The 142506-nt window shown below is 46.4% G+C and overlaps 6 protein-coding genes across 8 annotated transcripts in view; 3 read left to right on the top strand and 3 right to left on the bottom strand.

Moving 5' to 3' along the window:
- Positions 1 to 2023: 2023 nt before the first annotated feature.
- Positions 2024 to 9478, bottom strand: GFOD2 (Gfo/Idh/MocA-like oxidoreductase domain containing 2). 2 transcript variants are annotated; one of them, XM_056862821.1, is made up of 3 exons: positions 9434 to 9478; positions 5444 to 5789; positions 2024 to 2969 (listed from the first exon to the last, which is right to left on the bottom strand). In XM_056862821.1, exons 2-3 carry the CDS (start codon positions 5700 to 5702, stop codon positions 2071 to 2073), a joined length of 1158 nt encoding a protein of 385 aa, XP_056718799.1. In that variant the 5' UTR covers positions 5703 to 5789; positions 9434 to 9478; the 3' UTR covers positions 2024 to 2070. The 2 variants fall into 2 exon arrangements, with proteins under 2 accessions (XP_056718799.1, XP_056718800.1); XM_056862822.1 differs by lacking the exon at positions 9434 to 9478 and having other exon boundaries at positions 5444 to 5796.
- A 14562-nt stretch (positions 9479 to 24040) lies between these two features.
- RANBP10 (RAN binding protein 10) lies at positions 24041 to 76004 on the bottom strand. Of its 2 annotated transcripts, none has more exons than XM_056862819.1 (14): positions 75779 to 76004; positions 74610 to 74721; positions 65374 to 65426; positions 53341 to 53508; positions 45466 to 45488; positions 38881 to 39065; positions 34317 to 34429; positions 32501 to 32609; positions 32059 to 32207; positions 30129 to 30324; positions 29159 to 29283; positions 27840 to 27985; positions 26896 to 27007; positions 24041 to 24656 (listed from the first exon to the last, which is right to left on the bottom strand). In XM_056862819.1, exons 1-14 carry the CDS (start codon positions 75996 to 75998, stop codon positions 24526 to 24528), a joined length of 1842 nt encoding a protein of 613 aa, XP_056718797.1. In that variant the 5' UTR covers positions 75999 to 76004; the 3' UTR covers positions 24041 to 24525. The 2 variants fall into 2 exon arrangements, with proteins under 2 accessions (XP_056718797.1, XP_056718798.1); XM_056862820.1 differs by having other exon boundaries at positions 27840 to 27982.
- A 4499-nt stretch (positions 76005 to 80503) lies between these two features.
- TSNAXIP1 (translin associated factor X interacting protein 1) lies at positions 80504 to 102311 on the top strand. The gene is made up of 16 exons (XM_056862361.1): positions 80504 to 80571; positions 84207 to 84294; positions 85924 to 86018; positions 87263 to 87386; positions 88827 to 88920; positions 90121 to 90317; positions 92120 to 92255; positions 93268 to 93437; positions 93553 to 93712; positions 93979 to 94109; positions 95637 to 95765; positions 96885 to 97046; positions 99478 to 99587; positions 100215 to 100338; positions 101671 to 101774; positions 102071 to 102311. Exons 1-16 carry the CDS (start codon positions 80504 to 80506, stop codon positions 102309 to 102311), a joined length of 2133 nt encoding a protein of 710 aa, XP_056718339.1.
- Positions 102312 to 103545: 1234 nt separating this feature from the next.
- Positions 103546 to 117533, bottom strand: CENPT (centromere protein T). The gene is made up of 13 exons (XM_056862360.1): positions 117465 to 117533; positions 114671 to 114752; positions 113483 to 113576; positions 113006 to 113142; positions 112468 to 112501; positions 111189 to 111334; positions 110104 to 110706; positions 109775 to 109996; positions 107181 to 107450; positions 106609 to 106705; positions 105135 to 105296; positions 104742 to 104846; positions 103546 to 103666 (listed from the first exon to the last, which is right to left on the bottom strand). The coding sequence occupies exons 1-13, from the start codon at positions 117531 to 117533 to the stop codon at positions 103546 to 103548; spliced, it is 2142 nt and encodes a 713-aa protein (XP_056718338.1).
- A 3928-nt stretch (positions 117534 to 121461) lies between these two features.
- THAP11 (THAP domain containing 11) lies at positions 121462 to 122286 on the top strand. Its single transcript, XM_056862824.1, has one exon. The coding sequence runs from the start codon at positions 121483 to 121485 to the stop codon at positions 122248 to 122250; it is 768 nt and encodes a 255-aa protein (XP_056718802.1). The 5' UTR covers positions 121462 to 121482; the 3' UTR covers positions 122251 to 122286.
- Positions 122287 to 129530: 7244 nt separating this feature from the next.
- NUTF2 (nuclear transport factor 2) overlaps positions 129531 to 142506 on the top strand; it is a 17393-nt gene continuing 4417 nt past the window's right edge. The window contains exons 1-4 of the mRNA XM_056862825.1: positions 129531 to 129680; positions 134888 to 135012; positions 138028 to 138099; positions 139756 to 139854. Of these exons, the coding sequence (XP_056718803.1) occupies positions 134914 to 135012; positions 138028 to 138099; positions 139756 to 139854 (270 nt within the window). The 5' untranslated portion in view covers positions 129531 to 129680; positions 134888 to 134913. The remainder of the gene's footprint in view (positions 129681 to 134887; positions 135013 to 138027; positions 138100 to 139755; positions 139855 to 142506) is intronic.

Here is a 142506-nt window from a genome sequence, read left to right as displayed (position 1 = left end):
TCGGCTTATACTCGGGTCAATACGGTAATTCGCCCTCTCCTAGCGCGCTCCCGCCGGCCAGCTGATGGGCGGGCTGTCCTGCCTCCCCCCCCCCCCGATCGCGCCTTCTGCGTGGCGGCGGCTTCTCCCCCCCCCCCGATTGCGCCTTTTGCGCGATTGCACCTTCTGCCCGGCGGTGGTGGTTTCTTCACCCCCCACCCCGCCTTCAGCTCTTTTGATGAAGACAGAAGTCCATGCGCTTGGATAAAAGCATATACTAGGACTCTGAAGCATAATTTGTCTTATTTTAAGAACACGTTTTAGTTTAAATACAAGTAAGAACATTTTGAAAGATGACAACGTCGTGTCATGTTAAAGGCTCAGAAATCAAAGAAAGCTTGGAAGCAGGACCTCCCAACGCATGGGTTTCACATGACCTCCTTAACTATGATTTGTAATGCGAAGTCCCAACGTTTTCAACTTACTTCAACTTTTTCATCATACTGCATTACCAGTTCTGAAATTCCACATAACCACACACCACGATCACAAAATCCAGGCTCCATTAGTACACAATTTGGATTTCCCCCCAAATGCTAAAGAGGGTCAGGCCCCTGTAACTTGTTACTCCAGTGGCAGAAAACAAACATCTGCAACTAGAATTAAAGATACAGCTGTTGTGTTTAAAAATAACTTTTAAAAGCTCAGAATAGAGGGTGAGGGGAACAGCAGGGTTTTCTCTCTGGGAGGCAGAATGAACAGCCGATAACAGTTCCCGATTTTATGCCCTCTTAATCTCCCCCCCACCCAAACAATGTATCCACTTGCAAAACACATTAAGGTTGCTTGTTAATGCTTTATATTAAGGTACAGGATTAAAATCTATTAGGAAACCATAAAAACATTCAAGTAAACCATGTATCATACAAAAAAATTAGCTACCGCTTCTCAGGTTCAGCCCAGTGAAGGACAGCAGCTCTGAAATCTGGCAGATGCACACTACGATTCGTTTGGCAAGCAGCACCAGGACTCCCACAGAATATGACTGGGAAGAGGAAGGGATGAGGAACATCCAGTGTTTAATTAAATCCCCTTGACTAACCAAAACCATTTCCAGCCTTAATACCTCCGAACAACTATCTTCCCTACCTGCGCGTGGCTGAATAAAGCAATTGAATATTCCTTTTCTACCTAACTTCATATCCCTTGACAGATGAAAGCCTGCCTCGTTACGTAGCCAGGCAGAACATTTGGCGAGCCAGTGATCAGACTAGTAACACCGGCTGTGGGCTTGGCCTCTGTGCCGCTAAACAAACTTCACCGGAGGAAGATCATGGGCGGCGTTTCCTTGGCAGCCCTGAACAGGGCAGGAGAGAAATATGGGGGTGGGGGGAGAGAAGTGAAAGAGGCCTCCCGGCCTCAAATAACCTGCCATGCGGATATGTGCAAACAGCAGCTGAAGTTGACACAGTACTCGAGTTCTTCAAGCAACAGGGACAGAGTGGGCTACTGCCGGTAAGAAGTCTCGCTCTCACAGTGTAAATTCAAAAACATTCAAACCGAATGTCGGAGAATGCGATCTGTCCCCCTTGCTGACCAAATTTAAAGACTCACTTCATCACATCCCTTCTGCGAGGTTTTTCTTTTTTTCCTCCTGTCAAGAACAATCCTAGGAGATTTAACTTGCGCTCCTATTAAAACCGGCCTTCTTTAGTGCTAAGTGCTGTCATGTTAAACTGGTAAGAATGCCAAAGCTGTGCGTAGAAGGGACACCAAATTTGCCCCATTGGCGAAGACCCCACACTTCTGTTTTAGCTACTGCTGAGTGCAAAGGGCAATTCAAGTTTTCCTGACAATACACAACTCAGAAAGTTTAGCGTTAAAACAACCAAACATACAAACACAAACCTGCAGTATTTAAAACTCTCTGAACGAGTTTAAAAAACAAAACAAAAAATTTCCTTAGAGGGTTTTGACCCACAAGTATAACTCCCCATTATCCTTCCCTCCCAATACTCCCCAAAAGTATCCATCTTTGAAGCTTTCTGCCTGTTTCCTCCAACTGTCCTGCTCTCCGGGAAACTTTTTGCATTATAGGTTATTTCTCTGAAGTGCCTCACAGAGGTTTTGATTGGCATCTGGCTCCTCAGTCATGACTTCCACAGATTCCCACTCCCCAGACCGGCTGGATCTCTTAATCGCATCTACTACGCTCTGCATGTAGAGGCCATCTTCAAAAGAAGCCGCCATCACCACCGGCTTGGGATCCCAGGTCCGCTGGTCCTCCTGCTCCTGGAACGACTGACGCAGTGCTCGCACCAAGTATACCATTCCTTTGAGGTACAGCACGGGTATGTCTTTGAATCCTTTTTCCGAAAGCCCTGCATTGATGTCCAGAGAGTCTGCAAACAGGAGCTCCTCCTGGAGAGAAGTGTTCTTCTGGCCGTACAGATCCGTCCCTCGGGCCACCAGGCGCCCCATGGACCCGACGATCATGACCTCGTGGACGAATGAGCCGGGCATGTTGAAGTTGAGGGTCACCGTGCTGCAGACGCCTCCCGTCATCAGCATCTGGAAAAAGCAGAAGTCGTCGCTGGTGACGTGGCGTATCCCGTTGATGGCGGAGTTCTGCTTCACAAAGGTCTTCAGCAAGCCGTGGACTTTCTCCGCCTTTTGGCCCGTCAGGTGAGTGAGGAGGTCTACGATGTAAGTCCCCATGGTGTGCAGGCCGCCCCCGCCCATCAGCTCATCACAGATCCAGTTGTACTTGTGGCTGAGGAGGCTGCCCCAGTACACTCGAACATCGCACATCAGGACGTCGCCCACGTAGTTCTCTTCTATCAATCGCTTCATTTTGATGAAAGCCGGCAGAAAACGTAGGACGTTGCCTACGATGCTCATGAGTTTGGGGTAGTATCTGGCAGCGGTCACCATCCTGAAGGTATCCACCGAGGTGGCGGCTTTCTCGCAGATGACATTCTTTCCGATACCTGGTGAAAACACAGGAGACTGATTTGATTCAGAGGTCATCAGGAGGCCAAAACACCTCAAGAGAATTAAAACTAGCCTCAGAAGCAAAATTTCGTTCTGGGGAAAGACAAGAGATAAGAGGGAAGGGAGAGGCAAATTGTAACAGGATCAGGTAGAAGTGAGCGCACCCACAAGTCCCAAGATGGACTTTCCTGAAAGAACAAGAGAACTACAAGCTTCCAGGTGAAGGTCTTCTGCAGATTAAACATCCAGCTGTCATGCCTTTGAATGCACAATACTCAGAACTGGCTAAGGGGTAACCATAAGTTAGCTGTGACTTGATGGCACTTTCCACACATACCTTAAGCCTCTTGTTTCTGTTTTGCACCCTGCAACCTGTTATATATTTTTTTCCTGCATGCAAATGCAGTCATGCTTGATTGCTCTTTTCCTTGGCTTCCTTTCTGCATTCAATTTAAGATTCGGCAGCTCATTATCAAGTGTATTCATTCTCTAGCTCCTGCTTATGTCAAGCCTCTGATATCTCTACATTCCCCTCCTCAGGCCTTGCATTCTGGTTCCTAATTGCTTGTTAAACTCTGTCTCTCTCCCTCCATTTCCTATCTTCATGCATTTTCACTTATTGTTCCTTATCTACAGCAGCCAATATTCATTTAACTGATCCTCGTTTTTTTTAAAAAGCCTTAAGACACATTTGTTTCAATTGACCTATAACTAATTACTTTTGACCTCCTCCTCCGGCTTTTAGTCTGCTGATTTTATTTCTGTCTAAATTAAGACTGCAAGGCCACTGAACAGGGCATCTCTTTCTGATTTTCTGCACAGCATTTAATTTTTGAGGAACTTCACAAATACTCTTATATAAAGCCAACCAGAAGCATGGTTCTACCAAGTTCCTGCCATACCCCACACAGAGTGACAGTATTCTGGTCTCAAACCCCAGTTATGATAAATTTTGCAGAATCTTTTCACATTACAGATGTAATTTTGTACCGCACTGAAGCCTTCAGAGAATCAGCTCGGCTCCCAGGAATGGGATACTGCTTCCTTATCTGCTCTGCATTTAGACAGCCAACGATCCCTTTGATTTGATCTATAACCCACTGATTCGTTTTTTTGGCAGTCCACGGTATCCGTAACACTCTCCCCCAACACCACATTTGAGCCCCTCCCCTATGTCAAGTACCAGTCTCATCAACAAAAGCCGAGATCTGCTGCTCAGGAACTGGCAAAGCAGCTGCTAGGTCTCATTCTGCCCTCTAGCAAGCACCAAGCCCACATTTCTTGCAGGCATTCCCTACAAAGTTTAATAAGCCTTTTGCTTCCTGAAGAACATCAGACCACACCAAGAAGTAGCAACCATGTTCCCTTCTGAAGAATTTCTCCTTGGTCCATGAGGGTGGGGAAATGAAGTGGTCTCTGCAGACGCCTAGTGGTCAGTGAAGCAACAGAAATATACTGGCATATTTTGCTCTGTCCTTCAGGAGCTGTGGGAATGCGGAAACTTAATTTAATCACATGATTATAAAGATTTCCCTTCTAACCTCTATTAAAATCATTCTTGTTTTGGAGGCCTGCCAGCCTGTATCAGCTCTGCTTTTGAAAGAATGTGAAATCCGTTCCAAAAGATACTTTCACCTTGCTGCTTCTTGCGGCTTCCTGTTTATCAAACAGAGAAGACTTGGCCACACTTATAATAACCAGGAAGGACACACAAAACCAAACAATTGGGCTTCACATCCTTTCTTTGAGTGTCTAACTATAATATTTCTTTTCCTATACTGATGCATTAATAGGTAATGCAAAAATCAGTTTTATTACAAGTTGCTTGACAAAATTCAGGAGGAAATCCCTGCTCTCACCCTGTTGCTTCTGTTGAATAAGGAACGCATTACTGACCAATCCTCAGAAGGGCTAACAAACCTATTGAAAACTTATCCATAACATAAGAGCAGACACTGGGCCCAGCCAATTGTTTTTCCACTGTGTCAGACATTACATATGTGTACACTCTTCCTGCGCCACAGCAGTTGGTATGCACACATTAGGACAGGAAGTCACATATTTTCATAACACTATAGTCTGCTCTGCCCTGGATGGCCCATGCTAACCCTATCTCATCAGATCTCAGCAGAGTTGGCCCTGGTTAGTACTTGGATGGGAGACAGCCAAGGAAGTCAGGACTGCTACGCAGAGGCAATGGCAAACCACCTCTTGTTCGTCTCTTGCCTTGAAAACCCAACAGGGCCACCATGAGTCAACTGTGACTCATACTATCTTCATGCTAGATTTTTTTCAGGACTTCACAGTTATACAATATAAACGTAAGGTTCCAAAGTAAAACATGTGGTTTATGGTAACCAATTACACAGCAACCACCATCAGATGCCAGCTGCTGTACACAATAGAGAAGGCGGGTTTCATTCACAGGCCAGAACAACTTGTTTCCAATTCAACGGCCAATATACAATACCTAGAGCTTTCACAGCAATTTGTCGTGTCAACGGTGGGGGGATGTTGATGCAAACCAGGTCCACATCCTGATGCAGCAAAACATCATCTGTCCGGCTGGTGTAGAAGGAAATGTTCATTTCCTCAGCCAGTTGCTTTGCTTCCTCTTCAGTCTTCCCCCAGAGGGCCTCGATGGAGAAGCCTTCTGCCCGCAGCAGAGGAACCAGCACCCGAGCGGTGCTCCCGGTCCCAAACACCCCCACGCCGGGAAGCATTTTCATAGTGTACGGTTTTCACAAGGAGATCCCCCAGCACAAGCCCCGGGCACAAAGACCGAACAGCTCAGCATGCTGTTTCATCCACAGCTCCTAAAGCAGGCAGGGAGGGAAAAGACAGAGTGAATATTTGCACTTGGCATCTTTCACCCCCTCTGCATACAACAACTGGCTCTTGATGCTCAACAGTGACACAAGCAGAGTCCAGTGTGAGTCATTAAATACTCGAGCTGGACGAAGCTGCTCTTTATCAAGCTACGTTTCCTCTTTCTGCTTGCACTCCTTTACTATATTATGCCAGTAACACCTGTTATTGCAAAGAAAAATTAAAGGATGTGCCATCTAACCACTTAAAAGCATTTCCATAGCATTTTTGAAGGTTCAAACTGATTCACATGCATTATCTATAACTCTTACAAGAATTCTACAAGGAAAGTCAGTATTATTACCTCCATAGTACAGATAGCGGAAAGGAAAGCTGAGAGCCTGGCTTGTCCAGAGCAACCTAGTGAGTTCATAGTTTAGGTGACATTTGAACCAAGGACTACCCAAATCCCAAATTCTTAGTGTACACACCACAATTGCTCTCTAGTTTGAAACTCACTACTTAAGATAGCTCTCGGTCCCCTCAATCTCTTTCCAATGGAAAACATTTAAATGGGACCTCAGCTGGTTGCTCAAAACTATTCAAAGTTACAAAAAGAGTGTGATGCCAGCACAAACTGAAGTCATACTGCAAGCTAACCTCCCTAGGGATTGCACTGTTAAATGGAAGAATAACTAAAATGCCAGCGTTAACCAGATCTTCTACTTCTACAGTTTCCATGTCCACAGTAAAAGAAGGCAGGGAGCAGATGGTAAAATATCTGAAAACATCTTTAATGGACATCTAATAAACACAAGCACTGCACATTACTTGAAGCATTTGCTTTATTTTTATCATAGGATGCAGCAGTTTGGCTATTTAATAACATTGCTGTGCTTTACTTGCATATCTGTATGTTGTATCAGAATGGCCTACTAACAAACAAACATCACATTATCATATGTACCATTCAGACCAGCACTTGTCCAACAGAAATATGCAGGAAAGGTTTTCTCATTCAGAACTGCTAGCAGCACTGAAGGCCAGGATGACAAATGCTATAGGGTTTTCATGCCATCACCCTGCACACCTGGGAGCTCTGGAGGCAGGGCAAGGGGTGGAAATGATATTGTGCAATGTGCTGACGCTGATGCGTTGCATGGCGTCATTTCTGCTCCCCACATTTCTCCCACTGACTCAGATGTAAGGGCAGGTGGGAGGGCTGGCCAGCTGGGAGACTGCCCTCCTGAAGTGGGCAAATAGTAAGCCTACAAAGGCAAGGAAGTCAAATTCCCAATCCTGAACGTTTAAACAATCATTCAAATGACACCTAAATCAACTCCGGACTTCCCTAAGACCCCAATCCTATGGAAGTGATAACACCTGTAAAGCACCTGGTACATCATACAAATTTAACAGCATGGTGTAGTGGTTAGTGTCGGACTAGTATCTGGGAGACTGAGGTGCAAATGCCTGCTCTGCCGCTGAAGTTTGCTGGGCAACCTTGGGCCAGTCACATGCACTAGCCTAGCCTACCTCACAGGGTTATTGAATGCAACGGAGAAGGGGAGAACACTGAGTTCCCATTGGGGAGAAAAGTGGGGTATAAATATAGCAAACAAACAAATGACGTAAACAAATACTGAGGTCCTCATCATCTGACTAAACTGACTCACAAAAGCTCATACTGGAATAAATTTAACCTTTAAGGTGCCACTGGCCTTCTGTTTAATTGTGCCACAGCGGACTAACACAACTCCCCTTCTGGATTTATTGCCCAATAAGAACAGGGATAAAAGTACCTTTTCCTACTCACCTATTCCTCCGCTCCCTTGACTATTATACCATTATTCCCATCTCCATTTACACCTCTATACATCATTGGCAACCTCTCTCCTCTTTATATCCCTATACTTACCTTCATATTGTCCACATAGAAACACAGAACTGGAAGGGACCTAAAGGATCTTATCCAGCCCCGCTGCACAACACAGAAAATTCACAACTACCCCACCCACCCCTGTTCTCCCAGTGACACCTGCTGTATGCCCAGAGGAAGGCAAAAAACCTCCCAGATCCCTGTCCAATCTGGATGACATACAAACTCTTGCCTCTCCCATCTTTCCACATTCCACTGCTCTTGTGTCTTTTCTTACCCCAGCCTTCAAACCTTCCATGTGTGTGTAAAGTGCAGCCAATTTATGGCGACCCCGTAGGGTTTTCCAGGCAAGAGACTAACAGAGGTGGTTTGCCATGGCCTTCCTCTGCATAGTGACCCTGGTATTCCTTGGTGGTCTCCCATCCAAGTACTAGCCAGGCCAATCCTGCTTAGCTTCTGAGATCACCTTGTCTTAACACACAAACACCAAAATGCCCTTCAAAACCTACAAATATGTAAAGTACCTTACTACACATAGTTTTTGAGCCCTTGAAGATATGTATGTATAGGCATGCATGAGCACATACATACATGTTACCTGCCTTTTTATTATATATCACCTCAGGCACTTAAAAAAACCCCAGAGAAGCAATCTATAAATAAAACATATCTGGCGATTGACCTGCAAATATTTCTGAAGCTATACAACATATTCTATTTTGCCACATCAATAAACCAACAACACTGCAACTAGGAAGGGAGGAGCTGTTGGAAAAAGAAATGTACACACAAGGAAAAGGTGGCTAGGTCGAAAAACCGAGGGAAAGAAGGAAGAATGAGGACAGCAGGAAATAACTGGGACACCAGCCAGATACCCATGAACCGTATGAATTCTTTGAGAACTCATGTTTAATAATTTTTTAGTATAACACATGCAGAGTTTAGGTGTTTTATAACTTTAACAACTTAGATGGTGAAAATACTAACACTTGTGTATGTGTTAAGCGCCGCCAAGGCACTCCCGACTCATGGCCACACTATGAATCAATGTCCTCCAAAACGTCCTGTCTTTAACAGCCTTGCTCAGATCTTGCAAACTGAGGGAGGTGGCTTCCTTTATGGAGTCCATCCATCTCTTGCTGGGTCTTCTTCTTTTCCTGCTGCCTTCTACTTTTCCTAGCATGGTTGTCTTTTCCTGTGACTCTTGCCTTCTCATAACGTGACCAAAATATGACAGCCTCAGTTTAGTCGCCAACACTTGAGGGGGGGGGGGCAATTGTTTTATCAGTGTGGGCAGAGGACGAGAATATCAGTATTCACCTCATACCATTGTACCAGAGGGGTGGTCCCTTTTTTAAAGCCACTGCAGAAAAAGCAAGTAGAAGCCCTTGTGACAGTTTAAAAACTACTTCTTAAAAAGTAGAAAAGGGCAAGAGTCCAGTAGCACCTTAAAGACTAACAAAAATATTTTCTGGTAGGGTATGATCTTAAAAAATCCAGGAAAACCTATACTGGAATATTATCCAGGTCAGTCATGAAAGCACCACAGGACTCCTAGCTAAGGTACAGCTCCCGCCAACACGCAACCTGCCTGCCTTCCGCAACCCCAAGTCTTTACGTGCCCTTCACACAAGCACCATACCTGGCCATTTACCTCTTTAAGCCCCACCCCCACCCCAATGCTCCAGCCTTCCCTTCTGGCTCCAGCCTCTCTCGTTCTTCCTCCGCAGTGCAACGCTTTTACATACCCCACCATAACCGCTGCCGACTTACCTACACGCACCGAGGGAAAATTCATATCTACCTGAAGACCTTTTTTTTTACCTGAAGACCCCCTTTTTCCCGCGCGCGGAAGGATACAGACCAAGAGAAAGGAGCGCGGCGCTCACCTGAGGGCCGCACCGCCTCCCAGCTCATCCCTCGCGCACGCGTGCGCGCGCACCTCCTCCTCCTCCTCCTCGAGAGGGTATAACGTACCGGCCTCGGTCAGGTCTCCCACCGCCCAAGCCGCCACGGGGCTCGTGCGCATGCGCAGCGAGAGCGGCGGGCGAGGGGAGGGAAAGAAAGGGAGGCGGTTCCGCTGCCGGGTGCCTCTTAAAGGAGCCGCAGCGTTTTCTCTGCAAAACGTCTTCGGCGGCAGGTGCGTCCCGAGACCTTGGACGATCCATAAATAAAGTACTGGCCAGTGGGGGTGGGGAGGGGCCGTGGCTCAGTGGTAGAGCATCTGCTTGGCATGCAGAAGGTCCCAGGTTCAATCCCCAGCATCTCCAGTTAAAGGGACTAGGCAAGTAGGTGATGTGAAAGACCTCTGCCTGAGACCCCGGGAGAGCCATGGGGAGGGGGCGTGGCTCAGTGGGTGAGCATCCGCTTGGCATCCAGGAGGTCCCAGGTTCCATCCCAGGCGTCTCCAGTCAAAGAGACTGGGTGGGTGATGTGATGTGAAAGAAGCCTGCCTGAGACCCTGGGGAACATGCTTGGCATGCAGAAGTTCCCAGGTTCAATCCCCGGCATTTCCAGTTAAAGGGAGCAGGTAAGTAGCTGGATGTGAAAGACATATGCCTGAGACCCGAGACCCTGGAGAGGGGCCGTGGCTCAGTGGTAGAGCATCATCTGCTTGGCATGCAGAAGGTCCCAGGTTCAATCCCCAGCATCTCCAGTTAAAGGGACTAGGCCAGTAGATGATGTGAAAGACCTCGGCCTGAGACCCTGGCATGGAGGGAAACCGTTTCACCTGGTGAACAACATCCCGATTTGCATCTGGCCATTCACCTGTGTTCTGGCCATTCACCTGGAAGGCTATATGTAACCCATGCATGTGGAAGGGCCTGCCCGAGGAGTTCAGGAAGGCTCCTGTCATTAGGCAAAATCGAAATATTCAGCCAATCCAGGCACCCTGTAGTACTGCAGAGTATGTGCAGTGCATTGGTTAGAATGTTGAATTAAGACCAGGGGGTCCAAGGTTCAAATCTCCGCTTGCCATAAAAGTTATGACATCCTCTCTCAGCTTACCCTACCTCACAGGGTTGTTGTGAGGACAAAACAGAGGACAGGAGAGCCACATATGTTGCCCTGATTTCCTTGAAGGGTGAGATGCAAAAGTACCAAATAAATAAGCAAACCTGGAAGGTGCTGTTTGGCTCCCTGTTCAAAGATTCAAATAATTGTTCAAAGGTTAATGCAGTCACCCCTGGTGTTCCGGTTTTCACCCATGGATACAAACACACAGAATCCCATAGTCTTGGTACACCCATGAATAGCATTTGGTAAAGATGTTCGGGGAAAATATACATGAGCAGAGAATGCACTCAGGAAAAAGGCGTGGGAGGGAAGCTTCAGATAAATCACTACCAGAGAAGTGATGTGATTTTACTACACTGTCGGGCCTAAAATGGAAGAGGCAGCGTGGAACAACTTAAGAAGCTGGGAACAGAGCTAAAAACAGTCCTTGACACACGATCCAGCAGCTTAGAAGACAAGGAAATGTAGGGACCAGCAATTAAACATGGAGGATTAAAGCGGGGCTATATCTTCTCAGGGATTCTGAAGGGCAGACTGCGCTAGTCAGTTACAGCCAAAGAAAGAACGTTTGCTGAACCTTTAAAGCCTCACAAATTTTTCTCATGGCAAAACCTTGCATGAACTAGAGACTACTTTGTCAGATGCATGTGTTTCCTCAGTATGTGTGTGTATGTATATATATGTGTGTGTGTGTATACACACACTTGTTAGTACATAACAAGAAAGGCCCTGCTGGATCAGACCAAGGCCCATTAAGTCCAGCAGTCTGTTCACACAGTGGCCAACCAGGTGCCTCTAGGAAGCCCACAAGCAAGACGACTGCAGCAGCATTATCCTGCCTGTGTTCCATAGCACCTAATATAATTATACATAATATAATTATCATAAGAACATAAGAAAAGCCATGCTGGTTCAGACCAAGGCCCATCAGGTCCAACAGTCTGTTCACACAGTGGCCAACCAAGTGCCTCTAGGAAGCCCACGAACAAGATGACTGCAGCACCATCCTGCCTGTGTTCCACAGCACCTAATATAATAGGCATGTTCCTCTGATCCTGGAGAGAATAGGTATGCATCGTGACTAATATCCATTTTTACTAGTAGCAATGCATAGCCCTCTCCTCCATGAATAGAGAAAAAAATCACAATGGTGATAGTGGTTAATGATACGAATGAGATACAGATTGTGATCATTCTCAGAAAATGGAAAAAATCTAAGGCAATGCCTGACTAGTAAAGTAATGGGGTGCATCTTACCTGCTGCATCCCAGAAAAGCACGACTTCTATGGAGCCTCCAGCGCTGGATATATTGACCATGGCTGCCTTGCTACAGCTCAGTCCTTGCAGAGATATGATCTAAGCTGCCATCTTCAAGAGGGGCAGGAACGCCTGGGGGGGGGGTACAGACAATAGCAGTTTTTGAGCCAATAGACTGCAGAGGTCCAGAGGCATGGATGTCCATGAAGAAGGGACCAGAGTTGGCTGAAGGGTCATGGTTTTGACCACTGAGGACAAAACCATGGGATTCCTCCTCGAAAGATTCTCTCTGGCTTTCTCGAGCACACAAGGTCCAGCACAACCAAGCAAGTCTATAGCTCTGTTATTGTGAACACATAGCAAACATCAAATCAGATTTAATGTTTCAGGCTGGAGCCCACAGATTTGTTCTGCTAGCCAAGAGAAGCCTCCTTTTGACGGAGGAAAGCACCCATGTTAGCAGAATGGCTTGGGGAGATCCAGCCCAGCCTTCTCCTCAGCATAGTTACTTTCTATGCTTGTTCTGGATGGAGAGAAGAGTTGGTTTTTATATGCTGACTCTCTCTACCACTTAAGGAAGAATCAAACCGGCTTAAAATCACCTTCCCCTCCCCACAACAGACACCTTGTGAGGTAGGTGGGGCTGAGAGAGCTCAAAGAGAGCTGTGACTAGCCCAAGGTCACCCAGCTGGCTTCATGTGTGGGAGTGGGGAAACCAACCCAGTTCACCAGATTAGCGTCAACCGCTCATGTGAAGGAGTGGGGAATCGAACCCGGTTCTCCAGATTAGAGTGAGATAGGTTAGAGAGTGTGTGTGACTGGCCCAACGTCACTAAACAAGCTTCCACAGCAGAATGGGGATTCGAACCTGGGTCTCCCAGATCCTAGCCCAGCACTATAAATACCACACCATGCTGGCACTTGAGGCTTACTGCAAGGAGAGTTCTGTAGCACTCTGATCCATCTCCCTTGCTGAAAGGAGTCCCCTTCTGAGCTGGAGCAGGAGACCCCTACCAAGGGGTCTTTTCGAAAAGCTCCAGGTTTCCTGACCCTTCTTGAGTTTTTTTAAACGTGAAGTCCATGTGCCCCCTCCAGTGGCACAGCTTGAAATTGCAAAGGGAGTGGAGTGGACCTTAAGATACCCCAAACAAGCTTGCTGTAATGGATATTATTTATAGTCATATCTTCCTTGCATGTAACCGGGCAGGCACTAACCTGACTTGTTTTGGATGGAGAGGCTTCAAAGATCGCTTTAAAAATGCCTTTGCTACGAGACCCTCAGCTGCTGTTTCACACCAAGGACCAGAGTATCCTCTGCCAGGGGAAAGCACAGGGAAGAGGTTTTCCCAGACCACCAGAAGCAAGAGCTTACCTGACTCTAGGGCTGCCAACCCCCAGGTGCTAGCTGGAAATCTCCTGCTATTACAACTGATCTCCAGCTGACAGAGATCAGTTCACCTGGAGAAAATGGCCGCTTTGGCAACTGGAGTCTATGGCACTGAAGTCCCTCCCCTCCCCAAACCCCGCCCTCCCCAGGCTCTGCCCCAAAAACCTCCCATGGACCTGGCAACCCTACCTGACTCACGTGATGAGGCCCATCTGCTCAGCTGTCTTGGTCTCCAGGTTGCTGTTCACCCGCTCAACCTCGGCAGCCAAAGCGTAGCAAATTTGTGTGTCCGGGTATACACATGACATAAAGGTAGAGGTCCCCTGTGCAAGCACCGGGTCATTCCTGACCCATGGGGTGACGTCACATCCCGACGTTTTCTAGGCAGACTTTGGTTGCGGGGTGGTTTGCCAGTGCCTTCCCCAGTCATCTTCCCTTTACCCCCAGCAAGCTGGGTATTCATTTCACCGACCTCGGAAGGATGGAAGGCTGAGTCAACCTTGAGCCGGCTACCTGAAACCAACTTCCATTGGGATCGAACTCAGATCATGAGCAGAGCTTTTGACTGCAGTACTGCAGCTTTACCACTCTGCGCCACGGGGCTCCTACCTATTACTTAAACTGGGGGGTCTCCAACCTTTTCCAGCCTGTAGTCACTGTTGGAATTCTGACATGGGATGGTGGACGGCAATAAAAAATGTCTGCTGCTGGAGGTGGAGTCAACCACACAACATCAGGGAGTGAGGTTACATATAACTCTAACGGCAGGGTTGCCAATTTCCAGGTACTAGCTGGAGATCTCCTGCTATTACAACTGATCTCCAGCCGATAGAGATCAGCTCACCCGGAGAAAATGGCCGTTTTGGCAATTTGACTCAATGGCATTGACGTCCCTCCCCAAACCCCGCCCTCCTCAGGCTCCACCCCAAAAACCTCCTGCCGGTGGAGAAGAGGAACCTGGCAACCCTAATATTAACTTGTCAATATTTCAGGCAGAAGCTTTGCTTAACAGGATGCCTTTTCAAAGGAACGTATTGTTTGAAAACATTTTCTTGCTTACACACAACTTACCTTCAGTATTGCGGTGAAGATCTTCATATTCTTGTGGCAGCTGCTGCTGAAGCAACTTTTTTAAAAAATTTGCCTGGCCAATCAGAAGCTCTGCTGGGCAAAAGGTTCACCAGGCCCACCCACATTCTAAAAACATTTGGTGGACACCAGAAAAGGTGTCAACAGGTACTATGGCACCCATGGGCACCACCTTGGGGACCCCTGACCTAAACAAAGGCTAGAAAAGCTCCCTTTTCACCCATCTGCCAATCACTTTTAGATACTCTAGAGCAGCGGTTCCCAAACTTTTTGAGTCATGAAGCACTTTTCAGGAGAGAAATTAGTCGTGGAGCATTCATTTTCACCTAGCACCTATATATTAAACCAAATGGCAGTAGTATTTTTCTTTCCAGACTCTTCATGGAGCACTAGATGTTTTGCGGAGCACCAAGTGCTCCTTGGAGCACAGTTTGGGAACCTCTGCTCTAGAGGAAACTAGTTAGGATATCTTGGGAAACCGTAGAAATGAGGATGGCCATCCTTCTGGGATTTGTGAATATTTAGGGTGCTTTGTTTAAGCTTAGAAACTTCATGTCAGAATAAGTTTCCCCGATGAGTTTTTCAGAAGCCTGGCCTCTTTCAGCCACCAAGGCTTGTAAGAAATTAATCGGTTTATGTCAGAGAAGAAGGGTGGATATCCTTTCCTTATTTCTGCTCAACCTTTAGCCAAAACAAGGCTACAAACTGGAACCAGGGCTCTTAATACTAATCCATCAGACCAGTTCAAGGGGCCATGTAATGCATTTCCCATTCTTTCCTTTATGTTACAAAGGAAGGGGTCTGTTCCCCTCCCATAGGCCACTCCAGGCCCTAAGGTCAAACGAGGCTCTCTCAGCTTTCAGTGCAGGTTGAGCTGGCTGATACAAGTGAAAGGCCCTTGGTGTGTGTGCGTGGGGGGGGGGGGGTAAAATTTGGGACAATATACTCCCTTCCAAAAAACTATTTGATCAGTGTTAGGAGAGGCTTCCAAGCCACCAAGCTCAGGGAAAATTACTTGTTTTTTTGCGGTCAAGTCACAGCTAACTTATGGCGACCCCATAGGGCTTTCAAGGCAAGAAATGTTCAGAGGTGGTTTGCCATTGCCTGCCTCTGTGTTAAGCCCCTGGCATTTCTTGGAGGTCTCCCATCCAAATGCTAGTCAGGGTCAAGGCTGAGAGTGAGTGACTGGCCTAAGGTCACCCAGTAAGCTTCCATAACAGGACTGTGGATTTGAACCTGGGTTTCCCAGGTCCAAGTCCGACACCTTAACCACTACACCACGCTGGCTCTCTTGCAGCCTACATGTTATGGTGACTTTTAATGGAAAGTCTGGTTGCTGCAGCCAAAAATGCACTGTCATATATTCAGCTTTCTGGCTGCGAGGTTTTGTTTTGCCAGCCACCTTCAGGGATTTTTAGAAACCATGCTGGTGAGGTGTTAGTTTCAGAAATAGATCTGTTTGGGATCAACTGTTTACATTTGATTTTTTTAAAATAATTCTTTCACTAAGACACTGCTGTGTACCCTAACAAAAGAGTGATCTGGAATATTTAGGATTTGTGTAGCACTTCATGTTCAAAGCCCTTCCCATGCTTTCACAGTAACCATTACAACAGCCTTGTAAAGTAGGCTATTGTAATGCCTGGGTTTGGCTTTAATGCCACCTACTGCCTGTGTGGCGAAGTGACATTTGAAATCAGCGCAGCAACTTGGCTGCTCTGCTCCTCTAGCTTTACAAATATAATTAACCACCCTGCTTCTCTCTGTGATAGGCTGAAATATACTGGTATTAGTGCAATCCTAAACAATGCAAGACCCTTCTAATTCCATTTAAGTCAATGGGCTTCAAAGGGCGTAACTCTACGTAGGACTACTCTACCATTTTTAGGGGTAGAATGATGCAAAAATACCATGATCCAGGAACGAAGGCAGTGTGTCATTGAAAGCCATGGCAAAGAAGCAAAAACAAGGTGTTTATCTGAACAGAAATTTTTCAGCAGGCTCCACACACTCTTAAGTCGCCACTGAGTTGTGCTTCAGTAAAGGGAGAAAAAGAATTAGGTGCTAGTTTGGAAAAATCAAATGAACATGTAAGAGGTAGGCAACCTAAGAAAGAGGGGAGAAAACGTATGCAGTTTCAGATACAGTGTTCAATTAAATAATAAAGCCAGGCGGCTTTGCAATGCCTGTATGGCAGAGAACCACTGCGCAACCTGGGTTTAAATCCCCTTACCATAGACACTCACTGGATGATCTTGGGCTGGTCACACTCAGCCTAACCAGAGGCACAGAATGGTTGAGAAGATGGAAAAGGGAAAACTATGTACACCACCCTTAGCTCCTTGGAGGAAGGGCAGTGAAAAAATACAATAGATTACCTGGCAAGACCCATCAGGTGAAACAGGTGACCCACTTCAACTCATGGGTACACACACTTCTACAGAAGCAAAACTATGTTAATGAAGTCCAGAATGCCGTGGTAAACTTCAGAACCTTGGTGAAAGTTGACATTTACTGGCGATTCTTAAGATTTTAAGAGGCCTCGTGGGAAAGTGTCAGAAATGTTTGTGTCATGAGGCTTGTTTTTGGACAGCCATCCATGGCTAATTGCATCCAGCCACGAACATCTAGGCTGCCTTACAGAAGGCACTTGACTGGCTTCAATACTTCCTTATTTACAAGATGGAAATTCAGATCTTAAGAATGACCATGTTTCCCACATTTACGACAATACAAGTCACCCAGACACTTGTTATGCAAATACAATAGCTTCCTCTTCAATTCAAATCCTTGATTCCACCTCTCTTCTGATGCCTGTCACCTGCTTACTGTTAACAGTCTTCTTCCCGCTTTGTGGTCCATCATCACCGTCCCGCTTGTCCTATGGGGCCTACAGGCGGAATCAAAACTGTTCCTTGTTTGCCTGTCAAGGGAGCAGCTTGTAGACAGCATCAAACCAGTATAAATCATTAATACTATCTCCACAGTAGCTGGGAGATCTGGTTTAATAAAAGTGATTCTGTATGTGTTAATTAAAAAAAAAATCCTTGATTCCACCAGAGGAATCCTTGATCCACAGAGGCATATTGAAATACATGGGGAATATTCATAATAATTAGGGTTGCCAACCTCCAGGTAGTGAAGGAAAAATCAGACACCTCTGTACAATTACCAAAAGATGAGAAATTCAGTACAGGAATCTAGCCATAAATGATGCCAAATATATTCTGGCTAAACCTTTACAGTATGTGGTAATGTAACCACCAACACCATATATTGCCAACAAACAAGTGTATTTTTTCTTATTTACAGGATATTTCAACAGGTAAGTTCACAATTAATTCCTTTAACAAGTAAGTATTGAAGCAAAGTTCACTTAAAAATGTCCTTTTAAGGTGTATTTCTTTCTTTGCAGCACAGCAGGCTATTGAAGGAGAAAACGATCGTTTCGGAGCACAAAGCCCAATTCTTCCTCAGTTCTTCAAAAATATATACTGCGTGCAGTTATACATCACCATTCATAATATCAGGTTTCAGCTGAATACCATATTCAAAATTAAAGTGCAAAATTCTTCCCCAAAAGGGGTAAGATATTGGATTCCTTCCACTCCAGGTAAGGACTCCCGTGGCGGGAATCCAATATCTTACCCCTTTTGGGGAAGAATTTTGCACTTTAATTTTGAATATGGTATTCAGCTGAAACCTGATATTATGAATGGTGATGTATAACTGCACGCAGTATATATTTTTGAAGAACTGAGGAAGAATTGGGCTTTGTGCTCCGAAACGATCGTTTTCTCCTTCAATAGCCTGCTGTGCTGCAAAGAAAGAAATACACCTTAAAAGGACATTTTTAAGTGAACTTTGCTTCAATACTTACTTGTTAAAGGAATTAATTGTGAACTTACCTGTTGAAATATCCTGTAAATAAGAAAAAATATACTTGTTTGTTGGCAATATATGGTGTTGGTGGTTACATTACCACATACTGTAAAGGTTTAGCCAGAATATATTTGGCATCATTTATGGCTGGATTCCTGTACTGAACCTCCAGGTAGTAGCAGGAGATATCTTGCTATTACAACTGATCTCTAGCCGATAGAGATCAGTTCACCTGGAGAAAATGGCCACTTTGGCAATTGGACTCTATGGCATTGAAGTCCCTCCCCTCCCCAAACCCCGCCTTCCTCAGGCTCCGCCCCAAAAACCTCCTGCAATAGCAAAGAGGGACTTGGCAACCCTACTAATAATTAAAAAGTGCTGTTGAGTGGCAACTGACTTATGATAACCCCTCATTGGGTTTTCAAGGCAGGAGTTGTTCTGAAGTGATTTGCCATTGCCTTTCTCTGAATAGCAACCCTGGCCTTCCTTGTTGGTCTCCCATATCAAAGAACTTCCTGTGGCTGGCCCTTCTTAGTTTCTGGGCCATTCAGGCTGCTGTGGAATATTCATACACCTCCCTAAAATCTTTTCTCCGTTCACAGTTCAATCTTTCATAAACCACCACACTATAGCTGCCTGCTATACTCAGGTAAAAAGCGGGGGAGGACCATCCCATTCAATGCACATGTAAATAGTTACAAAGACACAGTCATACTTAACGTGCTGGCATTCGCACAGGCACGAATGCACATATAGTCCATACAAGCCGCACAGTACACAAGCAGCAACAGAATGGGAGGACAGGTAGAATCACACAGAGGGACACGGGAATCTGCACATGGATGTATATTTTAATAAAAATAATTCTGTCAAAATACAACAGAATGTGGGCTTCTTTACCATATTTTCCAGTACATTTTTCCCCCCAATAATTTTTTTTTCTTCAGTTAAAATTTCTTCCCTTTGGAAGGTATCATGCTAGCGTCGGATAACTGAACTTCACACATACTAAGCGTAGACTGAACCAATGTGCACAGATTGGCAGAATGTCCACTGAGCCGAGGTCCTCGATGAAGAGAAAGAACATCCCAAAGTGATGAAGGAAGCCTCGGGGATCCCAGGTTCTGCTCGGCCAGTTATGTCACGGTGACCGCATTGGGTTCTGTTTTGTACAGTTAATGATACTATAAAAAGTAAATGAAAACCATGTGACCTGACATTCCATGCTAAAGCTGGTACCTGAGTTTTGAGCAATCAGGAGGGGAGGGGGAAGAGAATTAAATTGGAACGCGTACTTCATTGGGTGGGGTTCTTTTTTTAAACTAGCTTGTTGCGGAGAAGTCTGAGTGGCAATCCTGTCCTGCCCTGCCAGCCCCTCAAACGTGTCCTTCGGAGGATTCAAGAGGCGCGCTGTCAGAGATGCACATGTGCACGCACACACACAAATGTAGTCAAAACTAAAAATTACTCAACCCAAATATTTAAACCTTAAATAAACCCACATGGTGGTAAACCACTCAATGTTGTGTTTATGAAAGAATTCAGAGGCTCCTTGTCCGTCCCCCCCCCCCGTCTTCCCCTGACAACATGAGCCCACTGTGCAAAAGCCAAGAGGCTGCGTCAGCAACTGGTTTTGAATGAATGCTGATAAAGGAATTGGGAGGTGGGGGAGAACAGCCAGACCCTCATGCCTACCTGGCCCAATGGCATGCCTGCCATACCTGTTGCTTACCACATTCTTTCCCTCTGGATTGGACACTGAGGGTTAAGGTGGCATCCTTCAGATGGCCAGATTTTGGCCCAGGGACCACCAAGTGGGTGACCTATGTACTATCTGGAACAAAGTCCTCCTGGCCTTGTGAAATATAAATGGAAGACGAGTGAAAGCATGCCATGCCCAGTAAAGAGATGGATGCATGTTCCTGATGGTGAATAAAGGATGAGCATGAATCCAGGAAGTACGACGATCAAGCAACTGTGCCAGCCAGATCTCTGGTTCTACCTTAAAGATGGAGCACAGGTTACCTGTGGTACACCAGATCCTGCTCTGCAAGATACACGCCAGTCAGCTAGCAAGATGCTCTGCAAAAAAAACTGAGCACTTAATTTTTGTGTAAAAAAAGGAACGGGAGGGAGAAAAGTGAGCCTACAGTAGCCAGGACCAAGCAAAAGAAGTTGGCCGGACTAACTGAAGTCTGTTTCTCAACCAGGCTGTCAAGAGGGATGGGCCCTGACCCTTTCCATAGAAAAAAACAAATGCTCCTGTGGGAATTCTTGGTTGTATGAGGGGCTTGTTATGATTGAGAAGAGCTAGTCATAAACAGATGTGGGAGGACTCCTCAGCTTAGAACTTCCAACAGGGAGAGCTGTTGAGCTAGCAGCAAAAGTACAATATGGGCTGCTCCAAGTCGGAGAGCACCAGACAGCTGCTTCTTGATGCCAGTTCTAGGTAGGGGCACCGTGACCTACAGATTTGGTCAACTTTCCATCTACATGCCAAATGTCCAAGGAAGGCGGAGGGTTTCAAACCCTCCGTGTAGCCCAAACATACACATGCATGTTATTTTCTGATGCTCCATAGGCTGTCAAGATTTGGAAGATTATTAAATAGATTAACATCTGGGAGAAGGTTAAGGAATTTCTGCGTCTCTGGACAAGCTCACAGTTAAGATGGCGGCATGGAGTCCAACGAAACGGGAAGAATCCCTCCCTTAAGTGCTGTAATTTTTCTCATTATAGAAATACACGCTACGGCCCATTCAAAAGCAACGGGCCTGATATAAACACTGCTGTGACTGACCCACCAGCCATTTAAGGCATTCGTATACAGGCTGCACGCACAATGTTGGATCACAGAAGTGTCTGCTCTATCAGGACCCCTGGAAAAATAGCTCTCCGTTACACAGATGGAGCCTAAGGGCATACTCTGTGCCAGCGTGTGGCTGCACACACAAGCTGGGGCTAGCAGGTGCAATCCGGCTCTTTGCACCACGTCCGTTCACTCATGTTACGTGCAGAGGACTAGACGCTTTCTAACTATTTGGAACACTGGCTGCATTGCAACAAAGGAAATTCAGGATTCATCAGATGAGCTGAATGGCACTTGCTCTTTTCCGCAAGGGTGAGAAAAAAGTATCTCCGGGACCTTGAGATCAAACTTCCAAGCAGGACCAAAGCAAGCAGATTGTCTTAGATTGAGAACATGCGTCAGACATTGTTCTTCTAGAACAAAAACTCAGGCGGCGACACCAAAGCAGGCAACGAAAAGATAAGTGGATTCTCAGTGCCTAAGAAATATGTCCCAAGAACACGGAAAGCCACGCAAAGGATTACTAGGAGACCACTACCACAGTGACGAATAAGAAGTCACAGCTCATAAAAATGGAGGAAGGAGCCTCAGGAAGCAGCAACACCAACAAGCCCTCTAATTCTATAAAAGACGTAATATGGAAACTGGGGAGGGCAAATTTTGCGATGAAATGAAGGAGGGAAGAGATTGCCTGCTGAAGGCTCAACCAATGGGGGGAGGAAGAATTACAAAGAAATGGCTAAAATGTGCAGATTTCGCGAATTGCAGCGAGAGCCCATGAGCAGACAGCAAGGCATCTTGAGGCTAAGATGCAGCTGTTGAGGACAGACCCTTGGCAACTCAGATGCACTCCTTAAGAGGCTGCCGGGAGATTTAAGTAAAAACCGATCTGTGCTTATCAAGCAGGCTTCGTTTGCCGCATTTGTTTTGATTTGATTGCTTGGTTTTAGATCAGGTAAGCTGTCTTGAGAGTCCCTTGGGGGCTAAGGCAGCTAGAGAAGTGCTAATAATAATTATCAATTAAAAAGCAACAAATCATGCACTGGCCAGATGTTGGCACCAGGTCAAAGGGGAAATGAAGCAGGACCTTTTGGGGGGGGGGGTGAGTGCACCTAAGATGACATTTTGTGCGCACTGCACCAGCAGAAGAAGGCAGCTCTAGCCTGTTACAGAACGCTATGAATTGACAAGCAAACAAAAGAGAACGAAATCGAATTATGACAAACAGTTGTTCTCAAGTGTTCTCCCTTTAACCTGAAATAATTTGACAAGAGTGGTTTCTCTGCGATAACTCTGCAAAGGATGAAACCCAGTATGTTCCCTGCACGGACTGCTGTCTTTCACAGAGACACTTTCCTAAACTCTCTATGCACCCTGGGCACAGTTCACCGGAAGCTTGTCCTGCACTACCCAACTGAAGAGAATGGGGACCATGGAGGAGTCCCATTACCTGCACAGTTGTGCTCTCCTTCCTGAGGTTACTTGCACAAGAGACTCTGTATTGTACTCTCCCTTTGTGTGATCCCATAAGACCTGCAGGCACCAAACCAAAGTGCCGTTTTCCTTCCACTATTGACCACCGGTCCCAGCCTCCCACGACTTGCCAGAATAACTGAGTGTCCCATTCGGAGGATTCTGCAGTGCTGAAAGGCCGCTTTAACTAAATGCCTCTCCTTGAACACCTCTGAGGATCTGACATTCCCCCCCCCACAAACACACACACAACTTCCCATCCTTTTTTTAAAAAACAACTGAAACATACCAGTGGACCAAACATACCAGTGTACTTTGTTATCCGTCCAACTCCCAGACAAAAACAGTCTATGGTACAGCAAGCAACCCTTGGCACATACGTGGTACGTGTCTGCATGAGAGGCATATGTACACCTTCACGAGCCTTCAGCTGGGGTAAAGGTGATCAACCCACAACGCCTGGCACTGCTTTGTAAAGAGGCCTGCAGTACAGGTAGGAACTTGTGTCCTAACAATTAAAAAAGCAGGGGAAAAAAAAGAAAAGCCCAACAACTGCTACTCCTTGGAGTAAAAACTGTGTACAATTTTTTTCCTTTTATAAAGAAAACTAAATGTTGGCTTATGCCTTCAACTTCACATTTTCGTTGGTGGCTAGTTTGAGTTTAATAAAAATAAATGATTTCCCTACCATCGTGCAAACTCGGGGTCTAAGTTCAGCATCGAGCACAGGATCTGCAAGCAATGACACGAAAGTGTGCTTCCGGTGCTTGCGCCTGACCCTCGGATCTAGACCGGCAGGTTTTCAACAGTGACCCAACTGCACAGAAAATGTGAATAAACCGGGAGGGGGGGGGAGATCAAGTTGCTCAAGTTGAACCCTTTGTAACCTGAAACTCTAGAGGAAACCTCTTGGGAGAAGTCCTCTGCCTGGCCTGCAAAGCTAAAGAAAGACTCGGGGACAGTTGGGAATGGGAGGATGAGGTAAAAAAACACAAAAAACCTCCACCCCTTCCACATTTGAGGGGTCAAGTTCTATCTGATAGGCACCGGTGTTCTATCTGATAGGCACCGGTTGTCACCTAAACAGTTGGGTTCACGGAAACGCTGATCCAACTGCTTTGGGCCCTGGGAATCCCTTTCTGTAGCCTCTCATGATCCATTCTGCCAAGAAGTTCTTCTTGCTGCCTCACCAATCTGGGATCGGGCTCAGTTACAGTATCCTCTCCCGGAAGATGGAGGGGATGCTCTGCACTTACGAACCACTGCTGAACACCTTCTCATTCTCGGCCTTCCCTAGGAGCGACCAATGTACACATCTTGGCATGCTAACTGCGGCGAGGTAGGAACAAAGTTAACCAATAGGCCAAAGTATTGAAAGGGTCTTTCAGGGTGGGTTGGCTTTCAGTTTAATAAAAACACACACGCAAACACAGCCTCTTGCCCTTTAGAGGACTGGCGCTAGAGTGCAGTACTGCGCAGGTGACATTGCACATCGGCAGACAAGTTTGCCCTCGTGAAAATAAGAACAGGTCGTCGCCAACTCAGATATATATATTTTACCTCTAAATTATTAGAAACCAGCTCAGCACAAACTCTCCAGATATAAATACTGGTGGCTCAGTCAGGAAACGAAACCCAAAAAAAGAAGAGAGAGATAAAATCCTAAAGTCGGTAGGTAGGGGGATACACGTCAGAATGACCAGTGAAAAATACTGAACGCTGCAACGGCTTGCGGGGCAGAGAGGGGCTGCGGTGATGAAGGCCCCGCCGACTGTTTCCAGGGGCGAGGAACGAAGGCGCGGCAAGGAATTCCCTCGGTCAGCAACGTGTCCTTCCACTGGGCGGCGTGTGGGGAGGTTCGGAGGGGGGAGGGGGGAAGGATGCGAGGCAGGGGGAGAGGTGGTGGAGGCGGCAGCGCTGGGGTGGGGTCACTCTTTCTCACTCAGTGGCTAGTGCAAATAGTCATCCACTCTGGCAAAAGAGCAGGAGCCCAAGCCCACGCGAGCCATGAGCCGCAAGCACTCCGAGGCCTGGCCCAGGGCGAGCAGCAGCGGGGGCTGCTTTGGCAGGTTCTGAGACTCTGGAGAAAGAGAGAGAAGGAGAGAAAGGGGACACTGTCAGTGACATGAAGAATGCGAAACATCAGCCAGCATGGTGTAGTGGTTAAGAGCTGTGGTTTGGAGCAGTGGACTGTGATCTGGAGAACCGGGTTCGATTCCCCCACCCCTCCACATGAGCAGCGGAGGCTCATCTGGTGAACTGGATTTGTTTCCCCACTCCTACACATGAAGCCAGCTGGGTGACCTTGGGGAAGTTACAGCTCTGTTAGAGCTTTCTCGGCCCCACCTACCTCACAGGGTGCCTGTTGTGGGGAGGGGAAGGTGATTCTAAGCCGGTTTGATTCTTCCTTAAGTGGTAGAGAAAGCTGGCATATGCAAACCAATTTATTATTATTATTATTAATTATTTTTCATATTTGTAGGCTGCCCTCCCCAGCAAGCCGGCTCAGGGCGGATAACATCATTTTAAAAACTTTAAAAACTTATAATAACAATAAAACTGTCAATAACATCAAACCCTTAAAACAAGAATCAAAGAGGGCGTATAATCAAATCAAATGACCTTTATTGGCATATTCTCAGAAATATAGCATAGACGGTACACAAGAATTCTCATTCCGTATATTTCCCATATAGATATGATTTAAGCTTTGATCCTAGACTTGACAACTTCCGTCAAAAATTCCGCCTTTAAAGTGACTTGGGCATATAATCCCGCTCTACTGGAAGAGCCCACAGAGGCGGCTGCCCCTCAACTGAACCATTTCAAATACGTGAAGGGGGAGGGGTGGTGGAGGCCAGCAAAGACGGCATCCGCGGCTGCCCTCATTTGTAGGCCTGGTGGGAAAGCTCCATCTTACAGGCCCTGAGGAACTCCCTTAGGTCCTGCAGGGCCCCTGATGTTCCTTGGCAGAGCCTTCCACCAGGCCGGAGCCAGGGCTGAAAAGGCCCTGGCTCTTGTTGAGTACAGCCGAACGCTCTTCAGGCCAGGGACCACCAGCAATCTGACTCTGTACCCAATATACTCTATAAAATTACAGAGCCCACTATCATGGAATGCATTCTACTTGTTCTTTTCTGGGCATTATTAACCTTCCATACAAGATGTGCTTAACTGTATTAACCAGGACTAGGATTACAGAATCCGTTTATCTGGTTGATACTGGTATGCACACCTTGTATGGAAAATTAATATAAAGGTAAAGGTCCCCTGTGCAAACACCGGGTCATTCCTGACCCATGGGGTGACATCACATCCCGACATTTACTAGGCAGACTTTGTTTTACGGGGTGGTTTGCCAGTGCCTTCCCCAGTCGTCTTCCCTTTACCCCCAGCAAGCTGGGTACTCATTTTACAGCCCTCAGAAGGATGGAAGGCCTGAAATCAACTTCCGTCGGGATTGAACTCAGGTCGTGAGCAGAGCTGGGATTGCAGTACTGCAGCTTACCAGAGCTGGGACTGCAGTACTGCAGCTTACCATTCTGCGCCACGGGGCTTTGACATGGTGCTGTGGAACACAAGCAAGATGGTGCTGCGGCAGTCATCTTGTTTGGAGGCTTCCTAGAGGCACCTGGTTGGCCACTGTGTTAACAGACTGCTGGACTTGATGGGCCTTGGTGTGATCCAGCATGGTTTTTCTTATGTTCTAAGGTTAATACAGCCCAAAAAAGAACAAATAGAATGCATTCCATGGCAGTGGGCTCTGTAATTTTATAGAATACATTGGGTGCAAAGTCAAATTGGAATACATCCCTATACACTTATCTGGGTTGTTATAATACTGTTTTGATATTGTCATACCTGTTGCATTATGTATATGTGTGCATAATAAGTGCTTTTATTAGACCACTGATGAAGACCAGGAGGGTAAAATGTGCTTGGATTGTGGTTTCAGTTTATCAACCTGCATTAGTTGCCATTTGTGCTTTCTTTTAATGTAATTTTTTAATGTCTTTAGTAGTGACATTAGAGCCTCAAAATAACCTTTGGGTACCCAACTTTGTTTATAGGTTGGTTTTTCTCCCCCCCACACTTTTTTCTGGCTAACAATATGCCACTTCAGCTTTCAACATCCTCTTTTGCTCCGACGGCCCAAGAACATATTAAGAGTTGCATTTACAAACACATACACACACAGAGCCTGGCAGAGATGTGCCCAACAACAATCCTGCCATGTGCTCGCCAGGTGCCCACCACAGAAAACAGGCAGAAAGAAGTGGCAGGTGGCATCTGTGAAAACTCACTATGCAGTGCCTTACCCAATATAGCACTATTGAGTGCAGCACACACCGGTTCCCTCTGGATTGGATCCAGCTGCTGACCGACAGGACAGTTCCAGGGATCTGAGTAGGCTAGCAAACTGAATGCATCCTGGTGAGAGGAGAGAAAGAGGTTTGAGCAGCACTGCAATATGTGAGCTAAGAAGGGAGGAGGGGGCTTGTCACATGAACACACGAAGCTGCCTTATACTGAATCAGACCCTCGGTCCATCAAGGTGGGTACTGTCTACTCTGACTGGTGCCGGCTCTCCAGGGTCTCAAGCGGAGGTCTTTCCCATCACCTACTGCCTGGTCCTTTCAACTGGAGATGCCGGGGATTGAACCTGGGGCCTTCTGCATGCCGAGCAAGTGCTCTACCGCTGAGCCACAGCCCCTGTTGCAGCAGCCTTCCTAATTTAGGCATTTAACCTATCTAGGCCTTCCCGAAATGAAAGGTCACACAGCTTGGAATATTAACTTCTCTGCTCGGAAGGAAGCAGATGTGAAGAAATGGTAGATCAACAGCAGTCTAAAGGATTATGCATTTATCTAAAGGACCGTCTCTTCCAGTATGTCTCCTGCACGAACAGACTACAGATCGCAGACTGCCACTGACTGGCTGTTCCCCCATTTATGGTAGCCCACCTGGCATCAACCGGACTTCATGCACAGTCCCACTTTGTGGAATAGCTGCCATAGGTGGAGAGGGGGGCACCATCTCTAGAAATACTCAGGAGGTGCTACACAGCCATTTAATTTGCCAGGGCTTTTAATACCCAGTTGCCCACTCCCATCAATCCACAGGGTACACGGGGAGCAAGATTCCTCCCCATTGCTCCACAAGGGATTTCCCTCCCCAGGCTAGGATAAAAAGTATCACCTGCTCTAAGCTCCCACTGGGGAGCAAAGTGGGGTATAAGTGAGGGATATAAGCCATGCCACACCTGCAACATTTTTTTGTGTGTGGTGTTCTTTCCATACTCTCGGCACAGCTGCTCGCTCAGGGTCTGCAGCTCCCGCCCGAACTGGATCATCCGCTCCGTGGCAGCATGGTTCCCCCCACAGAGCTGCCTCTGGGGACAGCCATCTTCTAGAGCACAAGAGAAGGGTTGATTAACACAGGCGTAAACAAGGCAGTAGAGAGCCCAGTGGCGCAGAGTGGTAAAGCTGCATTATTGCAGTTAAAAACTCTGCTCATAACCTGAGTTCGATTCCGACGGGAGTCGTTTTTAGGTAGCGGCTCAAGGTTGACTCACCCTTCCATCCTTCCGAGGGTGGTAAAATGAGCACCCGGCTTGCTGGGGGTAAAGGGAAGACGACTGGGGAAGGCACTGGCCAACCACCGCAGGGGTGGGGAACCTTTTTCCCGCCAAGGGCCATTTGGATATTTATAATATCATTCGCGGGCCATACAAAATTATAAACTTAAAAATTAATTTCTTGGGCAGTCCTAGCAGCTCCATAGCTAACGACTCTTCTACAAGGGGGGGAAATGTTCCTTTTCTCGGCAAAACAAACTCAAAACAAGCCTTGAATAGAGGCTATTCCTGTCTGCGGGAGGGGGACAATTGCCACTCTTAAATCCTTTTGAGCTAGAGATCTGCCAGGACCCATGAAGGGCCAGACCAAATGATTTTGCGGGCCTTAAACGGCCCCCGGGCCTGACGTTCCCCACCCCTGCTGTAAACATAGTCTGCCTAGTAAACGTCGGGATGTGACATCACCCCATGGGTCAGTAATGACCCAGTCTTTGCACAGGGGACTACCTTTATCTTTAAACAAGGCAGTACTGAAGCAACTGCCCCTTATACATCATCATTCCCCCCTCCAAAAGAAAGTGGGGGGGGGGCAGGGCAAGCAACTTTAGAAGACTCTTGAGGATCCCCCGTCACTAGAAGCATAATCCAAAGTTCAACTCTCCAAACACAGGATGAACCTCTGCAAACATTAACACTTTCGTGTTTGAACAGAAGCATGCGATTCTCAGGAAGGTATTCTGTGCCACAGCCGAAAATCCACATGCAATGGAAACTACAGAGATCCTTCAGTGTAAGCTATACAAACTAAAGGAACTTTTACCCAACTGCAGGCAGGTCTAGAGATTTCTGCAGCCCGTGCTTCTCTCTACATGCCAGGATTGGAAGAGCCTTCCCAAGAAGCCTTGTTTCCCCAAGAGTGCATCACCCACACCTGCTAATTTTATTTTTTTCTACCCCTCCTAAGAATGGAAGGCAGCACGCCACCTCCTGCCCTAAGACTTTACCCATGCTGGAATCGTCCGTCTGCAGGATCTCTTCGTGCTTGTAAGTGCCGTTCATTATCCTCGTTGCGGAATTCTCTAGGACTCCGTTCGGGTAATGCTCTGCCTCCATCTCCATCTCACTGTCACTATACGGAAAGGGGAGAGAACGATGATGATAGAAAGTAAAGCAGCACTCCAAAAAAGGGGCAAAAGCCTAGCAAAGAGAGGGAGACGGCAGATTCATCAAATGTGCGGATTTTCCAAGCAGATAACAAAGCACTACAGCCCCTTGACGCAGAGTGGTAAGCTGCAGTACTGCAGCCAAAAGCTCTGCTCACGACCTGAGTTTGATCCCGACAGAAGTCGGTTTTAGGTAGCTGGCTCAAGGTTGTCTCAGCCTTCCATCCTTCTGAGGTCGGTAAAATGAGTACCCAGCTTGCTGGGAGTAAAGTGTAGATGACTGAGGAAGGCAATGGCAAACCACCCCGTAAACATAGTCTGCCTAGTAAGCATCGAAATGTGACCCCATGGGTCAGTAATGACCTGGCGTTTGCACAGGAGACTGTGGGAGGGGCTATGGCTCAGTCGTAGAGCATCTGCTTGGCATGCAGAAGGTTCCAGGTTCAATCCCCAGCATCTCCAGTTGAAGGGACTAGGCAAGAAGGTGATGTGAAAGACCTTTGCCTGAGATCCTACCGGTCTGACTAGACAATACTGACTTTGATGGACCAAGGGTCTGATTCAGTATAAGGCAGCTTCATTTGTTCATGTGTACTTTTACCTTTAACATAACACTAAGAGAAAATTTCAGGCGGCCTGAGAAGTTAACTTGAGTCCCCCTAATCGACTGCGCATTGCAAAATCCCCAAGGTTCAAAGCCTGCATGCTAAAGTAGCAAACAACAAAGACTGGCGTGACTATCCAAGCCCAAGGCTGGGACAGCTGGCTGCTTGGCTGCTCTCCCCTGGAAAGGGAACTGACCATGCGCTACCTGGTCTCTTGGTTGCTGGTGCTGCTGTGCTGCTGGGACTTGGTGGAATCTGTGGAGTTGGACTCTGAGTAGTTGACTGACGAAGGGGACGACGAGGAAGAGGATGACGAAGACGAACTCAGTGCTGGGTATTTACTGTGGCTCTGTTTGTTTTTCAGGGAGGTCACTCCATTGCTACAGCTCGGGCTGTCTGCTCCTGGAAACATAAGAAGAGTACAGACATGGGTTGTTGTTTTTTGCCTGGGCTCTGCTTCAGGCCATCTTTGGTGGGGGCTGGGGAAGCCATTCAGAAGCCAGCAGCCCTGTCTTTAAAATCGCAACGTGGCTGCAGGAGGACACGTGCCAGCCTGAAAGCAATCGCTCTCATTAGCAAGGGGTGCCCTTTTGAGAAACAACTGTGGCACGCTCACTGTGAATCTACAGTACAAACAATACTGAATGCACACAGAGGTAAAGAGTGTGTGTGAGGGGGAAACTATCCTTTACTGAAAAGCTGCACCCTGATTAGGCGCAGCTCTTTTCTCACAACGCAGGATTCTTATGGGGAGAGAACTTCTAAGGCAGGTCATCTTGTGAATACATACTGTTCTTAATTATATGGACTTGTTGCCTTTCATTATTATATTTATTTCATTATATATTTATTATATTTGTATTTATCAGTATTATATTATATTTATACATACTGTTCTTAATTATATGGAGTAGCTACCTTTCATCATTATATTTCTATCCAGCCTTTCTAATTATACGGACCACTTGCCTTTTGTTATTATATTTGTATCCTGCCTTTCTTCTATCTTGGAATGCAAGGTCATCTCTGTAAAGGTAACAGGCTATAATAGAATGGTTCAGGAGGGTGCACTGGGACTCTGTGGACTATAGCACCATGCACTGTATGTATTATCCATCTGCATTAGAAGAAGAGTTTGTTTTTATATGCCGACTTTCTCTACCACTTAAGGGAGACTCAAACTGGCTTACAATCTCCTCCCCTTCCCCTCCCCACAACAGACACCCTGTGAGGTAGGTGGGACTGAGAGATTGTGACTTGCCCAAGGTCACCCAGCTGGCTTAGCATCTAGGAGCAGGGAAACAAATTCAGTTCACCAGATTAGCCTCCGCCGCTCATGTGGAGGAGTGAGGAATCAATCCCGGTTCTCCAGATCAGACTCCACCGCTCCAAACCACAGCTCTTAACCACTACACCATGCTGGCTCTCCTACACCACGCTGGCTCTCATTATCCTCCTCCCACTGCATTGTCTTCTGCCTATGTAATACCATTTTCTGCACTAATGTATCCTGTCTAGTAATTTAGGCTTTGTTTCAGATTTCTGAGATCCTAGCCCTATTACCTTGCTTCTTATGCATTTTACCATACTGACTGCACTAGCTTTCACAGCGTAATCCACCTTGAGGACTATAAAGTAAATAAATAAGGCGGCGTACCCAGGGTTTCAGGTAGTGTCCCATTCAGGCACTGGTCAGATCCAGACCTGCTTCGCTTCAGCAAGGGGGCTGTTATCAGACCCTTTCAGGACATGTTCGGGGACTGCTGCTTCACCCAGAAGCGCTGCACAAGCAGTTCACCAGGGAGGCTGTCTGGGGCAGCAAATACTGGGCAGGATGGTGCTGCACCCCTGTTTTGCTAAGTTTGGTACCTGCACTAATGGCTCAGCAACTCTGGCTTCCCACAGCTGCTGTAGCGGACATTATTAGCCAAAGTTGGTAAGAGGCACTCTGAGATGAGTCCTCTATAGTGGCTTGAGATGCAAATAGAAGAAAAAGAAGAGCAACGTGTACATCCAGAATCTCCCCTGCACAAGGAGCAATTCAAAATCTGAGTGATGTATTCCAATAATGGACGTCCACAATAAGAACAGATCCTTCACGAAGTTGATTGACTGACCTATCTAGGAAACTCTTACCAGTGCTGTGAATGTGCAAATTGTTAGAGCCGTGCCTGGGGCTGAGGTTGGGGGAATCTGGGTAGCTGTCCTGGGATTTGGGGCTGCGGGCGCTGAAACAACGTACTTCACTGTCTGTTCCATTCACCATCTCCACAAACTGCCGGCACCTGCAGCACAAGGGGGGGGGGAAGTATTCAGTAACAAAAAATGGGGAGAACGATGAACAGTGCAACAATCTGTGCAGGGCACACCAGCAGTCTGGACCTCTAGTGCAGCAGATCAGAAAGAGCAAGGAACCCTAGAACACACAACAGAGGAAGCAGTAACGGGCATGCCAATCTCTTCTAGCTTTTAGCACTGCAAGTCACAGTTGCTTAGATCATAAAGTCCATGTTGACACTCTGACCATGTGTGTGTTTTTGTCTCCTGCTCTGCCTGATCAGATAATAAACGTACTCACTTCAACATGAACAGAAGGTTAGGGTTGTGCTCTAGGAGTCCTGGGTATAACTGCTGTGTGGCTTCGATGGCCTCTCCCACTCTTCCTGCCAAGACCAGCTTCTGTATTCCTAGAGAGGAGAGCAGAATCATTGGGAGGCAGGTAGCCAAGGTGCCCGTAAGAAACAATCCTGCATGTATGCAGGTAAATTCAAACTGCTAACTTGTCAAAATGGGTGCCTCATTTAGGCAGAAGCCCCCTCCCCCTCCATCAAGAGAACATTAGAGGAACACAGGGCAATGATGGCCAAGAAGAGCAACAAGCGGTGCCAAGCCCAGACAGCAGCTTGGAGAAGCTGTGCCATTTACTGTATTTGTTTGAAACAATAGCACACTACCTTTCTGTCCAATTAGGGTCCTCAAGGCAACAGACAATCAAAAGGGCATTAAAAATCAACTTCTAAGAACATATCTACCCAGCTTTCCATCCATCCAAGCCAGTAATTAAAACAGACAAGGAGAGGAGTCAGTAAGGGTACGCGAGAAGAAATAGAAGACTGGTGGCAAAAGACTATTACAGTGGGGGATAGACAAATCTTCCTGGGGACGGAATTCTATCATTCTGCTGCCACAACCAAGATGGCCCTTTCCTTGTGTTGTCATCGGCCTAGCCCCAGGTCACCTAAGGTTGCCAACCCCCAGGTCAGGCCTGGAGAATTACAGCTGGTTTTCATACAACAGAGATTACTTTCCTGAATAAAATGGATGCTTTGGAGGGTCGACTCCAAGGTATTGTACCCCACTGAGAACCCTCTCCTCCCCCAAAAATCCAGGAATTTGCCAACTGAGAATTGGCAACCCTAGGGGCACACCAAGTGTCATGGCACAGACTGAGTCCTAGTGCTAGAAATCCTGGATCAAAACCTCTGATGCAGGGCTCTGGGAATTCTACACTAAAAGAAGCTCAACCTCTTTGCAAAGGAATCCAAAGGGGAATCATTCAGAGTTTTAAAAACAAGGCAAATAAAGGTGTTTGAGGTTTTCTTGAGAATATATTTTTCTGCTTCTAAGCCCAGACCTGGATAGCCTAGGCTAGCCCGATTTCATCTAACCTTGGAAGCTAAGTAGGGACGGCCCTGGTTAGCATTTGGATGGGAGACCACAAAGGAATATCAGGATTGCTATGCACAGGAAGGCAATGGCAAAACACTTCCATACATCTTCCGCTTTGAAAACCCTTCAGGGTCACCACTTGTCAGCAGCGACTGATGACAAAAAAAACGACAACAAAAATACTCCTAGACAAAGTTTGGGAATGAGAGAAGAATAAGAGTTGATTTTTATATGCCGACTTTCTCTATCACTTAAGGCAGAATCAAACCGGCTTACAACCGCCTTCCCTTCCCCTCCCCACAACAGACACCCTGTGAAGAGGGCAGGGCTGAGAGAGCTCTAACAGAGCTGTGACTAGCCCAAGGCCACCCAGCTGGCTTCGTGTGTAGGAGCGGGGAAACAAATCCAGTTCACCAGATTAGCCTCTGCCGCTCATGTGGAGGAGGGGGAATCAAACCCGGTTCTCCAGATCAGAGTCCACCTCTCCAAACCACAACTCTTAACCACTACACCACGCTGGCTTAATGCAAAAGCCTAGCAAGGAGACGTTGTAGGAGGTAAGTGGAACAGCAGAGGCAGCCAGTACTACCAACTGACCACAGGAAGCATCCTTCTTGTGTATAAGCATCCCACCAGTGGACTGCAGTCCCGTAGAAGGCAGGAAGGACCTTCTGCATAAGACTGAGAAATGTGGGACAAAAAGGAGGGTCTAAGAATAATCTTACTTTGTCTGTTCTTTATGGAGATCTGTTCTTCCTGGATTGTGCTCTCTGTCACCCTAGCAAAGGCAGTTGCTGTGGCGCAGTACCCGTGATGCACCAGGTAAGAAGAAACCATACTGGGAAACGTGAAAGAAAAGAAAAAAACAAGTGCAATAAGCATCAATGACCAATATGGATCCTTGGCAAGGCCGGAACAAATCTGCAGGAAATTGTTGTTATTCTAGGAGAGTTTACAAGAATTAGTGAAAGAGGAGCTAGTGTGGTTGATTTTTGTCTGGTTACTTCAAATCTCCTTCCATATTGCTCTAAGTTTAGGGTGGGTAAACCAATGGGCACAAATCACTTACCACTACATGTAGAATTAGTATTGCCTTTTGGCAAGAAGCTAGACCAGTGGTCGGCAAACCACAGCTCGCGAGCCGCATGAAGCTCTTTGGGCCCTTGAGTGCGGCTCTCGAGGAGTAGGAGGTGGCGGTGCGCTGCGGCGCCTTCCTGCAGGTGGAGGTGGAGAGTGGCCAGCGAGAGGGCGGGCGGCTGTCGCCTTGCCCCTGCTCCCCCTGGCTTGCGGCCCTCCACCAGGGGGCGGAGGTGTGGGGTCGCGGCCCGGGCAGGCCGGGCTGGCTGGCCGGAGGAAGGGCTGGGGAAGCACGCCCCCTGGAGCCAGAGGGCGAGGAGCCGGCTGCAGCCAAGGTAGGTGCGGGGCAGGGCGGGGATGTGGGGAAGAGCGGGCCGGGGGCGCTGCCTTTTGCCCCGCCCTCCGCTTCGGAGTCTCCCTCGCCGCGGCCGGGCTGGCTTCGTGAAGTCTGAGAACTTTTGGCCGGGCGTGGCTGCGGGGCACCGTGTGTGTGTGTGGGGGGGGGGGTGCATGTGCAGGTGACGATAGCTTTTCTCCTTCTCATTTGTGCATGGCCGTTGATGCACGGGAGGTTTTGCCTTGGGTTTGCTGTTCTGTAGATGCACATTACGGATACCGTTGTTCCTTTGCTCTGGTCTCCCTCTCCTTTTTCCGCAAACTCCATCTGATTAGAGGGCAGACTTTAGAAACTGGGTGAGTTTGCTCTGAGGGGGATCTCCCTTCAAACTGGCCTTTGCAAAGGAGTCTGAGAACACTAGAGAGGGTGCTGTCCTGCCTGCCCCTGTTAGCTTCACCCGCCTCGTTTCTGCAGTTCAGGGCGCAGAAGCTGGGCCAGGACAGCAGAAAACCTGGGGGCCGGGGGCGGGGGCAGCAGCAGCAGACAGTTTGTTTCTGCTTGCAGGCTGGGGTTTTGCCGGGAAGACCAGGGCAGTAGCCAGCCATGTTCCACGGCTGGCTGGAGCACACCCCCTGGAGCAGGAGGGCGAGGAGCCGTGGGGAGTCGGCTGCGGCCGAGGTAGGTGCAGGGCAGGGCGGGGACGTGGGGAAGAGCGGGCTGGGGGCGCTGCCTTCTGCCCCGCCCTCCGCTTCAGAGTCTCCCTTGCTGCGGCCGGGCTGGCTTCGTGGAGTCCAAGAACTTTTGGCCGGGCGTGGCTGCGGGGCACTGGGTGTGTGTGGGGTGTGTGTGTGCGTGCGCAGGTGACAATAGCTTTTCTCCTTCTCGTTTGTGCATGCCCATTTATGAATGGGAGGTTTTGCCTCATGCGACTTGTGAGCCGCGGTTTGCCGACCACTGTACTAGCCAATCCAAAATTTTGGAGCAAATTTTCCATCTCTTCAAACACCTGTTGGTCAAAATCTCACCATGATCAAGGGCTGGTCTTCAAACTGGCAATAAACCATGGTTTGATAGGGAATGTCGATATGTGCGTAAATTTTTGTTATTTATTCATCACTCTTATTTCCCACTCTCCCCGGTAGGGCAGGGCTCAGAGCAGCTTATAATAAAACAGGAACATTGCAAAATTAAAATGCATTAAAACATTCTATAGCAGTAAAATCTAGCCTCGAAATCAACAAGTTACTAAAATCAGAATAAAAATGCATAAGTGCATAAGATGGTGCTCCTCAATGGAATACGCCTTGCAGCCTACAGGCAGTAAGTCCCCTCATCTGATAATTAAAATGAATAAAGAAATTGAAGAGGAGGGGGGAATAGGATTGCCAGCACTGATAGAAAACCATACTTGACCTCAACCATATGTCTGGTGGAATAGCTCCGTCTTGCAGGCCCTGCGGAACTCTTTGAGGTCCCACAGGGCCCTGATCTCATTTAATCCAGGGCAGAAAACGCCCTGGCCCTGGTCGAGGACAGCCGGAGATTCTTTGGGCCAGGGACCACCAGATTGTTACCTGAAGAACGTACCGTTCTCCACAAATACAGTCCCGCAGATACAAAGGTCCCAGACCGTGTAAGGCTTCAAAGAACAAAACCAGCACTTTGAAATATCCCCAGAAGGAAGACCCAGAAAGTGCCTCTCAGAACTGTTCTTGGCTCTGCTTCCTGCAATACATATACAGCCCTTCGAAATGAGCGGGTAAAAGCACGGAGCAAGAAAGGGTTCGCTGGAAAGGATAAGGAATTGTAATAAGTATAGAAATACTGCTCCAAGTTTTACACTGTTATATTTGGCTTAATTAGTATTTTATCTGTTTTGTTAGAATTCTTGAAATGCAAGGTTTTGGAAACATAGCACAGAAAAGTTATATGATACTTTCTGGTCTATGACTGCAATAAATTAATTATTATTACATATAAAGCCCCATGCTTTGTGGTGAACAAGGCATTCTGCAAAGAGAGCAACAGGCCCTGGGGTCCAGTAATACTGACACAAAATGGCGCAGATGCAGTATTATTAACATTAGTGCTTCCTCATTTTAGCTCTTCCTAGTGGGAACAATACAGGAGTTAAAGAGAATGAAGGCCATGAAAATGGGTAGCTAAATTGAAGGGTTGCGTAGCAACTTTAAAGAGTTCTGCAGGGCCTATAAGACAAGAGGTTTTTTTCACCAGGCCTATAACTGAGGACAGCTGCGGATGTCATCTGTGTTGGCCTCCCTCCCTCCCCGTTATTCTGTCCATCTTACAAACTTGAGGGGGACAGTCTGACAGCAGAGCCTTTTAGTGGTCATTCTTGTAATCGAACACCATCCGCTGTTTTATTATGGTTATACAGTTTAGTTCAGTAAAATTATCGTTATTGGTTTTAATGTTGAGTATTATGGCTTTTATGATAGTTTTAATGTTGTTACCTGCCCTGAACCTGGCTTCGGCTGGGGAGGGCGGGATAGAAATTTGAAATATAAATAAATAAAGAAGCTTGTATGAAAACTACAAAGAAATAAATCAGTATCTGCCTGCAGAAAAGCACCCAAAAGGATACCACATCGACATAAGCAAAGTGTTAGGGCAGGGGTGTCGAACTCAACTGTTACGAGGGCCAGATATGACATAGCTATGACATATGTCACTTGGTCAGTCCGGACCATGCCTTGCCAGCCCAGATCGAGAGTGTGTGTGTGTGGGTGGCTGCCTTAAAACATAAAACATGAAGCTGCCTTATACTGAACCAGACCCTTGGTCCATCAAAATCAGTATTGTCTACTCAGACCGGCAGCAGCTCTCCAGGGTCTCAGGCAGAGGTCTTTCACATCACCTACTTGCCCAGTCCCTTTAAGTGGAGATGCCGGTGATTGAACCTGGGACCTTCTGCATGCCAAGCAGATGCTCTACCACTGAGCCACAGCCATTCCCGTGGCTGGCTCGCGGGCCGGATAAGAGCTCTCAAGGGGCCAGATACAGCCCTTGGGCCTTATGTTTGACACCCCTGAGCTAGGGGCACTGGGATGATTTTGTTAGAATCCATGAAATACACAACCTCATCTATTGAGACCTGTAGTTGTCCTCTGCCTAACCCTTCTTGAAAGCGAATCATGTTGAGTTAGATCTAGCCATCTTTCTCACTCAGTCTTGCTCAGTTCTTGCCCTCATCCCACATGGCTTTTGTCCATCCAGGTCCCACGATACACAGCATATCCTTTTTGAGCAGACAAAGGGGACCACCCCCTTTTGTCCTTTCTCACCAACAGAAAAGTTGGCTGGATGCAACCCATTATTAGAATAATCACCCCAAAACACCAGACTCCAGTGTTTGCATGTTAAAACAAGATGCTTCTTAATGTAGTAAGGCTTTGTGTGGATTTTCAGTTAAGGGAACCCAGAACCGTCCAATTTTCATCTGCTTTCACTATTGTGCACGGGAGCTCTGTGCACACCTCAACTCTCTTATGCCTTTCTGGGATGCAGCTGGATAGAATTTATTCATCTCCTCCAAACCATCAGCTCCCCTTCACATCTGGCTCCGTCGCTTGCAAGTGACTTGTCCCCAGAGGGGACTAAAAGTGATAAAGTAGACAGGTTTTTGAAAGTAGCACATCATTCCAAGACTGTATAAGCCTCATCTTCCTTGACAGTTTTTAAAAATAGATTCAAGGTGAACAGGCAGCACATTTCTTTGCCATGAGCATTAAGGAATCTCATTGCTCAGGCAAGAGAACGGACCGGAATAAGGAAGAAAGGATGGTGAATACAGCCTGAATCGCTATAGGAAATGGTGGTTTAATGAGGCTTTTAAAGGCCTCGATCCTACTTACTTCTGCAACATGGCTTGCCATTCACCTAACCGGTCGCCTATGGGAAAGCGCTTAATGGTGCCCTGAATCTTTGCTCGCCACTCCCGCATGTAATCTTCAATGTCGAACACAAACGGCTGCTGCCCAAAGTTGGCATCCACTATCTCTCCAGGCGTCTGAAGCCCCACTGTGGGATATAGATTGGCCTGCCAAGAGAAAGAAACCTAAGTCACAAACCTGGCGAGAAGGGTAAAAACATAACATTTTCTCCAGACCTCCAAGGCAGAGGTGCTCATTTCCTTAGAAACTACTTTAATGGAGCCTCTATGTCAGGCACACATAATGTACAGGAGAATAATCTGCTACAATTGATCCCAAACTAGATTTTAATGCATCTTTTAAAATACATCATGGTAAACCCATGGGTCAACATCAATCCTTGCATTGGTAAAGAGGGTGCAGGTTTTCCCCAAAGACTTGCCATCTTTCTAGTGACTGATAGGAACGCAACAGGTTATGGTGCCAAATGTGTTTCCCAATGACAGTTACAGAAGATGTATCTGCGATCTACGAAAGTTGAAATGATGTTCCCTATTTATTCCACAGCCTTCAAGACTACCCTTAGGAAGCAGGAGGAGTAGGAGTAGGAGTTGGTTTTTATGCCGACTTTCTCTACCACTTAAGAGAGACTCAAACCGGCTTACAATCACCTTCCCTTCCCCTCCCCACAACAGACACCCTGTGAGGTAGGTGGGGCTGACAGAGCTCTTAATAGAACTGTGACTAGCCCAAGGCCACCCAGCTGGTTTCGTGTGTAGGAGCGGGGAAACAAATCCAGTTCACCAGATTAGCCTCCGCCGCTCATGTGGAGGAGTGGAGAATCAAACCCGGTTCTCCAGATCAGACTCCACCGCTCCAAACCACCGCTCTTAACCACTACACCATGCTGGCTCTGGTGTACATTCCATCTTTTAGTTTTTTTGTTTTTAAAGAAAGGACTACTTGTTGGCATTTTGAGAGCACCAAATTTAGGGAAACTGGTAAGAATCCAAAGGAAACTCCTTCTAGCATCATGACAGAGCAAGGTGTTCCTGCCCAATCCAAATGGAAATCCACAGCCACTAGCACACACACACACACACCCTTGCTAGAAGAGAAAGGATTCCAAAATCCATAAGAAAACACAAGCAAAAATGAGAGTGCGGTTGTACTTGCTGTCGTGTGGCCTCAAGTTGACCAAAGAGCTGAAAGACCAACCTTCAAGACATTGGTCTATCCATCACTCTCTCTTTTTTTGGGGGGGGGGGGAGAAATCATGCCAACCAATGAATAGAGTGACTGAGTCATTCAGATCCCGGAGTGGTGGTGCTCTTCACAGGTCTTAAGCGGGCAGCCATGTTGGTCTGCAGTAGAAGTGCAAGGTTTGAGTCCAGTAGCGCCTTAGAGACCAACAAGATTTCCAGGGTGCGAGCTTTCGAGGGTCAAAGCTCCCTTTGTCAGATACTCGAACCTCGCTCTTCACAGCTTCTGGTTATCTAGCTTTTCCAAACAGTCTGCAGCTTCTGCTTTGGTCCCTAGCCATTTGCAGACAACCCTCTAGAGCAGAGGTGTCAAACATAAGACCCAAGGGCCGGATCCGGCCCCTAGAGAGCTCTTATCCGGCCCGCAAGCCAGCCGAGGCAGCCACCCCTCCCCACACTCAATCTGGGTTGGCAAGACATGACCCGGCCCAACCAAGCAACCTTTATGTCATATCTGGCCCTCGTAACAATTAAGTTTGACACCCCTGCTCTAGAGTCTTTGTCTAAAGCTTGTTCTCCCTTATGAGTGCAGCTAGGAGAACCTGCTCCCCACTGAGTATGGAAATTCCCTTTTGCTTGAACAAAGTTGCTTCGTATTTTTATAATTTAACTAATCCGCATCAACGAAGAGCTTTTATGCTGGCCAGGTTTAACGTTTTGCCCTCAGTGCTGAAAGAGGGGAGATATCGTAAAGTTCCATATATGAACAGACTCTGCCCTTGTGAGAATGCTCATGTTGAAACTGTTACTCATGTTCTGTTATACTGCCATTTGTATGCAGAAATCCGGGTCAAATTCTTATTATCCTTGCTAAGCAAAAAGAAGGAGTCGTCTGATAAATATAAATTATCGTTCTTATAGAATAACCAGAACCCAGACTTAACCAACAGGGTAGCAGAATTCTTACAACGTGCAATAAGCATAAGGGAGTTTGTATCTTAACTGTGAAATTTTTAAATTTGATGCTGGATGTATTTAGACTGTTCTGATTATTCCTTTTTATGCCAATAAAGGTGATGATTGATTGATGATGAGCTTGTTCTCCTTTCCCTGCTTTCCCTACCCATCATTCCCTATTCTTAACACAGGTTCCCCAGCTATGCTCTTTTGTGTTTCTGCTGCTGCTGGAGGCATTTGTCTTTTACAACGCTCTCCTATCAGCACTCTAAAAACAAAACAAAAAACCTTTCCTACAGCAACTCTACCAAGCATCAGTTTCAGAACAAGGGTGGTAGTGGTCTAAACCCGCATCTGATTGGGCCAGTCTACCAAAGGCTCACAGGCTGATTTTAAACCAAAGACTTTTCTAACACTAGTCAAGGACCAATTGTGGTTCGCTTCTCTTTTTACCAGAAAATGAAGTCACTGCCATCCCATCACACAAAGAGAAGGACAACCATGAAAAACTGAAGCTCCAAATAGACTGGTCTCGTTTTGTTCAAGAGACTGCAGCTACCTTCAAGAGATCTGCAAATCGAGTGGGAACAATGGACGAGCTGAGTGTGTGGGAAGGAGGGATAAATCTGAAGAGCTAAAACTCAGAAGAAGAACAAAGAAGAGAAAGAGAGGGTTGCTGAGAAGGTTGCTGTTCTTGGGAAGGTTAGACAGAGACAGCAGCATGAAACCCAGGGAAACGGAAAATAAATACTTTTTCTAGCACTGATAAAGCAGACGGTTGCAGAAGTGACAGATTCAGGCATAAGAACAAGACAAATTTAATACAGCCAAGTATGCCATGGAATTGTAGAAGAGTTCTCATCAGCACAGGGGAGAGGCAGAGGCCCTCCTAGCAATTTTGTTGGAAGAGAGGTTCAGCATTCACAACTATCCACTGACTCCGTTTCCCTCTGCAAAGAATGGAAATATGTCCCAGAGCATAAGCAGAGGATAACATGTGCTGGACAGGCCCCTATTATCTCACCCAGGGAGCATTAAATCCAGAAATCTTTTAGAGAACGTACTGCCCAAAGGGAGTAGGAATGTGGAATATTCAAGCATGACATGAAGCAGACACGACCCCGTGTTCTTGGCTGTGCTGTAAGACATGGGAGAGGGAAGCGGCCTGTACACGAACGTACTGCAAATGTCTTAAGTTTGAGAGTGAAGCCTGCTGCAGTTATCTAAGAAAAGACAGGCCACGCTTCTCCACTGGCCCCAGTGCAGATCATTAACATTTTCTAAAAGAGATAAATACTGTAACAGGAATCAGGATATAAAAGCTAATGAGAAATCCAAATGTAATGGCAGAAAGAACAAGCAGACTGCGAACGGCAATGAAAAACCTAGTTTCCAAAGCAAATCCTGGTATCGACAACTAAGGAAAAATTCTGTGAGTCCTGGACAACTACCTTGCAATGATGTAACTGCTCTTGAATGTCTTCCCATGGGAGTGGGGGGAATAGGGAAGGAACTGTGATTGGGACACTGGAAAGGCCCACTTGCACAGCCAGAAGACCTCAAAGCGACTCTATCAATACCCTTCTCCAGCAGGCAAGCTGGATTGCAAATTCCACCGCATTTAAGAAGATTTTGTGCCAAAAAACAAAACAAAACAAAAATACGCACATGTGAAGTTTTTTCCTTGGTTGTTAAACGGATGCCTGAAAAGCCAATCAAAGCAAGCATATGCAAGCAAAGCAAGAGGAGCGGTGGTTTGGGGCAAGATTCCAGCAAGGTATGAGATATCCTGCAACTGGAGACAGCCTAAGCTATTACGGAGACAGCTGTTCTTTGTCTTCAGGACACTGTTGTTCAAGAGGTCTGCATTTCCAAAGCGCCTGGGGCTGCTTTAAACATCGTGCAGAAAAGTCATAGCTGCCATGTAGGAAGGTTTGTTTATTGTAATACATGGAAACACCAGCTGGGTGGGCATGATTACTAGGAACGTTTTCCATGTCTTCTGAGCGTTCTTCCTTTGTCTTGTTTACAACCTTGGGAATAATCAGTACCCTCCGCCCCCAGTGAAAGAAGGCATTAGCACTCCCTACTTTTAAAATGTTCTATAAGCACTTGCAACATTGTCATGGATTACAGACAGTTACATATATTTATATCTGCATACTGATATATCCCGAGAATATGTGCTAAAGTATCTGCAGCTGATATGTTAATACAGTAGGCTTGAACCCACAGGTGGGTCATGGAGTCCCTATGAAGTCCCCTTATATGTTCAGCAGCCTTTTGGAAGGACCTGCTGCTAGCGCACATGTATACAGAACGCAAGTGGGAAGGAGACCTCCATGGCCCCAATCCTGGGCTTGTTTTTTGCTATGGTGATTGTTGCGGGGTGTGGCTTGTTTTTCCTGTCCCTGACATCCCTGGTCTGGCACGCCCAGTGTCTTGGCCTTGACACCAGGGAGGCCGTAACTCTGGCTCCCAGGATAACAGCTACTACTGTACCAAAATAATTAAAATATTTAAGAGACACACTGAAAGCAGTAAGCCAGAGCCCACACGTGTAACCTTCGAGCCACCCTTCAAGCTCCCATAAACAGCTCCGTTTTACAAGCTTGTCAGAAGGCCCTACGGGTAGACACCTGCCTCACCCACTCCGCAGCAGCAGGGCAGCAAAGGGGGTCATATCCTTTAGAAAGAGGGGACTGCCAGAAGATCCAATTGCTGCCTAAGTTCATATTGAGTCAACTCAGTGTGTGACTGTGATGTCACATTCTTGCAGTTTAGAGGCTTCCCTGATGCCCCCTAGGGGTTAAAGGTGAGTTCCAAGTCCGGAAAGGTTGAAGAAACTTTGCTAGCATATAATTAAACACCTGAGATCTGCATTTCTATAAATCAGGGTTGGATTTCTTCCTAGAAATAATAAAACATCAAACACTGATCTTTTTAAACATGCACACACAAATCCCAAACTTCTACGTGGGCAGTAACAGCATCATCTTTGCTGTTATCTTTGGAATCTGATTCTGGCACTAGTATAGTCTTTTCACCACATTTTTTTTAATGTCCTTGCTCTACACTTTCGATATTCTTATTTTCTATTTGTGCATCTAAGGGCAGAACTGTATTTTGGTGCCGATGTACAAAATACATGGGAGGAAGGGATTTAAATAGGCATGCCCTGCTCACACATGGCATGTATTGCAACCAATGACAAATTGTTACAAAACGAAGACCATTCAAACTACCACCTACGCCAACGGTCTCCTACAGTGGGTCAAGCAGCCCCACTTCTTTGCTCAAGCTGAAAAGGAAAACCTGTGACTTGAGCCACTGCGCTCACTAAGTTTTGCTGCTGGGCTGCGTTCCAACTAGCCAACCCACAAGGCAAGAAATCGTCCACATGGTTCTTATACAAATATGTATAGCTCCAACGCTGAGGGCTGTTTAGCTTAGAAAGAAGGTGGTTCAGGGGAGATATGATGGAGGTCTACAAAATTGTGCATGGTATGGAGAGAGTGGACAGGAAAAAGCTTTTCTCCCTCTCTCATAATACCAGAACGCGGGGTCATCTGCTGAAGCTGATTCAAAACCGATAAAAGTATTTATTCACACAACGCATAATTAAATTGTGGAACTCCCTGCCCCAGGATGTGGTGATGGCTGCCAACTTGGGAAGGCTTTTAGAGGGGAGTGGACATGTCTATGGAGGAGAGGGCTATCCATAGATACTAGTCAAAATGAATACTAGTCATGATGCATACCTATTCTCTACGGTATCAGAGGAGTGTGCCTATTAGGTGTTATGGAACACAGGCAGGATGCAGCTGCAGTCGTCTTGTTTGGGGGCTTCCTAGAGGCATCTGGTTGGTCCCTGTGTGAACAGACTGCTGGACTTGACGGACCTTGGTCTGATCCAGCATGGCTTTTCTTATGTTCTTAACGTAACTGAAAAGAATCTGAAGATTCCCCTTGCTTGCTTTGCTAACCACAATATTTAACAATTTATTAGTTTAGAAGTTAATTTTTTAGGTTGCTCAACACAGCCGAGGCAACAGTGTGTGTGTATATTCAAATTGAGGCCTTGTTTTGTTCTTAAAAACCTAGACAGAACCCTGCAAAGCATCTTTTGGTAATTTTACTTTGTATGTTAATATAGTTTTTTCCCCTCACATGTCCCTAACAAATAACAGGAAAAACCTGACAAAAACTGGTAACTAATAGCCCCCTGTCTGAAACTAGTTTTTCTCAGGAACTTGCCAATCCTGACTTCAGCGAAAATGCAGCAGTCAGGCACAGCCTAACTCTAACCATTCTCAGATGGTGTGGCAAAGAAGCGACATCAGCACAAGTCATTTCCCCCATCCCTTCAATTTGCATCTTTTATTAAAATACTGAAAATTATACTTACAGGGAGGTCTGTAAAGGCTATACCTGTGGGGGGAAAATATTAAAATTAAAAAACGACAAAGGATATTTTCCCCCCGTTCACCTACAACTTCAGCTTATTACACAATACCACGACATGTCAACAATCGCCAGGCTGGCCACCCAGTAGAAATAACCGGTCAGAATTAATAAGGATCTCCCTCACACTACTGCGTTTTCTGACACTGTGTCCATTAAGGCAAGGCTGGTCCTCGAGCTAACCTTCAACTCATGACTGATGAGGGAATTTATGTAAAAAGAAATTAAAATTCATCATGTTGCACTGGGGAAGGTTAAGCTGCCAGTATCAGTTTCACACAGACCAGATATTGGATTCCCAATATACTTGCCCCCCTAAAAGAAGTGCCAGAGTGAATGGATTTTATGCTGACTGAATTTGAAGGATTTGAACTAGGAGCCCTCAGGAAGGTTCTCAGTTTGCCTGCCCAGGAAATTTACAGTGAAGTGAATTAGAAACCCATCTCTTAACGACAACGAAAAGTCCTCCGCATCCAAAAACTGATTTTCAGGACCCCTTCCTCCTCTTTTTAAAACTAAAATTAAAAGTGTGATACAAAAGGCAATTGGTGCAAAAGGATACAGGATTTCTGAATAGCTGCACTGACTGCTGCTAGGAGGCAGAACGGGGTGCATAAGCGCATAAGGTGCATAAGTGCATAAGGATCTTGCACCGTGCGCATGACTGAGCAAATGCTTCAGGATGCCGTGTGAGCGAGCCACATGAAGGTGGCAGAAAAATAAATTCTGACAACAGGGCCGCAGACGAGTCGGTAGGAAGAGCTGCTATCTTTCCCACGCCTCTTGGTCTTGCATGGAGAAAACATACAGAAAAACACAGGTGTGCGCAACATGAAGTATTCCAAACAAAGTTGGCTTATTCTAGCCTGCATGTTTTGTTCTGGAGGCAGGGCTTTGGGGAAAGGGCCTGCCTCTCTCACTCTCTGTTCAGTGTTGTGCATATTGATAACACTGAAGTCCACTATCCAAAACTACATAATTTAACATAATTTCTCACAATGAAAGTTAAAGGGAAGTTTCACACAAGACTTTAAAGATCCATTCCATGCACTGCCTCGGAGAGTGGTGGAGTCACCGTCTTTGGAGGTCTAAGCAGAGGCTGGATGGCCATCTGTCGGGAGTGCTTTGATTGTGGGATCCTGCATGGTGGGGGGAAGATTGGTGTCACTGGGGATGTGGGGGGAGGTAGTTGTTAATTTCCTGCATTGTGCAGGGGGTTGGACTAGATGACCCTGGTGGTCCCTTCCAACTCTATGATTCTATGATTCCTGAGTGTGTCACTTCAGGCAGGGTTCCTCAACACAGTGCCTGTGGAGGGTGTCATGGTGCTCGCAGAAACCTTTCCTGGCACCTGCCAAGTGTTTTCAGAGAGTGGGTGGGGCCAGGTGGGGCTTTTACCCATCAGGGCTTCTGATTGGCTATGCAGATTTTTTAAAAGTTGTCTGGCAGCAGCTGCCACCTCAGCACAAGGATCTGCACTGTATGATGGCTGAGATAAGCTGTCTGTGTGCAAGAAAGTACTATTAAACAATATGTCCATTTTAAAAGGCATCCTGCTAAACAGAGCTTCTGCCTGAAATGCTGAATAGTTACTATTAGGAGTAACTCATGACCTCGCTCCGTGAAATTTTGCAGCTGACTCCACCTCTTGAGGCAGCCATTTTGCAGCTGCACCCACCATCTAGCGGCAAAACGCCAAAGGTGCCCGTGCACTCAAAAAGGCTGGGAACCTCTGGGTTAGAAGCTTGTGCATTTTGCTCTTTAGAAAAAGAGAGACATGCGCCAGGAAACTCCAGTGAAATTACAGACAGCTGTGATGATGATATTAAAGAATCCAAACACAGCACTAATGTAAGGTAGAGTTCTGCAGAACACAAAAGCTTTGTGACTTTTCCATTGGCCCTAATAAATAGTTCAAATGAAACTGACATCACATGATTTAAGTGACTTGATAGGCATACAACAGTCACTTCCAAAAAGCTTTTCCAAGATGACGCTTCAAGATCTTGTGTACATTCTGAACTCTGCATGCAAAACACAGCCCTACAAGATACTCTTGTAACTTCATTTATTCAAAGAAAACTATGAAGCAAAACCTATTAAATGCCCGGCAGCAGCCTCTATCCTTGAAAATGTCTCCAAAGCACACTTAGGGGTTTTGAGCCAGGCTGCTGCTGAAGCAACATCTGCAAAGAACTTCTGCTTCAAAGAAAACTCCTTCTGACAGTGTGTCACAGACCTCGAAGGGGGCAAAGATGCACATAACTACATGTTTTTTGCTGACAGCCCAGGGGCATTCCTCATCCTTTCTCCCCAAGAAAGAAGAACGACTGTGCTCTCAAAGAATCAGTTGCGAAGCCTGCTTGTGAGGCTCTTCCACACCCGGCGCATGGCAGCTGTTGTGTGCAGCCGTGAGCACAGCAGAGATGCATTCGGCCTACATTCTGGGACAGGGATACACTCCACCCAAACCTCCCCCCCTTAAGAAGCAGGTTCACAGCTTAAGAGTGCCCTGAGAGCCACGTGGGCAGAAGGGTGTCCGAGTTTCAGCTGTGGCCTGCCGCGCCCTTAACCATCTGCAGGCCTTACTTGCAAAACATGACCTGGCAACAATTATCCAAACGCTGGTTACCCTCCTGGTTAGATTACCACAACATGCTCTTGGCAAGGCTGCCTTTGAAGACTGCTTGAAAAAAAGAACAGCAAGGCATAAAAGAACCAGGAGGAAGGCACCTTAAGGACCCCATGGTCCCACATGAGCCTGATAGAGCTACAAGATCTCCAGAGATCTTGGTCCATGTGCTCTTCTGCCTTCTAAAGTGAGGTGGGTGGCCAAGAAAGCCTGGGAAGTCTCTGCTGTGGTGCTTCGTCTCTGGAACATCCTCTTCCATACTCTTCACCTGGCAACAAATCTGTCAATTCTTCAGTGCCAGACCAAGATTTAAAAAAAAACCTCAGGTATTTGCATATATTTTTTAAAAAACACAATTCCGATGGTTTACTAGAATAGGTTATACAGAATGAAGAAGCTAAGATAAAGAGGCTACCTAACTGCCGGTGCTGCTTGTGGATTATTTCCCCCCCACACTTTGTCATTTCTGTCTGTCTGTAAAGGTAATACCTACTCCCCCCACCGATAAGACCGAGAAGACAGATGCAGCTTTGCACTCTTTAAAGCAGGGGTCCTCAAACTTTTTAAACAGGGGGCCGGTTCACTGTCCCTCAAACACTGTTGGGGGCCGGACTATAGTTTGAAAAAAATATGAACAAATTCCCCACGTGTGCGGGGGAGGAGGTGGCGGCTGAGGGGGCTCTCCGGAAAAGCATCCTCCTCGCAAGCCCGGACCTTCCCCCTGTAGTGGTTAAGAGTGGCGTTTTGGAGCGGGGACTCTGATCTGGAGAACTGGGTTTGATTCCCCACTCCTCCACGTGAGAAGCGGAGGCTAATCTGGTGAACCTGGTTGGTTTCCCCACCTCTACACACGAAGCCAGCTGGCTGACCTTGGGCAAGTTACAGCTCTGTTAGAGCTCTCTCAGCCCCACCTGCCTCACAGGGCATCTGTTGTGGGAAAGTATGGGAAGGGGATTGTAAGGCAATTTGAGTCTCCCTTTAGTGGTACAGAAAGTCGGCATGTAAAAACCAAGGCCATTTATGCACTGGAGGTTTTGCCTTGGATTTGCCGCTCTCCAGATAAACATTTTCCCCATCCGAATTCTCCAAACTCTGCCCGGGGGTGGGGGGAGCTTACTTTTGAGTTCTGAGAATTCGGATGGGGAAAATGTGCATCTGGAGAGCGGCAAATCCTCCTGTGCATAAATGGCCACAAGTCTTTTTCTTCCTCCCTGGAGATATGCCCCCCCCAAGGGGCCCCTACAATTACCTCCAGGCCACAAGAATACCCCCGGGAGGAGAGAGAGCCCCGAGCCGTGAGAACGCTGCCCGACTGCGGCCAAAACAGGAACGCCAGGGCCACGGAAGGTTGGGAGGGAGAGGGGGAAGGGGGCGATTGGGCGGCTCGCGAGGCAGCAAGATGCCTCATGCGCCCAGGAAAGGGGGTTTTGGACCGGGGAGGGTGGGAGGAAGAGGGCGAAGGGGGCGACTGGGCGGCGCACAAGGCATCTTGCCGCCTCGCGCCGCCCAGTCGTCCCCTTCGCCCTCTTCCTCCCACCAGGAAAGGGGGTTTTGGGCTGGAGAGGGAGCAGGGAAGGGGGCGACTGGGGCGGGAGGGAGGCTTCCGGCTGGGCGCACGCGGCCAGGAAGCCCAGAAAAGCTCTGGGGAGGGGGGCAAGGGGGGACTGGCTTTCTCGGTCCCCGGGCCGGACAAAAGCCCTCCGGGGGCCGGATCCGGCCCTCGGGCCGTAGTTTGAGGACCCCTGCTTTAAAGGTATAGATATTGCACATATCCTTGTGCTAACAGAATTTGAATGGGAGAATATTTGAAGAGGCAAACTATGTTTTGATAGAGACTGAATGTGAGACCCCCCCCCTGTGCTTCTGGAGCCCAGGACTCCAAGAACTGTTGTTCTGACCCACTGGCCAAGATAACTTGGTACAAGCCGCTGCCTGTACCAGTAACTTTGCAGACAGGATCAACTGGCACCCAACAGGCCTGCTTCCAATGAGAATACAGTACAGCTCTAGAACTAATGAGCCAGCAATAATGACTAAGATTATTGTGCCCATACTATCGTTGGGATTCTTTTTTAACCTGACGTCATCTACATAAGGACAAGAATATACCGAACACAGTCACATTACCAGAAGACGCTTTGCTCTATTTCTTCCCTTCCTGCCGGCACAGCTCTCTGCACTTTAACCCTAATTGGGTCTTGCATGAGGAGCTGCCCTTCTCTGATGACACAGTTATTCTATAGGCATTTAAGCTGTCACCCCCAAAAAGGAGCATATGAGGACAGACTGCTTCCAGTTTTAGCCAAGGACAGCAGCTTTAACACGTACAGGACCAGCAAGTGCCGCAGGGCTGGAGAGGACAAGCAGCAATTGACAAGGAGCAGCAGGGTCTTTAAAAAAAAAAAAACTAGCACTAATGTTACTGCACCAAAGCACTTCATCACGGAACAGACTGTGGAGGATAGGGCTAACCATGGCTACTAGTCAAAGTGAATTCTAGTCATGATGCCTACCTATTCTCTACAGTATCAGAGGAGCAGTGGAACACAGGCAGGATGCTGCTGCGGTCATCTTGTTTGTGGGCTTCCTAGAGACACCTGGTTGGCCACTGTGTGAACAGACTGCTGGACTTGACGGGCCTTGGTCTGATCCAGCATGACTTTTATTATTATGTTCACCCCTTCTTCAAAGAAGGAATTCAAGAGCTTAACAGAATTGGAAACTGGAACCTCCTGAACGCCTGATGGTGCCTTACACGGAATCAAGGTCCATCAAGGTCAGCGTTGCCTACTCAGACTGGCAGCGACTCTCCAGGGTCTCAGGCAGAGGTCTTTCACATTGCCTGATCTCTTTAACTGGAGATGATAGGGACTGAACCTGGGACATTTTGCATGCGAAGCCAAGCAGATGTTCTACTACTGAGTCACGTCCTCTCCCTAAACCACCAGCGGCACCCAGAATCAACACTAGCAGGGATTACAATTCAGGAGCCACTATCCATACTGTATAAAAGAACAGAGCCCAACAGGGAAACCTGTCTAACATCTGTTGAAATGCTAGCAGCAGAAGGAGCCCACCGATGCCTTTACTACCGAGTCAATTTCTCTGCACCGTAACTGGAGCTGTACTGGATGCAGAATTTGGTGACAATCCTTCATGTAAGACCTCATGTCTTACAAGGATGAATCTTTCAGGCCATGGCTGCTAGAGCAGGGGTGGGGAACATTTTTTCCACCAAGGGCCATTTGGATATTTATAACATCATTCATGGGCCATACGAAATTATCAACTTAAAAATTAGCTGACCAAGCCCCAAGCAGGCAGCTGCCCCGAATGACCCCCCCCAGAGCGGGCAAGCAGGCAGACATCCAACCAGTGGCGCACTCGCCCACCTTCTGCCCCCAGCCCTCTTGTAGTACAGAGGGAATACATTTTGCTACGGCCCGGGTGGGAAAAGGTTAACACAGTTTCTTGGCAGGCCCTAGCAGCTCCATAGCTAATGACTCTCCTGCAAGGGGGGAAAGGGTTCCTTTTTTCGGCAAAACAAACTCACATCTGCCTTGAATAGAGGCTATTTCTGTCCACGGGAGGGGGCAGATCGCCAGTCTTAGATCCTTCTGAGCTAGAGATCTGCCAGGACCCACGAAGGGCCAGACTAAATGATTTTGAGGCCTTACATGGCCCCCGGGCCTGACGTTCCCCACCCCTGTGCTAGAGGTTCAGAAACCAATGGGGGGGGGGGGATAAGAGATACCTGGTTTTTTAGTAGATAGATGCGAGACTACCAGGCACTGCTGTCTTGCCTCTGGCTAATACTTCCCCAGTTGATATCCCCCAAAAACAGCAATCAGAATGCAGATTAGACCTTTGTACTATAAGTACGCCACATCTACGGAGCACAAAATTTCAACTTGCATTTCTCAAATGTCAAAATGTGCCCAATCCTGTGTCACTGCAAGATACAGTACACCTGACTGGATGTTTTAAGACTTCCTAATTAACAAAAGAACACCACATTTTAGGGAGCTCGCAAAGACTCTCTGAAGCTATTCAAGCAGCTAGGATTTCCATAGCGGATCCTGTCATGTTCTCACTCAACAGAAGGAACATCTATTAAATTTTTGTGCCAGTAAACACACTGCAAGGGAGTTCCTTGCTATTCTATTCAATGCATCTGATTTGTCAGGCATGGTGCTTGGACTATAATAATGTTCAATTTCAACTTTGTGTTTAAACACCGAGCTTCAGATTAGCAATTTTGCGCTAAAACATCGAACTACAGATTTTTTGGTTCGAATGTTTATTAGTATTCTTTTCCCACCTCCATCTTATATACCCCCTCACTAAAGGCCTCAGTCTTCTTGAGTGTATGCAGATAAAAATCTTTTGTCCTGAACTTTTCACCCAGATCAGAACAGTGAGACATGGGGGTGCCCTTTCTGTTCCTATGTCCTATGAATCCTATTAATCAGAAGGGATTCCACAGAATTACCTGGGTGTTTTTTGCTCTAATTGGCCGGGGCAGGGAGAACTCTTGCTAGCTACGGAAGAAGTTACAGTAGCAAGGAGAATGGTTAAGGGGTGCCAAGGTACAGATATAATTAATGCCACTAGTTGCAACCTATTAGTATCAGCACAAATAATTGTGTTGGGTATTCCTGTAGGTTTTCAACGTCTCTGGAAATCTTGGCTCTTGAGTGCAAATTAGAACTTGAACTAGGAAGGTGAACAGCCGCCTATTTTGTTTTTCTTTTTTAAACAAGTTACATTTATTTTATTAAAAACCTTTTTCACTGTACAAATGAACCAGAGAAATTGACAAATCTTGCCCCCTTTATCAATAATGATCTAAATGTGGCAAAATACACAAAGCACACAAAAAAACACAATACACAAAAAGAAAAAAAGTGAAGAAAAAAGAAAATGTGAGACACAAAACAATACAGAAACCGACCTCCAACTCTCCTCACACAGAACAGACCACCGTATACCCTATTTCTCTTGCAAATAATTTTGATATAATCTATTTTTACTTTAATTATTATTTAGCTATTTTCATCTTAGTCAACCATTTAATAAGTTTAGGTTCTAAAACCTAAGGTCATTTTTTTTATCCCTAAAATATTTAGGGATAAAATTTTCTAATTAAACAAATATGGTTGAGCCAAACGCCTGCTAGCGGCCTACCTAAGCTGTGTCCGTTCTTTGTGTAGAAGCAGGTGTTGTTGATGAGGTTCACGCAACAGCCGATCACGTCTCCAGTAGTGAATGTCGGGCCATAGGGCTGCCCTGTCCCTGAAGAGCAGAAGGAGTATCCATCGTCGCCGTGGTAGCCGTAGGAATGTTTATCCCAACCTGGGGATGAAAAATATAGGGAGGCAGATTATAAAAGTAGCAGGGGCAACGATAGGAACAAGCAGGGATGCAGGAAGCTCAGTCTATCAGGAAAGGCAAACCATTAATATTGCAAACCGTTTCATCTATTATATTCTGTATATATATTCTGATCTTATAATAGTTCGATTCTATAATAACATTCAGTTTCAATTTTGTGTTTAATAAGTACTATCTAGAATACTTATGATTTGCCTTTAAGATTAATGGAATGATCAGTCAAGCTATTATTATTACTATTAATATACTATATATTATCCGTAACAACCAGTGCTGAGCTATTGTGTTTTGCATACAATACTACTGTCTGTTATACTTTTATATATATTTTTTATTCTGATAGAATCATAGAGCTGGAAGGGGTCACCAGGGTCATCTAGTCCAACCCCCTGCACAACACAGAAAATTCACAACTACCTTCCCCCCCACATTCCCAGTGACCCCAAGAAAATTATGTGGAACCCCTACTCCATGCCCAGATGGCCAAGATGCCCTGTAATGATTACAACTATAACTGCAGTCAGGATTCGGTACTTGAATCGTTTGTATTTACCACAATGTTCTTGGGAAGAAATGTTGTTGAAATGTGGATGGATACTCCATGAACTCTCCTCTGTCAAATCCAAAACAATATTCTGGCTTATGCTGTTTACTGTTGGTTTTAATGTCTTTTTTGCTGCTGAAAGTTTTAATTAGTCTTTTGACTAAGTTATTTGTACCATCTTCACTTTAATGGCCCTCTAATGTAGTTCACTGCAGCTGCAGCTGGATTTTGCAAAATGTTTTTATGATGGTCTATTGAACTGGTTTAATTGCTATTGGAAGTTGCCTTGGGAGCTATATAATTGACAGCCAGGGATATAAATATTTAAATAAAGCAATGATGTTTCTTTCAGAAATTACTGCACAAACCCACATGGTTTCATATTCCAGAGGGATAACCATGCTACTCTGCTGTAGCGCAAAACAAACAGGAGCTTGAGGTAGCTTAAAAGACTTACAGATTTATCATAGCATAAGCTTTTGTGTACAAGCAAACGCTATACTAAGTTTGTTTGTCTTTTAGGTGCCAGAGGACTCCTGCTTATTTTTTACACAATTTATTTTACTTAATTTATACCCTGGCTTTCTCCCCAGTGGAGACACAAAGCATTTTACATTGTTCTCATCTCCTCCATTTTATCCTCACAATAACCATGTCAGGTAGATTAGGCTGAGAGCGTGTGACTGGCCCAAGGTTACCCAGCAAGCTTCTATAGCAGGATAGGCATTCGAACCTGGGTCTCCCAGATCCTAGTCTGATGACTGATTTGTAGGGGACCTCAAGAGCTAGGGATGCCTTATTTACACTTTTTCTTATAATTCCAAGTCTCCTGGAGGTATTACTCAAAAATAGTGGATGGTTACTACCTTTTTAACCTCAGTACCAAAGCTGAGGTAATATTTTTGATTATTTCACATGCTGGGAACATGCTACCTTGGATGTCAATTATCCACCTGTTCCTATTAATTGGAGTCTAAATGGTTTTTAAAAAATGAAACCCTCAAATTAAAAAAGTTCAGAAGGCAGGAGGGTGCAACAGAATCAAACCCCGTTACTCTAATACATGAAATGGCATCATTAGGGGAGAAGGTTGAGATGTGGATATAACTGAAGAAGGCTGTGTGTGTGTAAAGTGCCGTCAAGTCGCAGCCAACGTATGGCGACCCCTTTTGGGGGGGTTTTCATGGCAAGAGACTAACAGAGGTGGTTTGCCAGTGACTTCCTCTGCACAGCAACTCTGGTATTCCTTGGTGATCTCCCATCCAAAGACTAACCAGGGCTGACCCTGCTTAGCTTCTGAGATCTGACGAGATCAGGCTAGCCTGGGCCATCCAGAAGAAGGCTAGCTGCACCAAAATCCCTAGATATAAACTGTCCAAAATTATCTATAGAGTATAACTGAACATGTCCAAATGCATTTTCGCTTGGTATTTTCTTCAGGGAAGGTGTGAGAAAAGTGCCATCGTTTACTGTAGAACCAAAGTCAAACATTACTCATTATGTTGGGAAAACAACAACATGGTGTTCTAGGTTTGAGGCATGAACCATCAGAAACGTGAAATGGTCGACTGCAAAACTCTACGTCTAGCTAATCAGCACTTTGTAGCATCCAATTCTGATGTGGAAGATCATGAGGTAAAAAAACATCTGATGTGTGTTTGCGCAATGCCAGAGAGGCAGCAGTGTCTGAAATTATGTGCTCCACGCAAACTGAGCAGGCTGAACAGTGATAGAATCAGACCATTCGTTCTATGAACACCAACCGATTTTAGACACCTTCCCATTAAACTGCAGAGGAATTCTTTCTCTGTAGTTAAAGAAATGCTGATTTTTTTAAAGTGTTTAATGAAAAAAAAGGATCACAGAATACCAGGGTTTCTGTTGAGCAACCGCTGCTTTGTAATTAATTCCCTCTCGCTCTGATGTCAACCTGTTTCTTTACAGAGCTCGGATAATAGGCATTATTTACTTAAGAACCCATTACAGCTAATTTTGCTCTCCCTGCACAATGGATTTTCCCCAGTTGCCAGAAGAGAGATCGTCTGCAAAACCTTTCCCTTCTTCCCCACGGCCATTTCCAAGTGGATTCCCTTTGTATCTTCTCCCCATAGAATTGTTTGCCTCGTATACATCCCCTTCTTATATCTCTCGAGGGTATTTCCTTCCCTTTGGCAAAGCATGTGAAAAAGAGTGAAAGAGAGCAAAGCAAAGAGTCCAGGCTGTGCCCGTGAGATAAGAGCATCCTGGCAGCGCCAAAAAACGTCCTCAGATGACCCAGTCTTAGGTAAGCGTGCCCAATTCTGCTGGCAGCCAGAATGGCTCAGGAGCGCAGGGCATCGTCACAGGCTTGCGGGCTTTCCTGATAAACCACAGGGGTTGAGGCAAGAACTGCGTATGCAAACGCATAACAATTCTAGCAGTCCATCCAGATACCATTATCATTGTTTTAAATCACTGCTTCACACACATTGCAGATTTAAGTCCAGAAATTATGCTTAAAATGCATAAAGCCCATTAAAAAAACACAGGACATTGCCAGAAAGAGGCACAGATTCCTTATGTATTTATTCCATAAATACTGCAGTGGTTGATAAAATGAGCAAAATAATTCCTTGACATTAACACTAATTTTAATTACGTGTTTCTTGGTCAAGAACTGAGAAATGTAGGTATCGTTTGGGTGCAAAGCAGGGATATTTCCAGGAGCCCATTGAACCTGCCTGCTATGGGATGTGGGGCAGACACACCTATCAAGGCTTCCATTTGAAATCTGACTGTCTTGGCAGAATAAAGATCTGAACCAATAACATACTAACCACTACACTGGCGTGCACACAAATTTCCCCGATCTCTTAACCATGGCACGGGAAGGATTGCAGGCTTCTCCCCAGTCTCTTGCCTCTTCATCAGTTTTTCCACCCACCTTCCAATGATTGCCATCTTGAGAATTCAAAACAAGGTCTTAAAACTAGGGCGCAAACATTGTTAAGAGGCAGCATTGGAGGTGGGAAGAAAAGGAGGCTGAAATTCCTGTGGTTCACTTTGATTTTCTTAACCACAGTTAAAAGGCAGGGGAGAATTATGTTTGCGCTGCCTGCAACCCTGCAGGAAAACTGAGCTAGCCATCAGCCCTTCTCGAATGTGCAGAACAGCGAGTAGATTTACCCTCAAGTAGCACCTCTGCCAGTAAGGAAATGGCAGTACCATGCATTTTCCTTGCTTTTCTTGAAGGTTAGGTAGGTTGACTGGGAAGAAGAGCCAATCATGAGCCTCTTCTAGTAACCTATGAACACATGAAGCTGCCTTATATTGAATCAGACCCTTGGTCTATCAAAGTCAGTATGGTCTACTCAGACCGGCAGTGACTCTCCAGGGTCTCAGGCAGAGGTCTTTAACATCACCTACTTGCCTGGTTTCTTTAACTGGAGATGCCGGGGATTGAACCTGGGACCTTCTGCATATCAAGCAGATGCTCTACCAGTGAGCCACAGCCCCTCCCACACTCCTTCAGAGCAGCCTGCTGCCAGCAACAGGCACGAATAAGCCCCTGCACCTAAGAGAAAAGCTGCAGGATCCTCCATGAAAGCCCATCTTTCAGCAGCCGGGGAGAAGGCCTCTTTGTCTAAATAGGAGAGCCTTGTAGAAACAGAACAAGCTCTTGTGCAGCTTCCAGCAGACTTACGCTCAGCCACATACTGCAGACACATTCTCCCCTCCCTCCCTCTTAACGTAAACCGCAGAGATTCCAGTCAAGGAGGTATTGAAGCGTCATGTTACACAAACCATAGTCAAGTCATCACGGACTAAATATACTCAGCCGTTCCACAGGCTTGTACAGGCTGGTGGAGCAGGATCACACCCTGAGAGGAAAGCTACCAAAATAACCGACAGCATGTTTGGGACAAAAAGTCCCAGCAACCGGGAGCCAAAACATGGGAATGCTGCCCCCATCTTCCCAGGCCAACAGCTTGACCACTGAATTCCTTCTAAGAACTGAATTTCAAGTTGCCTACTGTGGGGCATGCAATATGGTTCCCTGAGTGACCCCACTTCCATTTCAGAAAAAAAACAAGGGTTCTTCCTGTCATCCCGAAGGGTATACTGTAGCTGGTTTTTTTTTAGTTGCATTCCTTAATTTTATTAAAACATTTACCGTATATACTTGCGTATAAGCCGAGTTTTTCAGCCCAAAAAAAGGGCTGAAAAAGCCGAACTCGGCTAATACACGGGTCAATACGGTAGAGGGTAGAGGGGGGAGGGGGGAACTTACCACCATCACTGCCGCCGGGCCCGCGCACCTTTCCCCGGCCGGCAGCGGCCTTCCTGGGCCGGCAGGAGGCCCCTCCAGGCCACACTGCCGCCGCGCCTTCCTCCGGCCGGCAGCGGCCTTCCTGGGCCAGCAGGAGGCCCCTGCAGGCTGCGCCACCGCCGCCCACGCGCCCAGGCGCCTTCCTCAGGCCGGCAACGGCCTTCCTGGGCCGGCAGGAGGCCCCTGCAGGCCGCGCCGCCGCCGCCCACGCGCCTTCCTCCGGCCGGCAGCGGCCTGGAAGGGCCTCCTGCCGGCCCAGGAAGGCTGCGCCGCCGCTGCCTCCGCCGCTTCGCCGCCTCTCCCGGTGAGTAGGGGGTTCAGGGGCTCTTCCCCCTCCCCCCCTTGGATGGCACTGGGGTCGGGGTGGGTCGGGAGGGCCCGGGAGGCCGGCGGGAGGGCAACCTGGGGCATGGGCGAGACCATCCCTGTGCTCTAAAATGGCGGCCGCCATTTTAGAGCGCAGCATTGCCAGTAAAGGGAATTTCTTATTGACCCTCGGCTTATACGCGGGTCAATAAGAAATTCCCTTTTCTGGCCTCAAATTTGGGGGGTCGGCTTATACTCGGGTCGGCTTATACCCGGGTATATAAGGTATACCCTGCCTTTCCTCATGGTTCAAGGCAGCTTACAACGATAGTTAACAAGTTCAAATTAAGACCAGAATAACAGACCCCAAATCTCTCACTCCTCCCCGTGAGATTCCCACACCCTCAAATGCCCTGGCAAAGAGGCAGAACCTCTTGAAGATCTCCAAGGAGGGGGCTCCCTTAACCTCTTCAGGGAGCTGAGTCCACAGAGCAGGAGTCCCAGTGGAGAAGGCCGGGGCTCTGGTCAATGCCAGAAAGGCCGCTTTAAGATGAGGCTTAAATTGTCATATGCTAGGGCATTGTTTTTTGGCTCTGGCCATAATGAGATTTCAGCAAGAGAGAAGCCAAGGAAATATTACATATGGCTGACTGAAGATCGTAGTTGGCACACAGGGACATTACCTGTTGTCTGAAGATAATATTTCCTTGGCTCCTCTCTTGCTGAAATCTCATTATGGCCAGAGCCAAAAAAACAATGCCCTAGCACATGACAATTTAAGCCTCATCTTCTGACCACTTTGTTATCTGTTAGGCTATCCCAACTACTGAGAGCCAGTGTGGTGTAGTGGTTAAGAGCAGTAGCGGTTAAGAGCAGCAGGACTCTAATCTGGAGAACCCGGTTCGATCCCCCACTCCTCCACATGAAGCCTGCTGGGTGACCTTGGGCCAGTCACTCTCTGAACTCTCTCAGCCAACACGGAGGCAGCCGTTGACAAATCTTGTCTCTTGCCTTGAAAACCCCACGGGGTTGCCATGAGTCAGCTGCAACTTGACGGCACTTTATGCACACACACACCCAAATACTATCAACACCAGGATGACTCAGAGCTCCTTCCACCTAAACAGCTCTTCCTTACTCATTCAGAACCAAGAAGGAACAGAGCGGCCTACTTCATTCTTCACTGCCACAAGGTTGTAATCATCTAATTTAAGAATGATGAACTACATCTGATGTTTGCAACAATAACTTTTGGAGTGAACACCCATATGACAACTCAGCAGTGGAATCCCCAGTATTTTCCAGGATTCTATGTCACCACACCCTGAGGGAAGCGCTCCTGAATCACCCCAATCCAACAGGGCCCTATGGATCTTTTCTTTTTTTTTACCCATTCACACTTTCACGTCAGGTTAAGGACCAGGAGAGTAAGCAGTAAGAAATATCATTTGATGGATGAAAAGAAACCACAGTAACTCTGTGGTGACATAAAGCAAGAAGGCCACCACACACATCTGCAAAGCTTTGCTTACAATGTTTAAATGAGATTAAACAGGGAGTCTTTTTCAACCAGCAAATCTGGAAAGAAGGGCAGCTGTGGGTTCAGGAGAATTTGCAAAGGGACTCCAATTCCAGAAGCATTTCTAATTCATCTGGGGTTCTACTGTATGCATAACACAGCCAGGCTTTGTAAATTTGCCAGAAGCTGATGTTTATAATGACATCTACCATAGAAAAGAAAACGCAGAGATGCCAGCTGGCTCATCTATGCAAGATGCTTCAGAGCAAGATTTTAAATGACACCTACTTCTTTCGTTAGGGGCTCTAAAATGCCGGTGTTCCTTTGCCTCTGGAGAGCTTTACAGTGTTAAAATGCTCCTGTTTACCTCAGCTCCCAACCGGAGAAGACAATATGTAGCTTAGATGTGGAAACAACGCCACCTTTACAAAAGGCCAAGCAAAGTCAGTCCTCCTGCTCATCCGGCCAAGGTAAATACAAAAACACTCACCCGCGTTAACACTTTGGAGTATCTTAATGGAATATTTAAGTTTAGACCATTTTGTCTTCTACAGCTATCCAGACAGGTATGGTGGTGGGGGTGGGGAATAACCAAAAAAAGCTACAGCAGATAACAAGATCTTTTGTTCTGGAGAGGAGGAGGAGGAGAAGAGTTGGTTTTTATATGCCGACTTTCCCTACCACTTAAGGGAGACTCAAACCGGCTTACAATCACCTTCCCTTCCCCTCCCCACAACAGACACCCTGTCAGGTAGGTGGGGTTGAGAGAGCTCTAACAGAGCTGTAACTTGCCCAAAGTCACCCAGCTGGCTTCATGTGTAGGAGTGGGGAAACAAATCCAGTTCACCAGATTAGCCTCTGCCACTCATGTGGAGGAGTGGGGAATCAAACCCGGTTCCCCAGATCAGAGTCCACTGCTCCAAACCACCACTCTTAACCACTACACCAATACTAAACTGAGGCAATTTAAAATCACTTACACCCACAGTATCATTTATCCACTTTGGTTGCATAATAAAGGCAGACACATTTGCCAATATCTAACAGCTCTGTCATCAGAGAGCCGAAGTGGCGCAGTAGATAGAAGGCTGGACATGATTCAAATTCCAGATGAACCCTCAACCTCGCTCTCTGGATCAAGTTCTAGTTGCAGCCATACAAGATGGATTAGACTACTGGTGGCTAAACTAGGTTGATAACCCTCCAAATGCACTGCCCTGGGAATTGGAGAAAGGAGTGGGTTGGAGAATACAAATGTGACACATTAAAAAAAATGTAAGAGGAAGGTCACAGAATCCACTATCTCATTCTGCTGGAAGGTCACCAAAGAATTTAGTTTTTTAGAACAGGCCTGTACAACTTGTCATCCAAACTGAATGCAATCCAAGCTACATATGACTCCTCACCAGGGGATTCAATAAACCTACAGCCTGGGGCTGCAAAAACGGGCAGAGAAAGGTCAAGTACCTGGAAAGCCACAATGCGTGGACAAGTGTTCTGTGGTCAACTTGATAGAGGAGGCGGCAGTGGCTCAGTGGCAGGGCATCTGCTTGGCATGCCGAATGTTCCAGGTTCAATCCCCAGCATCTCCAGTTTAAAAAAAAAGTATCAGGTGGTAGGTGATATGAAAGACCTCTACCTGAGACCCTTGCCAGTCTGAGTAGACAGCCACTGCCAGTCTGAGTAGACAGCCACTGCCAGTCTGAGTAGACAGCCACTGCCAGTCTGAGTAGACAATACTGACCTTGATGGGCCAACGATTTGATTGAGTGTAAGGCAGCTTCATGTATATTTCATGCGTAAGCCCCAACTTGGAAGGCCCAGGCAGCAGTATTTTCAAACATCTTTACCTTGTAGCTATCGATCTTGTTTTATCATCTTAATGGTAAGCTGCCTGAAGCAGGTCTCTGGACAGGATGCATATACATTGTCTAAACAAGCAATTTCAGCTCTGAGTCTTTACTAAGAAAGGTTCTGCATATGTCATGTGGGTCCAGGGAAGCAGGGGGAAATTACTATCCTCCCTTCTTGAAATTGCTCCTTATGCGCTGACATTAAAAACCATGCTAAGCACACTCCAGGTACAGTAATAATTTTGCGCAAGGTTTTACAAGTAGAGCGCAACATCTGGCATTTGCAGCAACCCATTGTTAGGAAGTTTTTGCTGGAAAGACCCGATAGTGTCCCAGCCGCGAGGCCATGTAAAAGGACACTCATGGAGGCTGAGGACAGTTGAATTTCTAGCAACTAGCTACAAAGAGGTTGAAAGGCCATCAGACGCCTAAAGCCCTATGTTTAGCATGAATCACACGGGCACTTCCCAATAATGCTCACGAATGTCGCCTGACACTGTTGCTTGCATGTGACCTTGCAATCAAATACAAATGCTAAGCACGTGTCCAATACTAGACTGAGCAAGAAACAGCTAACACCTACGCATTAATTAGTACCATCCAGCAGCTAAAAAAGATGAGCCGCCTACTCAAACAGCAGATTCCAGGATAAACTCAAAACCCATGGATATAAAAAAAAGCAGGAAAAGTCAGGCATTGGATGAAGACCAAGTAAAAGCTATCAGATAACAAATTAAACTTCTACCTAGGGATAGGCAACTAACAGTCTTCAGTCTACTCTCCTGCATATTCCTCCCCTCCCCAATACCTTTCTCTGCCAAGATCTTTAACCCATCCTCTCCAATGTGAACAGCAACAGTGGTCTGGATGTTTTCTCCTTATCATTTATCTCAATCTAGCCCTGAGCCAAAAACAGGTTGTGCATACAAATTTTTTCAACACAGCTCAATGAGAATCTCCCTCCCCACGAACTGTTTGCAACAAAGCAGCCCAAGTGCATCCATTTGCCTAGGCGGCCACAGTGCTTCCTCACATCGGGTTAGATCCTGAGGATCAACTACCACTAGCGGAGGTACTTTCTGCTGGAGGGAAGCACCTCTGACAGCCAAATGGATCCACGGGATCCAACCCACTGAAATGTGCACATCCCACTGAAGCCCTGCATTTGGAGGTGTGCCCAAATTCCATGATGTTCCACTGCAATAAACTACTTTCAGTTGGATGGGCATCTGGAAGTGTACCCCAAATGTTTTAAAAAGCATTAATCTGTTTTACTTACTAAAGGGAATGCATTCCAACCTGTCACTGACTCCTGTTCACTTCTGAATAGTTTAGTACCTTTTCTCAAAGGTCACAAAAAACTGCCCTTACTCTTCCCTCACAAAAGCAGATCAGAGGGATGAATGGGGGGCAGGGGGCAGGAAGTATAAGGGCAAGGGCTTCTTCATGAACACTTCCCAAAATATCAGCACAGCAGTACCTCAACCATTTATATGACACAGCTAAACAACTCTTTAATTGAGCTAAAGTATATTACACAGAGAAGACTCAGGCAACGAATTTGTTGCCGAGCAAGATGGAAGGGGGAGGGCGTTGGGGCACGTTGCTCTGTGACTGTTCCTAAAGGAGTGAGTCAGGCTCTTCAGGCCTTAACCAATGCCCCCAATTTAAAAACAAAACAAAACCACCGCTGAATTAGTAAGACTATCTGGGTGTTACTGAATAACCCATCTGAAATACTAGTTCTTCCGTGTGAGCTGACATATGAAATGAGGCCTCTACAAGGCTGATACTTATCTATTCAAACATGTCATGACCATTAATCTCAACTGGAGTGATCATCCTGACAGAACCATCTCTATGCAAAGTCCATTGTGGCGAGGATTTGAAAAGGAGCTAAGCGTATCTTAGAAATTAATTCCATAGTTCCACTTTAGGTTTGCTTTCCTGTGAAAGGCTACACAGTCTGAAACGTCTGTTTAGAAAAAAAACAGTGACCTGGGGGGACACACACACACACATGACAGAGGTTCATAAAATTATCCGTGGGGTAGAAAAAGAGGATAGAAAGATCTTTTTCTCCCTCTCCCATACTACTAAAACTCAAGGGCACCCAATGAATTTGACAGGCAATAAAATCAGAACAGACAGAAGGAAATACTTCTTTAGTCCACAATTTAGTGACTTGTTGAGTTTACTACCAGTGGACATGGCGATCGCCACAAGCACAGATACCTTTGAGAGGACGTCACTAATCGACCTCTCCACCATGAATCTGCCTACTAGCCATGATGAGTCAAGGCAGCATCCACATTTAGACACAGTCAACTTTTGAAACCCAGTGCTAGGATGCCACATCAGGGGAAGGCCTTGTCCTCTGTGCCCTGTCTGTTGGCCCTCCAAGGCAATGATTTGGAACAGGATACTGAACTAGATGGCCCCTTATGTGATCCAGCAGGGCTCTTCTTATGTATTTTTGGATACAAAGAAAAACAATTCCATATGAGTCTAGAGGGAACCTAGAGAACATCTGTCGAGCTTTCAGACATTGAGGCAGGCTTTTTCACAACACAAACGCTAATGCCTCACAATTAACCCACAGTGGCCTAGTTAAAGTGGGCCACAGGTGCACAGCAAATATCTCACACTCAGGAGAGGAGACAGGCAAGGGGTGGGTGGCGGCATGACATACTTGGGCTTCCCCACTCTCCATGGCTGAATTTTATCAGAGCCCACTGCTCACCACTAATCTTAACACGGGGACAAAATTAACTCTATAGCTTTTAACATTTCCAGAAACCTACAAGGAATTTTCACACGAAGCAGAAGGTAACGAAAGGATGCCGTGACGCCCGCCGCTATTGCCTGTCGCACCCATCTTTCACAAGGTAACATTTTGTAGCGTAATAGCTGTACATCCATCCAAGAAGCCATGATGTAGAAATGTAAAGACAGATGGACAAAGAAGGGAGTTTGAGAGGACAAAAGCACGGATGCATAAAATACTGTGTATCAGAAGAGTACAAGAAACAGGCTGAAGCTGATTGCCATGCTCCGTGTTCCCCTATTTTTGGACAAGAGTTCAAAAGTCATGAGCGTACTGTCAACAGGCCATGAAACCCAGACCTAATCATGGGGGGGGTGGGGGCAGGGAAAGCCTTGACAATAAGGTCCTCCCTAAACAGAACTCTACAGGAAGTGTGCATTTCCCCCCCTCTTCTGAGAGCTGTACAATTTCAGCAAAGTGAAGATCAACACAGCACAGACCCAAGCACAATTCTTAACAATGACTCACCAGGAAGTCTGTTCACGTTGACACCTTGGGCTGAGAGTCCTATCCCCATGTACCTTCAAACAAACAGAACTTTGTTAGTTCAGTAAATAGAGAACGACCAAGCAAGATCACACGAGGGCTACTCTTCCCTGCTGGAAGCTCAGTCTGAAAGGGAGCAAGCTTCGAGTTACCACTCAGTAGAGACTTCGGTCAGATTCTGACAATAAAACACAAAATGCCTAGGGTGGTTGGCCAGGACAACAGTTTTCATACCGAGCCTTCATGGTGGGCTGAGCTAGCTCTATCTGTCTTTATCAAGTTTACCAGCTCTCAGGTATAATGAGTTATACGCTATTAAAAATGTGGCAATGGGCAATTGATATAAATTATTGCAGTCAATAACCTTCAGTGTTGAGAGTCTTGTAGAGGGTGCAAAGTAAACCTGGTTGCATACTCCTTAAACCAGTTCCCGTACCCCCAACATACAAGCTGAGATCAGCAGCTTTGTAAATATGTAAGAATACATGCCTCACCTCCAGCAGCAAAGAACATGATCACTTTGCCAGTGACTAAGCAGGGTGCATTGTCTATTGCAGATAGCTTATTCAAATTCATTATCGGCTTCTACCAGGAGTGTTTCCTGCCACAGCCATTCTTGGTTCAGATAACTCCGAGTCTTCTTACATAGTAAGACTTGGCTTTAACAATGACAGCCAGGCCCTGAGGGATTTAGCTCAATTCCGCAGGGCCTGAAAGACAGTGATGTTCCGCCAGGCTTATGGTTGAGGACAGCGACAGTATGGATCAAGAGCCGGCTTCCTTTCCCTTTCCTTCCATTTCCCTCCGTGGGTCCTGTCCATTATCCACTTCCTTCTGTCCTTCCCCTTCCCTCCCTCTTTCCCTCTGTTCATCCGTCTCCATCCAGGAGCCAGCGTGGTGTAGTGGTTAAGAGCGGTGGTTTGGAGAGGTAGACTCTGATCTGGAGAACCGGGTTTGTTTCCCCACTCTTCCACATGAGCAGCGGAGGCTAATCTGGTGAACAGGGTTGGTTTCCCCACACCTACACATAAGGCCAGCTGGGTGACCTTGGGCAAGTTACAGCTCTGTTAGAGCTCTCTCAGCCCCACTTACCTCACAGAGTGTCTGTTGTGGGGAAGGGAAGGTGATTGTAAGCCGAAAAACCAACTCTTCTTCTTCATCATCCTCTTGCCGCCCCACCCCCCACCCCCAGATAGAATAACACCAATAGTGGCCATTGCTGCATGGTCACCTTGAAACAACATCCTCCCTAAGATGGAGTAGTTGGCTGCCTTTTAAGATGACTAGTTGTGTTTTAGACTGGTTTTAAACTGCATACTGTATTTTTGTATTTGCATGATGCTAGCCGCCCTGAGCTTAGCTTGCCGGGGGAGGGCGGGGTATAAATAAAATGTGTTATTATTATTAATTACTAGGAAAGGCAACCCCAATTTTGACTGCTGATGGTTCAAAGCACTGTAACAGAGAGGTTTACTCTTTCAAGGAACAGGTCACACTTTACATACCCTGTGATTCCTGCTTTACAGAAATGAATGTCCCTGCTGGGGAGGAAAACACATCTGCTGGGGAAGAGTCCATGGTTCCAAATTTTTATCTCAGTCTTAATTCCCGGCTCTGTCACAGGTCAACCAATGAGCTGCAGCAAATTCTAAGATCTGTCTTTCAGGACAGAGCTGCCTGCTTTATATAAAGGTGTGATAAGAATTCCAGGCAGATTGCAAAATCGTCAGCTATGAAGAGTGACTCGAGACAAAGCATACATACTTTGCTAAGTTCTTCAACTAAACTATCAATGAAGCCAGAGAGCACTGAGCCATTTACCTGGGTGAGACCCGGTTCACTTAAAACACTATGTTCTTACCTCTGTGCTCAGAACAAGTTATCTAGGCACTTAGCCATCATCAGGACGTGTAACAAAATCTATTTGCTTTGAATACCAAATTCCTGTACACTTTTCAAGCTTCACACACTTCAAGAGTTGGCCACAGAAAACCTAACTCTCTATCCCACCTCATTCACACATCTCATTCACTGGAACAATCAACAACATGCTAAGTGACCACACGCATTTCAGAAGCATTGCCTTATTCTTAATTAGCATTTTAATCATGCATGCTCTAACTGTTCATAAGGTCCTAGAACTGAAAGGCATCTCAACAAATATAGGTGCTAAAATCTCAAGTTGCTCTACCAAAATCCTCTGATTTAGTACCGGTAAGTCCAGTTCTTATTTGAATACCTAAAAATTATAACATGAAACTGTTTTAAAGGTACAGCTCTCCTTCCAGATGCTCTGACATTACATATTATTAACATCAGCAGAAGTGCATCTACCCTTCAACTAGTGATTAAGATGGGAGACTTCCTTGTTATGTTCACTGGTCAATTTGTCTTCTAACAGGCTTTCCCCCCAGAATCAAGGGAACTCTATTGTGCTTGTTCATTTTGGCCAAGAACTGCTTTTTTCCTGCCAAGTTGCCTATCGGGAAAGGAAAGCAAGTTATTTTATGTCAGCATCAGTAATGGCAAAGGAGATTTTTCTGTGTTGTGCCAAAGAATCTAGAGATTAATTTTAACACCAGCAGTTTGTCATTTGGAATAATAATATTCAACAGAGGAGCCGGAGTGGTGAGAACCCTGAACGGTTGCTGTTTTAATTTTTTATTCCTGTCATTTTTGTTGGAACTGTATACGCTTTTATGATTCATTGCAAGGCCATACAGTTGAAAAGCAGTTAATACATTTAACTATAGGCAAATAAATCTATTGGGTCCAGACTTTCAATACCCTGTTCCTAAACATTAAACCTCCATTGACAAGCATTCTTAAACACCAGAATTCCAAGAGTTTGTAAAAGTCAAAGTAAAATGGCTCCCGTCAGAAGAATCAGTCAACTCTACAAGTGGAAACACTTTCTTCTAATGCCAGCACAGCTCCCTGAGAGGTTGCCAGAGACTTGGGTGCCAGGGCAGAGAAGCCGTTGCTCTCATTCCATATGAGAAAACACGAAAATGGCTGCTAATGGGTAACTGGTAGCGACCCCCCCTTGGCTACAAGGAGACGCCGCACACATTCCAACCCTATTATAAACAATAACAAAGCATAATATAAGTGCTAAGTAACTCATATGAAAGAATCCAAGTCTTCTATAAACATTGCATGCCAGACGTGAAATGCTAGTTATGATAGTCACCCATCCCTATTCATGTTCTTTATTGTATTACCAATTCACTCCCTTTCTACAGAATAGCAGCTCTTATACAGAAATGACCGTGAATGCTGTATTTTCTGTATAACATTTTTTCAAGGATAAGTTTGTTTAAGTGTGACTAGTTTTGTCCACAGTCAATAGGTTGTGTTGTGAGATAATACATTCAGTGAGTTATATTTTATAAAGTTTAACTCACGATCCAGCTATACTGCTAGTTCTATTTAACTGTATAATACCGTTTCCATCCAAATAATATACTCTTTGATTTACTACAAAGGGTTGTTTATATTGTCAGCTTTTACTTTTCCTACATCTCAGATGGCAAATACTAAGATAAATGTACTTAGATAGCAAACGATGCAGCACTTTGCAGCTGTCTCTTAACTTCTGGGTGAATTCACAATTTAGCTTGTAGCAAACTAACGGGCCAATCTAAGCAGAGTTACCTCCATCTAAGTCCACTGACTTAAATCAATTTAGAAGGGTGCACCTCTGTTTAGGATTGTACTGTAAGACATTTATACCTCTATATTCCACAAATATGCCGATTTCATACGGGAAGGAAATTATATGTGCATTTTAAATTAAAATACCAAAACAAGTTTAGGGTTGATAAGAAAACAATGCACATATTTCAATTTTGCACATAATGAAGATTTTTTCCCAGAGGGAAAAAGGGCGTGATGTTTTTTCTATGGCTTTGAAATTTCTGAAAGTAAGTTTTACATCTCTACCAATACCCTGCTAGGCAGGCGGAATGTGAATATGTTGATATTAGCGGCACACTCATATCAGAAGACATGGGTGCTTATCACAGCTTGCCTCTGGCCACAGAAGAACGCAGAATTTCACCCCTGAAAGAGGACAGGGAGGCACAGTGGGGGCCTCTTTTCATTGGGAAGTCAGTTGTCTGTATGTTTAGTTGCCTCTTAAGACTACTGTTCTTTTCACTACTTTGCCATTGCCCCTTTTTAGCTATTTCTTGAGGTTAATGTCCTTTGGCTTTCACTTGCCACTACAGATTGCTGGCCCTTGCGCTGGTATGAACCCTTTACCTTGCAAGATACATTCTGTGCATATTCCTCCATGGAGATGATGGACAGTTTTCCAGCTGCCAGAAAATCCTTGATGATTCTACTCACGTAAAGAAAGGAAGTACTTATCTGTGGGCCTGGGCATTAGGCATTAAATCCCAACAGAATAACATTTCAGATCACTAGATCATTCTGCACAATACCTACTGGGTTAAATAAGCTAATATCACCCATAATGACAGCAATGTGCTACACACAGAACCATACAAATCGCAAGGATTCCTTATCTGTCGGTTTTGTGAAGAATTATCACTTGCTTGAGGACATTCCCTCCAGGATACAGTTATTAGCCTGCTTTTTAGGGGCCTCATTCTTCAAAGTCACCATTTCAGTGAAATATAAGAGAAAAACCTGACCACACAAGTGCATTTCAAAGGTAGCCATGAACTTGCTGGGTACCTATAGTTAAAATTATTGGCCTTTCAACATCTAATCTATACCACAAATATGGTGACACAGGCCTACCTTTCAGGGGGAAATATAAGGATTTCAGAAACAATACTTAGGAAACAATAAGAGCTATCATCATGATGACATTTACCATCTCCTCCTGCATTCTCCTCTGATCTATTGAACTGATTTCAACATTTGCAGGCCTCTGTTGGGACTGACTGTTATCAGCTACTCCCACCAAATCTGTTATCTGAATGTTTCCTGACTGTACCTACCATGCTACAGACAATGTATCATCCAAATCTGATCAGTTGTGCCAACCAAGCAGTGCCCCAGTTTCCTGAGAAGTTGCAATTCAGCTTACACTCAGTGGATTTACATAAGGATTTACGGTCAAGATTTAATTTTAAATTACTTTATGTGGTAATCTTCACATTGCTACAGGCTGCAAAGTTTTGTGGCGATCATGGGCATTCTAAGGGAATCCCCCCACCCCATTAAACTCAGTTAATGTCTAACAACAACTTTGGACAATTCCAGGAATTTAATTTGCCCCTTCCCCAAGCACAAGCAATTTAAACAGTGTTGTAACTAAATTTGGTTTAGATGCTATCTGCACACCAGAGACATAGTAGCTGCTTGGTTGCATCATCAGGATTAGCCAAACCAACATTTTTCTTAACACACATATCAGAAAGGACCTGTGTCCACAGTTGGATAACATATGCCGGGGGGAAGAGGAATGCAGACATGGCTCCCCTCCAATCCAACCCCTAAAATGTCAATCCAATCTAGTGGCCATAAAATGCACTTCTTTATATTGCCATGTTATTACACAGAAATCTTGTAATAGGCATACTGAGTACCAGCCAGGTCGTTTGCATTGGGAATGACCAGTAACAGATAACTGAGGAATTGAGTAATATCTGGGGTAAACCTGATACACCTCATGTGGCAATCTCCAGGGATTTTGCCATTTTTCAAAAGAACAACCAAAATTCCATACACTGCAAAATACATCTCATACTATTAAAATTCTGCATGCAGTACTGGGCCCAGATTTACGTGGGGTGGAGGAAAACACCTAACCAATGGCCTAGGTTTTATATAGCCTCTTTATAATCCAAGGGGATAATCCTTCAACACTGAAAGTCAGATCCTACCCCTGACACTATGCAATGATTAAAGAATATTCTGGAACTTGCTGACCACCAACGTGCTGTCATGGTTAGAGTATCAGATTAAGCTCTTGGAGACCTAGGTTTGAATTCCCTCTCTGCCATGGAAGCTTGCTGGGTGCCCTTGGGCCAGTCACACGCTCTCAGCCTGCCCTACCTTACAATGTTGTCATGAGGATAAAATAGAGGAGTGGAGAACAAGTCAGTAAGCTGCTTTGGGTCTGCACTGGGGGGAGAAGATGGGGTATATATAAAGGCAAAAAGCGAAACAGTAACTTTTGCCAAAAAAGAAGAGCAAGCTATTTCAAGGAACCTGGCATGAGTTCCTTGATCTCTTTGAGGATTAACTGTGTATTTGCGTCTTCCAATGCGTTCATAATTTTAAAATAAAAAAAGACATTTTCCCAACATCAACAGGCATGCTTTCGCTTTACTGTTTTCTGTTTCAGGGTGAAACTACTTTGTAGTACACCCATGCTTATTCAGAAATGAATTTAGAAAAGCAACAGTATTTCAATAACCACTGCTGTTTGGTGCAGCCATAGACCTTTGGTTAACTGGTTAGGTCTTAATATATCATATAACCAAATAAGCTGCTACAGGAACACCAGATGCAATTTAACCAGTTCTCAAGTTCTCCTGTCATCATTTCCACTAACTGGTAGAGGTTTATCTTTGCACTTCTGTGTCTGAAATTCTCACAATCTTAAAAAGCATTCAAGTTTCATGGCCCATGATACTAAGCTGATATTTGGTCCTGTTTCTTTTGCAGGGAAACTATTACACCTTGGAAATAATAAGCCAGTGTTCATGGAGTAGGTAAAGTCCATTCTTCCTTTCAAACCAGAAATAACTACACACACAGGCATGGAAGGAACCCACATTTCACACACAGGCACAATGGCCTGTTATTCTAGTTCCCCTGTTTTGAAAGATAAATAGGTACGATATATCCTGGTTTCTGACTCCAGCAAGCACAAAGAACTCCAAACAAAACAAGCCACATGCCACAGATGTTCTTCTTTTATAGGAAGTTTTTCAGGCTGTAATAGAACGATGGCACCAAGGAAATCTTAACAGAGCAACAGAACTCTAAATCCCAGATTGGGTTTGCCTGGTGAAGATCAAAGAATACATGTAGTTTGACATCAAAGAACACAGGTTGGGAGGTTTTCTTCTGGGTCTGTACAGTGAGGAGGAATGCTCCAGGGTGAGGGAATTTTTGCAACTCACTGTTCCTGACAATGCTTTTCCTGTATTGCATCTAAGATACATTAGCAAAGCAGACTCTGAAGCCGAACACATAAAGCTAGCTTATACTGAATCAGATCATTGGTCCATCAAGGTCAGCTTCATGTACTCAGACTGGCAGTGGCTCTCCAGGGTCTCAGTCTGTCTTTCACATCACCTCCTACCAGATCCTTTTCCCCCAAACTACAGATGCCAGCGATTGAACTGGGAACTTCTGCATGCCAAGGAGATGCTCTACCACTGAGCCACAGCCCCTCACCTCAACTCTGGTTTCAAAAAGTCTACCAGCAGCTCCTGCTACTTTGCAATTCTACATCTTTGGTTTATCTGCAGGAAGCATAAACAACAAAAAGTCACTGAACTACAACCTACCACTATTGTGCCAAAGAAAGAATGGAGCTCAAGATAACACAAGGATATATAAACTGAACTGCAACTTAACATACAGGGCCTTGGAAATTATATTCAGGATGCCAAGAGAGAAGATGACTCGGTCAAAGCACAATACCAATGCATCCTCTTCCAGATATACTAAGGGGGGCTTATAGCCCTTATCTCCCCCCACTCTACCCTGTACATTTTATTCCATGGGTCAGCACCTCGTCTGGATAGCACCCTAAAGTGGAACTGGTGAACAGTACAATTTAGTAATGCCTAGAGGAAGCAGCTGCTATTGTAGTTGTTGTTGCTTCAAGTGCAGCTGGCATCTGATTTCTCAGTTTAGCAACAGATTCGAAAACATTGCTAAGGTACCATATGAGGAAACAATATTTAGGAGAGGCATTTCTTCTGACTCCACAGACTTACAGAGTCACTGGTTTGTCATCAGCCTTGGGCCTGAAGATGTGATTTGATCACTACTGTTGCAACACCAAGCAACAGCAATACCCATTCTTCAAGATGCAACCAAGTCCACCTCCCACCGAGCAGTTTTTTCTCCTCCTCTCTCATAACTATAAACTGCTGCTCTTCACTGAACAGAAATTTTCTGACAAATTGAGAAATACTCCTCTCGGAAGGGTTCCACACCTGTCCTTTTAGTCCTGGCATTCATACTGCATTTTTGGGAAAGGCATTTTTTCTTCTTATGAGCAGGCTCAACAAAGCAGTATGAACTGCAAAGATTCCACCAGAATTATTAATCATTGCCTCAAAGCTACTTAATCTAAAATAAGCAATAGTGTTATTATGGAAGAGTACCCAGCTTGCTGGGGTTAAAGGGAAGATGACTGGGGAAGGCACTGGCAAACTACCCCGTAAACAAAGTCTGCCTAAAAAACGTTGGGATGTGACGTCAACCCATTGGTCAGGACTGACCCGGTGCTTGCACAGGGGACCTTTACATGGAATAATACTCTGAAGCAATGTTTTGAAGACTACAGCATAAGGGACCACAAGGAAAAGTATTTCCTCATGATGCTTTAATTGATGAAAGTAGCCTTTATTTCCCTCCTAACGGTCAGGGAATTATTTATCTGCAATTCACATTATCCTGTAAAGCTAATGGCCCATCTATGCTCTCCATTTGTGTTTACACATGCCTAGCCACCCACATCCTGTCTCTTGAGCAAGTACCTGCAGAGAACTCCTGTACAAAATTGTTCTAGACCAAGAAAGAAGTTAGCCTAGTTCTACAGTGGAACTTTTCCACCCCATCCCTTAAAGCCACTGCCATATTTGATTTGCGTCTTAACACACAAACAAGTCACATTGGAATTTTAAGACGTAAGCTTGGTATAATTACCCATAACAGACAGCAAAGGGAGCAGCTTAATAAGCATGCTTCATCTATATACGTATTACTGGCTTGGCATTTAATTGCAGGAAGTCAAACCGGTTTTTTAACTTGAACTGAAGTTGAACCTGAACTGCAGTTGCATCCGAGCCTGAATCTAAACCAAAATAAGAACTGATTCAGCTTCCTATCTTAAAATCAATCTGGTGCAACTTCCTTCTTGTTGGGGTGTGGTTACAAAGACTGAAGCCCCCCTTTCCCCGCTTCATGCCACCTACTTGATACACAAGAAGACTGAGACACCCCAAAAGTTAGAAAGACAAATAACCCAGGATGAATTAGAAGCCCACACTTACCCATCTCTACCTTTACTGACTATCTTCACTTCAAAGTAATAAATACCACAGGCTGCAGGGATAGGGTGGGTGGCCCTGACTGAGGCAGCATCCTTGTGATTTTTCCCATGTCCTGCAAAAAAAATGGAGGGGGGGGGAGAAAAAAGGCAGGAGAGTCAAGAGACCTTTCTGCTCCATTGTGACAGCCAAACGACTTCAAGTGGGGAGGGGGGAGAAAAAAAGGCATGAGAGACAAGAGTCCTTTTTACTCCACAGTGACAGCCAAATGACTTCAAATGGGAGGGGGGTCCTTGCAAAATCCAGATTCACTGTGCATAGAAGCCAAAAACAGGAAGAGAAAAGGAAGGGCTCCTACACTGCACCATGGAAGAAAAGGCAGGGAGACAGCATACCCAGATCTCCCTTTGTCTGTCCTCTGTAAGGGATTGAGCAAAACAGATTGAGTATGGCGAGATCAGGTTAGCAGTGTAAAATGAAACAGTGGGAGAGGAACAGAAATGGCCTGACATCGAGCCGTGAACTGAATAACCACACCTCCAGTTCTTGTCAAAGGGTTGCTGGTAAAAGGGGGTTAGAGAAACCAACGGCAGGGCAAACCCCCCACACCCTTTTCTGTCCCACACAGCTCCGTCACTATCACCAGAGAAGGGCAGCCATCCCTTTGCACGCCCCACCCTACGGCTCCCCCCTTCACCCTCAACGAAGCCACCTCCCCAACGACGACCCCCCCACACACCGCTCAAGAACGGCTCCACACAGGCCCAGCACGCCCTGACAACGCCCTCCCCCGACCACCCTTCCTCTCCACCTCACTCCCGGCTCCTTCGGGATCCCCAAACCCACCCCCCCATCCCTTCATCTCAGATCAAGCTAGGCCACTCCCAACACCGTTTCCTTGACAATCTCACCCCCACCTCCCAAAAAAAAACCCCCACCGTCTCACACCCACTTCCTTCAGGATCTCAATCCCCTCCCCCAGCTCTTCCTTCCCCACCCAGTCTGGCACGCTGCTGCCCACCCTTCATCCACCCCCCCAAAAAACCGACCCCCCCACCCGAAATCCTTTATTGTTCTTCAGCCCAGCCACATCTCCCCCCAGGGGACCCCCCCGCCCCGAGTTTTCTCCCCCCTCAGCCCATCCCTTCCTCCCTACCCCCCCCTCCCGCTACCTTTGTAGTGAACGCGCAGGTTGCCTTGGGAGAGGCCGATATAGTTATACTTGTCCTTGGGGCTCCAGGCGCGCGGCAGCGGCGTCTCGGCCTGGTTGACGGCCGGGTAAAGGCGTCGGAGGCGCTGGCTCAGCTCCTGCTCTTCTGGGGGGGGAGGCGGCGGAGGTGGGGGTAGCGCCGAGTCTCCCCCAGGTAAGCTGCCTGCACCCGCGTCCGCCATCTTGGAATCACTATTGTGTCAGCAGGAGGGGGAACGGGCCCCGTTTCCCGGTCGTCCAATGGGAGGCGGGCTCGGCCACAATGGGGCCCAGGAGCACGCCGGGAAAGCGAGTCGCGGCAACCCTCGTGACCCGCGCGGCTCTATGAGAGAGAGGACTACAGATCCCGAGGAGGATTATGAGGCAAGGCCACGCCCACTTGCTGTGCCGCAGGGAGCGCCGGGATAGCGAGTTCCTAGAAAGGACACTGCTCTGTAGACCTGGTAGCCCAGCATATCTTTAATCTTCAAAGGCTGCAGACCTTTCTTCCCACCCCAACCTAGGACCGCCAACTGCGGGTTGAGAAATTCCTGGAGATCTGGAAGTGGAGCCTGGGGAGGGCAGCAGCGATGTGATGCCACAGATTTGGCCTTCTGAAGCTGCCATTTTCTCCAGGGAAACTGATCTTTGTAGTCTGGAGATCTGTCATAATTCTGGGAGAATTCCAGACCTCGCATGGAGGCTGGCAACCCTATTCCCATCCCATTAAAAAATCCAAACAGACAGAGGATTCTGGAGAACTCAAAAGCTTGCATGTTTATTGTGTTATTTTGGTTGATCTTAATAAAATGTATGGGGAGTAACCAGTAGTAGCGGGGTGTGAAAGGCCTGAATCTGAGATCCTGGAGGGTTGCTGCCAGAGTAGGCAGTACTGACCTTGATAGGCCAATGGTCTGACTCAGCATAAGGCAACTTCATGGGGTAGCTGTGCTAGTCTATTGCAGCACCTTAAAAACTTGACATAATTTATTTCAACATGAGCTTTCCTTGGTTAGAGGCCACTTCATCAGATGCATAGAGTGTATATCCAGATGAGCTGTATTTATACTTAACAGTTATGAGCGACAAGAAGATGGGAGTGGAGAGATACTACTTAAAAAAAAAAAAGCTCATACCCTGCCAGAAATTTTGTTAGTCTTTACGGTGCTACTGAACTCTGGCTCTTTTCTACTGCTACAGACAGTCTAACACGGCTACCCATCATGCTCTATCTACATAAAAAAGTGAGTTTGAAACAATAACAAATCAAATATAATTCAGTCCATTCAGAGTTGATGAGGACCACACCCAGCCTGTAGATGGATGGGTAGGACAGGATAAACATCAAATCAGATCCCATCAAGGAAGTTACAGTGTGAGGCATAATACTCAGAATTAATTACCAGCCATGAAGGATGGGTCATACTAAGGTATCAGCACTTATAGTGAGTGAGGGAACCCAAGGCCTTATTTAAGCCTGGGGGGAGATAGTGTTGAAGCCTTTGATTAATCCTAATTCAGGACATTTGAATTGGATCCTCCCTTTGAAATTCTTTAGTTCAGCAACTGTATATCCTGGAAATTTATATGTTCCCTTACTGATTTTTGGATATTATGACTTTTAATGCACAACATCCAAGTTCAATCTCTGGCATCTCCCATTGAAAAGCTAGATTTGAGTCCAGAAGCACCTGGACTCTAATCTAGCTCTTCTATTGCAGACCAACAAAGCTACCCAATGAAACTATCCCACTGAAAAGAGTCAAATAGTAGGTGATATGAAAGACCTGTACCTGAAGCTGCCAGCCACTGACCTTAATAGATCAAAAGTACCATCTTAAGCTGAGTTATGTCCTAAATCCCGTTTAAGTCAATGGGCATAGAAGTGTGCAAGTCTGCTCAGGATGGCCTACAGTGGTCTGACACAGTCTCCGTTATGTATTATTTGGGTTTTTGTTTTGGGGTAAAGCCTTTCCTGTGCACACTTACCAAGCAGTAAACCCTACCAAATACAGCAGGGCTTGCTTTTTAATGCATGTACAAAGGGACAGGAGCAACATGACTACAGTCCAATTGCTGGTTTCATGAGGGAGAACCCACTCCCAAAACTGCGCACAGTGGGTTTTACTTTGGGTTGCCAACTCTGGGTTGTGAAATTCCTGGAGATATGGGAGTGGAGCCTGATGAGGACAGGGTTTGGGGAGGGGTAGGACCCACTGGGGTATAATACCAGAGTTCACCCTCCAAAGCAGCCATTTGCTCCAAAGGAACTGATCTCTGTTATCTCGAGATCAGTTGTAATTCCAGGAGATCTCCAGGCCCCACCTGGAAGTTGGTAACCCTAGTTTTATTCCCAGTACACATGTACAGGGTCTGGCTATAAACTGAACCTGTAATAAAATGGACAGAAATATTGGTACTTTGCTGCAGCATGGTGTAATAGGGTCCCATGTTTGGGTCCCATGTTCACCCCTGGGGAGGGGGAATAATTGCTTCACTTACCACCACCACTGCCCCAACATACACCACCTGCATTCACACATCGTTTGATGCTGTGCTCCTGTAGCAAACATTTGCAACAGGATTGGCTTGTCCACACAGGAAAATCCAGTCCCAAATGATTGCTATCCTGCAATGATGTGTTTATATTGCAAAGTTGCTGAGCTACAGCAATCACTTCCGTTTATTTTTCTCCCCCCTTTGTGGACAAGCCAATGCACGCAGTTGCAAACGGGTCGAGTTCCCAATAGGCAGAAGAGTCACTTTGGCAGAAGAAACTCTTTCCCCTCACAACTGGCCTTGTCATGTCAAGTCAAGTTTATTAATACTGTCTATTTGACCAGCCAGAAGTTAGTTTATCATATTGTCCAACTTGATAAAACTGTAAAAACTGTTACAAATGACAAAAATTGATTTTAAAAATCTGGTATTAATAAGATATACAAGATTAGTGCACGACATAAAAGTGGCTTGCCATCTTAAGATTACTAAAAGTATAAAAGAGTTTAACAGTTTTTTCCCCACCCTATTTTTGCATATTTTAATTGCAACGGTGCAGAATTTAGCAGTGGGGAGTGAAAGAGGAATCTCTACCATCAGAAGCTTCTTGGACAGGAACTCAGCCGATTTATCTGGGAACCCACTGATCAGGGGATCAATAAGTCTAATACCAGCCCCATGATAAGATGGACAGCTGTGTAATGTATGCAATAAACCTAGAGAGTTAAGTGGGAACAGCAGAAACCCAGAACTGATAGTCCTATTGGATCGCAGTTTGAACCCACCAATTAGAGCACGGGAGGGGGGGAAAGCGCAGGCTATCTGAGGGCATAAAAGTAGGGCAAGGGTCTTTGTTCCCAGTTCACCATTACGGGGTCCTGCAATAAAGATGTTGTACCCTGACTCAGTCTCTCTCATCATGTTCTGCTCACGCTCAGTGCCGGATTTATGTATAAGCTAAACAAGCTATAGCTTGGGGCCTCACTCTCTTGGGCCCCCCCCAAAAAATTAAAGGAACAAAAAACTTGGATATACATTTCACTATTAATATACTTCTTAATTGTATTTCAGTTCAACAATTACTTTGATAAAATACATATTTTGTTATGTGTTAGTCTGTCTGCAGTAGTAGAAAAGGGCAAGAGTCCAGTAGCACCTTAGACTAACAAAAATATTTCCTGGTAGGGTATGAGCTTTTGTGAGCTGTGCTCACGAAAGCTAATACCCTACCAGGAAATATTTTTGTTAGTCTTTAAGGTGCTACTGGACTCTTGCCCTTTTCTACTACATATAGCATATATTCAACACAAAAAACAGCGACAATCTGTTGTTGACAAAGGACAGCTGGACATATAAAGGGCCCCATTACCTTCAATAGCTTAGGGCCTCATAAAACCTAAATCCGGCCCTGCTCACGCTACACAAAAAGCTGAACAATACACGTTCGATGGTTTCCATGTCACCTGTCCTACATGGGCCCAGACTGTCAGACCTTGGGATCAACGGGCCCTTTCAAACGCCGTCCCTTGTAGCATCTCCTGAACATCTTTCTCTGGAGCAATCTTCCAGCCAGCTCTCTGAAGCTCCGAAGCGTGCCCTGCCCAAAGACCCAACACCAGCCTTCTCCTCGGGGGCCTGGGGTCTCCCCATTATGGCGAGCCTCCCCCCCACCCCCCCGTTCCCCGCTCCGAGGGAACCCGGCATGCAAAAGACCCATCGCCTCACAACCAGTGAAGAAAGCTGATAGGAAGAAAATGGATTCCTTTGAAATGTGGTGTTGGAGGAGAGCGTTATGGATACCTGCCAAAAAAACAAATCAGTGGGTTATAGATCAAATCAAGCCTGAAATGACCCTAGAAGCTAAAATGACTAAACTGAGGCGGTCGTATTTTGGTCACATCATGAGACGACAAGAGTCAGTGGAAAAGACAGCCATGCTAGGAAAAGTTGAGGGCAGCAGGAAAAGAGGAAGACCCAACAAGAGATGGATGGGCTCAATAAAGGAAGCCACAGCCTTCAATTTGCAGGATCTGAGCAGGGCTGTCGAAGAGAGGACATTTTGGAGGACTTTCATTCATAGGGTCGCCATGAGTCGGAAGCGACTTGACGGCACTGAACACACACACACTCGCAACCTCTTCGGCCGCCTCTAGAGGCCGCTGAGGCTTCGGTCTAGAGAGCAGGCCGCGATCGTTGCCATGGAGACCGGATGTCAACACCTCCGCGGCCTCCTTGCCTGCAGGCGGCCATGGACAGGGCCGCCTGGTACCTTCCCCGGTAAGGAGCGAGGGAGGGAGCGAGGGAGGGAAGGAGGAAGGGAGATGGGCGGGAGGGAGAAGCCCCTTCCCCACCGGCCTGCCTGCAGCTGCGGCCCAAGATCGTTTACTCGGAAGTAAGACCCAACAAGAGATGGATGGACTCAATAAAGGAAGCCACAGCCTTCAATTTGCAAGATCTGAGCCAGGCTGTCACAGATAGGACGTTTTGGAGGACTTTCATTCATAGGGTCGCCATGAGTCGGAAGCGACTTGACGGCACTTCACACACACACAAGTCCCACTGTGGCCCGTGAGGCTGACAAGCTGATTCATTTGAAAGGCAGCGTTGCAGAGTTTCACCGATACCGTGGAGAGACAAAGAGGCAAATAAGTAGGGTTCTCTTTTGTGTGTGTGTAAAAATTTTTATTTTTATAATATAAAACAAAATAAACAAATACAATAATAACAAAAAAAGATAAAAAGAAAATACAAAAGAGTATCCATTATTATTATACAAAGTTATAAAATTCAACAAAGCAAAAATACCCTTTGGACCCTCCACCCACCTTAAAAAGTGACCCATCGCCTGACTTCCGCAGAAGTGTCTAAACAGTTTTGAAAATTGTTAATAGTAATAATAAAAAAGTAAGTAAACTTGTTTCTATAACTCACTAACTAAAATAGTAAAATCCATTTTTGCCAGTTTCTCCCAATACGTGATGGCCGTTGCTCAAGTCTTTTTGAATTCTTCCATATCATTTCCATGTAGGAATTCTGTTAATTTAGCCATCCTCATATACATCCATAATTTCCCTCTCCAGTCACAAATTGAAGGTTTATTAATAAGTAGGGTTCTCGATCGAGTCAAGCCTGAACTCTGCCTAGAAGCCAAAATGACTAAACTGAGGCGGTAGAAAAGAGCAAGAGTCCAGTTGCACCTTAAAGACTAACAAAATTTCTGGCAGGGTATAAACTTCCGTGAGCCACAGCTCACTTCTTCATATACCTTGCTCTTTTCTGCTGCTGTTGACAGATTACCATGGCTACCCATTGTAAACTGAGGCAATCGTACTTTGGTGACATTATGAGAAAACAAGAGTCACTGGAAAAGACAATAATGCTAGGAAAAGGTGAAGGCAGCAGTAAAAGAGGAAGATCCAATTAGGAAAGCCAGCCTCCAGGTGGGACCTGGGGATCCCCTAGAATGACAACTCATCATACAGAGATTAGTTCCCCGGGAGAAAATTGGTGCTTTGAAGGGTGGACTCTGGCATTGTAGCCCACTGAGGTCCCTGTCCTCTCCAGGCTCCATCCCCAAATCTCCAGGAGTTTCCCAACCTGGATCTGGCAGCCCTATCCACCCATCCCACGCCTGTGGCCAGGGGGGACCTGGCAACCCTAGCATCCAACATGAGATGGATCGACTCTATGTAAGAAGCCACCGCTCTCAGTTTGCAAGATCTGAGCAAGGCTGTTAATGATAGGATGTTTTGGATGTCATTCATTCATAGAGTTATCATAAGTCTGAAGCAACTTGAATGCACTTTCACACAAGCATACGTAGGATTCCACCATTGATCATGGCTTTGTGGCTTCTTAGGAAAAGGCTTTTGTGATGACCACTAGCTTGCATGGCTTTCAAAAGGGATTCGACAAATTAATGGATGGCGATTGCTTTCTTGTCCCAAATGGCTCAATGGAACCTCCAGATTCAGAGGCAGTGTACCTTTGAATGCTGTTGCTAACCCATTTATTGTAACATAAGTTGTTGTGGACTTTATTCGACTTTGTCCAAAGCACTCAAGCCCGCAACAATAAATTGGTTAATTTTTAAAGTGCCACAAAACTCCTGGGTTGCTTGTGTTCTTTGTGCATGTGCTTTGATGTATCTTATTCTTGATTGTTTCTTCAGTGTTCCCTAGTCCCAGAACTCAAAACAGGCTCCAGCAGAGAACCATTCAGGGAGCCCTGCTGGGACATTCTTCCAAGCAAATGTGTTTAGAATCTGGCTTTAAATGGAAAACAAAGACTGTGATCTAATACACACTTATTTGGAAGACGGTCTCATAGATCTCAGTAGGATTTACTTCTGAGTAAACTGTGCTGGAGTTCAAAGATCAAAGGCTGCAAGAAAAAAAATAAACTGCCAGTGCCTGGACAGAAATTCCGTCAGGGAAGCTTTCCCAGATACTTTCTTTGAAGGTAGATTACAACATTCTTTTAACTTTTTTCCCTGTTATGCTCTTAACTGCCTCTGATATGTTTACTGGTAGGGTTGTTAAAGTTGTTTTAAAAGCAAGTTTCTAGAGCTCATGTTATGCAATGACAACAAGTGCAAAAGGATCCCAAAAGAAGGAACCAGTGTAAAGAAGGTTAGTAGTAGAAAAGAGCAAGAGTCCAGTAGCAGCATAAAGACTAACAAATTTTCTGGAAGAGTATGAGCTTTCGTGAGTCACAGCTCACTTCTTCAGCTTGGTGTTATGCTTTTCAACATTTGGGGGTAATAATTTCAGGGACGACTTGTTGGAAAAGGGAAACATGATCAACACATAGTGTTGCATTCCTAAACATTATATGCACAACATATTAACTTTCCTGTTGTTGTCTGTTATTGTTTACAAACTCATCTTCCCTGTTTGAGCTGGCAGACAGGCAAAGTTCAGCAATGTCTCTTGGTCAATGAATAATTTCCCCCTTCTTATTACAGGCCATCCAGTCAGGATCTTGCAAAAAGGTATTTAAATTAAAAAGCTGGAAAGGTAAAAATAAAATAAAATGTTGGAATTACAAGAAGCAAGATAGGTACCCTGGCAGCACTCAACCACTGCAGCTGAATAGATATGTTTATTTACTGGCCATGTTAAGAGCCAATATGGTGTACTGGTGAGAGGGTTGACCTAGAACTAGCAAGACCTGGGTTCAAATCCTTGCTCAGCAGGGTTGGCATGGAGGCCCAGAATGCAGATCCCCACTCTGCCATGGAAGTTGGCAGGGTGACCTTGGGCCAGTCCCTCTCTTTCAGCCTAACCTGCCTCGTAGGGCTGTTGTTGTGAGGGTAAAAAAGAAGAGGGATTCATGAGCAACAACTGGCAAGCCTGGTAGCAGGCGAGCTATGTGTTGGAGTCCTGTGCCATAGGGCATCCATATATAACCCTTTCTTGTCCTAACCTATCTGATTTTAACAGCAGGACATTGAGGATATCATTGCTGACATGGTGTACGGTGTGTTTTCAAACACAGGGATTTAATACAACTAAGAAGCCTCCACCCTGACCTGGACGGCCCATGCAAGGCTGATCTCGTCAGACCTCAGATGCTAAGTAGGGTCGGCCCTGGTTAGTCTTTGGATGGGAGACCATCAAGGAATACCAGGGTCACTATGCAGAGGAGGACAATGGCAAACCATCTCTGTATAGTCTCTTTCCTTGAAAACCCTACTGGGTCGCCATAAGTCAGCTGCGACTTGACGGCACTTTAAAAAAAAAGGAGCCTCTTCCCAGCATCTGGTCCCTTGGTGTTAATTGCCATTCCTTTGAAAGAAAGAAAGAAATGCAGGGGAGGGGGGAGCGAGTTGAATGAATGGGGGGACTCCCTTGGCATGAAGAAACTCTTTCCCAATGGTCAGTCATTTCCTCCTCCTTGCTCTTGGCCAGGGTATCATTCTTTGAATCTGCGGATATTTTAAATGATGAAGAAAGTACTACTGACCTGAAGAAATGTCAGAAGAAGCCCAGAGTTTTGGTGAGTGGGATGTTTCCAGACAGAGGACCACCCCCTTGCCAGAGGCAGCGGGACCCTGATCAGGGCAGCTTGTCATTAGTGGAAGGTCACATGTTTGGGCAGCCACACAAGCTGCAACTCTAGGCATTTAGATGCTGTGGGGCTCTGTGAAGCCTAAGGGGACAGATCAGCATCCTTAGTTGCTAGGGGTTTATGGATCTTCCTCTCGGGCTGCTAGGGATTCACTTCACACAGAACGATGATGGTCTCCTTATAGCTTGTGGGACAGGAGGGTGGTCAAAAATCCTTTACACTAAGATGTATAGAAATGGTGCTGCTTATGTCAGATCTTTGGAATTTGGGTACCCAGCAAGTTGGCCTGATGGGCAGAAGCAGGATCCTTCATCTATAACTCCAGAATCCAGACTAATACAGCTGAAAAGTAGCCATGAACTATGCACTGCCCCCACCACAGTGCTGATAGTTCCAAATAACTCAGGCAACCGAGTTACTCCACACAGAGCAATGCAACAAATGGTCAGTTGCATTTCTTTTCTTAAAACATTCCAGCTTTTAGTGACAACATTTTGGATATGTTGAGCAATAAAAAAGGGGGAAAGGGCATCCATGGTATAAGGGGAAATGAGGACAAGTCATAGGAGCTTTTTAAAAACTTGCCAGCATGGTATAGTGGTTAAGAGCAGTGGTTTGGAGTGGTGGACTCTAATCTGGAGAACTGGGTTTGATTCCCCACTCCTCCACAGGAGCAGTGAACAGCGAACAATAATCTGGTGAACCAGGTTGGTTTCCCCACTCCTCCACATGAAGCCAGCAGGGTGACCTTGGGCTAGCCACAGCTCTCTTAGAGCTCTCTCAGCCCCACCTTCTTCACAGGGTGTCTGTTGTGGGGAGGGGAAGGGAAGGAGATTGTAAGCTGGTTTGATTCTTCCTTCAGTGGTAGAGAAAGTCGGCATGTAAAAACCAACTCTTCTTCTACATTCAAGAAGTGTTCAGAAGGTCCAGTTTAAATGGCAGGAAGGAGCACCATTTAATTCATGGGGGGCACATATGCAGTGCAGTCCTCGAAAACACTTTCTGAGGAAGTAGAAAAGAGCAAGAGTCCAGTAACACCTTAAAGACTAACAAAAATATTTTCTGGCAGGGTATGAGCTTTCGTGAGCCACAGCTCACTTCTTCAGATACAGCTAGAATGTGAATCCATCTGTCTTTAAGTAGAGGAGAGTGAATTCAGACAAGCATTAGTATGTAAAAGTTAACAGTATGTAAATGTGAATAGCAGGCGTGATGGGATTAGGTGTGGTATGCAGAAGAGCTGACAGAGATCAGTTCACCTGCATAAATGGCAGGTGTGGTATGCAGACTCTTCTGCATACCACACCTAATCCCATCACGCCTGCTACTGGACTCTTGCTCTTTTCTACTACTGCAGACAGACTAACACGGCTACCCACTGTGAATTACTTTCTGAGGAGTAAGCCCCACTGAGTAGGCCTGCTTAAGATTGCTGTCTCAGTTGACAGCTGCATGTTGCTCAGGTTTTTCCCCCCAACAGTGTGAATGAATACACACTGCTTTATTAAAAATGCTGTTAGAATGTGTTGTCAATCATTTTCCTTTTGATCCTCTCAGGGGCGCTCTAGCAGTTATCTGTCCTCCTGGCCTGCGTACACACCAAGCCTGTTCAAACTAAAGCCTTGCGCTCAGCCTGAATGGAAAAGGTACATGTATCAGTGGCTGTAGTGTGAACATGAAGCCTTCACACAGTTAGAGGGAAAGTTTTGCTTTGACTGACTTGATTGTCCTCGTTTTTGGTTCAGGCGTTGCTCAGTGGCTAACCAATACCAAAATACCATTTACAACTAGGGTTGCCAGCCTCCAGGTGGTGGCTGGAGATCTCCCACTATTACAACTGCTGTCCAGCTGACAGAGATCAGTTCACCTGCATAAATGGCTGCTTGGAAGGAGGGCTGTATGGCATTGAAATCTCTCCCCTCCCCAAGCCCTGCCCTCCCCAAATATCCAGGTATATCCCATCCTGGAGCTGGCAACCTTATTTACAACAGAGTACACAGGGTTGGATCCACATGGCTTTTGCACCCTCCCAAAATCTGATCACATGTTGAGTTTGTTATATTATTCTTGTCCCCTACAGGACATGACTGAATTTGTTTCGAGTATTTGGCAAATATTGGTTTTGCTGGTTTCAGTCAGTAAAACACTATTCCTTTATAATTTTCCTAATTTGATCTAAGATACATAAAAGGATGATTTCCAAATCTAAAGAAGGCATAATATGCAACAGCTTGTTAACCTGAGTATTCACTGCCAAAAATGTGCTATAACTTGACGCATCCATCAAACATGTTTATGAAGCTCTCTTTGAGAATAACACTTCCAAGTGTATTATGGATTCCAACTCCACCTTGGGAAACTACTGGAGATTTGGGGATGGTCCCTGGGAAGGGAGCTGAGCAGGATATGATGCCATAGAGTCCATCCTCTGAAGTTGTCATTTCCTCCAGGGGATCTGGTCTCTGTTGTCTGGGAGTCAACTGCAATCCAGAAGAATTGTGGGCCCAACCTGGAGGCTGGCAATCCTAAAGGCTTTTGAAGTTACATTTGGAACTGTGGGTATTTTGGAAGAGAAATCTTATGCAGTAGTAAACAATGGGGTTTAATTATTTAAAATATTTACACCCCACATTTTCAGTTAAAAACTCCCAAGGTGGAGCACAAGACGTTCATTAAGAACACATGCTAGCAAAAACAAATGGCATCACCAAAAGTTAAACTATTCAACAACAGCAGAATGTGCTATTCCCAATGAAAAGCTGCAGCTTATCAAACCATAAAAACAGAGTGGGAAGTTCAGAACAGGCCAAAGAACGAAGCAGGAAGAACACTTAAACATGAACGTGTGTTTTCTGGGTCGAAGGGGAGAAATTAATTTTCCGTCTTTCTACAGCAGCATCAAAAGTCAAGATCTTCCCACTTCAAAGCCACGCTACCTTGAAATGCTGGAAAACCACCTGCGGACCGAGCTGCAGTCTCTGGATCTCACAAAAGGGAGAACTCAGGAACTGAGACTCCAGGTCTGAGGGCTAAGTATGGGGACACTGGGGACTAATGGGAACCTCCAGGTTCAGAGGCAGTGAACCTCTAAAAACCAGTGATAAGAAGCAGCATCTATGCCCTATTGGTTGCCCCTCCAAGGCAACTGTTTTTTTTTGGTGCTGTGTGAGAGAGGATTCTGGACTAGCTGGACCACTGGTCTGATCCAGCAGGGCTTTCGTATGTTCAGAGCCAGAGGGGTGTAGTGGTTAAAAGTGGTGGTTTGCAGCAGTGGATTCTGATCTGGAGAACCGGGTTTGATTCCCCTCTCCTCCGCATGAGCTGCGGAGGCTAATCTGGTGAACCAGATTTGTTTCACCACTTCTACACATGAAGCCAGCTGGGTGACCTTGGGCGAGTCACAGCTCTCTTAGAGCTCTCTCAGCCCCACCTACCTCGCAGGGTGTTTGTTGTGGGGAGGGGAAGGGAAGGTGATTGTAAGCCGGTTTGATTCTTCCTTAAGTGGTAGAGAAAGCCGGCTTATAAAAAGTAACTCTTCTTTTTATGACTGTAAACCTCAGAATCAGAGTGGAATGCCATTGTCTGGTTTTTGGACCAGCTCCTGAAGTCAAAGAAAATGACCTGTTTTTAAACCTGTTTTTCAGCCATGGCTGGCCCACCAAGCGACTTGCAATAAAAATAAAATACCAAGTTAAAATCCACCACGAACATCCCAACAATTAACAAAGACCCACCACAAAAGATGAATTAGCAGAGCAGCATATGGTATAGCCTTTCTCTCCTCTGTAAAGTCTGCTGTTGGAGAGGTTAATAGTGGATTGAAAAAGGAAAGAGAGGTCCCCTTTGGACCACCCAAAAGTCGATGCTGAGGACCATGAACAAAAGGCATGTGTGGATGCAGTAGTAAAATGTGAAGTAGTGTGGTGTTGTAAAAAGGAAAATCTGATGAGGCTGAGTGCAGTCTAGTAGCAGTAGCAAGAGGAGTCACATCCATTTGGGACAGCCAATGGAAGTTCATCACCCTGGATGTTAAATAAAGCAGCAATATAAAAACAGGCCTGGTAGTAGTACTGGATTCTCTCTTAGGCCATTTATGCTTGGTAATTAACAGTGCATTCCAGGCTGAAATGCTCTGCATATTTTTTTGAGTTTTTCACGCTGAACCGCCATTTAGGAAGTGACTGCAAAGCTGGCTCATTCCTGCTTCGCATTTCTTAAGAGCCCCTTTAATGTGACCTTTTGTATTTGCTCCGCTCCCCACACCGAAGCATTTACTGAAGGAACCGTGAAAAATCACAAACGCGGCTTAGCTATGCAAACAACGGAGCAGGCAAGTGGGGGGTGGAATTTCTCCTTTTGCATTGGGACCGTGAATAGGCATTTTAAAGGTCACATTGGAAAAAAGAGTTTTGAGCAAGCATAAAAATTGACCCTGCATAAATGGCCTTTCTCTCTTTTAGCCTTATAGAGAAGTATTTGAGTTCTTCATGGATGAATTCAAAACCTACAAGCCCTTGTTGGCATCTATCAAGAGGGAATATGAAGCAACTATAGGTAAGAACCTTGAGGCTGTCACACCACCTGTAATATCAATTCTGAATGAGTTACCCAGCGAACCTTCCCCATTCTTTTAAAACCATGGCAGGTTCTAATCACTGATCTTTCACTCCTGGCCTGCTTTGATCCTGAGTGGGGATTTACAGCCAGATCTCAGTCTGATGCTGTAGCTATTACACCACACTGACTTTATTTCAAAGTCCCTTGGTCCCAACAAACCAAGCAGTTCCACTGAATCCAGGGAAACTTATTTACAAATACACATTAGCATACTTAGCATACAAAACACAATTGCCCCCGCGTTGAATAATGCTACAAAGAAATAGCAATGCTCTGGCTCATTCAACAAGTTGATTCTGTTCACCAATATAGAGTTGTCAAATGGAGTTGTTAAACTGTTGTGGCTGGTGGAGAACTGACGAAGCATGGACCCTACGTGGGTTTCTTGGGAAACAGCTCCCTGATCCGGTTTTGCTGTTTTCTCCCAGCATCATTATTCAGAGAAAGAAAAGGAATGAAAAGTATTTAATGGTGACTTTTCTAACAAGCAGAACTCTGCACATTCATCTGTAAAATATAACAATTTTGCGGCAACCGTTTCTAACTCCTGCTAAATAAGGAAGAAAAATTATAATGGGGTGTGCTCAGCTTTAAGACTGTATGAGCTGTGCTTTACAGACAGTCATTGTATTAATTGCTGGTGCTTGTTTCGAAAGTGTATATTGGTGAATAGAATCAACTTGTTGAATGAGCCAGAGCATTGCTATTTCTTTGTAGGATTTCACTTAATCATCTATAGTGAATGGGCAGCGTTCTTGTGTTCATTGTATATGCAGAGTCCTAAGGCAGTGTTTGCTGGCAAAAACACCCAGAAAGGAAGAAAATCTCATGGCCTAATATCTCCTTTGGGGAGGGATGGAGGCATGGTATTGCCTGATCTCATCTGAGCTCAGAAGCTAAGCAGGGTCAGTACCTGGAAGGGAGACCACTGAGGAAGAATCTGCAGAGGAAGGCAATGGCAAACCACTATTAGTTCTCACTTGCCTTGAAAGCCCCTTGATGGGGTCGCCAGGAGTCGATTGCGACTTGACAGCACTTTACACACACAATATCTCCTTTGTTAGTTGGAAATGGCGTATATAACCCAAGCTCTCGAAGACAATGTCTCTGGGGATTTTTGCATTTGATCCCCTCTAGCGCATCTGCGGGAGAAAATCTACTCCTTGGAGTCTGTGAACGCCTACTTGGTCACAGCCTCCGACCAATGCACTCAGAAGATCCTGACCTTCCAGGAGCAAGAGAAAGTTGAGATAGCACAACTGCAGCAAGAGAGGATCCGCCTGCTGCAGATCATCGACCAAATGAAGGAGAAGAGATCATCTCTGGAGGTCCAGGTGAGATGGGTCTCCACCCATCCACATCTTAAAGCAGTTAGAGCCGGAGAGCTCTGGGAGGGGCCATGGCTCAGTGGTAGAACATTTGTTTTGCATGCAGAAGGTCTCAGGTTCAATCCCCAACATCTCCAGTTAAAAGGTTCAGGCGCTAGATTATGTGAAAGGCCTCTGCCTTGAGATGCTGGAGAGCTGCTGCCAGCCAGAGTCAACAAATCTGACCTTGGTGGACTAATATTCTGACTCAGTATTCTGCAGCTCTTCTAATGCAATTGCTACCCCTTGTCAAGGCTAGGTCCTGCCCTTCATCCAAAGCCCTGTTGTGTTCCTCTCTAGATGGCAATTCAGTATCCCCTGTTTGGTTGTACTGGGGTTGGGGAGAAAGGAAGTATCAGCCAGGCGAAAGCGTTCCATCAGAAGAGTGGAACGGCTGTACTAATTGTGGCTGGCTGAGCAAATTGGGCACGGCTTCTCCCATAGGTGATGTACAAGCAGCCGTCCTTAAAAATCTCATTGGACTTAATGTGTACACGTGACTGGATCAAAAGTTGTTTTTCCTGATTCCAGGAGAAGTCTTTCTGCGAGTGGAAGGACTTCTGCAATGAGAGGAAGTATACCTTGGAACCAGCTGTGTGGCTTGGATCCATCCTTTGATGGCGCCCATTTTCCAGAAAGGGATTGCAGTTCAGTGGTATAGCACATGCTCTGCAAGTTCAATTTTCTGTATTTCCATTTCAAAGGTTCCTAGATAGATGGGCTGGGAAGACCTCTGCCCGCATCTTCAGAGAGCCTCTTCCAGCCAGAGCCCATTGATAAAATGAATTATCAGGCAGAGCTTCAAATCTGTTGTGGGATAATGTGGAAGTGCAGGGCTTCCTAACCCAAGAGCAAAAATTTACCTTAAAAAGGTAAAGGTAGTCCCCTGTGCAAGCACCGGGTCATTCCTGACCCATGGGGTGATGTCACATCCCGATGTTTACTAGGCAGGCTATGGCTGTTACCGTACTAGGTATTCCCAGTGATGTATTAAGAGTTTGAAAATGTTATTAAAAATACTGTTCGCACTTTGTTTGGCCCCTTTAGCTGTGAAGACGTCTTCCAACCATTTTTTAGCCGTGGCATCCAAAAACCCTTTTAAAGCGATGTTTTTTATAACATTTTCAAACTCTTAATACATCGCTGGGAATACCTAGTGCGGTAACAGCCTATGTTTACAGAGTGGTTTGCCAGTGCCTTCCCCAGTCATCTACACTGCCTTACACTGCTGCCTTACACTGAGTCAAACCATTCATCCATCAAAGCCAGTATTGTCTACTCAGTGGCAGTAGCTCTCCAGGGTCTCAGGTGAATGGCTTTCGCACCACCTGTTACCTGATACTTTCAACTGGAGATCTTCTGCATGCCAAGCTCATGCCCTACCACTGAGGCGTGGCCATTTTCCAACAGTCAGCTGTCTATTTCCTTTTCCTCTGCATAAGCTTGTTGAATCTCAGTTCCTAGAATCATAGAGTTGGAAGGGACCACCAGGGTCATCTAGTCCAACCCCCTGCACAATGCAGGAAATGTACAACTACCATCTCCCCCAACACCCCCAGTGACCCCCACTACAGAGGGGGTTTGTTAACTTTCTTATCAGGAAGCACCGCATCTGATATTACCATTTCAGAAGTTTTCTCCCCCTTGCTTGCCTCTGACTTACCTTGGCCCATCAAATGGTGGTGCTGCGGCATTTGCTTCTGCTGCTGAGCCTGCATGTAAGTTTGTCAGGGCCCAAATCAGGGCCTCTCCTTTCTTGCCTTGCACAGGTGAGTAAGCTACGGAAGTCAGTGGCTGAGGAGAACCTCCACTATCTGAATGAGCGTGACGCCCGCAAGCTGCTGCTGCTGGATCTCAACGAGATGTACCGACTGAAGGAGGAAACGAAGCTCAGCAAAGTCCAAGGTAGTCAATGCGATCATCCAACCAAGAAAGAGCTTCATCATCATCACTAACCTTTGACAGGCATAGTAAAGAGCTTCATCATAAAGCAGGATGAAGGCTCCGTGATAATTTTAGTTATTTGGGGCATAGGATTGCTGTTGCTTTTTGATTTGTACATTTTCAGATATTTTGTTACACGGTTATTTTTTTTTTGTAAATGTTTTGGTAAGCTGCCTCGATAACATACCCCTGAAAGGCAGGAAACAAACACTGAACATGAGTCAGCAGTATGATGCAGTAGCTAAAAAAGCAAATGCGATCTTAGGCTGCATCATCACAAGTATAGTGTCCGGATCACGTGAAGTGATGGTATTGCTTTTCTTCTCTGGTTAGACCTCACCTAGAGTATTGTGTTCAGTTTTGGGCACCACAATTTAAGAAAGATGTAGACATGCTAGAATGTGTCCAGAGGAGGGCAACAAAGATGGTGAGGGGTCTGGAGACCAAGTCCTATGAGGAAAGGTTGAAGGAGCAGGGTATGCTTAGCCTGAAGAGGAGAAGACTGAGAGGGGATATGATAACCATCTTCAAGTACTTGAAGGGCTGTCATATAGAGGAGGGTGCCGAGTTGTTTTCTGTTGCCCAAGAAGGCCGGACCAGAACCAACGGGTTAAAATTAAATCAAAAGAGTTTCTATCTAGACATTAGGAAGAATTTTCTAACAGCTAGAGCGGTTCCTCAGTGGAACAGGCTTCCTCTGGAGGTGGTAAGCGCTCCTTCCCTGGAGGTCTTTAAGAAGAAGTTAGATGGCCATCTGTCAGCAATGCTGATTCTATGACCTTAGGCAGATCATGAGAGGGAGGGCATCTTGGCCATCTTCTGGGCATGGAGTAGGGGGTCACTGGGTGTGTGTGGGGGAGGAGGTGTGAAATTCCTGCATTGTGCAGGGGGTTGGACTAGATGACCCTGGTGGTCCCTTCCAACTCTATGATTTTATGATTCTATAAATCTCTGAAAGTGTTTTCTTTTAAAGACGAGAAGGGAGAAGATCCGGTGATGCTAATGCTTGCTTTGAAGACAGCGCGGCGGGACCTTACCAAAGCCCAAATAGAGCTGAACACCATGAGAGCCAACTATGGGGACGTGGTGCCCAGAAGAGACTTGGAATCTCAGGAGAAAAAATATAACGAGTTGTCTGAACAGGTACTCAAGCAAGCGCTGTTCATTCCTGATGCTTGCTGGGATGCTGGAGTTTGTGTGGTAAAACCATGCAATTTGGGCACCCATCGCCCTGCTAAGTGTCGATATTGCCTTTCAGATGACGGTTCTTCAGGAGGACTTTAAAGATCTGCAAGAGGAATACAACACAATGCTGGAGGTCCACAAGCAGGTGGCGGAGGAGCGAGACCAGTTTTACAACGAACTTCTCAATGTCCAGCGCAATTGTACACCCCGTCCTGAGTGGGATAAATGTGCAGGTATCTATTGAGCTTGCTGGCATGTCTCGCTGGCCTTTTATGCAGGGGCCTTTCCCCGCGGTCACCCCCGCTGACTGCTTCGGGGCCTCCTTTTGATTATGCATGTCTTTTCCACCCATCAGAGGTCGCTTCGCTCTCCCCGCATGTTTTGCCCGTGTTTTCCGGATGCTGTTTTAGCCAAAATCTGGAAAATACGGGCAAAATGCTCAGGGAGAGCAATGGCCCCGGCTTGTCTGACAGCTGTCGCCTTCCTGCTGTTGTTGCAGAGGTGATTTCTGGTGGGCCTGAGCGCTGGAATGCTCTGTCCGAAGGCAAGACTAGTGACCAGCTAGTGGATGTGCTTCTGGAGGATCTCGGGGCGATGATGCTGAGAGAGAGAGAAACCTTCATAGCGCTGGTATGGCTGAGCTGCTTGTTGCACCCAGTGGGTTCCCCCCCCCCTTAAGGCATGAATAAATCTCCTACCTTATTTTGTTTAGGCTTAATGGCAGATGGGTGCATGCATCTGCTTATCTATCAATTAAGATGTGGGCTTAGTCCTCCCCACCCACCCTCAAATCATACGGGTACCTGTATGTTCCCCACACATGGGGGAAGCAGCAGCTGTGGTAGGGGGAGCAAAGCAGAAGAGGAAAGCATCAAACCCCCTCCCGCTCTGTGCCCCAATCCCGGTACTGATCTTCCTTCCCTCTGTGGCAGCTGCTGGTGAGCCTGGAAAGAATCATAGGGCTGGAAGGGGCCATACAGGCCATCTAGTCCAACCCTCTGCTCAATGCAGGGTCGAGAGAGGAAACGAGAGAGTAGTTTGGCCATCTGTCGGGAGTGCTTTGATTGTGGGATCCTGCATGGTGGGGGGAGGATTGGGGTCACTGGAGACGTGGGAGGGAGGTAGTTGTTAATTTCCTGCATTGGGCAGGGGGTTGGACTAGATTACCGTGGTGGTCCCTTCCAACTCTATGATTCTATGAGTTCACAGATCGGCAAATGTCACATTTTCATTTGGCCCGTATTGTTTCTCACTCCCATTCTGCCTTGCAGCTGAGAGAAAGGCAAGGAAAATTGGTGGCCATACAGTACATACCTCCAAGGCACTGATCTTTATGGCCCAGCAAGGTGCAAATCTTTCTTTCCTGCAGAATGATGAGGGGAGTGAAGCTGTTCTTGCCTTCCAGATCAGTGGGTTTCAGAACTTCCTATCTTCAGGGAATGCTCCCTACAGTGACTTGTCTTTCCAAGGCCCACCCCATTACATTAGAGAGAATTCCGTGGCATGTACGTGGCAGAGGATTCAAGGGGATGTTCTCTTGTGCCCTTTCCGCTCATGCCTGGCATTGGCTGGGCTTGCTGAGTTTCCTCTTCACTCTTTGTGACTTGAAAGTGTGCTGCAGAACGCAGGCCAGCAGAAGAGAAACCGTCGGCCACCGTGAGACTGCTGGCTAATTTCCACTAGGCCACTTAGCTCCTGCTGGTTGCTGGGACTGTATTGAAAAAAGTCAGCCTAGGGGGTCTTAAGCAAGAATTAATATTTGGAATTGCTTGACGAGGATGAGTTATGCTTTTAACTATTAAGTCTTCCTGTGCTCCTGCTCTGTCCATTGAAAACCCATTAGGGCCTTATGAGGATTCTAGTAAAAAATGAAACAGGATGTGGACTGTGTAAGACTTAAGTTAGTCCACCCATGGGGTACAGCACACTGCTTCTGTAACTGGTACAGCAAGGGAAATGATAACGGCAAGGATGCTTGCTCCTTCAGATTTACTTGCTGCTTATCGGTCTTTGTTCTGCTCAGTATCTTGTCTGTTTTGTGATTTTAAGGTATCAAAAACGCTGGGATAAGAAAGGAGGAAGGTGGGGAGAAATTATGAACCATGCCTTGCTTTAGGTTTGATTTTAGTCCAGGTTTGATATGCTTTCTGTCCCTAGGGGAAAAGTGATAAAATCCCTATATTCCTGAGATACGATGGTCAGGTTCGAAACAAGAAGTTGTCCAAGAAGGAGGTTGTGTCCATCCTAAGGGAAATCTGGAGAGAAAAGACTTTAACGGACCAACAGGTCTCTGTTTTGTGTTCCCTTGTCTATTATGGTTACGTGTTTCAGGGTAGGAATAGCAAAAGGATGAACACACACACACACACACACACACACACACACACACACACAAAGCCATCTTCTACTGAATGAGACCATTGGTCCATCGAGGTCAGCATTGTCTACTCAGATTGGTGGCAGCTCAGGGTCTCAGGCTGAGGTATTTCACATCACCTCCTGCCTGGTCCTTTTAACTAGAGATGCCAGGGATTGAACCTGGGGCCTTCTGCATGCCAAGCGGAAGCTCTTCCACTGAGCCACAGCCCCAAGATGGGGATCTAAGGACCCGATGTCAAGAGTATTTTCAACACATAAGCAAACTCTTGCATGGCCATAAACCAGGCTAGTCCTTCACCCATTGGGAGAAGAACGTACAATAAAATTACACACTCCTATCTCTTGAGACTCTGACCGCATGACAAAAGAAGTGTAGCTTGGAAGCTAAAGTACTGTGCCTGTAGAGGAGGGGAGGTGAACCTAGAGTTTACTAGAGGGTGCAGGATATGGTACTGGGGGTGGGGGGAGGAAACAGAACCAGGAGATGAAATAAATGGCAGATGTCCTCAAGCCAAGCAGAAAATACCCCACACCCCTTAATTCTGGCCCCTCCCTTATTTCCCTATACAATTTGCTAAGTTTAAAGCAGTGGTTCCCAAACATTTCGGGCCACCGCCTCCTTGGTTCTACAAACTCAACCCCAGCGCCCCCTACCCTATCCAACAACACAGTTGAAGGGGCCCACCTCTAGCACCCCCCTGCTGCCCCCTTGCCTCTTATTGCCCCCTTAGGTAATCCCACTGCCCCCCAGAGGGTGAACTGCTCACTTTGGGAACCACTGGTTTAAACCTTGAAACGTAGGGCCAGACCCTGAGAGCCGGCAAGCCAAGCGTCTGCTCACTGAACTTCAGAATAACTTGATATAAGTCGGTTGATTCCTGTCTTCACCAAGGACGATAATTCTCACTGTGCCTGCCTTCTGAAGGGCTGGAGGGGAGAGACCAACTTGTGATTCAAATTGGCGGCTCCAAAGTGAGCAATTCCAACGGCCATGGCCTCATCCTGTAACCGCTGCCTCTTTTGCAGAAAGGAACGCGATCCAGCCTGCCAGATTTCTTCCTCACCTACTTCCAGAGAAAGTACGGTGACATAATTGCCTTTGACTGGACGTACACGACCTTCGAAATCATGAAGCTCTATCGGTCCAACGAAGCAATGTCCATGTTTTTTAACATACTGACTGGAAACGTGAGTAGCTTACCATAGCTCATCATACTCCAACTTGTTTAAAGGTAAAGGTTCCCTGTGCAAGCACCGGGTCAGTCCTGACCCAAGGGGTGACGTCACATCCCGATGTTTCCTAGGCAGACTTTGTTTGCGGGGTGGTTTGCCACTGCCTTCCCCATTCGTCTACACTTTACCCCCAGCAAGCTGGGTACTCATTTTACCAACCTCGGAAGGATGGAAGGCTGAGTCAACCTTGAGCCGGCTACCTTACACCAACTTCCGTCAGGCTCAAACTCAGATCGTGAGCAGAGTTTGGACTGCAGTACTGCAGCTTACCACTCTGCGCCACGGGGCTCTTGTTTAGATGTACAAAAAGCACAGGGAACCAGTGCCATTTTCTCAGCCTAACCTACCTCACAGGGTTGTTGTGACAATAAAATGGAAGAAGGAAAACAATGTTATAAGCCACTTTGGGCTCCTGTTGGGGAGAAAAGTGGCATGTAAGTCTCTAAACAAACACAATGTCTACAAGGTGTCAGTAAAGAGAAGGAAAAGTAACTCAACTTTGAGACCCCAAATACTAGTGAGCCATCATGGTGGAGTTTTTAAGAGTGTCCCGCTAGGACTGGGGACACCTGGGTTCAAATCCCCACTCTGCCAGCGTGGTGTAGTGGTTAAGAGCGGTGGACTCTAATCTGGTGAACCAAGTTTGTTTAGTCACTTCTCCAGATGAAGCCTGCTGGGTGATCTCAAACCTCTGACAATCACAGTTCTCTCCGAACTGTCTCAGCCCCACCTACCTCACAAAGTGCCTGTTGCGGGGAAGGGAAGGTGATTGTCAGCTGCTTTGAGACTCCTTAGAGTAAAGCAGGGTATAAAAACCAACTCTTCTTCTTCTGCTATGGGAACTCATTGGGTGATCTGGGGCAGTCACCCTCTTTCAGCCTAACATACCTCCCAGGATTGTTGTGCGGATAAAATGGAAGAAGGAGAGCCATGGATCCTGCATTCCATTCCTTAAGAAGAATTGGTTTTTATATGCTGACTTTCTCTACCACTTAAAGGAGAATCAAACTGGCTTACAATCTCCTTCCCTTCCCCTCCCCACAACAGACACCCTGTGAGGTAGGTGGGGCTGAGAGAGCTCTAAGAGAGCTGCAGCTAGCCCAAGGTCACCCAGCTGGCTTCATGTGGAAGAGTGGGGAAACCAACCCAGATCAGAGTCCGCTGCTCCAAACCACCTCTCTTAGCCAGGACACCACTCTGGCTCTCCTTGCAGCTACAGTGGGATAAAAGTATCAAAGACAGCCTAGTTCTCCATCCTCCTTCACTCTCCTTGCCTGGTGCAGATCAGATGTTCTTAAAATGACTAACAGAAAGTGTTAAGTCCACGTGGGGAGGACACACGAGGTTGAGACGGAGTTCCAACAACAACGCTTTATTGTAGTACTGGACAGAACTGAGAACTGTACAACCAGGCCCTGCTTAAATGCTCCCCTGGCCCCTGGTGGCCGCTCCCCCCCCCCCCGATCCGTGATGGGGGAAAACAACCCCCGGGTCACCAATGGCATGACCCGGCTTAGGGCCAATGGGATGCGTTGGCTTGGCCAATCGTGCGAGCAGGCTTAGGAGCCTTCGCCCAGGACTCAAGCTCCTAGGCTTCCCTTGCTATGATCTTAGCTACTTACATACATTACAGAAAGGTTACAACCCAACCCTCGGAATCTGTATTCATAATCCCCATTGATCCGATAGCGGGCTTAAGAGCGCAGCTGTGCAGCCTGAGGTGCTTAGGACCCCAGAGATGCACGCCTCCTTAGTTCTATTCTGCCACAACATCTTTCCTTTCCTGTATCCCTTAGAATCTCCTTGATCCATTGATGCCATGACATTTGTGGAAAACCAAAACCTTATTAAAGCCAAACCAGAAAGCCTTGGGTCAGTCTATGGATTAGCTCTTGACCGTTTGTACATAAAAAGAGGGCTAGGATTCCCTTCTCCCCTTTCCTTGTCCATAGCAGGAGCTTAGACAACTGCATGTGAAGAAGCGAGTCCAGAAAGTCTCTCCCAGTATCAGGTTTTACCATTTCCAAGTGCGGAGCACAGATATTTGGGATTTACGTGCAAGTACCTGAAGGGATACGTGCAGCAGTGACTGATCCTCCTATCGATTTCCACCACCCCATGGTATTAATTTGCTTGTTGAGTCTAGGTGCTGCTGGTCCTTGCCAACTGCAGGACCAGACCATACGAAGGGATGTTCTGCCCCTACCCCCCAATAATACAAAATTACCGTTAAGCCAAGGGTCCTATAAGCCAAAGCCTGGAAGGGACTGAACTAGTGAATTTCAGGAGCCTCGTTCAGGGTGGGCACCTCAGATTCCACGCTCACACCAGAAGGCGGCTCTGGGCAGAATGCTTGACCTGAATTCTGCTGCTTTTATGATCACAGCTTGACGAAGGGGTGTACCACAACCACCTCCAGCATCTCAGCACTCTGTTAAAGGAACTGACTAATGTGGACGTGGGCAATACGGGCCAGTTGACCAGTGAACAATTCATGTAAGTGTTTGGGACCGGGAGGGGGGAATCATTTGTGGGTACCTGCAAAAGCCAAGGGGCAAGGGCTGCACTAGAAACCCCTTGTTGGTTTTAATAAGGCATATGTGACCCAAGGTGGGACACGAATGTGGGGAAGATACACCTCACCACTGGTAGTTCCTCAAGGGTCAGAGGCAGCAGGGAGTAATAATTAATGTGAGTTTTATGTTTCTTTATATGCTACTGCCCCTTTAATACTGAACCATTCATTTTAAATGTTTGAAGTTTGCATAGTATCTAAGTGTGTGCCCCCCATTGTATCAGACTCTTTAATCAGATTATTTGGGAGGCTGTGGCTCAGTGGTAGCGCATCTGCTTGGTTTGCAGAAGGTCCCAGGTTCAATCCCTGGCAACTCCAGTTAAAGGGACTAGGCAGGTAGGTGATGTGAAAGACCCCTGCCTGAGACCCTGGAGAGCTGCTGCCAGTCTGAGTAGACAATACTGACTCTGATGGACCAAGGGTCTGATTCAGTATAAGGCAGCTTCATGTGTGTTCAATGACATTAACTAAGGGCTAGTGATAGTACAATGCATGTCTTCTTGTGAGACAGATCCATATACTGAAGTCTCCTCTCTCTCCTGCTACAGCATAGCCCTAAAGGCAGCTTTCCCCTTCAAGACTGACGAACAGATTCAGGAGTTAGTAGAGGCTGCAGGCTACAGGCCAGAGACTCCTGAGGAGTTCATTCTCTACAGGCTCTTATTCTTGGAGGTAGGTATCCATCCTCCTGAGGTTACATTCGTTGCATGAGAGGAGCAGCAGTTTGTCTTGCTTCAGAGCTCCCTCTAGAGAGGACAATGGCTCCGGATGATCCTGCAGAAATAACACTGCCTTTGTTTCGCTCGCATTAGAAATTCAGTTAGGTATGATAATAAGGAAAAGGGATGTTCAGATTAGAGCTTCTCTAAAAATACAAACTTAATGCTGCTCAGCGGCACTAAACTGAGTTCAGTTCAACCTGCAGCACGTACCCTAAGTGCAGCAGAGAATTTGGGCAGGTACACCCAGAAAGGACAGCGGCTTGATTGATCTGGCAAGGAGCTATCCTTGTAACAAGTGGCGGGAACAAATCTCAAACGGCCATCCGTCCCAATTCTGGTATTGTTTGCGTTTTTATTGATTTCATAATTTAAAATGTTTTTAATTGGTCAAATTTTTATGTGCTGTGCCTTGGACTGTGATTGGGTGGAAAGGCAGCATAAAAATGTTTTAAATTTTAAATGTGGGGGAGGGGCTGTGGCTCAGTGGTAGAGCATGTGCTTGGCATGCAGAAGGTCCCAGGTTCAATTCCCGGCATCTCCAGCTAATGGGACTAGGCAAGTAGGTGATGTGAAAGACCTCTGAGACCCTGGAGAGCCACTGCCGGTCTGAGTAGACAATGCTGACTTTGGTGGACCAAGGGTCTGATTCAGTATATGGCAACTTCATGTGTTTAAATAGAAATAATTTTTTTTAAGCCAGTCTTCTGGAAGCAAAAGAAAAACGTATGTGCTTTTGCCCCCCCCCCCCCGCTTGAAACACAATGACCGGCTATCCACCCAGACCAATATTCCACATGGGAAGGAACTAAACGGCATCATGAAGCCAGAGGACAGTCCGTTAACGCAAAGGATAAACCCATTCCTATGTAATTATGGTTACTTTCCAAATGGCAACAATTAAGGGAGTTAAGATATGAAAAGACAGTGAGATTGGAGTAGCAGTGAGCTGCAATCGTGGGAGGCTCAGGCTTGTCGAGAATTGATCAGCTAGGCTTATGCAACTTTCTAAACCATTCCCCTTGTTAGGGATCCCTTTACTTATCCAGAACAGTGGTAAAAACAGAGTTGCACTTACCTGTAACTGTTGTTCATCTAGTGGCCTTATGCACAGGCACACATGGGATTGCGCATGCACAGTCCCATGTGGGACTTCACAGAAGCCACGCAGATGAACTACCCCAGCACAAACCAGCCAAGGGCTATCTCCTTCTTGCTGTCCACCACCACGCATGGCCTTGTAACATAACAGATGCAGTCACCACAGACTTCTATGCTCTTGCAGGATGAGGAGGGGAGAGCAGAACCCCTGGTTGTGAAGATGAAAGATCAGTATATCAACGAGAAGCAAGCGTATCTACATGACCTGCGTGCTGAATTGAGAAGCATGTGAGTATCTTAGCCTTGCAGAGATCAGACATCTCTAGCAGACACTAGGATGAAAGTATCAGTTCTTCTGCTTGCCCCACCCCCAGTTAGCCAAAAGTTATATATTCCAACTGCTTCTCTGTAGAATGCTAAGCAGTTTTTTTTCTTAACCTTATCTGCTCACAGCTGTTTGGAGAAATGCTCTAGAAAAATCAGTGGACCCAAGAAAATCAGGGCACTTTTGAATATGACAACCATTTTCCTTAAGACGCCAGCATCCACCATTAACTGGTCTTTTTTTTTTTTTTTTTACAAAGGGAGGTGAGACCAGATGACCTGAGGGCAGCTTTCTATATAGCTGACCCCGGCTTGCCTGACCAAACCCTGGAATCCTACATCACCTACGTCTTCCAGACTTCTGGAGAGCAACTGGATTCTGCTGCCTCGCTGCCGGTAGAAACGGTGATGCAGAAGCTTTCAAGCCTGGACCTCAGACGACAAGGAAATCTTCCGGGAGAGGCAAGGGGAATGGCAGAAGAATCATCAATTGTCATCTGACCCGCGTCTTCCTTTGCTTCTCTCCCTCCAGTAAATTTTACGGAACATTGATCTCGAATGATACTGCCTTGAAAAAACTCTCAGGGGATAGGCCAAATGGCCTAACATTTCTTTGCTAGGGCCTGTGGCTGTAGCAGTAATCCCAGATCATCTCCCCCACGCCAGCAGAACATGAGACTACAGAATTGAGGTCTGCTATAAGATGCTCCAACATCTACGTATGCTTGTTCTTTGTAACTGTGCAAGCATCCTGTTCAGATCATACCATTTTCCAAAGGCAACATATGAACCAACCTCAGGTTACAAAGAGGAAAGGTTGAGTCTCGTTAGAAGTTCAGAACTGGCACACCCCGCCTCTGGACTCCCATCTTGATCACACAAAGAAACCCTTACCAAGAGCTGGTCACTCAAATTGGATGCTGAAACTTTCCTGGCAGATAGATTTAGAACATTCTTTCCTTTGCTGTCCCTGTTGGGATTTCCACAAATGTAAATAAAACTGTTGTTTCTTTCTGGCAGCAAACACAGTATTTGCACTAAACTTAAGTCTTGGTCTGGTAAAACCAGAGCAGTTAGTTATGTGTTCGAAACTTGTCTGAACAGATTTTTTGGGGGGGAGGGGGGGTTCAGGGCTTGTAGCACAAGAATCAGCAGTATTACTTGCAGGCAGAAGATGGTGGAATTAAACTGTTAAACCCTAGTGATGGTCATCTGTGGTACTTTCTCATATCTCTGTGAAAATGTTGGCTATGTCCAAGAGTTAATCTGCGATAATGAAATATGAAGTGTTGTTCCAGTCCATTAACTCAGTTTCCTAAACAGCTAAAGCCTCTTCTGTGTTAGTTTAGTCTTTGGTGTTGCACGGTTACATACCAGGAAGCCAGCCTCTTGAACCTCTGCTCCTTCCCACCAGTAGGCAGACAGAACACTGCGGACTACGTTAAAGCACACTTCAAACAACAAACTGAGCTTGTGCTCTCTCCAAAACATTATTTTATTTATAACCACAGTACAGGTAAACAAAGTGACGTATATACCACAGGAAATTGAGGGGAAGGGCATCACAGAAATTATTCACAACGTTGAGGTTTTTTCACGTCCACTCTCAGTACAGCCACGTTAGCTGGTAGGGCTCTGCCCGCATCAGTTCCCATCTCCATTCTGGTTCCGGCCTGTATTTCATTCGCTAACTGGGGTCTTATCTGCCTCCAGCATCGAGCACTCCGCCAAAATCTCATCGTGGGGTGACTTTATTTCCACTGGAAGCAACAGGAATGAGCAATTTCCGATACTCCAGAGGCAAGTGATGCTCTATCAGGACATTTAAAGGCATCTTGTCAGTTATCAGCCCTTGCCTGGATAGAAGAGGGAAGACAGCGGGGGGAAAGTATATTACTGAGTTCATTTCATATTGGTTTAAAATCATTATATCTATCACACCAAAGCAGATCCCGTTTACAAAGAGCATTCACTATGAGATAGACAAGGAATTTACTACCAAATATGTACATCCCAGTCACTGCCATCAACAATTAAGGCTTGGACTGTTGAGAAGCCAGCTAGATTTCCTAGTATGCCAAGCTGTATTTATAATGAAATATCACGTTAGCCCAAAAGTAACAGACGCATAAGATCAGAAGAGCCCTGCTGGATCAGTCCATCTAGTCCAGCATCCTGTTTCACACAGTGGCCAACCAATTGTTGTTAATACTCATTAGCCCTCACTCCAAGAAAGGAAATGGCATCTCCTGCCTTTCAAAGTTCATACCAAAGGTTCCCTATTGTAACGTATTCCCTTGACCTGGATGGTGCAGGCAAGCCCTATCTCATCAGCTAAGCAGGGTCTGCTCTGGTCAGTACTTGGATGGGGAGGCCGCCAAGGAATACCAGGGCTGCTACGCAGATGAAGACAATGGCAAACCACCTGTTAGTATCTTGCCTTGAAAGCCCATAAGGGTCTGCCATAGTTGGCTGTGACTTGAAAGCACTATACACACACACTGTAGTGTATACATCCTGAAATTTGGGGTTGGACTAGATAACCCTGGTGGACCCTTCCAACTCTGATTCTATGAAAAGCAGCTACTTTTGGCACCAGTCGCTGGGGTCAAGCCCTTCAAAAATGCTGTCTCAAAAGGTTTCTCTAACAGAACAAATCAGATGCAAGCAGTCTGGAGCGTGCAAGTGAAAGAGCTGAAGGAGCAGAGCTAGAGGCTGCCAGCCAAGCAATAAAAAGCAGGCCGGAAACTGGCTTCCAGGAGACCCCGTGATGCTGTATTGTGGGCAGAGTTCAAACACCCAGGCTTTCCTTCCCAGAGCCCATCAACCTGGTTCTGGGGAGACCTGTTTTCAGAAATACATGACCCAGAACCAGAACAGCCCTGCTCTCTGGTGCAGTGCCCCTTGAAAGGATGCCCAGCCGTCCCTTACCTTCTCATGAGCAGCTCCAGGTCGGCAGACTCTATTGTTTTCCTTCTAGCATGGTTTGTGTAGGCTTCCAGGTCATCACTCAGATGCTTGAAGTACAGGCTGACACTAGAAAATTGAGGCATGGAGTGAGTTGGGCGGGCTGGAGCCAACACCTTGCCCTGAAACAAACCGGGCTGTCCCCTGCACCCCCAAAAGAAAGCCACAGATCCAGACACCTGCGGAACCCAGTGCCCAAGAAAAAAAGGCGAGGAATGAAAAGTGAGGATGCTGAAAATTGATGTCACAATGTTCTTGATGATGCATCAGAGAGCCCTGGGTCTCTCGCTCCCCACAAATGTTCACCAGACCCCACCCCCCCACTAATTTATGAAAACACTATCAGCAATTACTCACCACCTCTCCACAGCCTGAAAAGCATCTTTGGCCACTGGCATCCTTGCATAGTGGCTGAACATCTTTTTCAACCAACCGCTGGAGATTCCCGGCTGACGTTTTTCTCTGCATGCCTTCTTGGATTTTGGAGCCCGTTTCTTTGGCGGCTGTTCAGAAGCAGACCTTTGAGAGAAACAACCAGCCTATCTAAAGCAACAGGCTCTACGGCAAACAAACGGCGGATGCATTTCACAAAGTGCAGGGAATAATCTTCTCGTTGAAGAATGATTTTCACTTTCAAAGAAGCTTCGTATTACTTTAGCTATGCCCAAATAATGATTTGCCCCATCACGCCAGTGATAATGCAACTGGCTTCCTGACAGGTGAACTGATAAAAGAAAAAATGTAGTTTGTAAAGCGGCTCTCGTTGTTTTTTAAAGATATTAACATTTTCAGAAAAACCCCCCACAAATTACATATACACACATTCACACAGTTTTTACTCCTTCAGGGAATCTGTCTCTTCATTTCAAATATCCTATACATTATTCTTATAGTCTACATTAAAAAAAAAAATTCCTTCTATCCTATATAGTAAGTTTTATAAACTAAGCTTTATCTCTAACAATCTATCTTTTCTGTTTAACATATTCGAAATAGCATTCCCATTTTTTTTTGAAGTCTTCAGTCGTCTTCTCTTTTATTAAACTGGTCAAGCTCTTTGCTATCATGCTTTACTACAGCAAAATGCCTCAACAGTTAGACACATACGGCTTGCTGGCTCAGCCAGAGACACCAGGAAAAAAATGCTAGGCAGCCGCTCTGGGCTTCTTGGGTTTTCTGTTACACCAGCAACTCAGGTAACCTGTAAAGCAGCTCAGAAAAGAACTGGCAGAAGAGTTTATGTGAAGTTTTATGGTTTAGCCAAACATTATCTGTTAAAACTGATAAGCGGCAGCTTTAGTGGTCCATTTTAGCAGTAGCAGCTGCAGACTCGGCGCTGTTCTAACATTAGAGGCACCAAATCAGAGGAGCTGAAGAGAAGCCTGAGGCAAAACTGGGCATGTACAGAGTACCTCTCCTTTATCACTGAACAACCTGTCACTGTCATTCCTGGGACTGGAAGCAGGATTTCTAGGTGAGAGGGCACGGCTTCTAGGTAGAATTAAAGCAGTGGTAACTCAGTGCTTGGACATTGCACTCTGCAGCCACAGCCAAGAAAGAGATCGTTCATCTTTGTGTCTTCAGTGCAGGCATGCATGGGACTTTGCAGGACAGCCTGCGCAGTCCCAGGCTTGCCTGCATAGAAGATACTCGATGAACAACCGTTACAGGTAAGTGCAGCCTTGTTCTATGCTCCCTATGAGGGCTGGCCAGAAAGGCCCTTGCTGTGTTGCGGGGCAGAGTGTCTCAGGCCGCAGCCAAAACCTCCCAGTTTGAGCAGCTGGGTTCTGAACCAAGGCTAAGTTCTCCCCAATTGCAGCTCTGTACTTACTTGGAGGCAGTGAGTTTCAGAGTGTGGGGGCTGGACAGCAACGGGGAACACTGGAAGGCTTTTGCGCGCACAAACACAGGTGTCTTCACAGGTGGCTCTGGCGGGGGAGTGGAAACAGCAATTTGTGAGTCAGCACAGAAAGAGCCTGCAAGTGGGTTGGCAGGAGATGAGGCAAATGTTCAGTACCGTGCCGCCTCCTTTTTCATAGCTGACCCAACATTTCACAGTAACCGCCTGAAGGACTGGGATTTTGAGTGATTCGAAGAGTGCTAGGTTTCACAGGACTGAAATGAAGCCAAGCTGTAAGCCCAACCAGGCAGTTTAGCACACAGAGGATATGAGAATTAATTTGAGAACATGGATGGTACTGGGGAGGACGGAGTTTTCTCGCAAATCCCTTTGGAGTACCCTCAAGAGGACTACAACGTTCCCCTTTTTCTGGAGAAGGACTTGTAAGAACGGGCTGCATTAAGTGCCAGCTCCAAAGCCCAACAGTCTATGCTAGCATCAAAGTCTGCAAACCCCAACCACCCTCCCCACCCCACTGCTTCCGCCAACATGACTCTACTCACCATTATCCTCGGAGTCCATTTCAGCCTCTGACATATCCTCAACTTCAGGGTCCATTTCAGCCTCTGACATATCCTTGCCTTCGGGTTCCATTTCAATGTCAGACACCAAGTCTGCTTCGCTTTCCAAGTGCGACACTTCTCTCGGCTTGCTTCCACCCCCAGATTGCTGAATCCCTTTGTCTACAGCTTCCCTCTCTAACTGCTCAGCCTCCTGCCTGCTGACACTCCTCCTTGGAGTCCTGGCTTTGGTCTTTTGAGAGATCCGAGTAGCTGCATGGCAGATGGCAAATAAAGAACACCCCTTAATTAACGAACCCCCCCCACACACACACACACAGAGAGACCTCACTCCAACCCAGGTGTAAGCTGCTGCATTCCACTTTTTTCAGAATTCCATTGCTATAGGCTTGGCAAGGTGCTAGAGCTGACGAGAGCATGTGCATGAAAGCAAATTCACCTTTGCATACCATGTTCATGATCAAACATGAAAACAAACCCTTAGGGCTATGTATAAGAAGAAGAAGAGTTGGTTTTTATATGCCGACTTTCTCTACCACTTAAGGGAGACTCAAACCGGCTTACAATCACCTCCCCCTCCCCACAACAGACACCCTGTGAGGTAGGTGGGGCTGAGAGAGCTCCAAGAGAGCTGTGACTAGCCCAAGGTCACCCGGCTGGCTTCGTGTGTAGGAGTGGGAAAACAAATCCAGGTCACCAGATTAGCCTCCGCAGCTCATGTGGAGGAGTGGGGAATCGAACCCTGGTCTCCAGATCAGACCCCCACCGCTCCAAACCACAGCTCCTAACCACGACACTGGTGCTCCAAAGCCCCTTCTTTCTCACTTCCACTTAAGACTATTGAGATTACACTGCCCACACATCTTAACCTCTGCAGTCTAGAAACCCAGTTTAAGGTAACGTATGAGATTCTTTTTTTTCACCATCAAGTCACAGCTGACTTATGGCAGCCTGGTAGGGTTTTCAAGGCAAGAGACATTCACAGGTGGCTTGCCATTGCCTGCCTCCATGTCACGACCCTGGTATCCCTTGGAAGTCTCCCATCCAAATACTTGCCAGAGGTGAGGCTGAGAGTGTGTGACTGGCCCAAGGTCACCAAGCAAGTTCCCATGGCAGAGTGGGGACTCGAACCTGGGTTTCCAAGATTCTAGTCCAACACTTTAACCACTATACCACGCTAGCTCTCTTGAGATTCATATACTCTACTAATTATGAAGCAGCCTTACAAATGCTGGAAATGTACACAGCCTTTTAAGTAGAGGCAGCTTGGTGTAGTGGTTAAGAGCAGTGGTTTGGAGCAGTGGACTCTAATCTGAAGAACCGGGTCAGATTCCCCACTCCTCCACATGAGCAGCGGAAGCTAATCTGGTGAACCGGGTTGGTTTCCCCACTCCTCCACATGAAGCCAGCTGGGTGACCTTGGGCTAGTCACAGCTCTCTTAGAGCTCTCTCAGCCCCACCTACCTCACTGGGTGCCTGTTGTGGGGAGGGGGAAGGGAAGGTGATTGTAGGCTGGTTTGATTCTTCCTTAAGTGGTAGAGAAAGTCAGCATATAAAAACCCACTCTTCTTCATCTAGGGTGAGGAAACCCAGAGTCATAGGAGACCATGGAATTCACAGCCACAGGTTGTGGTGCTGGGTGACCCTTCGCTTAGATCAGGGATAGACCAGCAAAATGGTGGAGGACCTGAGCGACGCCTGACGCCTGCTGCCTTCTCCCATACGGCTGGCCCTGGCACCACCCCGGCTTACAGTTGGAAAACCATTAGTTAGGAACCTCCATGCTCCAAAGCAGCATTACACTGAATGCCAACCGCTGAGGAGGGTGACAGAGGGGGAGCCCCTGCCGTCATGCCCTGCTTGTGGGGACCTCTGGCTAGGCACTGTTGAGAACAGCACTGGACTGCCTGGATCTTTGGTCTGATCCACTCAGGATTCTCTCGTCATCTGTTACACTGCGGCAGAAGGAGGCTTAAGCACTGGAACTCCAAAGCCTCTGTTCATCAGGCATGACTAGGTTCTGATTCAACTCCTGTCTCTGAGCAATGTATTTAGGGGGATAAATCGAAGTGATATGGGAAAGATTTGGTTGAAGACAATCCAGAGAAGAAAAGTTGGTTTTTATATGCCGACTTTCTCTACCACTTAACGAAGAATCAAACAAGCTTACAATCACCTTCCCTTCCCCACAACAGACACCCTGTGAGGTAGGTGGGGTGGAGAGAGTGTGGCCCAGCTGGCTTCATGTGGAGGAGTGGGGAAACAAATCTAGTTCATCAGATTAGCCTCCGCCGCTCATGTGGAGGAGTGGGGAATCAAACCCAGTTCTCCAGATCATACTCCACCGCTCCAAACCACCGCTCTTATCCACTACACCACGCTGGCCAAAGCAGTGGAGGAAGAAAGCTTCCTTTCATTTTCAGTATCAGGCGCAAGGCTCCAAATTGACACTGATGGGGGTATGGGCGGGAATAATAGGAACGAGGCTTCACGCGACCTTGCAAGGACCTCAGCTCACTGGTTAATGTAAAGCCGACAACATGCCCCATTCCCAGGAGGACTGTGTGTGCTCTTACCCTCTTTGCTGGGGGAAGGCTCCTCTTCCAGGTCAGCTCCTGGTGCGTCCTGATCCACAACACACGGAGTGATGCTTCTGTCCAGCTCCTCGATTATGTGCTCCACTATGGATTTCACTGTGCGCTTGGTAGGCTTGTCCTGCAGACAGGCGCGCAGGCCTCCAGCGGGGGCAACTGGGAGTTTGGCACCAACTGGCGTGGAGGACTTTGGTGTGGAAATATCTAAACAGTTAAGTTAGACAGGAGTTACAAGCATCCAGGCAATGTATTTCAGAAAATCTGGGCAGAAATGCCCCCTTACTTCTCTAGTTCTGCCGGATATTACATACCACTCAACAGATACTCCTCCGGACTTGAATGCACTTCTGTGAGATGGTCTCCATGCAGGCTCTCTTGATGCTCCATGAGATGGTCTCCAGGTAGGCTCTCTTGCGGCTCCACGAGATGGCTTCCTCGCAGGCTCTCTTGCCGCTTTCTCCCCAGAGACAGCGTCCTTTGCTGGGGTACAGCGTCCATCCCACCAGCATGCTCAGTGCCTGGTGTTAATGTCTTCTTCGGGTTACCACCTACCATTCCTCCCTCAATGGCCAGCTCACTCTCTTGCTGCTCTTCCTTTGGACTTCCAACTTCTCCCGCGGGCACACCTGTGCCATCCACATATTCAGTCCCTGGCATCAAAATGTCTTTTTGGTCCTGCCATGCCATGCCAGCGTCTGTCTCAGACTCTGTATGCCACTGAGGTGTCTTTAGGTCTGCAGCAGAAGACAGCACAGCCCCTTGGGATAAAGATTTCCTGGCAGAGGCAGGCTGAGATGGCAGAACAGGAACCCTGGCCCTGCTCTGGCCACTGAGCTGAGACTGGGCAAAGAGTTCTGTGCTGGCTGTAGTGTTTGGCAGATCTGAAGCTTGCAAGTCCACGTAGTGGTTTTCGGCTGTTGGTGAAAATGTCAAAAGGAGATAATCTTTCAAGTGGAGAAACCCTCCTACCAGCATCTTTCCACGCACCAGTTAGACTAGTGGTACTCAGCCCATGGCCTGAAGAGAGCCACCTTCACAATTACCCAACAACCAAAAGAGCCACATTCCATCCCCGGCAGGACACCTGCACCTCATGAAGGCTCGCAGTGTACCTGTTATTCTGGTGGCTGTTTCAAGGTGGGAACAACCTGCCAATCACAGGCCCCACCCACTTTCCTGAAACAAATGGGGCAGGGGCCACATTGGGGAACCGTGCTCAGAAAAGCCACAGGAGGAATGTCAGAGTCACACGTGGCTCCCAAGCCACTGTGTTAGACCTTCAGAACCTTGTTCTGCCCTTCAGAAATGGACAAATACACTAACTCTGCCCTCCCTTTCCCCAAGAATGCTACTGAAACAGACCGAGATACCCTAGCCAGGACAAATTCAGACTCACAGCCTTTTATTTGCAGTAAGTTTTGTTCCATGCCTCCTTCAAAAGTCATCACGTTAATGCCTTTGTAACTCTTAGGCCTACGGATTAAACCTCTTTTTCCATCAGGTGTTGGTGTTACTGGGGTTCCAAGAGTGACCTGAAGAGATCTGGGAATAGAAGAACAGGCCGTGTGGATCAGACCAACTGCTCTTCTTGCACTGGATCCATTTCTCCATTAGTAAAGAGAATATTAAAGGCCCTGCGCTCAGCATCACCAGCCAGTGCTTGCAGCCCCCTGCTGCTAGTCCATGTGCCCTCCTACTGAACCTGCTCCAAGAACCAATACTTCATGCACCACGAATTTCAACCATCTCTGCCCTGCTCAAATCAAACTTGTGTTTCCAAGAAACCTAGAGAGCAGCTGGTACAAGAACTTTGCTCGGCCACAGTGTTATCTAGCCCAATGTAAAGGTGTATTTTTATCCAAGAGATGCTGCATCCTTCTTTGGAGGTTTTTAAGCAGAGATGGCCATCCGACAGCAAGGCTGATTCTGTGAACTTAGGCAGATCATGAGAGGGAGGGCAGGAAGGGATGAGTCAGTGTCTGGCCCTTGTGGCCCTTTCTTATATGCCCAGGGTAATGCCAATCGTCACTTTGGGGTCAGAAAGGAATTTTCCTCGCGGCCAGATTGGCCAGGGATCCTGGAGGTTTTTTGCCATCTTCTGGGCATAGAGCAAGGGTCACTGGAGGAGTGGAGGAGGGGGGAGATAGTTGTGAATTTCCTGAGTTGCGCAGGGGGTTGGGACTAGATGACCCTGGAATAGATGACCCTTCCAGCTCTATGTTTCTATTGTTGGGGAGGGGGAGTATGTAACTGTTATGGGTCCCCAGGGCAGAGAAACAAATGCTTAAATACATGAGTACATATAAAATGTTGTTGAAGGAGGAAGATTCTCCTTGCCTTAGCTAGTTCACAGGCGATGGGAAAAAATCTTTAAAGTTTAGAGAGGGGAAAGAACGAGAAAGGAAACTGAATAGTTTTTGCTTACAGGTCCAATATGGGATGATGCAACACTACATCAACAGCCTGGATGTTCATCTATCATGAACCTACTGCACCCAATATTGCCAAGGCTGCTAATAACCAACTACTCCTACATACCTGTTCACAATGTACAGGGGCCAAAGAAAACAAGAGTGGCCTGTAGAGTCATTACTTCCATTTAGGTCACTCAACAGAGGAATAATCAGTCATTTATCGAGATCAGGGAGCAAATGGATTTCTTGGGCATAACTCACCTAGTCAGAGATGTGTTGTCCAAGAATGACTTAGCTTTAAAAATAAATTGAAACACAGATTAGTCGGCCACATCGATACAATACATCAGCATTATCGGCAAGAATTCATAAATACATTATGCTGGTAAGGGAAGAAGAACCCTAATCTATTCTATTCATTACCATGCCTCATATTTGAATCTTCTTGCTAAGTTATTTTGAATCCTTTTGAATCTCCTTGCTAAGTTATTTTCAGGAATATATATTAGGAAGTTCTAGAAATGTCGTTTTCCCCAGATTAAAATTACCCACCTTAATCCAAGCCTATATTTATTAGTGGAATAAACAATTAATTCTGGCAGTCAGCTATGGCAACATGTTGGATTTCCCGCCTCTCCCCCCAAACCTGAGCGCTTACAACTCAACAGTTGCCTTCACAGATAATATCAGTGCAATACATAACACCCTGAGGATGCCAGATTTTTCTTAGCCATTGTACAGTTGAAGAAATCCTTCTTGGAGCTTCCTCAAATGGCAGAATCACAAAACTCCCACGCACCTGTGGTAGATGGAAGTTGCTTATCCACGGCTCTCTCAAACTCAGAGAGCCTGACCTTCTTTTTTTTCCCATGTTTGTGGAGCACAGGATGAAACGTCTCTTCAGGAATAGGGCCAGTCAAACTTATCTCTAGGTTGCTGAAAACAATAAGAGGGATCATTAATGCCTGGAAACATAATGTGATATTACAAGAAATGTGCCTGTGTTATTCTGACGGTGCTGAAGGCCGAGATATATATGGAAATGGAAAAAGAGAAGAGCTGCTTGGGAAGAGGCAGCCCTGCAGTGGAGATGGTGTTAAATAACATGCTTATGAGCTAAAGACAATTTGAGAATACAGGCCTACTCAGAAGCAAGGCAAGAAACCGTTCTATAGTACAACGCTCAGTGTTTTAACTCACAAGAAAGCTATACTGATTGCAAGAGGAATTATTCCGAGTGAACATGCTTAGGATTTCAGCCTCACAAGGAACTTACCTGTCAGCAGCATTCCTTGAAGGAAACTGGAACACAGTCTCCACTGGTTTGGGGGAATCAGCCATTTCAGGAACAAGAGGGGAAACTACTGGCTCTGTTAAGAAGACATTTGACAAGTTTATAGTTCTACAAATATCACCAAGCAAGCTAAAATGCCAGCAATAAGTCGAGCAGGGATAACATGCCTTTCTGCAGATGTCAAGCAGAGAAAGTTACTGCCGTGGAAGGGAATAAATTTGACAGTGTCATCAAACCAAGATCATATCCTCCATACCAATAGGTTTGCTGCAATATTCTGTTTTTAAGTATTCAAGAGCACAAATTTAAACTTCCAATTATTATGAAAAAGAAAGCTGACAACATTGTGTTTCTACATTCAGAGACAAAACATAGTCTCAAAGATTAAACAAACATATTATTACTAGAAAATGCATTGTTAGGTTCGCAAATATTCACTGGAGATCTAAAAGAAAGCTCCACGGTTTGAAATCCAAGGTCAAAATATGCATCCTCTCATTTTACAAATCTCACCAGCTTGCCAAGCACAAGTACCACTGACAAGGTGAAAAGGAATCCCGTTCAACACAAAAGAAACCTTGCCCCAGACAGGGAAGGAGGAGTCCTCTCATATTGGCTCTGGAGTTCATAGACTTACAGCACAATCCTAACCGGGGAGGGGAGAGTTAGGAAGCACCTGGGGACGGCACAGCAGGGCTGCCTATTTTGACAAAAGCCCCATGAAACTCTCCATAGACTTTCATGGGGCTACGCCTGCCTTTTGGCAGGTGAAACTTGGAGCCTGCAAAAGGGGGTGTTCCCGGACCAAGAGGGCTCAGGAAGCTGACTAAAGTCAGCCCCCACCCCCGGAATGTCCCCTTTGACACAGGCAGGAGCCCTTGCGCTGGGAAAATGCTACTGGTGAGGCTGCACTGGCACCCGTGGCTTGTACTGGCGCACTGCTCCCCAGAGTCGGCATGAGCTTCCCTGTGGTGGTGTAAATGCCAGGTTAGTCAGCACAAGTGGTACTTATGCCACCACAGGGGTCACGCAGGCACCTACGAGCTCCCCCTGTTAGGTACAAAGTTGAGATCTTATGCATGTGATACAAACAGTTTATTCCGTCCAAGACTTCAACCCTTCCCTCTTCTACCAGTAATGATATATTCCTCTGCCCTGTTCTCTACTTACGGGTCTGCAAGACTTTCCGGAATACAGTTCGAGGTGTTGCCACATCCAGATCAGGGAATTTTTTATACCCATGTAAACTGCCCTATAGAGAAGACAAAACATTTCAGACACTGAAACCAAGTCATTTATTTAGACAACACATGTGCCACCTCTCCAGAAACATGCTTGAGGCAGCACACATCACAGAAACAACATAGCAATAAAACTATAAAAAGAAGCCAGCCTGGTGGTGGTGGAAAGTGTCATTAAGTCGCAGCCAACTCATGGTGATCCTGGTGAGTTTTCAATGGAAGAGGGAAACAGACGGTGTTTGCCATTGCCTGCCTTGGCATAGCAACCCTGGCCTTTCTTGGCGGTCCCCCTTCCAAGTACTAACCAGGACAGACCCTGTTTAGCTTCCAAGATCTGATGAGATCAGGCTACCCTGGGCCATCCAGGTCAGGGATTTATGCTAGGGGCATAACAACTCTATAATAAAACGGAGAAGAGGAGAAGGACATAAGCCACCTTGGGTCCCCACTGGGGAGAAAAGCAGGGTACAAATGAAGTTAATATACAGATAAATAACCCACTGGACTCCAACCTTTCCAGACCTAGGATCCAACTATAGTCCCTAGCTGGCAGTATGGGAACCACTGAACTGTAATTACATGACATGGGGCACTTTCACACATGCCGAATAATGCTGGATTTTACTGTGTGAACTGGCAAAATCCACTTGCAAACAATTGTTAAAGTGTACTGAAAGTGCATTATTTGGCATGTTTGAAAGTGCCTGAAGTCACATGGCAGGAAACCAAAGACCTGTCAAGGCCACCATAGGAGGCAGCAGACCAGAAGAACTCAGGGACAAGTGGGGAGACCCACCAGACTAAGGAACAGGCCAAGAGTCATAACCACAGAGGAATCCTCTCAACTGCTCAGTGACCTGGTCTTGTTGCTTCTCTCAGCATGTGCATAAGGAGAAACAGGAGGCCCAGCAGCAGGTCTCCCCAAAACGTAGCATTAAAAAGGCAGCTTTATAAGGGCTCATGATCCAGCAAGTGGGGCTCTGTGGCCTTATCGAGGGCCCCAACCAAGGGCCTGAAGACTAATGATCAAACACAACAGCCACCTTCTTATGATGGCAACTTCCATAAGTGAGCTATCCGGGCTGTGTGACCGTGGTCTTGGTATTTTCTTTCCTGACGTACTGAAAGTGCATTATTTGGCATGTGTAAAAGTGCCTGAAGTCAAGACCATGGTCACACAGCCCGGATAGCCTACAAGAACTGATGAACTCTGACTGTGAAAGCCTTCGACAATATTCCATAAGTGAAATTACATCTCATGTGAAGTACCAGTATTTCCTGTGCTAGTTCTGAACAGGCGGATGCAAGTTTTGTTTAAGAAGAAAACCATTTCAACTATACACTTTCATCATTTAAACATTAAAAAGATCATGACGTACAGTATTTACTCAAGTGCAAGACTATGTTTCCCCCCCACACACAGGTATAACGTAAAAAGAGGGGATTATAATACAGGATGGCCCAGGCTAGCCTGATCTCATCAGATCTCAGAAGCTAAGCAGGGTCAGCCCTGGTTAGTATTTGGATGGGAGACCACCAAGGAATACCAGGGTTGCTGTGCAGAGGAAGGCAATGGCAAACTACCTCTTAGTCTCTTGCCATGAAAACCCCATAAGAGGTCGCCATAAGTCGGCTACAACTTGACGGCACTTCACACACACACACATAATACAGGTATCTGGTCCACAAGGCTGTTTTTACTTACCAGCCCTGTAACCAATTTTGGGTACAGAAAATTCACGGGGCTTTGGTGCCACAATGAACAGTAAATCTGGCACTGGAAAACACATTTACCAGTGGCACAGACAATACTGGAATGCACAGGGAAACTCTTTGCCAGTTTCCCCAAACCCTGAAAAACATTTCCACCAATAATAACCAGTAAAGGAAACCTTATCCTTCAGACCTTTAACATTTTACACTCCTGGTTCAAAACCTCCCGCTAACCTACAGCACAAAGTGACACCAAGGAGCAATGTGCTACACTGGTTGTATAAGGATAGGGTTGCCAACCTCCAGGTAGTAGCAGGTGATCTCCTGCTGTTACAACTGATCGCCCTTGCTCTTCTGGCTCTATTGACTCATTAGCCCATGCCCTTTTGGAATGCCGCTTTTACGAGGAACGTCGATTGCACTATATTTCCCCCCTTTTAACATACAAAGCCAATGCCTCTGTGACTGACACAATGCCTTTTTTACTAAGTGATAGGGACCCCAAGGCTACATTGTCAGTGGCAAGATTTGTTTCAGTCCTTATATCCCTCCAACACTAGATATATGCTGCTCAAGATCAATTGATCAAGGAGCTTCTAAGGGATGAAAGGAAAGGAAAAGGAAAGGAAAGGTTACAACTGATCTCCAGCCGATAAGAGATCAGTTCGCCTGGAGAAAATGGCCGGTTTGGCAATTGGATTCTATGGCATTGGAGTCCCTCTCCAAACCCCGCCCTCCTCAGGCTCCGCCCTCCAAAAACATCCCGCTGGTGGCGAAGAGGGACCTGGCAACCCTATTGTATGAGGAGGATTTGAACCCAAGCCTCTGTAGCCCTACGCCTCAGTGAGAACGGCTCCTGAGTAAATGTGCAATGGAAACTACCTCACAGGGTTGTTGTGAGGGTTAGACGGAGGGGCTCATACGGCCGCCCTAAAGTTCTTGGAGGAAAGGCGGGATAAAAGCGTAGCCAATAAACCAACGGCTACTTCGTTGCGCACAGCCCTTCCTACCTTCGCCAGGCGTAGGGAGCGCCTCTTAGGCTGCTCCATGAGCCGGCGGGACCTCCTGGGAGTGGCCATGACTCTTCCGCGTCCTCCGGGGCGGCTGCCGTTACGCGGCCATAACGGAAACGAAGGCAGCTGGGAGAGCCGAACGGTTAACGGCTTTCCTTCTCCCGCTCAGAGCTTCAACCAGAGTCTCGCGATAACTCTCCCTTCGGGCGGCCTCGCGATGGCTGCTGGGAAAGGTAGTTCTATTGGCGGGGCCCCTCGGGAGATCTCCTTCTACTGCCGGAAATTCCAAGGTTTGAAGCCTTGGAACGGTGCGCTCTGATCCCAGGGCCTTAAAAGGGAAACGGATACAGGAATCTTGCCCGAAGTAGCTGCTGCTAATAATAATTCAAAGGCCTGCTTTTGTAGATGCTCAAAAGGGGAGGGATTAACTGTGTTTTCTTACGTTTGCCGTGGCTATTCTATTAAATGCTTCATAAAACTGTGTAATTATTTTCCACACAGGTCAAGCAGATTTTTTTTTTTAATGGTAAGAGTGGAAAAGATTTACTTATTTCATTTCTAGCCCGTCTTAACTTTGAAAGCCCAAGGCAGGTTGCAAAAATTAAAAGTCAGCTCTAAAAACCATTGATAAAACTTTAAGCAAACAAGGAACCCTATGAGGGTATCCCTTCTTTAAAAGTGCTCTCCTAAAGTTCCCGTTTTACACATTTTACACATTCAAGAAGCCTGATCTTGCCATGGTAGGTCATTCCTGGAGGTGGAAGAGGATCAGCACAGAGAACTCTCAGGCGTCTTACCTGATAAGCTAAGCTGTCACGTTAGAGCGTATTGGGAGATGCATCCTTGTGCTTTTGGCAAGTGCGTCCAGTATGGGTTAAGCAGACAATTGCAATTTAGATACAGTGTAAATTTGACTGGGGGGGGGGGTTGTATAATTTGTTATGAATGCATCTTTAACTTAAATAATTTTCAGCAGTGGCAATAACTTTAACTGTTGGCCTTATAGCAAGCGCCTCCAAGAGCCAAACTACATGTAACAATTTTTAAAGAGCTAGGTCCAGGTTCTATGGTTGGCTCTGCCTCCTTTGGCAACCATTTTATGGCTGTGCCTACCAACCTGTGACTTCTCCCCAAGCTTGTACCAAGTTCTACCACCCACTCATCAGTAGCTAGGGTTGTTAACCTCCAGGAGGTAGTTGGAGATCTCCCACTATTACAACTAACCTCCAGGTGACCGAGAACTGTTCACCTGGAGAAAATGGCTGCTTTGGAGGGTGAACTGTATGGCATTATATCCATTGAAATCCCTCCCCTCCACAAACCCTGACTTCCCCAGACTTCCCCACCAAAATCTCCAGGTATTTCCCAATCTGGCAACCCTATCTGTGGCCCTGAGAGTTCCTTTACTGCCTCCCTACACCCACGGTAAGGTTGCCATCTCTGGGTTGGGAAATGCCTGGAGATTTTAGGGGTGGAGACTGAGGAGGCAGGGTTTGGGGAGGGACCTCAGTGGATATAATGCCATACAGCCCACATCCCAAAGCAGTCATTTTCTCCAGGTGAACTGATCTCTGTTTCCTGGAGATCAGTTGTAATCCCTGGAGATCTCCAGCCATCATCTGGAGGGTGGCAACCCTAACCCATGGGTACCATCTTTCCCTTCAGTGGTGCTCAGTAGTGGGGGCTGGCATATTCCCTGCAAGCAACTGATGTTTTGGGGATTTGGGGGATTAACACTGCACCCTTAATTACACATACTATTAGGGAATAAAGCTCCTTTAACTCACTGGGGCTTATTTCTGAGGAAACATGTGAAGGAGCACTGAGAAGGAGCCATGGCTCAGTCATAGAGCATCTGGTTTTCACGTAGAAGTTCCCAGGTTGATTTCCCAGCGTTTCCAGGTAAGTGTAACTACTGGTGATATGAAAGACCAGTTAAGACAGAGGAGAGCTGTTGCAAGTCAGAGTAGGCCATATTTATCTTGATAGGTGAATGGTCTGACTCAGCAGAAAGCAGCTTCTTGTGTTCACGCTAGACTCTGACAATGGATCACACAGGCCCTCTCCAAATTCACATATTTGCTTTATGGAGGGTTTGATTCACAAAGCCCAAGGCCAACTCAAGCCCAATCAATGACAACTGAATATTGAAGAACTTAGAAGAACTCAAACCATGGAAGGATGAAAGCCAGTAGCTCCAGAATTAGGAGTTAGAATAATGGTGACTCTGTAGCATTCTGTGACAGTTGTAGCTAGTGCAGGAGTGATTCAGGCAAGAATCCTTGGCATTCAGTATCTGAAAACGTCAAAACCATCAGGAGTAAGGCAGAGAAGAGACCAAGATAAATATGTTTTGAAACAGAAAAACGGAAGTAATGACTAGATCAAGAACAGAAACATCATGAAGGGTATAAAATCACCATAAGACGACTACAGGCATTTTTTTCAAATGTAAGTATATTCTCTATTAATACTGTGTCTGTGGCAATAGTATTTAGCATTGCTGTTGTCTTTCAAAGCCTATGCTAGAATTTTGAAAAAAATCTGGTCTTTGCTTTTTAATGATCATGGGATGTATAAGGCAAGAGTTATTAAGGCCACCTTGAAATGCAGTGCTGGCCCCATAAACTGCAAGTGAGGGGAGAGGGAGACAGACAGCTATTCGTTTTTCATTTTAAGGTCAGGAGCATCACAGCTTCTTCAAAGATAATGGATGTCATTGTGAAAACATCCCATGGGTCAACTGCTTTGAGCTCCAGCAGCCTTTGTTTTGGCAAATTTCAATCCATCAGCCAGAAAAAGAGGAAGAGCTTCTTAATGATTGCCAAAAGGGTGTGAGACTTCAGTCACTTTCCTGGCAGTAAGTCTGAAGTGCCTGGCTGTCTTATGGAGTCCAATGAACAGACAGCAAGGAGGTTAAGTTCAAAAGCAAACAGTTCTTTATTTAGCTAAACACAGAGTTGGGTGAGTTAAAGTTTAAGGCACAGGGTTACTCACAAAGGAAGGTAAGCATCATTTATGCATTAGAATGGGGCAGGCCCATAGCTGCTTACAAGCAGATAGTGTTTTATACCAGCCCTTATATCTGGGCACTACAAGCCTATTAAATGAAATGGGACTTACTTCCAAAAAGGCCTGCTCTGGATTGCTCCAAGCCATGCTCAGGAGGGCTATATGTGAGTTACAGGTTTATGTTTGTTGAATTAAAATATTAAGCCCGTCTCTCTCCTGGCAAATCAGAACTCAAGACAGGTAACAGCTATATGACAAAATACAATAACTACAACAAAATACATCTGAAGAAGTGAGCTATGGCTCTCTGCCAGAAATTTTGTTTAGTCTTTAAGGTGCTACTGGACTCTTACTCTTTTCTACAAAATACAATAAATATGAAACTGAGGGAGAGATGCTACTGCTGCTGGGTTGCCCCGGTAACCAGCGGAGGAAATACCTCTCCATCACTGGAGAACGCACCCTCCAGTTCAGGAGCAACAGCGGGGCGGGGCGGTGGAATACGAGACAAACTGCATTGTGGGAAGCGTAGTTCCCGCGCTTCCCGTTGCATGATGGGACGCGTAGTTCAAACGTGTTGAGAGGCGAAATCAAGGACTACGAGGAGGTCGACTGCGCGCAGGGGCCGCGGGTCAGAAAGAGCCCCGGGCGGGCTGCGTGACCCGACGCGGCTCTCAACACCCCCGCTTTTCGTAATCCCCGCCCGGGAGCGAAGAGCGCGGGGGGCCTTGCCGACTCGCCGCGCTAGCCCTTGTGGGAAACGTAGTTCCGGTGCGCGGCGCCGCGGTGCCTTGTGGGGCGGGTAGTTCCGCTTCCTGTGGCGCTGCGGGGCGCAGCGGTAGCGGCGGCGGCGATAGCGGCGGCTCTCCCTCGCCGCCTCGCTCCAGCCTCGGGAGGCCTTGTGGGATCTGTAGTCCCGGATCCCGCCGAGGGAGGAGGAGGAGCGGCCGCAGCAGCGGGCGGGGTGTGTGCGCGTGTTGGGGGAAGCAATAAATAACACGCCATGCCCGGGTTCACGTGCTGCGTGCCGGGCTGCTACAACAACTCGCACCGGGACAAGGCGCTCCATTTCTACACTTTCCCGAAGGACGCGGAGCTGCGCCGCCTGTGGCTGAAGAACGTGTCGCGGGCCGGCGTGAGCGGCTGCTTCAGCACTTTCCAGCCCACCACCGGCCACCGCGTCTGCTCCGAGCACTTCCCGGGCGGCCGCAAGTCCTACCTGGTGCGGGTGCCCACCATCTTCCCCCTCCGGGGGGTCAACGAGCGCAAGGGGGCCCGGGGGGCTCGCCGCGCCCGCCACGCCCCCCAGCAGCAAGCCGCTGCCGCCGCCCAGCCCGCCGTGCTGCTCACCCTGCAGCAAGAGGGCGCCGTCGAGCCGGGAGGCCAAGCGCCCCGCGCCGGGGGAGGACCCGAGGACGTCAAGCCCATCGACCTGACCGTGCAGGTGGAGCTGGGGGACCCCGACGCCGCCGGGGCGGTGGGCACCCCCGTCCGGCTGGCCTTGCTGGCCGGCAACGGGCCCCTGGCCGACGGCCCGCCGGACCACTCCTACTCGCTGTCGTCGGGCACCACCTCGGAGGAGCTGCTGCGCAAGCTGAACGAGCAGCGGGACATCATCGCCCTGCTGGAGGTGAAGATGAAGGAGATGAAGGGCAGCATCCGCCGCCTGCGCCTGGCCGAGGCCCAGCTCCGCGAGGAGATCCGGGAGAAGGACCGCCAGCTGCATGCCGCCAGCGCCACGGGGGGAGCTCGCAAGCGCCATGGCCTCTGAGGGCGGGCCGGACATTTCCTCTCCCTCCAACACATGCTCACACACATATATGCACACTTACCACATGATCTGGTTCTTGGTCTTCGAAAAATTGCTCATCTCTGCAGGACAGGGCAAATATAGACCCACCTGGAATTGGTTACAACTGCAAGGGCAGACCAAAGAAGCCTCTGTGGGTAAGAGGCCATTGTGAGGACAACTGGCGTTATCGCGGTGTGGCATCACTCCTTAAGTTACAACTCGACCCTTTGGTCAGGTCTGCTCTGGGGCAGGCAGAGTGCCAGTTCTAGACTCTGCTCTGGCTATGACTTCATCTTCTGTAAAGGGAGCCCTGGCTGGCCGTGTGAGCAGGCCCACACTGAACTGGACTCGCGCATTTTCCTTTTACATGTTCCTCTAAGACTGCGACCCACCCAGACTCAGCTACGATCGCAACGGTTTCGAACTAAGCTGGGTACTGTCTGGGTTGTTGGTTCACCACTGGAGCTGTAGTCTTTGCTTTCCTTAACTGTTCAGAGCATTGATGTCAGACAAGCAGCTGGTCTGGTACTCTCAGTGATGCTGATGAAACTGGTCCATTTCAAGCAACCCTGGGGAAATGATACAACCAGTAAAACTGAGTGGACAAAACACTATGACATCATGCCACCAGCTGTCAAATTGCATTTGGGGGAACAGAGAGTGATTTCCTAGACAAGCACACCTGGGCTGTAAACCATGTATGCTGGAGTCATCTAACTGAAGTTGGAATGGTATTTATGGCATTTATACCAGGATTAATCCATAGTCAACGTCTTATGGCGTGATGCCTTAGAAACCATGGTCATTGGTGCATTTTGTTTGCCCTTCTTTACAATAGATGAAATAAATAGAACATTTTTGGATGATTTGGGTTTTTTCCTCCCCAGCAAAAAACTGATACAGAGTATGCTGTTTCTGGTGTCAAATTTCATTCTTACAACTAAAGAGGGTAACTGGAGTATGTAGTGAGCATCCTTGAATCGTAGTTGCTGTCCTGTCCCCACACTGTTTCTCTTCCCCAGTGCTTGTAGGCATTATTGTGGCTGTGCCATAGTTGGATAGCTCCATGCCCTGTGTAGCATTCAACACAATTGCTTCTTATTTCATTGCTCCAAATACTTAAGTCTCCTCTGGTGTAACCAGTGCTGTACGGTGTATTTAATTTTCACTTAGAGTGATCTGAAGTGAAATCTGGCTAACAACAGAAGAGGAATGAAGTTAATTTCCACTGGTGGTTGCAGATCCTAATTCCAAAAAAGTTTAACAGCAACTGTCTGTGGCCTGGAAAACCCTTTCAGTGCTATCAGCATGAATTGATTGATTGTGTTTGCAAGAGAGAGCCTGCGCTCTTCTTACCTGAATCAGTAATACCCAGCTTGCATTTCCATGGACGCTATCCCTGTTAAAGATGGGACAGAATAAAAGAAGGGTCCCTACCCTACAGTCTGGTTTGGTATTGTCAAAAAATGTGATAGCCTTATCTGGCTGTTCAATTGTATAGAAGCATCTGTTTAATGTGTTCAGTGCAGTGATTGATACAAGCAGTTCACCACAGTATTTGTTCCATGCAAATATGCAGAGGTTGCCTAGATTTTAAATTTGCACTGAGACTGTGAAGAACAATTAAAATGAATGGCTAGAGTCTTGATTTGCCTTTCCGCTTTTAACCTAAAATGCACACTTGCATAAAAGGGGGATTGAATCATATGGTTTGAACATCATGCATTTGAGCATTAAGAAAAAATATATCTTTAGTTGGAGCTAGGAGTTGCTGGGATTTGTGAGTGTTCGGATAACTACCTGTCCAGTTATTCTGTTTTTTGCTTTTGTTGAGATATCAAACATGTTTTAATTAACAACTGCAAGAATGTATAACTAAAATTTGTTCAACATCCACCATGGCAGGAAAGAACATAAGATTACCCCATCCCCCCAGCCTGGGTGAGATTATTTCACCTAAAAATGTCAAATGTATATTTCCTTATACATTTTAACATATCCCTAGCCCCTTATATAAATCATAAGAACTGTCTTGTTTCCATCCCGGAGGCTTCTGTTGATTGACTCTGTGCTTTATCAGGGGATATGGTAATGGAACATAAACCCTAATCTTATGTTGGACTTCATGGGTGCTCTGCTGTAACCACTGAAGAATCGGTCTGTTCTTTGAAAAACATTGTGAACTGCATCCATTTGTTAAGTTGCTAGAATGCCAACCATTCTTTCAATCATTATTTTTGAATTTCCTAAATAACCTTTGTCAAAACTTAGCAGCTGGGGAAGGCAATTACAGACAGATTTGCTCCAGAGCATCTGAGATATAGGTCATGTTTTTCTCACGTACCTCTCATTTTGCTCTGTTGCAACCATGGAGTTATTGGGCAGCACACTGGTTTTCTCCCTTTGTAAATAAGACTGCGCATTCTAGCTGGCTGAGAGTGTTTCGAAAGTGTGTGTTGTGACGGTCGTGGTACTTTTCTACCATCATTCTGCACTAAATAATGTGTTCAGTTGCTTAGATGGCTGGACTGGTTTATCTGTTGGACTGTTCTATTTTCCTGGTTATCCTGAGGTGCTAACAAACATGCTTAATTTGAATAAAGTCTATTTTGTTTTGTTACGTTTTATCTTGGATTGTACACTTGATCAGTGTTGCACAGAAGGTCTTTTTATGCTGTCGTGGAGGGAAAACCCACATTGCTTGTCTCCACATTATTATAACCTATATTTCACTTCTTGGGGTGGGGAATCTACTGACTGAATGAAAAGGCTTTTTTATGCAACACACTTTCCTCAAGATTACAATAATGATGATTACAAGCCAGCTTATACCTTAATCTTCTTGATGAGGTGTTCAGGTTGATATATGGTAACTATTTGTCTAGGATGCACAAAAAATGACATGATCACTTTAATATCGCCCCCACATGTGAATTGTTGGAAATTGCTATGGTATCTAGTAGCATTGTCATCAATTTTTCCTTTGGAATGAAAATTGATTTTCTTATCCTACTTGCTGCCCATATTGAATTGGCAAATTGGTTCAACCCTGCCCCTTACCCCCATATTTATACAGGAAATTCAGATTGAAGTATTGGTGAGCAGTGACCCCCACACACACCTTTTCTTATACAGAGTTATTTAGGATCTCCATCCCTCCCACACACACAGTGCAAAGCGGTAAGTTCAGACAGTAACTAGATGGGCAGCCTTGCTTTGAATTACAGCTAGCAGCCAAAGTCTGCATTGTTTCTATTATTGATGGTTTTTTTTACATCAGTTGGTGGAAAGTATGCATATCTTCTTTATGGACACACAGGACTCTGCCTTGAGGAAGTGTTTCAGAACAAGCTTTGCTGAAGAACTGCATTTAGTAGTAGAAGAAGAGTTGGTTGTTATACCCCAGTTTTCTCTACCTTTAAGGAGTCTCAAACCCGCTTACGATCACCTTCCCTTCCTCTCCGCCCAACAGACACCTTGTGAGGTAGGTGGGGCTCAGAGAGTTCTGAGAGAATTGCGACTGGCCCAAGGTCACCCAGCAGGCTTCATGGGGAGGAGTGGGGAAACCAACCTGGTTCTCCAGATTAGAGCCTTCTGCTCTTAACCACTAAATCACACTCGTCACTGTTAAAGGTGAATTAAATCCTTGAAGAAAAACATTGTGTGTGAGCCCCATTTCTTCTTGTGACAACAATCATGCACTGTAGGAAATGTGAGAATATAAATATTCAAGACACTAGTTAAGAACAGAAGTTAAGTTCGGAGGAAGACAATCAGTATGCTAAGGTTATGTGCCCTGAGCTGAATGGCTCAGGCTAACCTAATTTCAGAAGCTCAGCAAGGTCAGCAATGGTTTGTACTCTGAAGGGAAACCACCAGGGAAGTCCAGGGAAGCTATGCAAAGCCAGGCAATGGCAAACTGCCTCTGTTCATCTCTTGCCTTGAGGGGTCACTGTGAAATGGCTGTGGCTTGATGGCACTTTACACGTGTGAGAATATAAATATTCAAGACACTAGCTAAGAACAGAAGTTAAGTGGCAAGAGTCACACGAACGGGAGGAAGACAATGCAGTATGCTAAGGTTACGTGCCCTGAGCTGAATGGCTCAGGCTAACCCAATTTCAGAAGCTCAGCAAGGTCAGCAGTGGTTTGTACTCGGATGGGAGACCACCAGGGAAGTCCAGGGTAGCTATGCAAAGCCAGGCAATGGCAAACTGCCTCTGTTCATCTCTTGCCTTGAAAATCCTGTGGGGTCACTGTGAAATGGCTATGGCTTGATGGCACTTTACACGTGTTCACAATCAAGTTAATGTGGTATAGTGGTAACAGCATCAGAGATCTGTGCAGGAAGCAATCCCCTGCCATATGAAATGCTATCATTCAAGCCTGTGGAGAGGCACATTTTAATGACTTTCATAGGGACTGAATTTCTATCTCTACCGAGAAGCTTAACATTACTGCATAAAACTACTGCATTGCTTTAGTTGGTATTTAATTTTGGCAAGATAGATAATGTGTGTTATATGAATGTACGATATAAGTAAAATTGTAACCACTGTGAGAAAACTGAATAAGTTTGATGAATTAGAACCTTTTTCAACTTCTTGGCTTAGAATCATAGAGTTGGAAGGTACCACCAGGGTCATCTAGCCCAACCCCCTGCACAATGCAGGAAATTCACAACTACCTCCCCCACCACAACCCAGTGACCATGCCCAGAAGATGGCCAAGATGCCCTCCCTCTCATGATCTGCCTAAAGTCATAGAATCAGCATTGCTGACAGATGGCTTGTTGGTATATATTTTTTTTAGCTAAATGTCCGAGGCACTTGAGAAGGTACTGAGAGGGAGGAACAGACCTTGCATCCCTTACTCTAGAAAAATCTCAAGACATGCTTGTGATTCCCCATCACTAATTAATTAATAACAGTACTTCAAACATACTCTCAAACAAACCGTCCTCTCAACTGTCTAGGCAACTACCTTTCACAGAAAACTTAGCACATGATTAACTATTGAAATGGGCAGAGGACTAAAAGTCTTTACTTTAGATTGTGCTCTTTGTTTTTATCCACTAAATATGGTGTGTGCAATAGGATGGACCCACGATGCAAATCTCCCCATTAATTGGGCCTTGCTCACCATTACAATAACTGTAAGTCATGCTAAAGAATCTTTCATCTCAAATGCATATGGACAAAAGCATTTTAGTGTCCTCACGTTAGGATTTCTTATGTCATCGCCTCTCAATTGATTCTTGCGTTCAAGAGAAATATTCCAAAGCTTGTATTAGCAATCCAACCAGCTTTTTAATTCATCATTCTGTCCCAATTCTCTGCTTTTCTATAGTCATTGTCTCATATGGTTTTTGTCCATGAGGGTCTCATGATCCCCAGAACAGCCTTTTTTTTGTGTGTTGTCAGAGGGGACGTCTTCCTTTTTCACCATCAGAAAAAGTGATTGGATCCAACCCGCTATCTGCATTAATTAAAGGTATGATGCTTCTTGGTTTTCTTTTTTATTCTGTAGACTTGTACCACTGTGCAGGTCTCCGTCCAACTGGTGTTAATGTGTTCAAGTCACCATATCAGAATGGTTTTTTTTACAGACCTGTAGCAATTAAGTTGTAAGTATCTGTATAGCTGAGCCTAGAGTGAATTCCATGCTCTATGAGAAATAATAGTTCCACTCCATTCTTCCCTAGTCAGAAACTGGGTGCGTTTAGTCCGGAGAAGGCTAGTGGTGGTGGTGGGGGGGGGGATATGAGTGCGCTGTTCAAATTCTTGAATTACCTTTTTTATAGAAAAGGGCAAAGACTTCTTGTCTGTTTCTTCAGAGGGCAAGGCTAGATCTAGTAGATGTAAATTACAGAAGAGTAGGTTTCTGTTAGATGGCAGAAAAAACTTCCTAATGGTGAGAACGGTTGGCCGATGGAGTCAATTACTTTGGGGAGGGCAAATGAGCTCTCCTTAACTAGTTTTCTAGTAGAGGGTGGACAGGCATCTGCCACAGATGCTCTAGCTTCAGATTTCCTTCATTGAGCAGGAATTTGGAGGGGGAGTTGTTTTTTATGCCCCACTTTTCTCTACCTTTAAGGAGTCTCAGACCTGCTTACGATCACCTTCCCTTCCTCTCTGCACAACAGACACCTTGTGAGGTAGGTGCGGCTCAGAGAGTTCTGAGAGAACTGTGACTGGCCCAAGATCACTCAGCAGGCTTCATGTGGAGGAGTGGGGAATCAAAGTCCGCAGCTCTTACTACTCCATGCTATGAAACCCCTTTAAACTATATAATTCTATGCAAGATTTTATATTAGACTTTCTTATGCCCACCAGACCATTGCACGGAAACTGTCCTGTCCAATGCAAACAGCATGTGGGCATGTTATTGCATATATAATGTTGGAGGTGGGCAGGCGGATTTCTTTATTTATATTTAATATATATCCCACTCCCCCCCACCCGAGCAGGCACCATAGTGGCTTACAGCATTCTCCCCTGCTCCATTGTATTCTCACAACAGCCTTATGATTGGCCCAGCATCACTTACCAAGCTTCCTGGGCAGCATGGGGATTCAAACATGGGTCTCCCTAGTCCAGGGGTGGGGAACCTTTTTCCTGCCAAGTCTGACACTCTAACCACTACTAGGATTGCCAACCTCCAGGTACTAGCTGGAGATCTCAATCAGCTGGAGATCAGTTGTAATAGCAGGAGATCTCCAGCTATTAACTGGAGGTTGGCAACCCTACATTTGCGCTTCTCAGAATGGCTGTGCCTCCAAAAGTGCAATCCTACACAGAGTGACTCCACTCTAAGCCCCTTCATTGCAGTGTGATTTAATTATCCTATAAGCCTTTTTGAGAATCCACCAGTCTCAAAGAGGCTTATGGGACAAATAGTGCGAATCAGTGATCCCCGACAAGTCGCTTTCACACATGCTGAATAATTCACTTTCCAATACACTTTGCAACTGGATTTTACTGCATGAAAGCAAACCCCCCCCCCACTTGCGGACGATCGTTAAAGTACGTTCACTCAGTGCGTGTGGAAGAGCGAAACTTCTCAGGGCCGGTTCTGCTTCCCGCCTCCTTCAAGAACGGCCCGTTTTGCTTTTTTCAAAAAAAAACCAAAATAGCTACCCTGTGCTACCACAATGCTTTGCGGCCGTCAAGCCCCGACGTGCTCCACCGCGGTGCGCGACGGGACCTGTAGTACGCCCGCTTCCTAGAAAGGGCTCGAGGGCTGGGCGGGCGGGACTGCCTTTCCCAGCATGCCGCGCGGCGGCCGAGGCGTGGCCCGGAAGAGGCGGGGGCCCGGGAGAGAGCGAGGGAGAGAGGGGTTCCGTCGGTTCGGGCCGCGCTCGGTGCCGCCGCTGCCGCCGCCGCCATTAGCCTAGTGGGAGCTGCGAGGTGAGTTGCCTCCGCGGCGCGCCTGTCGCAGGCGCGGGGCGGGCCTCCCGGCGGCCTGGAGGTCGTGGGCTCGGCCTGGCCAGCGGGGGCGCGCCTGGGCGCTGTCCCCTTTCCCCCCCGGAAAGGCCTCTGTGAGAGTGGGGAAGGGCGAGGCTGTGGGTGTGTCGGCGAGCTGGGAGTGCTTTTGCTGCTCGGTCGCATTCCGGCGCGAGCCCCTCTCTCTCTCTCTCTCTCTGTGTGTGTGTGTGCCGCTTTCTTGGTGTTCACGTCTGAACGCGTTACGCCCATCGGGTTTCCCGCCTGCATTCGAGCAGCGGGGCCCCACCACGTGCGCGGCTTGTGGCGGAAGCGCCCCTCCCCACGCAGGCGAGCGCCTGGTGTGTTAAGAATAATAATAATCCCACAAGGGTGGTATCTGAAGAAGCGAGCTGTGGCTCACGGAAGCTCTCACCCTGCCAGAAAATAATTTTGTTAGTCTTTAAGGTGCTGCTGAACTCTTGCCCTTTTCTACTATAAAATATTTTTGTTAGTCTTTAAGGTGCTGCTGGACTCTTGCCCTTTTCTGCTACTGCAGACAGACTGACACGGCTGCCCACTGTGAATTACCCACAAGGGTGTGTGTGTGTGTGTTAAGTGCCTTCGAGTCGCTTCTCATTTATGAATGAATGTCCTCCAAAATAGCCTGTCGTTAACAGTGGCTGTTACCGCACTAGGTATTCCCAGCGATGTATCAAGAGTTTGGAAATGTTATAAAAAATTCTGTTCGCACTTTCAGTGTATTCCCACCGATGCATTAAAGAGTTTTGAAAATGTTGTAAAAAATACTGTTCGTACTTACTTTGGCCCCTTTAGCTGTGAAGACGTCTTCCCACCATTTTTTCGCCGTGGTATCCAAAAACCCTTTTAAAGCGATGGTTTTTATAACATTTCCAAACTCTTGATACATCGCTGGGAATACCTGGTGCGGTAACAGCCAGTGTTAAGTCTGTTGCGGCCGAATTAAACTGGAGCCTTTTGGCTCCTTAAAGACAAATACAGTTTTGTTTCGGTATAAGCTTTTCTGAGTCAGAGTTCGCTTTGACAGGTTTACATTTACGGTGTCTTCGGTTTCTCTTTTAGTGTTGGGCGGGGGGGGGGTGTGAACACACACATGAAGCTGCCTTCTACTGAATCAGACCCTGGGTCCATCAAAGTCAGTATTGTCTGCACAGACCAGCAGCAGCTCTCCAGGGTCTCAGGCTGAGGTTTTTCACATCACCTACTTGCCCAGTCCCTTTAACTGGAGATGCCAGGGATTGAACCTGGGACCTTCCGCATGCCAAGCAGATGCTCTACCACTGAGCCACAGCCCCTCTTGTGACAGGACACTTTCCCTTTCCCCCCATTTGTTAATTCTCCCTTCCAAAAATCTGGAGCAATGTGTCACGTTCAGGAGTACTTCTGTTGGGAGCCGCCTGTTTATGTCCCGTTGAGTTTGATGCGTCATTCATGTAGGGTACTCAAAGTGCAAGAAGCATTTTATTAATACAAAAAAGATTGTCGGTTCAGGTCAGATCAAAGAACTCAGGGCCTGTAGCTCCTTCTCGGCTGTCGGACTAGGATCTGGGAGAGCCAGCTTTGAATCCCCACTCTGCTAGGGCAGCTTGCTGGGTGACCTTGGGCTAGACACCACTCCCAGCTCATTTGCTGTTTTAAGAGTAGCAGTTCTCTTACAAAGGGATTTCAAAGGGAGATTAGAAAAAGAGAGTGCTGAATTACAACTCATAATGAAGCTCCAGACTATGCATTCTCCATTCTCTGGACTTAATAGGGATCCGGGATTCCCATCTCATTACCAACGCTAATTTCTCCATGCCTACTACCCCTCTGTATACCACACCTAATCCAATCACGCCTGCTGATGTCATTTACTTGCCTTTGACATTTACATTGCCATTGTATGTCTAATTCATTCGTCTCTACTTAAGGATAGATGGAATCACATTCTAGCTGTATCTGAAGAAGTGAGCTATGGCTCATGAAAGCTCATACCCTGCCAGAAATTTCGTTAGTTTTGAAGGTGCTACTGGACTCTTGCTATTGACAGACTAACACGGCTACCTATCATGATCCAGTCTCAGCTTAATTTACTTAATTTAGAGTGTGGAAGATGTCGGCAGTCTCTTAGTTAAAAAATCAACAATGTTATATTCTGGGATAACAAATAGGAAACCAACTGTATTCATATAGATTCACTAAATGCTCCCTTCATGCGTGTTATCTCTTTCAGGGATGTAACTAGCAGAACTTCGAAGGGAAGCACAAGACAGAACAGGAGGGAGTGAATGAATTCTGTACAAGAGGACATCAGTGGGTGTTTACATTACAAGAGTGGTGTATAATAGGTGTAGGTACAAAAGATGTGGTCTAGAAACAAAGAAATGTCAGCTCCTTGACAAACCTCCTTGCCTATTTGTTGTGCCGTGGTCCATCTAGGTAAGAGGAGAGATTGAGGAAGACTAACCTTTTCAGTTTTGATCCTCAAATTCTGGACCAGAGACTCCCTTATTGGGGGCGGGATGTCTTAGCATTAGTATGTCTCTTTTGTGGAGACCCACCTACCTTTTTTCCAAACTGGGATTTTAGTAAGACTGACTTTGTCGCAAACGGCAACATTAGAACTGGACTTTTTCTCTCCAGATTGGAACACTATTGGCTGTCTTCAGTTCTTGCTCTCATTGGTGTAGTGTTGCTTTACGTAGTTGCACCACTGTTGGCACAGTGATATATGTGCTTAATCAAAAACAAAGCCCATAAAGATAAACACAAAGTTGTTCCCTGTGCCCATACTGTTGCTGCTGCTATTTCAAAAACTTTTATGGTTTTTTAAAGTTAGTGTTTTGGAAGGTATGAGACCCAGGTGAACTATGAGCATTGTAAATACTTGTTTTATTGCTTTTGTTAGCGTAAGTGAAATTGCCCCAGGGAGGTATTCCACCCCCACCCTCAATAATTTGATGTGCAGTTAAGGATATAGCCCTACGAGAACTTGCTAGAAGAAAATGCAGAGGGAAAAGGTAGTTACGGCAGGCTCCATAGAGTTGCTAAGAATGGACTTAAAATGTTCATGGCTTTGTTCAGTGGTCCAGGAGAGACTGTGTAAATATTATATCCTGAGTGGTGGCTCAGTGGTAGAGCATCTACTTGGCATGCAGAAGGTCCAGGTTCAATCCACGGCATCTCTAGTTTTGAAGGATCTGGCAATAGGCGATGTGAAAGACTCCTGCCTGAGACCCTGGAGAGTCTCTACCAGTCTGAGTAGACAATACTGACTTTGATGGACCAAGGTTCTGATTCAGTATAAGGTGTCAGGAAATCTATGACAGGGGTGGAAAAAGCTGAGCCAGTTGAAATTGGATGCTCCCCCCACACAGATGAAATTTGAAATAGTTTTCTGTCATTGTTTTGTGCAGCACACGAGAAAACAGTCATCTATTTGAAACCCACAGACCCTTTCAGCCTTCTGTACGGACTATGTTTCCATGGTCGCATTAATCCCAGATTAAAATGACAGTGCGAGTCAAGCTGTGTGTACTCGCGTTATGGCAGATTAGCTGGTTGCCCAGAGCTTGCTTTCAGCAGTCTCAGTTCTCTGCATTGTCCCAGCTATAGTTGAGAAATACTTATTGCCACTAGAGCTAACTCAGTGCCCTCTGCGTGTGCTTCTGACCGCCCCGCCTCCCACTTTTATCTTGCTACTTGTTGCATGTATGGCTGTGATACCTTTACAGAGCATGCTTGATAGTATCCACCTGTGCTAGTTAGACATGCCTTTCTAAAATGCTCCCTGGGGGAGGAGATTTAATTTTAGTTTTAATTTCATGTATTTATATGGTCCTCTCAGTGTTCAAGCTGCTTTGCAAAATGCCAACTATACTAATAGGGTCTTTGCTGCAAGAATCTTACAATCCAAAATTCAAGGAAAGCAACAGAAAGACTGAGGAAGTAGAAGAGAAAAGAAGAAAACTGTGCATTTAGTTAAGCTGCTTTTATTTAGGCTTAGTTTCAGTAGGAGACAAGGACAGAGACGTAACCTATCTGGAAATGTAAAGTAATGGGTAGGGACTTCTTTTCCATCCCCAGTAAAATATCTTTGAAAATAAGTGATATATGTCTACAGTATATACAGGGATCATCATGCTGTGGATTGTCCTGCATAAAAACATACTTTACATTTGGGGCAATACCTTGTTTTTGGATAGCATTTCACTCAAAAGAAAATATTTCATTGCAGTTCTTTTTCAGGGCTCCCCAAAATTTCAAAAATTTCCATTAAAAATGTTTTCGAGTGGAGGGGAAATGGCGGTGGAAGGTATTCCAGGCCTTTACATCTCTAGAGAAGGCCTAAACAGGTTCCAAAGGCTTCGTGGAAAAGTGGGATTTAAAAGGGTATTTGAAGAATTAGAGGGAGTATATTGTCCTGGCAGGCTTTACTAGTTTGTTGAGGGAGCAAGTAGTCTTCAGTTTTAATCTTCAGATTTGCTAAGGCAGTACAGCATCTTTAATGTGCCACGTACACTTTAACACGGGTTTCCATTTTCTGTGTCCTGCACAACAACGGTTGGTTCATAGTTACTCTTTGGAAAGGTTTTGTCCGAAAGCTTGCATTATAGGGACATTGCTGGTTTCAGTCTGGTTCATTCTGAGTCGTGTATCAGTTTCAGCTTCCATCTCTTACAACCAAATCAATACCATGCACAAATACACACGAAGCTATGTTCTCACATCTATAAAACAAGCTGCAAGCGGGGTGGCTTCGGCGCAGCAATGCAAACTGGAGAAAGTTCTCTGCAGCTCCTGATGCTCAAATCCCCTGTAGGGGAAAAGGGTTACATCTAACTGAAAACCTGGACAGTTCTGACAAAAGGCCGGTCCATTATGCCATGTTGTTATACGATTCCATTGTCTGATCCATCCATTAGGGGAGGGGTGTGGCTCAGTGGTAGAGCCTCTGCTTGGCATGCAGAAGGTCCCAGGTTCAATCCCTGGCATCTCCAGTTAAAGGGAGATGCCAGGTAAGTAGGTGATGTGAAAGACCTCTACCTGAGACCCTGGAGAGCCGCTGACGGTCTGAGTAGACAATGCTGACTTTGATGGACCAAGGAGGGTCTGATTCAGTACACGGCAGCTTCATGTGTTCATTTTCATTGCTCTTTCTTTTATTTCAGTTGCTGGCTCCAGCTGAGGATTCAGAATGGGAGACAAGCCCATTTGGGAGCAGATTGGTTCTAGCTTTGTACAGCATTACTACCAGTTATTCGATACAGACAGGACTCAATTAGGAGCAATATATGTAAGTTCCCAGAATGGGATCCCTTTGGTGATTTTGAATGGCTGATCACTGAGTTGCTGGGGTGTTTTTTAAATCAGCACTTCTCCATTTCATTGGGAAAGAATGAAAGTAAACAAGTCAATAAGCTCCCCCCCCCCAACAAAGCTTTGTTTTAGAAGCGGGCCGAAACGACCTCCGTCCTATTAACCAACCTGTTACCTGCAACAGGGGAGTTTGAGCAAGACTTAGTGTTCTCCCTAACATCAGTGGGACTTCTACAAAAGCTTTTCTTGTACAGAGACAGCATCGGCAAGGGGATGGCTGAGTTTTTGTTTTCTCCATGGGTCTTTGTGGAATTGGTTAGAATCTTAGGAGCTGGATCCAAAGGTACCGTATATACTCGCGTATAAGCCGAGTTTTTCAGCCCCAAAAATGGGCTGAAAAAGCCGGCCTCGGCTTATACGCGGGTCAATACTGGAGGAGGGAGGGGGGAAACTTACCGCTGCCGCCGCCGGGCCCATGCCGCTTCCTGCCGCCGGGAGCGGCCTGGGGCAGCCTCCTGCAGCCGCAGGAAGGCTTCCCCGGCCCCCGCCGCCATTTTTCCCGGGCGGGAGGGGCCTTGGGCAGCCTCCTGCAACCGCAAGAAGGCTGCCCCGGCCCTTCCCGCCCCCCCCCCGCCATTTTTCCCGGGTGGGAGGGGCCTTGGGCAGCCTCCTGCAGCCGCAGGAAGGCTGCCCCGGCCCCCCCGGCCCCCGCCGCCATTTTTCCCGGGCGGGAGGGGCCTTGGGCAGCCTCCTGCAGCCGCAGGAAGGCTGCCCAGGCCCCACCGGGCCGCGCCGCCACCGGACCCTCGCCGCTGGAGAGCCCTGTCAGGTAAGCCTGTGGGGGGGGGGGAGGGGTTATAAGCCGACCCTCGGCTTATATGCGGGTGCCTAATTTTTCCCCATTTTTGGGGAGAAATTAGGCACCTCGGCTTATACGTGGGTCGGCTTATACATGGGTATATACGGTACCTTTATTCTGATGGGAAGGCGTCCAGATAGCTCATAGTATTCAAGAAGAAGAAGAGTTGATTTTTACATGCCGATTTTTATCTACCTTTTAAGGAGAATCAAACCGGCTTACACTCTCCTTCCCTTCCTCTCCCCACAACAGACACCTTGTGAGGTAGTTGGGGCGGAGAGAGCTCGAAGTGGTAGAGCCTCTGCTTGGCATGCAGAAGGTCCCAGATTCAATCCCTGGCATCTCCAGCTAAAGGGACTAGGCAGGTGGGGTGATGTGAAAGACCCCTGCCTGAGACCCTGGAGAGCTGCTGCCAGTCTGAGTAGACAATTCTGACTTTGATGGACCCAGGGTCTGATTCAGTATAAGGCAGTTTCATGTGTTGTGGCTCGGAAGTGTATCGTGAAGCTCAAACTCCTGAGCTGCAAGAGCTTTGGGCCCTCTGAGCTCCCAAGGGCAGAAGAGGGGGCAGAGCTTTTCCTCCCCTCCTTTCTCCAGTGGGTACCACTCATTCCCCCAGGGCTCAGACAGCTCTTGGCCATCTGTAGAAGGCATAGCCTGCAGAAGGCATAGCCTGCAGCCATTGTCTCCTGATCCATGCTGCCAGTCTAAACCAAGCCCCCACTGGGGCACTGCCAGGCGACAGGAGCTTAGCTGGCTCCTGGCTGCCACTGACATGGGAGGTGACAGGCATAATCACTGTCTGTTGCCTCCAGGATCCACAGCGGTCTTAGCTGACACCCTGCTTTAGAAGTGGATCCTGAAAAGGTGGAGTAAGTTTTACAAGTGAGCCCCACTTCTTCAAGAAGTTTAGAACCAGTGACCTAAAGCATTTATTTTGTGCCCCAGGAGGTTCTGCCAAATGAGCCGTACATCTGGGTATGGAACAAAGGGAAGTTTCTTTGCAGACTCTCCCAGGTTTGAGCGCCCCAATGCGCAGAGAGATAGGGAGCAGCATGGGAGATTCTGCCTGAACTTGATTATAACTCCCTGGAGAGGATTTAAAAATGATACCTTGCTCTCAAAATAAGTTGATTGCTCTTGAAGTGTGTGGGAAATTGCTAAGCATCGTGATAGTACTGGCCACATTCCACTTGCAGCAGAGCATCTGATCCTGCATCAATGAATTCTTTAAGTACCAGCTGGTGTGGAGATTGCAAATAAAATAAAAAATTTGGAAATGCAAGGCTAAGAGGTGAATTGCAGCTGCTTAGAACAATTGGCGTGTTTTTTTCCATTGGTGTTGAATGACAATTGGCATCTGTGTTGTAAAAATGTTGCGGAAAAGAAGGATCTCAACAGCTGCCTATAAAAGGGGGGAAAACCCATGGTGAGTGCTGTACTCAGGAAACCAGTAGAGTGTCTGTAATCAGGTTGGTGGTTGACTGATGATTTGGAGAATCAATCACCTTACAGGTTTCAGGGCCCTACTTAGTTCTTTGCTTTGGTATCTTCATCCCCAGTAAGTTTAGCACTAATTTTTTATTTAGTGTGAATTGAAGTAGCTTGTTTTTAACTCTGGCAAGGTTTATACTAGGTTTATACTAGGTTTATAACTCTGGCAAGGTTTATACAAAGCAGCCAACAATATCTGTTCTCATAGATACCATTTTCTCCCCCATCTTTGCTACTTGGTTGAGAAATGGTGCGGGGGACGGGACACAAGCACCATCCCTAAGACAGCTAGATTTGGCCCAAGAGCTGCCAGTTGCTGCTTAAGCGCTCGGGTTAGAGAAAAACGCAGGGAGAAAATAGTCAGCAAGATCATAGTAGTGCTTTGGCCAAAGCAGAGTATAAGGCAGCCAGCCTGAGATGAAGGGAGAGGGAAGTGATACGCTAATTGTCTTGGTTAGGAGGAATTCCATCTCTGAGCTGTTTAGTGCTTTTCTGTGCCCCTCTCAACACGGTTCAGTCCTGCTTACGAGCCAGTTTGCCTGTGTGTGAATGCATGTAGTCTGGTTGTTGCTGTTTTGTGTGAAGGGCATCTCCCTTTCCCAAGCAGACTGTGAACACGTCTCTCTTTCACTATTACAGATAGACGCCTCATGCCTTACGTGGGAAGGACAACAATTTCAGGGCAAAGCAGCTATTGTTGAAAAACTCTCAGTAAGTGCCTGCAGTATTAACAGCTTCTGTTCACCCCTGAAACGACTTGCAATTCCATGCCCAACAGTTTCTAGTTTTACTTTTGGTATTTGTGGGAAGGTGGTTGGGGGCAAGTCCATTACAAGGCACGCTGCATTGGTTGTGCTTCTAATCCGCACGGCTGAAATGATGTCTAGCGATCCTAACGATGTTTACCAAGAGGAAAGTCCTGTTTAAATCAATGGGACTTGCACTCGGTTAACATCTGTATAGTGCCCGAGAAGGCCTGTGTTACCAGCAGGTTTTTGCAGTGCTGAATTCACAATCAGAATGCTTTGCCCGTGCTGAGGTGGGGGGAGAAAACACAGTCACGGTCAGAATACTTTGCACTACCTCTGGGCATACAGCAGGGGTCACGGGGAATGGGGATAGTTGTGAATTTCCAGCATTGCGCGGAGGGTTGGACTAGATGAGCTTTGAGGTCACTTCCAGCTTTATGTTTCTATGCTGGTTTAAACAAAAGACGAGTCAGCAGTTAAATGGATGGATTTGGGGGCATGGAAATTGTGGTATAGTCACAGCTGACTTATGGCAACCCTATAGGGTTTTCAAGACGAGACGATCAGAGGTGGTTTGCCATTGCCTGTTTCTGCATAGCAGCCCTGGATTTGCTTGGTGGTCTCCCATCTATGTACTAACCAGGGCAGATTCTGCTTAGCTTCCAAGTTCTGACGAGGTCAGGCTAGTGTGGTCAATCCAGGTCAGGGCAGATGCATTTAAGGGACTTAAATTTCCAGGGTTCGTTACAACATGCTTTCCAAAGTCGTCTGCTGCTGTCTCTGAGAACCGAGCTCGACTGTTTTTGAGCAGCTAAATAATTAAGCCACAACCCAGCGGTGTTAAAGCTCCTAAGAGTGGCACATGGTGAAACCCAGCTCTTAGCAATCTGATGTCTTTTTTTTAATATAAATTTTTATTAAAGTTTCAAAAAAGACAAAAACACACATAGCAAACTCAATGATTCCCATACATACAGTATAATCTAACTTCCAGGGGATTCATTTTAAATTTGTCAGTTCAAGCTTACAAGAAAGAAAAACAAAAACTGTCTGCCAGTACACTAGTTAATCTTGGACTTGTGCCAATAATATTAGTCATTTCTACCTATTCATTTGATCTTCACTTGGCTTATACTATCACCATTCCGTCTCAAGCTGTATCATATATCCGTTAAATTTATTATCTGTTATTGCTATTCTAATTTTTTATTTAAGTAAGCGCACATATATCACAGCCCCTCTTTACTTAGTTATAATTTCAGTTTTACATAATCAAAATAAGAAGCCCAGTTCTTCTGGAAAGCAATCTGATGTCATCTGCACACCATAGCGATTCATGGGGTGCATTACTGGGCATAGTGCATCCCTGTGTTTGACCTGTGTTTACATGCTTGTGGTTGAATAGCATTACTTCGTGCCTAGAGCAGCTAAATATTTCTATTGCTGATTTTTAAAAGTGAAAAAAAATCTAATTTAGGTAGAAAAAGTAAACTTGCAGCTTTTGTAAAGGGGGTGTGGTGTGCCGCGCTTGACCACTAGCTTCCTAGCTGTAAATGAATGCTGAGGAATGATGCTTCCCAATTACTCAACCGGTCTTCCCCTCCTTTCCCCATTGCAGAGCCTTCCTTTTCAGAAAATACAGCACAGCATCACAGCACAAGACCATCAGCCCACACCCGACAGCTGTATACTCAGTATGGTAGTTGGACAGCTTAAGGTAAATGCTTCCTCGACCTCTCGATCCCGCGAGCTGCCGTTCGGAATCCCGCTTGTACTTGTGGGTTGACGGGTGAGGGAAGAGCCAACTCCTGGTTGAGGGGGTAATTCTCTTTTCCTGCTCAGGGAGGTCCTCTCCCCAATCGGCTTTTGCAAGCGGGTTCTTTGGGAAAAGAGGCATTTGGAAGGATTGGTCGAAGATTTTATAGTACACCTTGAGAGGCTGAATGGAAAGAGCCTCATGGTAGAGCCAGCATGGTGTAGTGGTATGGAGCGGTGAACTCTGATCTGGAGAAACAGAGTTTGATTCCCCACTCCTCCACATGAGCGGCGGAGGCTAATCTGGTGAACTGGATTTGTTTCCCCGCTCCTACACACGAAGCCAGCTGGGTGACCTTGGGCAAGTTACAGCTCTGTTAGAGCTCACTCAGCCCCACCTACCTCACAGGGTGTCTGTTGTGGGGAGAGGAAGGGGATTGTAAGCCGGTTTGAGTCTCCCTTAAGTGGTAGAGAAAGTTGGCATATAAAACCCAGCTCCTCTTCTTCTCATGCCTTGGAGGACGGAGCCAAGGGAGTCATCAAGGTTTCGATATATATCCGTGGCCCTCCCTGCCAAGGAGGAGCTAAACGGAAACCTCTGTGCAAGGCCGAGTTCAGAGTGGCTTGTCGTCCTTTTCTGCCGGCAGAAACACAGCCGTGATCAGCCGTGGCTGTGAGACTCTTCCCAGAGGTTTTGGGCCCCTAGTTTGACAGCGGAAGGCAAACTGTTCGGCAGCGTTCCACTCGGAACAAAGGCTGCAGGCTCTCTGGGGGAAGCCACCCCATTTCTGCTGCGTACTGTTACGGCCCTGAGCACACACTTGGGTGTAGGCGTAGCCATTTGCACCTTCTCCCCTGACGTTACCCAGCTTCATGAGGTTACCAGTGTGGCTGCAAAATGCTGGGGATGCAGTGCTGCTGCAAGAGTTGCAAATCCTGCTCTTTTCTCCAGCGAGCAGAAAGAGCAGGGAAAAGTGAACTGTAGATGCTTCTCCAGGGTCTCTTTCCACGTTTATAGCTGCTGTGGCATCTGCTTCCACGGAGTGGGTTGCTGGGGGGAGCAAGTGCCAGTGGCCTAAGGGGACTGGAGGTTCCCAAGCCAGCATGTGGAGAGAGAGAACTAGCAGTACGATAGATCAGGGTCGGCTTGACCACCAGGTGAGCCTAGGCAATCTCTTAGGGTGCCAGATCTTGAGGGCCATTGGAAAGGTGAGAGGAGCCCCCTCTGCTGGCTTGAAGGGAGCTTAGCATTAACTGGTCCTGTGGCTCTCCCTTATCTGTTGACTTATCCTGTGGCTGCCTTGATAGAACGTGGAAGGCTCTTTGGAAGAGCACATCTCTTTTTTATTTTTACACTGTTCATTTTGAACGTCCAGTAAGTAAAATGTTCATTCTGGACTTGTCACTTTTCTCTCTATTGAAAGGAGAGGCAAGGGCAAAGTCGTGGTTTGCGGGGCAAAACCCCTGGGCTGGCCCTGCTGTAGAGAGTCACTGGGAAGATAACCATCTCTGCAGAAGAAGCAGTTTGCTTATTTATCATGTTCATTGCAGAACAATTTTCAACATAAGAGTTCTTAAAAAAAGGTTTACCTAACAAGGAGCAACAAAACTATGTAAGCTAGCACTAAAAAGGACCAAATAAGTTTTCCGTCTCTGAATGGATCTTGATGGAGCCAGAGCCAGATTTACATACAAGCTGAGTAAACTACAGTTGCTTAGCACTTCAGATTATGGTAAAGGTAGTCCCCTGTACAAGCACTGGGTCATTCCTGACCTATGGGGTGACGTCACATCCCGACGTTTACTAGGCAGACTGTGTTTACAGGGTGGTTTGCCACTGGCTTCCCCGGTTGTCTACACTTTATCCCCAGCAAGCTGGATACTCATTTTACCGACCTCGGAATGATGGCAGGCTGAGTCAACCTGGAGCCGGCTTCCTGAAACTGACTCCCGTCAGGATCAAACTCAGGTCATGAGCAGATCTTTTGACTGCAGTACTGCAGTTTACCACTCTGCACCACGGGGCTCAGATTATGAGGGACCACTAAATACAAAACAAATTACAGTTTTTAGTAACACTATGGGACCTCTTAAATTTGAAATAGTCCGGGGCCTCAGCTGCTATGCCTGGGTTCAGGCACAGCTATGTATGTTTTCTTAGTGCCATTCATATGTGGTCATAAAAGGAAGGCGGGAACAGAAAGCGTATCTGCCACTCACATTTCTGCAAGTGATCTTAGACAAGACCTAGAAGCCTGGGGTGAGAAACTCTACCACCTTGAGCTTCTCTGTATTCAAGAGCTTCCTGCCCCTTCTGCACATTGCCCTGTTTCAACTGCTGTTGGTGCTATACCACCGGTGGTTTTGTTCGGAATTTGTTGCGGTGCCAATCTGGTCCCATTTGGCAGATCAAGACATGTAGGTGAGACCTATAGCCTGCCTTCACAGACAAACACCCTTTATTCCCTAGAAAGCGTTCATGCTAACCTTTCAGAACTTCATTTTTCATATTCAAGAAATTGATGGGGGGGGGAATGCAGAGGCCTCATAACTTAGGGGCGGCACTCATTTTTTACATGCGTTCAATCTGTGGCACGTACATTTCAAAGGAACA

Source organism: Euleptes europaea, chromosome 17 (genome assembly GCF_029931775.1).
Source record: "Euleptes europaea isolate rEulEur1 chromosome 17, rEulEur1.hap1, whole genome shotgun sequence".
NCBI lineage: Eukaryota > Metazoa > Chordata > Lepidosauria > Squamata > Sphaerodactylidae > Euleptes > Euleptes europaea.
Note: the sequence above shows the minus strand (reverse complement) of the source record. Positions and strands in the feature narration are given on the sequence as shown.

Excerpts from the sequence above, each read along its gene's own strand:
- TSNAXIP1 (XM_056862361.1), top strand. The coding sequence starts at position 80,504 with ATGTCAACACCTCCGCGGCCTCCTTGCCTGCAGGCGGCCATGGACAGG. Across the intron at positions 93,713-93,978 it reads TGAGTGGGATAAATGTGCAG|AGGTGATTTCTGGTGGGCCT; the intron begins GTATCTATTGAG and ends CTGTTGTTGCAG. Across the intron at positions 95,766-96,884 it reads AGACTTTAACGGACCAACAG|AAAGGAACGCGATCCAGCCT; the intron begins GTCTCTGTTTTG and ends CCTCTTTTGCAG.
- THAP11 (XM_056862824.1), top strand. The coding sequence starts at position 121,483 with ATGCCCGGGTTCACGTGCTGCGTGCCGGGCTGCTACAACAACTCGCAC.
- GFOD2 (XM_056862821.1), bottom strand. The coding sequence starts at position 5,702 with ATGAAAATGCTTCCCGGCGTGGGGGTGTTTGGGACCGGGAGCACCGCT. Across the intron at positions 2,970-5,443 it reads AATTGCTGTGAAAGCTCTAG|GTATCGGAAAGAATGTCATC; the intron begins GTATTGTATATT and ends TGTTTTCACCAG.
- RANBP10 (XM_056862819.1), bottom strand. The coding sequence starts at position 75,998 with ATGGCGGACGCGGGTGCAGGCAGCTTACCTGGGGGAGACTCGGCGCTA. Across the intron at positions 32,208-32,500 it reads AACCTTCTGTTCATGTTGAA|GTGCCGGCAGTTTGTGGAGA; the intron begins GTGAGTACGTTT and ends CTTGTGCTGCAG. Across the intron at positions 27,986-29,158 it reads GACGGACGATTCCAGCATGG|AAGATGGCTGTCCCCAGAGG; the intron begins GTAAAGTCTTAG and ends CTTGTGCTCTAG.
- CENPT (XM_056862360.1), bottom strand. The coding sequence starts at position 117,533 with ATGGCCACTCCCAGGAGGTCCCGCCGGCTCATGGAGCAGCCTAAGAGG. Across the intron at positions 112,502-113,005 it reads GCAACTTCCATCTACCACAG|CTAAGTCATTCTTGGACAAC; the intron begins GTGCGTGGGAGT and ends TTATTTTTAAAG. Across the intron at positions 107,451-109,774 it reads GCCTTCCCCCAGCAAAGAGG|CTACTCGGATCTCTCAAAAG; the intron begins GTAAGAGCACAC and ends TCTGCCATGCAG.